The 144,179-nt window shown below is 40.9% G+C and overlaps 1 protein-coding gene across 1 annotated transcript; it reads left to right on the top strand.

The window, feature by feature from the left end:
- Positions 1-32,841: 32,841 nt before the first annotated feature.
- Positions 32,842-131,899, top strand: MINDY3 (MINDY lysine 48 deubiquitinase 3). The gene is made up of 15 exons (XM_077808156.1): positions 32,842-33,148; positions 42,455-42,534; positions 45,174-45,231; positions 45,667-45,840; positions 50,144-50,195; positions 52,447-52,561; positions 57,480-57,553; positions 58,086-58,165; positions 69,658-69,728; positions 72,124-72,204; positions 115,064-115,136; positions 117,193-117,265; positions 124,045-124,132; positions 127,686-127,757; positions 130,830-131,899. The coding sequence occupies exons 1-15, from the start codon at positions 33,052-33,054 to the stop codon at positions 130,977-130,979; spliced, it is 1,338 nt and encodes a 445-aa protein (XP_077664282.1). The 5' UTR covers positions 32,842-33,051; the 3' UTR covers positions 130,980-131,899.
- Positions 131,900-144,179: the final 12,280 nt, after the last annotated feature.

The raw sequence follows: 144,179 nt of genomic DNA, 5'->3' as shown, positions 1-144,179 counted from the left end.
CCTTTCTATGAACTTGCATTGTCCAGGAGGGTGCTGGGCAGTAAAAGACACATATTTCTGGGGATAAGTCGGTGACTGGGAGATTGCTGGTGTCATCTGTATATTAATTCATGAATGACTGGCCAAAGTATTCATGTAATTCATCTGGGAGTGATTTTACATGTTAGAGGCTGTGTGAGAGCAGGACCAGGATTGGTTGCTGTTACAGTGAAGCAGTGTAAAAGGCACACTAGGTTGGAGATTTGAGGGGACACAGCTGTCCATCTCTCTAGATTGTACCCTGGATAATGTTACAGATGTATAAAACAATACCTCTATAAGTCAGCTGCAAAAGAACTGAAATGCTCATACAGATTCAAACTGATGTGATGAGATGAGACTTCTGCTTTTATGTTAAACTCTGCTCATTTATTGTTAACTTACCCCAATCGCCAAATAATAACAACTCTGTTTGCCTGTTTTGTCTCTTACATCCAGCCTGACACCTAAATTTTCAGCTCTCTGGTACAAAGGATGTCTTCTTTACTTGTTTAGTGGGACTCTGATCTTTGATTAGGGTTTCTAGGCACTACCGTAAAAGAAATAAAATGTACTATTATTATTTTGCAGTGGCATGAAAAGCTTTTTACAGCTGCAGATGATTCCATTTAAGATCATTTCTCTGTTTGGTTTTTTTTTCAAGTTGCAGTGTAAATATTTATATCTTTGGAGGTCAATGACTGGCAAAATAGAAATGGAATCTACCACACCTGTAAAACTCAAGTACATACTGCTGCATTGAGAACATCTTCAAACTTGCTAGCCAAAGTACATTCACTGTCCTTGACCTCCACATTCCCTTAGGGAAGAGAGAGAGAATTCTGTTTTTAGCTTTTCTAAACAGCAGCAAAGTCTAATCAAACTCACTGTTACTTTATGTTATAGTGTGTATGTTGCCTTATGATGAGGTCCGCTGTCCACTGGGAGCTTAATTTAAATCAAGGATATTTCCTACAGAATTTCTGATGGTGCTGAAATCTCAGCTCCAGCGGAAGTCCATGTCAAATAATTTTTAGCTGATCTGTGGTCCTCCAGATCTGCAAAGAAACGCAGTCACATTTCAATCTGAACAGCCTGATATTATATTATACCTTTTCAGTTGCAAAGTGATACAAGTCAACTTACTTGCCAGAATGGGAAATTTTCCAACCATAATAGGAAAGATTTTTTTAAATGGTCCTAGTATCTATTTAAACAGAGATATTGTTTATTGCATAAGAATGATCTTTATGTGCTTTCCATTGTGTAAAAAGGAGTGGGGAAAGCCCTACAGTTCTTTTGTCAGCAAAACTCCCAGTGTTTGCTCCCATTTACTTGCATCAGGACAAGTTTGGGCCTGATTTCAACACACAATTTTCTGGAGGTCTCTTAAATTATTTAGAGATGCCAGGGAGATTGCCAAAGACTGGCTGCTGGTGGTGATTATGACCAAGGATACCTTGTTTTCTCCCTGGTGGAAATCAAATAATTACAATCCACTCCACTGTTACTCTGCTATTATAATAGTTGCTTGTTGAGCTTCCCTCTTCAGTTCCAGATACTGTATTTTTAATTAATCTTACAGACTTCTAGACTGTCATCAAGGACATGAAGTTGAGTTCTAACTGGTTTGGAACCCTGTTTCCTGATGAGGAAACATCCAAACGATAGGCTTTCAATTTTCTATATTTTATTAACTAACTAAAAATTAAGCAAAACTATACAATTAGCTGGTTGACTAAATCTTATCAAATAAACCAACAGTCCCTTATAAACTCTATGTAATAATCTGAGAAGGCAGCAGTCTTGTTTAGCTATCAGCCTCAAGTCTCAATGCTAACCCCTATATTTAGGTTCAGGGCCAAACAGCTGATAGAGGGAGGGTCAAATCACTTCCAGGTTGAAGCCAATGTTGAGACTACAGCTCTGATGCTAAGAAAGGTAACCTGTCCAAACTGCTGGTGACAGTGAAGCTCTTCTCTCCAAACATAGGGTTACAATGAAACATTTCATTACAGCTCTAGATGATGGGGCTTCTTACACTTCATATTAAAATGACAAAGTTAAGTGAAAATAATAGGATCTCCAATCTCAGGATCAAACGTACAACTCCTAACCCATCAGATACATGCATATGATGTTTTAGACAGCAAGTTTGTTTAACCTATGGCTGTCTTATGTATTTGGGAAACAATTCTATAGGTTTCAGAGTGGTAGCCATGTTAGTCTGTATCAGCAAAAACAACGAGGAGTCCTTGTGGCACCTTAGAGACTAACAAATTTGTTTGGGCACAAGCTTTCGTGGGCTAGAACCCACTTCATCAGATGCATGGAGTGAAAAATACAGTAGGCAGGTATAAATATACAGCACATGAAAAGATGGGAGCTGCCTTACGAAGTGGGGGGGTCAGTGCTAACGAGGCCAGTTCAATCAGGGTGGATGTGGCCCATTCTCAACTCATTTTTTCATGTGCTGTATATTTATACCTGCCTACTTTATTTTTCACTCCATGCATTTGATGAAGTGGGTTATAGCCCATGAAAGCTTATTCCCAAATAAATTTGTTAATTCTATAGGTGCCATACTCAGATAAATTCTGTGGATTTTAGCCAAACACAGACGTGCATGCTCTCACTACCAGCCATCTGTTAAATGTTAAAAATAAGTGCAAGAATGCTGAGGTAGAGGTATCCCTGTACTAACAGAGATTGGAAAACAAAACCCTAAAGGTTGACACTTATGCAGGATAGTTATTGTGATGCTTGTGGCTTCATTCAGCTTCAGGAAGCTGGTATGTCGTTGAAAAGATAAGCCAGTGATTGGCTCTGATGTTTAACACATATTGGCTCTGTTTAACATTGCAGATTTGCTAAGTGGCTAGAGGTTACTTCCTTGTAGATATCAAAGTAGAGACACACGTTGTTGGATTCCTATACCTCAGTGGCCAAGCAGGAGGGTACAGGAAGCATAGGCTTCTTTGTCAGGCATGCTGGCATTGCATAGCCAGAGACCAGCAGCCAAGGGCCATAGGAGCAGCCACTGCAGGCAAAGAAGCCAGAAGCAAGCTTCTTCCTTTCAGTTTTTGAAGATAGGAGCTTGGTTAGTTCCTCCCCTTTGGAATGCCTCTCGTGATCTTCTTGTGAAATCAGAATGGGGCTCTCCTCTTCTGAGGTCACTGGCATCACCAACTGGGGTCCGATTAGGTCACCTTTATGCAAATGAAGAACTTCACCATCCTGGTAACTTTGGGCTCAGAAATTCCATGGATCCAACAATATACCCAATCAGCAGGTCCATAAGTATTTGGAGACATTTGCGGTCATGGATCACTTTTCCGGCATTATTCCAACCCCCTAAAAAGTCCAGATTCAAAAATAATATTAAAAATGCACAGCTAGCAAAAAGCTGGAATTGAAATCTTAAGAAAACCCCAATCTGACATTCACTCAGCTTTGCCCAGAAAGGGACAGTGCCTGTTTTAGAGACGTAGGCTTATAATTTCCCCTTTATATTTGGGTACTCAGCAGCTCAACTTTGAACAGTATCTTTTGACACACACAATCTGGGAGAAAGGTTAAGACTTAAATTCAGTCACAGTAAAAAATATTTTCCTCCTGATATCACAATTTTGGGGTTCAGTTTTTATATGCAGTCCTATCTGCCTCACAGTGATAAAAGTGCCAGATCCTAAGCAGCTGATAGTGGTTAGATAGGGGTTAGATGCTAGAGTTGATAGGGATTTCAATTTTAATTTTAGAGATCAACCACTGAGTAAGGGCTGTAGTACTAGACCTAGAGGTATGCAGCATATTTGTACTAAACTGCAAAATACAGGCAACTCAAGGGCTTTTACATTTTATTAACTGCAATCAATACAGAACCTTTTCTAAGAAAACCCTTTCACTAAGGCATGCAAATGTTTTCAATCGGAAATAGGTCATTTTCCACTCAATTTTTCAAGCCAAAATTAGGTCATTTTAAAAGCGAGGAGGTCCATTCTTTAAGAAAAGATGTGTCTTACTTTTTCAAACATGCAAACATTCATATTTTTGGTGAAAAAAGATGAATCGAAATAACAAAGTGCAATCTGAAGGCATAAAAGCACAAAACCTGTAAATTTAACCTGCTGCCTCAGTGTACACCCCTCTGTTTAGTAGTATTAAATCAGTTTCTTAGAACTGGAGAATTCCTTTCATTAGCTCTCCTGTTTAATTGGGCAGGTGGATTAGCTATGGTGGACTGATCTAGCAGACAGCATGCAAGAACAACTTCTACTGAAGTAAGTGAAAGGGTTGTTTGTCTTACCGTAGTCAGTATTCCACATCATCTTTTCAATTCCCATTTAAAAACAATTGGTGAAATCTGGGCTCCACTGAAGTCAACAGGAGTTTGGCCATTGATTTCAATGGAGCCAGCACTTCTGATATATCTAAATTTGTTGAACTGTTTAAATTGTGTGCTGGAAATAAAGAACTAGGAATGCAAGCATTAGTGAAATCTACCCCCAGTTTAGATTGTTTAATTAGACAAGTGTGGACTACTTCTCACTTTTTCTGTAAATAAGATCAAGATATAAACTGTTTAACACAAATCACTGAAATACATTTCAGACTTTGAAAGATGAAGGGGTGTAAACACTTCTATGAAAAAAATCTCTAACTATGACAAATTTACACATGCAAAGTCATAGTTGAAATTATTTTCAGGAATATTTTGTGCAGTTGAGGATAAAGTTTCTTTAAAAGGAATTGTCAATACTTTCTAAAATAGACCATAAAAATAACATAGACCTCCTTTTGATCCTCATGAGTATACTTTATTTGTCCTTGAAAAAATATATCCAATGTACCTTTCAAAATGATTTATTATGTGTTATTGTTACAGTGTTCAATATTGTTCAATACTGAACTATTGTACTGATTACCACTCTCCCACTCTGCTTTAGTTCTATCATGTGCTTTTATTTACCTCCTGAGGCAAAAACATTTTAATTGGTTTAGTGAAGCTTGAACTCTCTTTTGTCAATGACAGGTTTCATCAAAATGGAATTAACCCAGGAGCTGTATGTATTCTCCAAGTGTTGAAAAACAATTATTTGTTTTGGGGTTTTAAGGTTTAAAACTGAACTTTTGTAGTGTAGATTACTTAACAATCACTTAAATAACAAACAAAGAAACAAACAAACAATCTCTCTCTTTTTTTAATTTGGAGAATGCTTCTCCTAAATATAACTGGGCTAATTTATTTGTGGTTTAACTTCATTGAAGACAAATACATTTGGCAAACTGAGCATACAAATTCACACTGCAATGTGTACCAAAATTCCAGAATGCAATGCAAAATGATTTATAGTTTTGAAACTTATAAAAGGAATAAATAATTTATGCATTTTCTCCTAGTTTAATGGGTTGGGTTCTTTCCAAATTATCATTACACAAAACGTACAGAGCACTGTGATCTGATATGCAATAGTGTACTATTAATTACAATGGTAAAAACTCTTCTCACACAAAAAATTATCCTTTTAAAAGGCATCTGGTTTTCATAAGGGCTTATTTCTCAGGATTCAAGTGATTTATGAACAATAGAAACTGTCTCCAGTCCTCCTATATGATTAAAACTGTTTGGGTAGGCCTGTATGATACCTGCAGGTCCTCTTTGTGAATCTTAACTTTAGAAAAAGAAGTACAAAACAGCAAGACCTAATTCCAAAGTATGTGTATTATTGTAACATATATTTTAAATATAACATTAAAACAAGGAATTTATTCATGATCCTTATTATTCAGGTGTTTCCAACTGTGATCGTAAACCTTTTACACTGGGACCAGGTGAATATTAAAGTGTGTTAAAAAAACAAATAGAAGGTAACATTCAAACACAAAACCTACAAGGGAAGGCAACAATCTGGGTGTTGGGGAGAATAGGATTTACAGTCCCAACCTGAAGGCAGGTCAGGGGGTGGCATAGCAGCACTACTGAACTCTCTGTTTGCTCCACAGAGTCTGCAGCGCCTTCCTCAGTCCAATCCAAGCTTCCCACCTCCTCACCAGTTTAAAGTGATCCAGTGAGCAGCCCTTCTTCATCAGACAAGGGAGAGACTGCCAATATCTGTCTGAGACACCATTTGCAAATGATATATAAAACCCCATGTGCACTATTTAAAAGTTCCCAGTCCTCAGATATATTTTGCAATTGGTTCTTGAAAACCATTTCACAATACAGTGTTTTGTTGGCAGGTGCTGGGCTATGTAAATAAGAAAAAACATCTTTAAAATGGCTATTGTAAACCATTTAAACCTTAGGCTTTGGGCTTAACCTGACTCATAACTATTTATTATTTGTATTTGGCACATGTCCTACCATCCAGTGTTAAATACAGGAGAGGAAGATATTTTACTTATTAATGAGAACCATACTGGCAAGTAAGAGCTAATGAAATGTCTATTGGAAATGTTTAAAAAAAAAAGCAGTAGCGTTTTAGTTGAAAAATGCTCGAAAACACACATGCACGTGGCTGGAAAGAATCCAGATGCAGGGAAAAGGGCCAGGTTTGCTCACACCCATTTCTGAGCTATAGCCTAGTGTGCTGGAATACACCTCTGTGGTCACACCCTACATGCTAGTGTAATAATCTTTGCACAAGGTATGCCTTCTAAGGCATCATTTGAAAACTCATAATTTGCTGGTCAGTATTGTCTGATTAAAATATGTGTGGCAACATTGAATGTGAAGTTATAATATGTTATGATGTTATTAACACATTCCAAACCCCACAACCCTGCCCAAGTAGAAGTCAAAAAACAGCTCTGTCCCAAACAAAGGAATGTGTGCTTGCCTTAATTTGCATTTAAGCAGTAAACAGAGTCATCAAGCAGGAAGGGAAAACAAAAGAAGCTCCATCAGGTGGAAAAAAACAGTAGGGTATATCTTTCCACATACACGCTTTGTCTCATGGTTCTCAGCAGGAAATGTTTTTCAAGAGGGAGACTAAAACTATACAAAAGAGGAGCAAAACCCCAAAGTACCCCTGTCTTGCTCCCTGCCCACCTCATTCTCTGCACCTGAGAAGGCAAAAGGAAACAGCTGTTGGACTCTGGGGGAGGGGTACTGACTTGAAAGTTTAGTCAGTAATCTGCTGGAGCATGTGGTGAGAAACTTTGCTTGAATCTAATACAGTTTGTTAAGTTAAGCACTAGAAAGCATTTTATCTTTATTTTTCTTGTAGCTATTTCTGACTTTTATGCCTCATTATTTGTACTCATTTAAAATGTACATTATTATCTTTGTAGTAAATAAACTTGTTTTATCTAATCCAGTATGTTTAAATTGAAGTGTCTAGATAACTCCATTTTAGGTAATAAAGAGAGTATATTATTCCCTTAAAGGAATAATGGACTTAATATATTTGTATTTATATATGTTCTATCCAGGAGAAGGCATGGAGGTACAGGACATACATTTCTGGGGGGAAATCCAGGACTGGGAGTGTGTTGTGGTCACCCTGCAGGATAACTGATGCTTGTGAGAATCAGGGTGTGACGGGCAGACTGCAATTACACAAACACCTCTGGGAGTGACCTGCATGCTCATGGCTATCTGTGAGTAGTCCAGTTTGGAGGCTACAGCAGCAAGGCATTGCAAGGCATCCTACATTATAGGGCAAGGGTGACCCAGCCCTCCCCGCCCCCCATGCCCTCCACTGGTCTGGATTGTACCCAAGTGTGTTACACCTATGTACATAATTTCTAAATTAGATGATGATTCCAGTTTACTACTGGCCTGCTCCTGTTTCCATCAAAGTCAAAGTCAAAAATTTACATCAGACTCTAATTCTGTTTGGAAATCTAGAACATTTGTTTGTAACTGGGATGATGTCAGAACTTAAGCATGTGCTTCGGTCCATCTTTCTTCAGCAAAGCACTTAAGCCTGTGTTTATGTCCCACCAAAGTCAATGGAACTTAAGCATATTAAACTTAAGCATGTTCTTAAGTGCTTTATTGAATAGAGATGGAATCATGCATGTGCTCTGCTGAATTGGGGCCTTAGAACCTAAATCAAAAATGAAGCTCAAAATAGAAAACTGTGCAAAAGAAAAAATCAATTTATTTCATGACATCTGTAACCTTTGATGCTACAGGCTAAATTTCAGTACTTTTATTGCCAAGTAACCTCCTTTCTTTAATGCCTCAAACAGATTCTACCCCAACCCTAAGTCTCTTATTATAGATAGGCACCACGATTCCTTATAAAAATAATAGCTTGCTTTGATTTCATACCACACAAAAGTGGAAGTGGAAACCAATTTAGATGTTATGATTTAAATATCTATCTAATCTAATCTATCTGTCTATATATATATTATATAAAATATTCATTTCTTGATTTATTTTTTTGAAATGGTATACTATTTCTGAAATTCTTTTCTCCTTTCTTTCTATTTGTTTATTCATTGCAATAAATTCTTATCCTTTCTCTTTTCTTAGTTTACAAGGTAAAAATTTTACTTAATGCCTTATCTTATGGGCAAAATAAATGGAAGTTGATGGAGTATATTACTGTGATTTATAGATCTTCACTTGGGACTATGCTTGTGAGTGTAGTCCCCTTGCGAGACTATAATGTTTTTTATAACTATCATTTCTTTCTGAATAAAATTATATGAAAAAAAGAAATATATAACCTCGAAAAAGAGAACTCCCCAAACGGCAAAACAAGAAAGTTAAAATGCTTCTCTGCTATCTATGGAGGCAATAATCCTGTCTGGAATCAGACTTTAACATGGAGGATACATACTGAAATTTCTGTCTCAGGGCTTGCCTTCACTGTAGTGTTAGCTCAAACTATAACTCGAGTGTTGCCCCTAAAGAGGCTCCTGTCCACACATACACATCTCTATTTCAAATTGAAGTGAAGTGGTGCTTTAAACTTGAGCTAGCTAGCCTGTCAGGGAGTATGGGTTGGATCTCAAGTGCTGCTGACACGCTAGCTAGTAGTAATGCAGTGGGGATGAAGCTACAGGCTTGAGTTAGCACCACTCATCAGCTGCTACCCCACTTACTCTGTGCTGCTGTTCAAATCCCGTGGTGTAGCTCCAGTGTTGTTTCATGGGGTGGTCACTCTCATTTGAGCTAGGCTAGTTCAAGTAGAATAACTCAAACTAAATGCTGCAAAGAAGACAAACTCTCAAAAAACACTGACACCAAACTTTCTTCAGTAATGGGAATAATTAGATACCAGAGACAGCTGAATGTAGGGTAATATGCTTAGTAGTATAGGAAGACAGTCTAGGCACCAATAACAGGATTGACATAAGTTCTAAATATTGCCCCAGCAAGGCCAAACATTAAATGAGAATGATTGACATAATCCATAACTTTTTCACACACTGGCCTACAGACATATGCGTCAGTTGAATGATTCTGCTTAGATTGTCCAAATGAGATAAGAGGCTTGAGATTAACATATAGTTGGAGTGACCCAAGAGCAGGTGAGACAACAGGAAGGATTCCACATTTATCTGTATTGGAAGGTACAAAACAGAATAAGGGTCAAAAGAAATGTCCAGCAGATAATGAGGAGGAAGAGAGGGGAACATGAGAAAGGAGCTGAACAAAACATTTTCTTATTTTGAGAGACCATGTATTGTCCATGTGCTGACAAGTCTGTGTTCTGAGAGACTATCTAGAGCTGGTCAGAGAAACGTCAATGGAACCATATTCCACTGGAATATGCAGTTCTCTCAAAATCAAAACACTGCACAGAACTGGGTCAATTTTGCCAGAATTTCATTTAGAAAAAAAAAAACAGTGGGGAGTGGGGTGGGGGGAGAGTTCCAATGATGTCAAAACATCCTATTTTGATATTTTTGGAATGAAATGTTTTGATTTTTTATTTTGAAATGACTTTTCATTTTGAATTTTACTTTGTATTCTAAGTCAAAATCAAAACAAAGCATTTCAAATTTGTGAAACTGTCTTGAATGGCCTGAAACAAACTATTTTTTTTTTTTAATTTTCCTTCACAGAGAATTTCAAAATTTTCAGTTTTCACTCTGATATGGAACGAAGTCAAATTTCAAAATCTCAAAATTCTTCATGAACTGGAACTTCCATTCTCTGCACAGCTCTGATAATATCCATTTCCTCTCAGTCTCCTCCATTTCTCTAGATGCCATGACCTTTATATTGTAGGCTTTGAGGGCCAGATTCTCTGACCTGCTCTTTCCCTTTTGTACAGCTTCAGAAGTGCAAAGGGGGCAGTATTTAGACCTAGATGTCTCCTGCTGGGGATACTCACAGCACATGGCAGTCCCTAGCTGGGGAAGAGTTGGCTCCTACACTCCCCCTCCCCACAACCTGCAATGCAGGAGATGTGTTGATGGCAAGAAGAGGGCATGTCAAGAGTGAGCGGGAGTTGCTGGAGCACACTGCACTCTGTCCATACTCAGCTAGCAAATAGTCTCTTGGGGATTGTTGCCAGGTAGTGCAAATTTGAGCAGTCCCCAGGGCAGAGATCTGGGAAGCCGTAACCAGTTCCTTGATGGACGCTACTGTCTGCTGAGCACAGCAGAGAATCTGGCCCTGAGTATTTATTCCCACGCACATGCCCTGTTTTTTGGGGGGAGGGCAGGGGAGCGCATGTTCCAAAAGATGCAGACATATTGATGAACTGCAAAGGAGACTCAAAAGATTAATTTGTTTTGTCAGTATGTCATTTATGTAGCTACTACAAACACAGCACCTTAAAGATGCAAAACTTAGGGTGAATATTATAACTAATTACAATAAGAAGGATCAGGCTTGTATGATGCAGTAAACCTGGTATGTCCAAAATTTATAAACAGATATTCTTTTTATAGCTCTACATGAGGAAGGAGCTATGGAGAGAGCATGCATTAGTGAGTGATATTGTAACACAAAATCATGCCCACAAGCAGCTATTGGCAGGCACTTGTTTTACCCCTACAACTAGCCTTGTTCAGAATGAAATTGTGTAGTGGGGAGAGAGGAAAGAAGGAGGACGTCGCTGGAAGCTGAATTTTTTATAGATTTTGCGGCCCAACAGTGAACCGACCCTAGGCACTTTGTAAAAGGCTGATGCCACTGAAAGTATGTTAATGGAAATCAGGGCGACACCCTCGTCTCTGTTTTTGTTAGAGTTAAGGGTTAAGAGGGAGAGATAGATGGAGTTTGAAATTCATCCCTAAACTCCCCATTCTATACTAAGTGTTGTAGAATACTATTCTAGGATGCATAGGTCAAAATGCAATACAATCTCTGATGCAGTTCACTGCCACTCAGTCTCATACTATTCAATAGAAGATATTTCAGCTCCAGCTATTTCCAGTCACCCAACGGAGTGTCTGAATGTCAGGCTCTTTCTCATCTGGTCTCCAAAGGACAGCTATCTCGGGGAAAGATTGCCATAATGTCTGAGGTTTGTCTTTTCACTCTTTTTCTTTTAGAATAGTGTTTGCAGTGGTAGCTCTGCAGTTACAGTTGAATAGATGCTTTCCTTATTAGCCTCAGTTTCCAGGTGCTTCAACAGTTCTGAAAAAAAATTACCCTTTGGGCTGAAATTTCTCATGCTTGCTCTCAAACCAATGATGATTTCATTTGGAATGTCTGGTAAAACTCTGCTTGGTTGTGACACATGGTGTTTCACATTGGAAGATCACTTTGATTCTTTAAAATAGTTGAAATGTTTCAATAAATTCTTTTCACCTTTTAATAATTAATAATAGAATAGTAGAAACTGGTTGGGGGACAGACTTTTATCCTGATTAAGAGTGAAGTATTCTGGAATTTGCTTTTATACAGTGTCCTTTATTTGAAGATGTCAGAATGTTTTTCAAACATCAATTAAGCCTCATAAAACACCAGAGTTCAGTAGAAAGCGAGATGTCTGTGGATCATTTCACCCATAGGTGAAATGTACTTGCCACTAGGGTGGAACCTGATAGTTATTTAATAGCAACACAATAACACAACAACAATGAGCAGCAGTTTGGAACAGGAGGTGAAGAGCAACATATTCAGTTGAAACTTCAGGAGAAATGCAGGTAGACTATTTTTCCATACAATGGAATTTTACACAAGACCCCTAGTTGTATTAAAAGAGCCATATGATTTTTTTATATAAATTTTCAGAGAAATGAACTTGCATTTGTGTGTCTAATTGGCAGAGTATTACTGTCCTTACTCACACAGTCAGAGTAATTGTGATGGCTGTGACTACATGTCTAAATCAGACATAAAATTGCATGCAGTTTTTGAAAGTTTCTGCCTGAATGATCACAAGTGATTAGCTTTGTCTCATTTGAAAGATGGATTTGGCAATAGAAAACACACTGGATACAAATGAGGAAACTGTAGTTTCAGGAGTCTGGGTATCCTTAATGCTAAACTCTATTATATTGTCTTTAAAGCAAGGTATGCTGTATATTGGATACTGAATAAGGTTGGTCATATTAGAGTTATGGAAGAAAAGGAAAGAAGTTAATCACATACAGAAAATATTGAAACTAATATTCTAATTTCTTTATAAAATGCCAATATGTGTGTATTGCACTTTACAAAATACATAGCTTAGAGATGTCCCTGCCCATAAGAAATGTACAATCTACATAGATTGTAGATAGACAGATACAATACAGACAACTAAAAGAAGAGGCATGACAATAGAAACTAACAGAATTATAGTCAATAGGTATAGAAAACTAGGCAAAAACATGAGCTAGTTGACTCATTTGAAAGAGAAGTTGTTCCATGCATAGTGGGCATCATGAGAAAAAGTCTAGGAGTCTAGTGGAAAATGGTATAGGGTACTAACAGCTAGGTCTGGGCAGAGCTTAGGGCCAGAGAGTAAATAAAGGAGCAATATAAGTAGGATAGCAATGTTCAGGTTGTAAATTGAAGTGTGTCCCCCTTTCATTGCAGTTCCAAGGTATCCTCCCCTGAAAAGCTTTTTCCCAAGAATACCTGATGCTCTGTGAAGGCCAGTGTATTTCAAATGGCAGGAGAGCAGTGGGGAGAAAGAAAATCTCTTTCAGAAGCATTTTCATGAGGCCCATGGCTATGCCATCTCTGGCAGGGATGATTTTTCTGTATTCAAAGACGTGAACTCTATTGAAGGACACCATCACACTCCTTTTGGTCTGATGGCAGAATTTTAACAATGTTCCCCTCAAGAGACCCCTCTCCAGTACATCCTGTGAGGGGCCCCACTAACAAGGCCTGATGCTAGTCTTTGGCCTGGTCTACACTACAAGTTTGTCAGATTTAGCAGCATTAAATCGAATTAACCCTGCACCCGTCCACACAACAAAGCCATTTTTTTTCAACATAAAGGGCTCTTAAAACTGATTTCTGTACTCCTCCCCAATGAGGGGATTAGCGCTGAAATCGACATCGCCATTTTGAATTAGGATTAGTGTGAACGCAATTCGAAGGTATTGGGCTCCGGGAGCTATCCCACAGTGCACCATTGTGACCGCTCTGGACAGCACTCTGAACTCGGGTGCACTGGCCAGGTGTACAGGAAAAGCCCCGGGAACTTTTGAATCTCATTTCCTGTTTGGCCAGACGAGCTCATCAGCACAGGTAACCATGCAGTCCCAGAATCGAAAAAGAGCTCCAGCATGGACCGAACGGGAGGTACTGGATCTGATCACTGTATGGGGAGAGGAATCTGTGCTATCACAACTACGTTCCAAAAGACAAAATGCCAAAACATTTCAAAAAATCTCAGAGGCCATGAGGGACAGAGGCTACAGCAGGGACGCAACACAGTGCCCCGTGAAACTTAAGGAGCTCAGACAAGCATACCAGAAACCCAAAGAATCAAACGGACGCTCCGGGACAGAGCCCCAGACATGCCGCTTCTACGCTGAGCTGCATAGAAGCTGCTGCCAGTACACCACCCCTGTCCATGGACTCCGATGATGGGGTACTCTCCACCATGGCTGAGGACTTTGCAGATGGGGAAGATGAGGAGGAGGAGGACGAGCTTGAGGAGAGCACACAGCACACTGTTCTCCCCGACAGCCAGGATCTTTTTATTGCCCTGACTGAAATACCCTCCCAACCCAACCAAGCCAGAGAAGGGACCTCTGGTGAGTGTACCTTTTTAAATATAATACATGTTATAAAAGCAAGTGTTTTTTAATGATTAAGTAGCCCTGAGGACTTGGGATGCATTCGTGGCCAATACTGCTCCTGGAAAACTCTTTTAACGTGTCTGGGGATGGAGCGGAAATCCTCCAGGGACATCTCCATGAAGCTCTCCTGGAGGGACTCTAAAAGCCTTTGCAGAAGGTTTCTGGGGAGAGCAGCCTTATTCCATCCTCCATGGTAGGACACTACCACGCCATGCTAGTAGCAAGTAATCTGGTATCATTGCATGACAAAACCTGGCAGCGTATGGTCCCAGTGTTTGCTGGCATTCAAGCAACATCCGTTCGTTATCTCTCTGTGTTATCCTCAGGAGAGTGATATCGCTCACAGTAACCTGGCTGAAATAGGGGAATTTAATTAAGGGGACATTCAGAGGTGGCCATTCCTACTAGGCTGTTTGCCTGCGGCTGAAAAGAAATCCTCCCTGCAGTTAGCCACGCGGTGGCGGGGGGGCATTGGCGCTGAGCTGTTCGCGTTTGGCTAGCAGGGATCTTCCCTGATACCAGCTATGCGGTGGGGTGAGGGGTAAAGTGATCATCCCAGAGAATTGGATGCAGGGGGGTTAGTTTGGTTTCTGCTGCTGCGCGTTAACGGGCTTTGCTTGGTATGGGAAAGGAGGGGGCTGCAGTTATGAAGGTTGCAGAAGCCAAAGGACTATGGCCGCCTGCAAGCCGAATCCTGTTGCCCGGCCCTGCGTGTGCGATCTCTAACACCAAAGCCGCAGGCACCCAATATAAGATGCAAAATGCGACCTTGTACCAAAATCACATGTGCTCTGTAATTGTTCACCGTGAAAGAGTACAGCCATTGTTCTGTAAAATGTATCTTTTTAAATACTTCATTCCCTTTTTTTCCTCCAGCAGCTGCAAATGTTTCAAGCCTCCCTCCTCCGTCCCAAAGGCGATCTCAGATAAGGCAGTAAAAAAATGCACGCATGATGAAGTGTTCTCTGAGCTCATGCAGTCATCTGGCACTGACAGAGCTCAGCAGAATGTGTGGAGGGACACAATAGCAGAGTACAGGAAAGCGGCTGATGAACGTGAGGAGAGGTGGCGGCAGGAAGATCAAAGGAGGCAGGATGCAACACTGAGGCTACGGCAGGATCAAAAGGACATGCTCCAGCATCTGGTGGATGTTCATAAACGACAGCAGGATCACAGACTGCCACTGCAGCCCTTGTTTAACTGCCCTCCCTCCTTCCCAAGTTCCATAGCCTCTTCACCCAAAAGCCCAAGAACACGGGGTGGGAGGCTCCGGGCACCCAACCACTCCACCCCAGTGGACAGCCCAAGCAACAGAAGGCTGTCATTCAACAAGTTTTGAAGTGGCCTTTTCCTTCCCTCCTACCCTCGTCCCACACCCCACCTGGGCTACCTTGTGAGTTATCTCCCTATTTTTACAATCAATTAATAAAGAATACATGTTTTTTAAATGATAGTGACTTTATTTCCTTTGCAAGCAAGCTGTGATCGAAGGGGGGAGGGAAGGTGGCTTAGATGGAACTTAGAGGCAATGAAGGGGATGGGTTTTCATCAAGGAGAAACAAACAGAAGTGTCACACAGTACCCTGGCCAGTCATGAAACTGGTTTTCAAAGCTTCTCTGATGTGCAGCACTTCCTGCTGTGCTCTTCTAACCACTCTGGTGTCTGGCTGCATGTATTCAGTGGCCAGGTGATTTGCTTCAACCTCCCACCCCACCATAAACATCTCCCCCTTACTCTCACAGAGATTGTGGAGCAGACAGCAAGCAGCAATAACAATGGGAATATTGGTTTCGCTGAGGTCTGAGCGAGTCAGTAAACTGCTCCAGCAACCCTTTAAACGTCCAAATGCACACTCTACCACCATTCTGCACTTGCTCAGCCTATAGTTGAACAGCTCCTTACTACTTTCCAGGGTGCCTGTGTACGGCTTCATGAGCCAGGGCATTAAGGGGTAGGCTGGGTCCCCAAGGATAACTATAGGCATTTCAACATCCCCAACAGTTATTTTCTGGTCTGGGAAGTAAATCCCTTCCTGCAGCCATTTAAACAGACCAGGGTTCCTGAAGACGAGAGTGTCATGAACCTTTCCCGGCCATCCCACGTTGATGTTGGTGAAATGTCCCTTGTGATCCACTTGTGCTTGCAGCACCATTGAAAAGTACCCCTTGCAGTTTATGTACTGGCTGCCCTGGTGGTCCGGTCCCAAGATAGGGATATGCGTTCCATCTATAACCCCACCACAGTTAGGGAATCCCATTGCAGCAAAGCCATCTACTATGACCTGCACATTTCTCAGAGTCACTACCTTTGATAGCAGCAGCTCAATGACTGTGTTGGCTACTTGTATCACAGCAACCCCCACAGTAGATTTGCCCACTCCAAATTGATTACCGACTGACCGGTAGCTGTCTGGCGTTGCAAGCTTCCACAGGGCTATTGCCATTTGCTCCAACCCCTCAGACAGAGACAAACACCTACAAGATCTCTATCAAGCATTCTTACAACTACAATACCCACCTGCTGAAGTGAAGAAACAAATTGACAGAGCCAGAAAAGTACCCAGAAGTCACCTACTACAGTGCAGGCCCAACAAAGATAATAACAGAACACCACTAGCCATCACCTTCAGCCCCCAACTAAAACCTCTCCAACGCATCATCAAGGATCTACAACCTATCCTGAAGGACGACCCATCACTCTCACAAATCTTGGGAGACAGGCCAGTCCTTGCCTACAGACAGCTCCCCAACCTGAAGGAAATACTCACCAGCAACCACACACCACACAACAGAACCACTATCCCAGGAACCTATCCTTGTAACAAAGCCCGTTGCCAACTGTGTCCACATATCTATTCAGGGGACACCATCATAGGGCCTAATCACATCAGCCACACTATCAGAGGCTTGTTCACCTGCACATCTACCAATGTGATATATGCCACCATGTGCCAGCAATGCCCCTCTGCCATGTACGTTGGTCAAACTGGACAGTCTCTACGTAAAAGAATAAATGGACACAAATCAGACGTCAAGAATTATAACATTCAAAAACCAGTCAGAGAACACTTCAATCTCTTTGGTCACTCGATTACAGACCTAAAAGTTGCAATTCTTCAACAAAAAAACTTCAAAAACAGACTTCAACGAGAGACTGCTGAATTGGAATAAATTTGCAAACTGGATACAATTAACTTAGGCTTGAATAAAAACTGGTAGTGGATGGGTCATTACACAAAGTAAAACTATTTCCCCATGTTTATTCCCTCCCACCCCATTGTTCCTCAGACGTTGTTGTCAACTGCTGGAAATGGCCCACCTTGATTATCACTACAAAAAGTTCACCCCCCCCACCCCGCGCTCCTGCTGGTAATAGCTCACCTTACCTGATCATTCTTGTTACAGTGTGTATGGTAACACCCATTGTTTCATGTTCTCTGTGTATATAAATCTCCCCACTGTATTTTCCACTGAATGCATCCAATGAAGTGAGCTGTAGCTCACGAAAGCTTATGCTCAAATAAATTTGTTAGTCTCTAAGGTGCCACAAGTACTCCTTTTCTTTTTGCGAATACAGACTAACATGGCTGCTACTCTGAAACTTGCTTGTGAACTGTGAGGGCTGCTCTCAGCTTGGTATTCTTGCAGTTCAGGGCAGGGGAAAGTAAGTCACAAAGTTCCATGAAAGTGCCCTTACACATGCAAAAGTTTCAGAGCCACTGGGAATCGTCCCAAACCCGCAACATTAAGCGGTCCCACCACTCTCTGCTTGTTTCCCAGGCCCAGAATCGGCATTCCACTGCATGAGCCTGCCCCAGTAACACCATGATCTCCAAATTGCCGGGGACCGCAGTTTTCGAGAAATCTGTGTTCATGTCCTCATCGCTGCGCTGCCGTCGCCTCCTCGCCTGGTTTTTCAGGTGCTGGTTCTGCATAAACTGCACTATAATGTGCGAGGTGCTTACAATGGTCATAACTGCTGCAGTGAGCTGAACGGGCTCCATGCTTGCCGTGCTATGGTGCCTGCTCGGGAAATCCAGGAAAAAGGGAGTGAAATGATTGTCTGCCGTTGCTTTCACGAAGGGAGGGAGGGTTGACTGACGACATTTACCCATAACTACCCGTGACAAATTTTTAGCCCCATCAGGCATTGGAAGCTCAGCCCAATATTCCAATGGGCAGCAGGGACTGCGGGAACTGTGGAATAGTTACCCACAGTGCACCGCTCGGAATGTCGACGCTTGCCACGGTCCTGTGGATGGACGCACACCGCCGAATTAATGTGCTTAGTGAGGATGCATGCACTCAACTTTATACAATCTGTTCCCAAAAATCGACTTCTGTAAAATTGGAGTACTTTCATAGTGTAGACATGGCCTTTGACTTAGTCTATGCTATCAAGTTTTGCCGGCATAGTTATGTTGGTTAGGAGTATGAAAAAATCACACACACCCAGCCAACATAGCTATGTCAGCAAAACCCCTGGTGGAGATGCATTGATGCCAACAAAAGAGCACTTTTGTTGGCTTAGCTAATGTCATTTGGGGTGGTGGGGTAGCTATGCTGGCAGAAGAACTCCTTATCTTATCTCCGGGACTCCTTATTTTATCTTAACTATCACAATGCAACCTAGGAATAAAGGTGACTCCCTGTCTAGTCAGGGCTTTATAGATCATAACCAGAACCTTGATGCCCACAAGCAGACAGGTAGCTAATGCAGAGCACAGGAGGGAAGGAGGTTTTTATGGGGTTTTTAAAGAAAGAAAACTAAAGACAAAAAAAACCATATAAGTATAACGTTATAGTTGGGGAATTTAAAAGTACCAAAGTGAGGACATTCAAAGCCACTGTAGCGCAGTCACATTTTCCATGCAGTGCTACGTATATTGAAGGATAAAACTTATCAGCATATATGCAAACAGTATATGCAAAGAAACAAAGTCACAGCTGCTGTGGGAAGTCAGAACTTTGAAATTCTTTAATTTGTACATTTCAAATCAGATGCTTAGATGCTATAAATTGACGTAGCTTCCCGATCCTTAATTTCTTAGCCACCAGATTGTGTTAAGAGAGACTTTTGCCCTGAACTAAATTAAATAGTATTGTTAAGGACACCTATACTAAGAACTACAACTCCCTCTACTGGGCAGAAAATTCTGACATGAAGAGGAAAAAATTCAGCTAATTTGGATGATCTGAAGTTACTGCTAATTGCACTGTTTTCAAAATGTCAAGTTTTAAGGTGAGACAGGCAAAATTACTGTCATATAAACTATGATAATGCATCTTCATAAAATACTGTGAGTGAGTTTATTTTTCTTGTGGGGTGATGATAGTCCCCTTGGTGATTCAGCTCAGGATGGATAAAGATCAAAATGTTCTGACTGAAAAATGTCCAAAACTGAACCTTTTTTGCGTGGCAGTCCCTTAGCTATCACCTCCATCTTCACAACAGGTTCTCACTTTATGATTCCTTTTCCCAATGTTGCACAGAGGCTTCCTGTGAACCCACTCTAACTGGCTCATCATAATTAGGGCCCTACCAAATTCATGGTCCATTTTGGTCAATTTCACAGTCATGGGATTTTTAAAATAATAAATTTCATGATTTCAGCTATTTAAATCTGAAATTTCACAGTGTTGTAATTGTAGGGGTCCTGACCCAAAAATGAGTTGTGGGGGGATCGCAAGGTTATTGTGGGAGGGGATTGTGGTACTGTTACCCTTACTTCTGTGCTGCTGCTGACGGCAGCGCTGCCTTCAGAGCTGGGCAGCTGGAGAGCAGCGGCTGCTGGCCGGGAGCCCAGCTGTAAAGGCAGAACCACCGCCAGCAGCAGCACAGGAATAAGGATGGCATGGTATAGTATTGCCACCCTTATTTCTGAGCTGATGCCTGCAGAGCTGGGCCCTCAGTCAGCAGCTGCTGCTCTCTGGCTGCACAGCTCTGAAGGTAGCAGCGCAGAAGTACGGGTGGCATGGTATGGTATTGCCACCCTTACTTCTACGCTGCTGCTGGCAGGGTGTTGCTTTCAGAGCTGGGCGCCCGGCCAACAGCCACTGCTTTCTGTCTGCCTAGCTCTGAAGGCACTGCAGAAGTAAGGGTGGCAATACCATGACCCCTCTAAAATAACCTTGTGACCCCCCTGGAACTCCCTTTTGGGTTAGGACCCCCAATTTGAGAAACACTGGTCTCCTCTGTAAAATCTGTATAGTATAAAGTAAAAGCACACAAAATACCAGATTTTACAGGGGGGAGACCAGATTTCATGGTCCGTGACGCGTTTTTCATGGCTGTGAATTTGGTAGGGCCTAATCATAATCCACCCTGTGGACTTCTCCCCCATAAATTATTATTTTACATTTTAGGTGTCATTGGGAAGGTTAGATGAATGAAATGGGTTTTAGGATAGATTTGAAGGAGGAAAGGTAGGATGTCCATCATATAGGAAGACTATTTCAGAGGCTATTCCAAGGTTAGCGAACAGTGTGACATAGGTACAAATTGACAGTGATGAAAGAGACAAAAAAATTGTCCTGAAGAGAGAATTGCACAGAATATAAAGCACATGGGGTGCAGGAAGTGTCGGGGAAAACAAGAGCTGATGTGTAATTAAAACAAATGCGGAAATCACAGAATTTCCCATGATACAGAAATTCTCACTCCTGCACAGCTGTAATCAACAGATTCCCTGCACTCCAAACACTAACAGAGGCCTCTGTCTCTCCAGAGCCCCATTCTACACCTTTGATTCTCCTTGACAGAGTTCTAGTTTTTCATAGCTCACATGCTCTGGCACTCCAATAACTTTGCTCTCACCCTCCTGGCAAGCTCCTGTTTCCACGTTATCCTCCCTCTTGATGAACTTCCCTGGAAGAGTCCGAGCACCGCATGATACAGTCCCCTGTTACCTTCACAGTTAGAATTCCAGCACTACATGAGCAACCTTAAAGTTATAGGCTCCTGAGTCCTGGCTATTCATGCCTGCTTTTTTTCCCCTTTTGCAGACTTCCCACTCCTCTTGATCTTTCTGACAAACGCCTCCAACAGGCTCCCCAAAAACCTCCAAGGTCCTGTAGCACTTCACATGGCCTCCCTGCAATGTTCCCACAACTTGTCCTCCCTCCCTATAAGTGCCCCCAAATGATCTCAGGCCCCTGTAATACTCCCTCTATGATTTTCACACATTCCTATGACACATCCTCAATAAGTTCCCATGTTCTCCTACCTGTTCTCTAGACTTCTAGATCCCACAAAAAGAAGGGAAAGTAAAACTTTGATTACAAAAATATTCACTTCTCACTTAGCTTCAGAAGAAAACAATACCAGAACCCCAAGAAATTTTTAATGAGTTAAACTATATTTCAGGAAGCCTCTGGTTCTATTTGTATAGTGAAGCAACAGTAACCTTGGGAGAAACCTGCTGAACATCAGTTATCACTTAGATACTCAACTTCATGCTACATAGACATTCATTTTAAAATTAAAATCAAATAAAATACTCTATATAGTACTAGTAACATTAAGATACATAGAACTGGAAGATCCATAATTAATTTCTTACAAGAGAATTTGGCATGATTGCTTGTTCTTTTTATTTTTTCTTCACTGCAGAGTTACTACAGGTAATTGGTGCAATTTGCTGAAGAGTATTGCATGCACATGAAGTTATTAGTTGATTCAACGTCTCCAAGAGCTAAAACTTTGTTTGAGCCACCTGTAGTCAAAGAAGCTGAACACACAATATTAATATTATTGCTCATACATGCATTTAATTCTTGACATTCTTAACAATCAAAATCTTTACTTTTTTGGCAGTTATATTGCCAGTTTCTTTCTCTTACCATTCACAAGAATTGCAGTCCATAACCCAGAGCAATATGCCACAGGTCACATCCGGAGTAACCATGTGAATGTATAATAAAAACTGACTCTACAATATAATTTTATTTTATGACTTTAAAACTAGATGAAGCAGCACTAAGAAACAAACCATAAGCAATCAAGGAACTGAAAACTCCATGCTTGATAACTGAAAAAAAAATGTATAAGGAAGTTTGTCCAATTTCTTGTTTTCAGTGCAATATGTTTTGCCCTTTCTAACTAGACAATTTGTATCATTCCCTCTGGTAATCCTCAGCATACCTGCTAGATTTTCATGTAACTGCTACTGTACAAATAGGGATATTAATTCTTGTCAATGTTTCCGCAAATGATAAAACTATAGCTCGGTAGGAATCAATTTCAATCAGTGGTGCTGTAGTTTAAATGAAACTAATGTTGTGAAAATATGCAAAAAAAGGTGGCATTCCTGCTTGGTTTGAAATTAAAATTATTAACTTTAATATAAACTGAGCTATGAATCATATGTCAACATTTAGTAGTACTTCCCCCCCTCTGTGAGAAGGATGACTACCACTAATGCTAATAGCCAATATACACATGCATCAAGGGAAATCAATAGGTTGTTTTATCTCCTTGATAGGTAACACAACTATAATTAAACTGCTGGTGTATGGCTAATTTTATACTATTTCCTATATTAAAAACAATTATTTTCACAAAAAAAGATTGCCTGTTGTGCTCCTTTGGTTTCCGCTAGACCAGCAGTTATCAAATCGTGATACACGTATAATGGTGCAATCCAGTGAAAAATTAGTGGATTTATCAATGTAAGAATCCATTGTAATTACACTGATTAAAATTATGAAGGTGATACTTCAGGTACTTTTTAGGTTTTAGATATGGTACACTAAGTTTTCAAGTGTGAGAATTGCTGATCTATGTGTAGCACAAAAAAATCTTTGCCATTATATTGAGAACTCTTATCTTGTTTTTCTTCCAGCTTCCAAAAGCGCAATCCATCTAGAAAGAGCTTGTCGTTTAACTGAAATACTATTTTTTCTTAAATGTACATTACTTAAATTTAAGAGGATGGAGAGATAAGGTCTATCTTGCAGCCAGGGAACCAAGAGGAGTGATCAGATAATTACTTGCAGTCCAAAAGAGAATTGGGATCCAAAAAATGGGACTTGACAGCCCTCAGCAGTTCACAGGACTGGGCCATTAGATAATGCAAGCACTTTTCAGGATTAGGCTTTTAATTAGTCAGAAAAAGCAAAGGGAAGAGGGGGGAAGAGGAAAGGAGAATGAACAAGGGCACTTGTACACATTCAGAAAGTATAAATTGTTTATATTTTTCATCCATTTCTTGTTTGCTGTGAGGTAAATTTTGGTTTTTAAATGATCAGAGGTGAATGCAGGAATATAAAGTAGTACAGAGAGGTTAATGGGGGAAAAGCAGACTGAACAAAGCGAGTTTGAAGTAGAGATTTGAAGGGGGAGAGTGGTTGTTTCTGTGTCCTTCTAAGAAAACAAAACAGAATTAAAAAGCAATTAACTGTATCTTACTGGCAAAGAAAAAATAAGTTGAATAGAATTTTGTGTATTCAATAGAAAGGAAAATAGAAAAATTGTGTGTATTGAAAAGCAGTAGGTACATTGTAAATTAACAAGGCAAACAGCCACATGATGGCAGCATAGAATAAAAAATGGGAAAGAGCTCCTATGCATTTAATATAAAAAACAGGCAAAAACAACTCAGATTATCACTATAAAGATCCATCCTTTGTTAAGAAGACTAAATGTGCATGTTAATTTGGAGATATTCAAGCAATGCTGCAGAGTAACAAAATGGCATTTATTTCCACACGTAACTGTCCTCTTCTTAAATTATATTTTCTATGCTGAGTCACACCTTTTACACAGAGCAGAGGTCAGATTCATACTATATACAGGAATGTTCTACTTGTGTGAAGCAGTACACAGTTATCATTATAACATGCAGATCAGTTGGCATATTAAAATTAAGTGAATTATTAGCTTCCCCACTGGACTTCAGAAGTGCCAATCAGTATTCAAACAGGAAAAATAAAAGTACTGGTACATTCTTAACTCCAAAACAGAGTAATAGATCCCTACTCACCTCTTAATCCCTTTGTCCACCAAGTCCAACCTCACCCCCTCCAGTAAATGTGCATGCACGCGCACCCCCCCCCCGCCTCCATCTAAGTTGTAAATGTCAATGAACAACCAAGACATCGTTCACTTAGCATATATTTGAATTCTTTGAACTTGGTATCAACTTTATTGCCCCACTCTATTAAAGGCAACAATACATTTTCTGAGTATCTTGACCTGTATTGCATAAAGTGGCATAAATCTTCTCAAATGCATGTGTCATTTTAGCCCCGTGTGACTATGCAAACACATAACCAAGTGTGCACACAGTCCCATAACATTTATGATGGCACTGGAATTTGTGAGTGCACACTTTTTAAGATATGAATCAGTAATCCTTAGGCAGGCTAACTCAAATGACTTAGACAGCCAAGGCCTCACCTCTTTTATCTTGTATTCTGTGCTGCTGTTAATACAACCTACTATACTGATTGCCTTTTTTCATTGTTGTTACTGATACTGTGCACTGGCCTGATGATGTTTCCACAATAATTCCCTGATGCTTTCCCTGGCCAGTGTACTGGTTGATTGTTCTATTTGGCACATATTCCCTAGATTGGTTTCTTGCTCCCAGACTAATTATTTTGTATTTGTCTACATTGAACTCTATTTGCCATATACCGGCTTCTAGCTCAGCATTCCATGCACTAAATCAGACAAACTGGGGAGTGCTCCTGTGATCATCCTTCTCTCACCCTTATGTCCAGCTTGAAACATTTCCCTCTATGCCTACTCTTTGCCCCCTCCTCCACGAACTGTTTTTAATCCTACAGTCTGTTATATTTGTTATTCCATGACCATAGGCACTTGAAAATTGTAAGGAAAGTGCATTACAACTGCAGGGAATTAACCATTTTGTGTAACATTGTAAAGCACCTTATACACTATGCATCATTGATTCAAAATGGAAAAAAATTGCAGAACAAGAAGGAAAAGACGAATTATTGTAAGAAATATGGGGTCTGATTCTGTTCTTATACTGATCTTACAACAGTTTAATTCCATTAAGCTCCCTGGAGTTACTCCTGATTTATGTTAGTATAAGCGCAAAATTAGGCCAATACTTTCAAGACGCACAATGCCATTGCAGACAGGGAATATGCTTCAGTTAAGCACCTTATGCAGTTATTCTGTGTAGAAAGACACTGATGAAATATCTTATTAATGTACCCAAACCAGTATCAGAAGTCAATGGGAATGTGGAAATGGCACTGTACTGGAAAACTCTGACACTTCTTACTATAGCAGAAAGAAGTACAACAGTGCCACGTGCTGATCAATCCTCAGTACTTGCACCCAAAAGAGATTAACAATTCCAGCAAGCGGCTGCTGTACTGGTATCTGCTGAACCAGAATATTGGCAGGCTTGCAAAAGACACATAGGCTAAGCACACTTAGACTATCAATAAAACATTCAGAAGTAGTACTGGGTGATGACAAATTAGACAAGTAAAATATTACAACCCCATTTTTTCTGTTATCTATAAGCAGAACTTTCATTAAAGTTTCTGTGGTAGGTCCACCCACAGAATGGTTAGAAAACTAGGCCCTTTAGTTTTAGCTTTTACAGAAGGAAGACAGCGTTATCAGAACAGTTTTGTTAGTGATGATGATTATTACCTAGGAATATAAATGATTTAGATTAACAGACTATAAAGACAGAAGATAGCATTATCTTCTACATGACACAGGCCATTGGTTTTCCCTGAATTAATTCTTGTTTGACGTAGAACATTTATTGAAAAAAAAATCTGTCTTGATTAAAAAATTTCCAGTGATGGAGACTCAACCACAAAACTAGTTTAAAACTAGATAGTTCTATTCTTTAATAAAATCAATCAGCATATTGGTATATTTAGACAATTAAAAAACGTGTCTCAGACAGAAGAGACACCGTTATTAATTTCAATAAAATCCATGTAGGTCTTTTCCTTTTCATGCACCCATAATAGTACAAAAATGGGTGCTTCCCAGCAAAAGAGTAGTTCTGGAAATATTTTCAACAGTTTATATGAATAACCTAAGAAAGACCAAAATATTTCGCTAACAGTCCCTAAAATATCTGCTGCACAGACAGGTTAAGAAGCATTCCACTTTGAAATTCTGGTGCTTGAGCCCTTTAAGGTTCTAGTAGTTAGAAAGGCTTTTTGAAATTTTCCGATCAGCTAATACAGTATATATAGAGTATTCTCAAGATTATTAGAGTGTTAACTTTTTCCTTATTTCGCAATTAGTTTTCTGGTATTTGCAGGTCTAAAATTCGTAACATTCTTCGTTTCCTACTTTGTATTAACTGCTGCGTAGCTGCACCTCCTGTACCTTCAACCAAGCTTTGTGCATTCTTTGTGGGCATACTTGGATCAATACCACTTTTTTATTCCATCACAGATCCTTGTAATAGTGGACTGAAAATTGTTGGAGAGAACTCTCTCTTTAGAAGTATAGCTATCATGAAAGACTGCTTTTCTGAGCCACAACATTATCCCCAAATTAAAGCGATTGCTCCACAATTTCTGTGGAATGGTAGGTTTCTGACAAAGGGTCTGTGACAGGGTCTAGGCCCTGCTGTCTTCCAGCAAGCAGAGAGTCCACTCCCTGCTTACCCCTCACAGAGATATATAGCATAAACAAGGCATGGCTGGGGACTAAAGGTCTGATCCAAAGTCCACTGAAGTCAATAGGAGTTTTTTCATTGATTTCAGTGGGCTTTTGATCAGGCCTTAAAGCCCTAAGGCAGAGGTCCCCAAACTTTTAAGTTGTGCCCCCCTTGCCCCTATCTGCGCCCCCCCCCGCCCCTCTTCAGAGCCAGGGCTCAGGGATGGACAGGGATAAGGGTGCCAAGGCTGCAGCTACAGCTGGGGTCGGTCTGGGTCTTGGAATGGGGCCACGGCCAGGAGCTGAGGCAGGGGGTGGGAGCGGAGCCACAGCCGGGCTGTGGTGGGGGCCAGCAGCTGGGGCCGTGACCAGATACAGCTCCACTCCCAGCCTTGGCCCCAGGCTGAACTCCGGGCCAGGAACGGAGCTGCTGCCAGTGGCCGAGGCGGGGCAAGGCATGGGGCCAGGAATGTGGCTGGGGGTGGTACGGGAGCAGATCTGAGAGCGGCGAAGGGCTGGATGGCGCTCCCTCCACAGCCCCCATGGGGGCTAGCCTGGGCCTTGCCACGCCCCCCAGATGTTCCTGTACCTCTGCCCTAAGGGAATATGGAAACACTATAAGAACCATAGAAATGTAAGGCTGGAAGGGACCTTGAAAGGTCATCCAGTCCAGCCTCAAAGCCATACTGGTTAAAAAACTGACCTGGTTTAGAGGAGAAGTGAGGGCAGCTATAAAAAAATAATATATAACAAATGGAAGAAAGAGGTGTTGATAGTCATGAATATAAATCAAAAGTTAAGAACTGTAGAAAATTGATGAGGGAAACAAGGGACACAAAGAAATATGGCCAAAAGAGGTAAAGCTAATAAGAAGGTGTTTTAAAAGTATATTAGGAACAAAAAGAATCCTAACAATGGTATTGATATACTACTAGACGGAAATGGAAGAATTATCTATAATAATGCAGAATAGGCAAAAGTATTTAATAAATATTTCTGTTCTGTCGTTGGGTGAAAAAACAGATGATGTAGTGCTATTATATAATAATGACACCCTTTCCATTCCACTAGTATCTCTAGATGATGTTAAGCAGCAGCTATTAAAGTTAGGTAATTTTAAATCAGCAGGTCCAGAAAACTTGCATTGAAAAGAGATGGCTGGACCATAAATGTTCATTTTCAGTAAATTTTGAAACACTGGGGAAGTTCCAGATTACCAGAAGAAAGCTAATGTTGTGCCAATACTTTAAAAGGGTCAATGGGAATGATCCAGATAATTATAGACCTGTTAGTCTCTCATTGATACCAGACAAAATAATGGAGTAGTTGATATGGGATTTTATTAATAAAGAATTCAAGGAGAGTAATATAATTAATGTCAATTAACATGGGTTTATGGAAAATAGATTCTATGAAAGTAACCTATCTTTTCTTGATAAGATTCCAAATTTAGTTGATAAAAATAATAGTGTTGATGTCTTTACTTGGACTTGTGTAAGGCATTTGACTTGGTACCACACAACATTTAGATTAAAAAACTAGAACAGTACAAGATTAATATGGCACACATTAAATGGATTAAAAACTGGCTAACTGGTCTCAAAATGTCATTGTAAATGGAGAATCAGCATCATAAAGCAAGTTTGTTTCTAGTGGGGTCCTGCATCAGGTCATGGCCTTATTCTATTTAACAGTTTTTTCAATAATAGGGAACAAAACATCATACCATCCCGGATAAAGTTGCTAAATGACTCAAAGATTGGGTGAGTGGTAAATAATGAAGAGGACATGTTTGCGATACCTTGTGACTAGATGTAAATGTTAAAAAAACTTTCCTAGCCACAGCTTTTATTTGATTCTGCAAAAGCATCTTGGGCTCTACCAGCAAATTACACACTCAGATAACAAATGGTGGGTACATTCCCTCAGACAGTGGTTGGTATACTATAATCTGTACCTTATCACTGGTTGCTTCCTTCAACCAAGTATCATTATGCGTTACCTAGGGAGGTGGTAGAATCTCCTTCCTTACAGGTTTTTAAGGTCAGGCTTGACAAAGCCCTGGCTGGGATGATTTAACTGGGAATTGGTCCTGCTTTGAGCAGGGGGTTGGACTAGATGACCTTCTGGGGTCCCTTCCAACCCTGATATTCTATGATTCTATGATTATGTCAGTTTTGGGTGAATTGCGTCTCAACCAGTTTACTCGCAGTCTTGCCCCAATCTCATCCACACATTGGGAAAGACGGTCATCTTCACTCTTTGGAAAACTATTCCAGAATAAATCCAGATGGGGACACTCTTAATCTGGAATAAGAGTGCCTTGTTCCAGATTATCAGAGGGGTAGCCGTGTTAGTCTGGATCTGTAAAAGCGGCAAAGAGTCCTATGGCACCTTACAGACTAACAGACGTATTGGAGCATAAGCTTTCGTGGGTGAATACCCACTTCGTTGGATGCATGTAGTGGAAATTTCCAGAGGCAGGTATAAGTATGTAAGCAAGAATCAGGCTAGGGATAACGAGGTTAGTTCAATCAGGGAGGATGGGGCCCTCTTCTAGCAGTTGAGGTATGAACACCAAGGGAGGAGAAACTGCTTTTGTAGTTGGCTAGCCATTCCCAGTCTTTGTTTAATCCTGAGCTGATGGTGTCAAATTTGCAAATGAACTGAAGCTCAGCAGTTTCTCTTTGAAGTCTGGTCCTGAAGTTTTTTTGCTGCAGAATAGCTACCTTTAAATCTACTATTGTGTGTCCAGGGAGATTGAAGTGTTCTCCTACAGGTTTTTGTATATTGCCATTCCTAATATGTGATTTGTGTCCATTTATCCTTTTATGTAGGGACTGTCCAGTTTGGCCGATGTACATAGCAGAAGGGCATTGCTGGCACATGATGGCGTATATTACATTGGTGGATGTTAATTACCGTCAGCTCAGGATTAAACATAGACTGTGAACGGCTAGCCAACTACAAAAGCAGTTTCCCCTTCCTTGGTGTTCATACCTCAACTGCTAGAAGAGGGCCCCATCCTCCCTGATTGAACTAACCTCGTTATCCCTAGCCTGATTCTTGCTTGTATACTTATACCTGCCTCTGGAAATTTCCACTACATGCATCCGACGAAGTGGGTATTCACCCATGAAAGCTTATGCTCCAATACGGCTGTTAGTCTATAAGGTGCCACAGGACTCTTTGCTGTCTTGTTCCAAATTAGTTTACTCCACTTTGAAAGTGCCTCAAGATAAACCAGAAAAAGGCACTCTTATTGTGGAATAATAGTGTTCACACAGGGAAGTATTCCAGAATACTCTGCTTTAAATTCACACCCTATCTTACTCTGGAATAACTTTTGAATGTACACAAACCCTAAGAGAAAGCAATGGGCAGCCTTTTATCTTTCTCCATCCACAGCTGCCCAACTCCTCCCATGCTCTTTCCCATAATCCCTCCAAGACAGGTCTCCAAGTCTAGGCCATGTCTGCTTTTCACTTTTATCATACCACAGTTAGCACTGAAGCCCAATTATCACAATTGGAACTGCTGTATTAACTATAGCACTGCTGATTATTTTAGTAGAAATGTCCCGCTTTTGGGGGGTGAGGTGTGGGACAAGCAAGGGCAGATTACCATCTCTTCCCTCCTTTGGCCCCAAACAGCCAGAGTACATAGACTAGTAGGCCACAAGTCGCCACAGCAACACCTACCTGCATCAATAGCTCTGTGATATGGAAGCTGCTCCTACTCATCTCTGGGGTTGTTAACCAAGCCCTTTTCAAGGCATACTGTCTCCCAATCATGGCTCTTCTGCGCTGGCAGGAGCCCTCTGCTCCGATGGTTGGGGAGTAAGTCCTGCCTCCTAAGGCCTGGGCAGGGACCTGGGTACCGGGAGGAACAAGGCCCCAGCCTGCCCAGTAACTACTGTTTTTATTATTATTGTAGTGTCTAGGATCCCCAGTCATGGACTAGGACACTAGGTGCTATACAAACTCAGAAAAGACAGCACCTGCCCCAAACAGATAACAAGCTAAGATAACAAGTGTAGAGAGTTGTCACTTTGGATGGGCTATTACCAGCAGGAGAGTGAGTTTGTGGGGGGGGGGGGTGGAGGGTGAGAAAACCTGGATTTGTGCTGGAAATGGCCCAACTTGATGATCACTTTAGATAAGCTATTACCAGCAGGACAGTGGGGTGGGAGGAGGTATTGTTTCATGATCTCTGTGTGTATATAAAGTCTGCTGCAGTTTCCACGGTATGCATCCGATGAAGTGAGCTGTAGCTCACGAAAGCTCATGCTCAAATAAATTGGTTAGTCTCTAAGGTGCCACAAGTACTCCTTTTCTTTTTGCGAATACAGACTAACACAGCTGTTACTCTGAAAGCTAAGTATGAGACAATTTAAGTATGAGACAATGGATGGATACAGACAGATAGGGGAGTACAAGGAAATAGGGCAATATTATTCAGCAAGCTAGGCTGTGGTCTCAGTATACCACAAGCCATATCGTCAAATTTTTCAGAAGCATCACAGCAAAGGATAATTTTAAGAAGGGGTTTAAAGGAGGATTATGAGTTAGTTTTGTGGACACTTATGGGGAACTCCTTCCAAGTGTGAGGGGGAATATAGTAGGTGTTTGTCTGAAATTTAACAAGTGAGCAATGGAGGTGGCAGGAACTGACTTTTTGACACTAAATGAAAGATATCAGGTCTGTGAAGGGCCTTGAACATGAAGACAAATAGCTTGTTTGACATGATACAGAAGAGGGAGCCCATGAAAGGATGCAAAGAGTGGGGTGACGTGGCCAAAGTGACAAGCTAGGACAACGATCTTTGCAACGGCATTCAGAATGGACGTGGGGTGGGGGTCAAGATTGTTTTTGTCAAGGCCAAAGAGAAAGATGTTGCAGTAACCAAGGCAAGAGGTGATGAGAGCCTGGCAAACTTTTAGCAGTGTGGATGCATAGGAAAGGCTGTCATGTGTAGCCGTCTTAGTCTGTATCCACAAAAACGAGGCATCTGGTGACACCTTAAAGACTAACTGATTTATTTGGGCATACGCTTTCGTGGGTAAAAAACCCACTTCTTCAGATGCATCCATCCTGCCAGGTACTCAAGTCCACAGCGTGGACATCATCTCTGACTTGACGCTCTCTCTAGGTCCTCATATCCAGGCTAGGTCTAAATCTTGCAGATGCTTTCTGCATGGCATCTGTTGAGATACAGCCTTTCCGATGTGGGTAAAAAACCCACTTCTTCAGATAGACATAGCCTGGATATGAGGACCTGGAGAGAGGGTCAACTCAAAGATAATGCCCACGCTGTGGACTTGAGCGCACCGCAGGATGGTGGTGAACTCTACAGTGATCAATGGAGGAGGCAAGATGTTTTGTTTTTGGTTTTTTTGGGTGGTGGTGGTGGGGTAGATGAAGAACGCTGTTCCAGCCGCATTGATCTTGAGCTGGTAGCTAGACATCCACAAGGAGCTCTCAAAGAGACAGACTGAGGAGGCAGGTCTGGCACACACAGGTAGACCTGTGAAGAATCTGTGGTGAAGATTACCCAGGGAAGGGGTAGAGGCAGGGTGATGCCCGTGCTGGGCAAGTGGCCCCACAAGGGGTTATGCCTGGGCTGCCTCAGCCTGGCCAGGAGAGGGGCTCTGCCCCGGGACCTAGATCCGCTGCATCACAACCCCTTCCTCGGCCCACGCAGCCCGAGCCGCCAGGGCCCACAGGCGCGGGGAAGCGTTTCAGGTGTATCTTCGGCTTCGCCAGGGCCCTCGGACTATAGACTCCGCACCAGCAGCCCCGCCCCGCCCCGCCCCGCCCCGCCCCGCGGGGAACGAGGCGCCGCGTGGGCGAACGCAACACTCCCAACGGCTGCTCCCAGCCTCGCGCTCTCGAAGCCTGCGGCACCCAGGGCGCGAGCGGGGGCCACCGCCCAGCGAGAGACAAAACCCACTGAAGGGCTGTGACTGGGCAGCGTCACGGGCTGAGCGGCGCTTCCCCTTCCGGCTCACCAGGGAGAGGAACCGGAAGCTTCTTGTGGAGGCGACTCCGCTGAGTGAAACCTAGCAGAGCCGGCTGCGGCGGTTCCTCATCCCTCCTGTGTGAGCGGCCGTTTGCTGGACCCTTCCCCCGGTCCCGGCAGCCGCTTCTGCTCCGGCCCCTTCCTATGTTCAGGGAAAGCGGGTTGGTAGCAGCCCCGTCTCGTTCCAGCGCCAGGAGCTGCCGCCTCCGCCCGGCCCGAGAGCCGCCGCCCCGTCATGTCTGAGCTGAGCCAGGAGCTCGTCCACCTGGTGTGGGGCAAGAAAGCCGGGCCCGGCGGGCTCGCTGATACCATCTTCTGCCGCTGGGCGCAAGGTACCTGCCCCTCTCCCCACGCTCTGCCCTGATTCCTCCGCCCCCATCATTTCCCTCTCCCTCCCTCGTCCACATCCCTCTGCCTCTTACTCTTCTCTCACCTCCCCCTCTTCCTCCTCGCTACCCTTCACTTTGCCCCTCCCCACTCCTTGCCTCTCTCAGCTGCCCCTTACTCTTCTGTGCCCATCCTCTTCTTCCCCCCCGTGCCTTCCTCTTCTTCCCCACCCTCTCGCTCCACATTCTTCTCCTTATTCATTTGCCCGTTCTTGCCCTCCTCCCCACCCCCTGCACTTTACTTCTCCTTGCTCTCTTCTCCTGTGCCTCACTTAACTCCTTGCTCTGTGTACCCCTTCTGCCAAGTCCACGCCCTCACTTGCCTTCTCCTCCTCCTATCAGGAACTTGTCTCCTTCTGAATGAGTTCTTTTCTCTTTAGTCTTCTGTCCCTGATTTACTTCTTCCCAATTCAGCCTCCTGGTTAGTTTTACCCAAAGCTAAATCTTCCCATTATCAACTCTCTATTTTATCTTTTGTTGTCTTGTCAGTACCAGTCCATGGGGTTTTGTTGCCCCTAAAAAGGGGGGGGGGAATAAATTGGGAAACAGCATGCTTGGGGGTACCGATGAAACCAATATATACAGTAATGGTATTTATGTTGCTACTAGATCATTTGTGGCCTATGAATAGATGATGAAGCAATTTCACAGCTAAAATATTTTTTGTGTTGTCTGGCAATCTCTTTTTAAGATACTGAAAGGGAATTACAAGAGAAATGGAGGAAATTTACCTACCAAACTACATCCATACAGCAGTATATAAACATTTTACATGGTCTAGGCTTTCGTTTCCACAATCAATTTTCCAGTGTTTGCTGTTTATTCTTATGTGACTACAGAGAAGCACTGGGATCATAAGTAGTCTTACCGAAACTGGGTACGGACTCGGACCCAATCTTGTGTAGACTTTTGCACTAGCTCAGTTTCAAACTCTTATGCGAACAGGGCTGGATTAACTCTCCTGTGGGCCCAGGGCTATTAGATTTTGTGAGGCCCTGTATACAAGTCTCTTTCCTAATTTTAAAACAAAATGATCACAATTATGGCATTGAGGCTATTAACACTACTAAACTTGCCTTTTAATTAACATAAAGCCATTCTGTGATTTCATTTCAGTCTTAAAACATGTAGAATATAGTTAAGTTAATTCAGAATAGCCTACTTCTTACCTTATAACATCTATTATATTAGTTCTGGGGCCTTGTCTACACTACGAAATTAGGTCGAATTTATAGAAGTTGGTTTTGTAGAAAGCATTTTTATACAGTCGATTGTGTGTGTCCCCACACAAATGCTCCGAGTGCATGTAGTCGGCGGAGTGTGTCCACAGTACCGAGGCAACCATCGACTGCTGGAGCGTTGCACTGTGGGTAGCTATCCCACAGTTCCCACAGTCTCCACTGCCCATTTGAATTCTGGGTAGAAATCCCAATGCCTGATGGGGCTAAAACATTGTCGCGGGTGGTTCTGGGTACATATCGTCAGGCCCCCCTTCCTTCCCTCCGTTAAAGCAATGGCAGACAATCGTTTCGTGCCTTTTTTCCTGGGTTACCCATGCAGACGGCAAGCATGGAGCCCGCTCAGCTCACCGTCACCATATGTCTCCTGGGTGCTGGCAGACTAGGTACTGCATTGCTACACAGCAGCAGTTTGTTGCCTTTTGGCAGCAGACAGTGCAGTATGACTGGTAGCCGTCATCAGCCTAGTCCAGGGTGCTTTTTTAACTGACCTCGATGAGGTCGGGGTGCCTGGGAAAACATGGGAGTGACTCAGCCAGGTCATTTCCCTTTTAAGTTTCGTCTCATGACGATTCAGTCCTACCGGCAGCCAGCAGAAGAAAAGGGCCAGCAGTCGTACTGCACCGTCTTCTGCCGAGCACCCAGGAGATGACAATGGCTAGCGTTCGTAGTGCACAGTCTGCTGCCAGCAAGATGTATAAAGATAGATGAAGTGGATCAAAACAAGAAATAGACCAGATTTATTTTGTATTCATTTTCTCCTCCCTTCCTCCGTGAAATCAACGGCCAGCTAAACCCAGTTTTGAGTTCTAGCCTTGAGGGGGCCATTCTGTTTCTCGCAAAGCCACCCCCTTCGTTGATTTTAATTCTCTGTAAGCCATGTTGTCAGTTGCTCCTCCCTCCACCAGAGCAACGGCAAACAATCGTTTGCACCCTTTTCCCTGGATTGCCCGATCAGGAGCAGACGCCATAGCACAGCAAGCATGGAGCCTGTACACCTCACCACAGCAGTTATGACCATTGTAAACACCTCGTGCATTATCGTGCAGTGTATGCAGAACCAGCACCTGAAAAACCAGGCGAGGAGGCGACGGCAGCATGGCGATGAGGACATGAACACACTTTTCTCTAAAACCACGTTCCTCCGCAATTTGGAGATCATGGTGTTAATGGGGCAGACTCGTGCCATGGAACGCCGATTCTGGGCCTGGGAAACAAGCAGAGAGTGGTGGGACTGCATAGTGTTGCAGGTCTGGGATGATTCCCAGTGGCTCCGAAACTTTCACATGCGTAAGGGCACTTTCATGGAACTTTGTGACTTGCTTTCCCCTGCCCTGAAGCGCAAGAATACCAAGTTGAGAGCAGCCCTCACAGTTCACAAGAGAGTGGCAATAGCCCTGTGGAAGCTTGCAACACCAGACAGCTACCAGTCAGTCGGTAATCAATTTGGAGTGGGCAAATCTACTGTGGGGGTTGCTGTGATGCAAGTAGCCAATGCAATCATTGAGCTGCTGCTATCAAAGGTAGTGACTCTGAGAAATGTGCAGGTCATAGTAGATGGCTTTGCTGCAATGGGATTCCCTAATTGTGGTGGGGTTATAGATGGAACACACATCCCTATCTTGGGACCGGACCACCAGGGCAGCCAGTACATAAACCGCAAGGGGTACTTTTCAATGGTGCTGCAAGCACTGGTGGATCACAAGGGACGTTTCACCAACATCAACGTGGGATGGCCGGGAAAGGTTCATGACACTCTCGTCTTCAGGAACCCTGGTCTGTTTAAATGGCTGCAGGAAGGGATTTACTTCCCAGACCAGAAAATAACTGTTGGGGATGTTGAAATGCCTATAGTTATCCTTGGGGACCCAGCCAACCCCTTAATGCCCTGGCTCATGAAGCCATACACAGGCACCCTGGACGGTAGTAAGGAGCTGTTCAACTATAGGCTGAGCAAATGCAGAATGGTGGTAGTGTGTGCATTTGGACGTTTAAAGGGTCGCTGGCGCAGTTTACTGACTCGCTCAGACCTCAGCGAAACCAATATTCCCACTGTTATTGCTGCTTGCTGTCTGCTCCACAATCTCTGTGAGAGTAAGGGGGAGATGTTTATGGTGGGGTGGGAGGTTGAAGCAAATCACCTGGCCACTGAATACATGCAGCCAGACACCAGAGTGGTTAGAAGAGCACAGCAGGAAGTGCTGCACATCAGAGAAGCTTTGAAAACCAGTTTCATGACTGGCCAGGGTACTGTGTGACACTTCTGTTTGTTTCTCCTTGATGAAAAGCTGCCCCCTTCGTTGCCTCTAATTTCCTCTAAGCCACCCTCCCTCCCCCCTTCGATCACAGCTTGCTTGCAAAGGAAATAAAGTCACTATCGTTTAAAAAGCATGTATTCTTTATTAATTGATTATAAAAATAGGGAGATACCTTGTGAGTTAGGCCGGGTGGGGTGTGGTAGGAGGGAAGGAAAAGGCCACTTGTTGAATGCCAGCCTTCCTTTGCTTGGGCTGTCCACTGGGGTGGAGTGGTTGGGTGCCCAGAGCATCCCACCCCGCATTCTTGGGCGTCTGGGTGAGGAGGCTATGGAACTTGAGGAGGAGGGAGGGTGGTTAAATAGGGGCTGCAACGGGAGTCTGTGATCCTGCTCCTGTTCATGAACCTCCACCAGATGCCGGAGCATGTCTGTTTGATCCCGCAGTAGCCCCAGCGTTTCCTCATGCCTCCTCAGATCTTCCTGCCGCCACCTGTCCTCACGTTCATCTGCCACCGTCCTGTACTCTGCTATTGTGTCCCTCCACACAGCTCTGTCAGTGCCAGACGACTGCATGAGCTCAGGAACATGTCATCGCGCATGCGTTTTTTTCGCTGCCTTATCTGAGATCGCCTATGGGTCAGAGGAGGGAGGCTTGAAACATTTGCAGCTGCTGGAGGGAAAAAAAAGGGAGTGAAGTATTTTAAAAAGATACATTTTACAGAACAATGGCTATACTCTTTTACGGTGAACAACGCTATCCACATTACATACTAAAATCTCATGTGCTACAAAGTTGCATTTTGCATCTTATATTGGGTGCCTGCGGCTTTGGTGTTAGAGATCACACACGCAGGGCCGGGCAACAGAATTCAGCTTGCAGGAGGCCATAGTCTTTCAGCTTCTGCAACCTTCATAACAGCAGCCCCCTCCTTTCCCATACCAAGCAAAGCCCGTTGAGTTGGCCATTTAGTGCTGCAGTTTTCCTGTTAACGTGCAGCAGCAGAAACCAAACTAACCCCCCCGCATCCAATTCTCTGGGATGATTGCTTTACCTCTCACCCCACCGCGTGGCTGTTATCAGGGAAGATCCCTGCTAGCCAAACGCGAACAGCTCAGCGCCAGTGCACCCCCGCCACCGCGTGGCTAGCTGCAGGGAGGATTTCTTTTCAGCCACAGGCAAACAGCCTAGTAGGAATGGCCACCTCTGAATGTCCCCTTAATTAAATTCCCCTATTTCAGCCAGGTTACCATGAACGATATCACTCTCCTGAGGATAACACAGAGAGATAAAGGACGGATGTTGCTTGAATGCCAGCAAACACTGGGACCATACGCTGCCAGGTTTTGTCATGCATTGATACCAGATTACTTGCTACTAGCATGGCGTGGTAGTGTCCTACCATGGAGGATGGAATAAGGCTGCTCTCCCCAGAAACCTTCTGCAAAGGCTTTTAGAGTCCCTCCAGGAGAGCTTCATGGAGATGTCCCTGGAGGATTTCCGCTCCATCCCCAGACACGTTAACAGAGTTTTCCAGGAGCAGTATTGGCCACGAATGCATCCCAAGTCCTCAGGGCTACTTAATCATTAAAAAACACTTGCTTTTATAACATGTATTATATTTAAAAAGTTACACTCACCAGAGGTCCCTTCTCTGGCTTGGTTGGGTTGGGAGGGTATTTCAGTCAGGGCGATGAAAAGATCCTGGCTGTCGGGGAGAACAGTGTGCTGTGTGCTCTCCTCAAGCTCGTCGTCGTCGTCCTCATCTTCCCCATCCGCAAAATCCTCAGCCATGGCGGAGAGTACCCCATCATTGGAGTCCACGGACGGGTGGGGTACTGGCTGCAGCTTCTATGCAGCTCGGCGTAGAAGCGGCATGTCTGGGGCTCTGTCCCGGAGCATCCGTTTGATTCTTTGGGTTTCTGGTACGCTTGTCTGAGCTCCTTAAGTTTCACGGGGTACTGTGTTGCATCCCTGCTGTAGCCTCTGTCCCTCATGGCCTCTGAGATTTTTTGAAATGTTTTGGCATTTTGTCTTTTGGAACGTAGTTGTGATCGCTGTATGGGGAGAGGAATCCGTGCTATCAGATCCAGTACCTCCCGTTCGGTCCATGCTGGAGCTCTTTTTCGATTCTGGGACTGCATGGTTACCTGTGCTGAGAGCTCGCCTGGCCAAACAGGAAATGAGATTCAAAAGTTCCCGGGGCTTTTCCTGTGCACCTGGCCAGTGCATCTGAGTTCAGAGTGCTGACCAGAGCGGTCACAGTAGTGCACTGTGGGATAGCTCCTGGAGCCCAATACCTTCGAATTGTGTCCACACTAACCCTGATTCGAAATGTCAATTTCAGCGCTAATCCCCTCGTTGGGGAGGAGTACAGAAATCGGTTTTAAGAGCCCTTTATGTTGAAAAAATGGCTTTGTTCTGTGGACGGGTGCAGGGTTAATTCGATTTAACGCTGCTAAATCCCACATAAACTCGTAGTGTAGACCAGTCCTGGGAGGGAGTTTGGGTGCGGGAGAGGGCTCCAGAAAAATATGTATGGTGGTGGCAGTGCGCGGAGCCGCCTCCCACATCTCTCCCACCAGGAGCCGCAGAGGTGTGCCAGCAGACAGCCATTTCTGGGATTGGCATGGGGCCACGGTATGAAGGGAGCCTCCCTGAGCCCTGCTGTGCCCCGCAGGCCCCCCCTTAGCCCGGGACCCTGGGCTGCAGGCTCTAAAGCCCCTTCGTTAATCAGGTAGACTTAATTGGGTCTAAACATCTGTACAGGACTGGTGCTTCTTCATAGGAAAACAAGTAACGATAACCGTGGAATCTGAGATCTATAGTATATTAATTAAGATGCAGATTTTGTGCAAGTTCTTGTTAATAATTTTGTATAGAGAATCTTATCTGGGAACTAAAATTGTAATGTTGGACCCAGATATTTATTTGGTGAAAATAATGAATAAGGAATGAGAAGAAGTTGAAACATTTATTTGGCTTGATGACTGATATGACAAAGAAAAATGCTAATCTCTCAAATAGGCAGATTTACAGGAATGTGCTCATAAATTGGGGGGGGTGCATGTATAGAACTGAATTTTGAAAAGCATCAGACAGCTAAATCAGCAGGAGTATAGAATAATTTTTCACTACTAAAAGGAGGGGTTTTGATGAGGGTGGTGGTATTAGACTGAGGTGAGCAGAATCCAGATATAAAAGACTCAAAGGAGAGAACTCGGAAGAATGGAATTTTGCTGCTCTAAAGGAATTGAATTGTAGTTAAATAGATCTGAGTGTTTTTTTCAGATAACTGGAAACAAAGGAGAATGCAGAAGGGAAATGATTAATGAGGAATGGAATTGGATTGGGAGGATGGTCATAGAACTAGGTGAGGAAAGGTGGGAAAGCGTTGGTGATTCTGCACCACTGCACACACGCATAATGTGCTGTGTATATTTTTAATTTTTTGCACAGAAAACACTTTCTGCTTGAAAGTTGCTGCATTTCTGCCTTTTGCCCACCAAAGGGTGCTGTGGCAATAGAGCAGAGCAGCAGCTTCTGGAAAGCTTGGGAAATCAAAGAGCCTGCCTTCTTCACAGTGCCTGTTTGGCCAGGTCAGGAGACAGCAGCATGGGCTGCGGGGGGATCACAGACTGGCTCATAAGGGCTAGTGAGGGAGGACAGACTGCAGCAGGAGCTGAATGGGAGTGGAGGCGCAGGGCCACAGCAGGGAGGGGGGGTGCAAGGCTGTATGGGGGAAAGGGGTGGTTGAGTAGGGGCACAGAGACACATGGGACCAGGGGAGGGGGTGCCGGGACATATGGATCCAGGGACAGATGTGCCTGACTGAATGAGAGAGTCTAGGGGTCAGTCAGGGTCTGCATGGGGGAAGCTCCCTAACAATTCTCCCCCCCTCGCCCCCCCCCACCAAAAACAAACAAAAAAAACCCAAAACTGTTCCATACTTTTCCCACCCAAACCCAACAACCCTCCCAAAGTTCACACCTAGGCTCCTTTCCAGAAATTACTTCCCTCTTGCTCAGCTCCTCCGTTACCCCAACTCCCCCAAACCTTTGCACTGCTTCTGAGGGGTGCAGGAAATAAGATTTCAGTATTGTAATAATTCATTTAAACTACTCAGAGTTCTGTATTAATATACCTAGTAAGGAATCTATTTGTGTCAAAACATTTTCTGAATCTTTTTTGTTGTCTGTATTGTTACAGACATACTTGGTGACAGGTATGAAATAAATACCTGAATAAATTTGAAATAAATTGCCAAAAATAATTGAAACTGGTGTGAATATATTGTGTTGTTTTGACAAATGTGCAGAATTTTAAAATATTGTGTGCAAAATTTGTGGTGGTGGTGGTGGTTGTTTTCGCCGAATTCTCCTAGGAGTTAAATAACTTTCATGTCATTACATGTACGGTATTGATTCAGTATCCGTTCACCATGATGCTGTTAACACTCAAGATTGCCAGCAAGGCAATAATAATAATTAATAATAACAACAACAACAACAGAACTAAATGGCAGCAATGGCTTTAATTAAAATGATATAATTGTACTCTACCAACTTAAATAAACATTTGCCAAATGTTCCTTTAGTATAGTATGTCTTCTTAGGGCAGACCAAACTAGTTTGTGCAAATCTGACCTGACATTTTTAGGTCACACGGTTGACAAATGGTATAATAGTAAACAAAAAAGATTCAAGCTCTCTAGCAAACCCCTGAAGAATGTAAAACAAATGCAAGGTTTCTTGTGTATGGTGGGATGATACCCCATACTTTTTTTTTTTCGTTGCAATTACTGAATCATCAACGCAACTGAATACTACCCTGTACTTTTGAGCACATTGCAATAGTTCTTTTTTTTTTATTTATTTTAAAGGAAAATTGTAGTCTATATTGGCTCAACCAGGTCAGAAGCTATCTCAGATTGTACATATGAATGCTAGTAGGCTATGGGGTGTTCCTAGCTCATAGCATTGGTGACAATCTATATCATCAGTCTCATTTACACCAGATGAATGAAATGACACCAATGAAACATTTGGCAGCAGGACAGAGTAATAGAGATTTTGGGTCAAATTAAGGGAGTCTAAGTAGGTATAACTTGTGTATACTGGCTCTTGGTATATAAATTATATCAATGTAGACTCAGATCATCTTGAACTAACACCCAGTTACTAACATGTCAGTTACACACTATTATACATCCACCTCTGGGTTTGGCTGACAGACTAAGTAAGATGTGATTTTAATTTCTAGTGAAGGAAGGGTCTAATTTACACAGTGAAGGGTGTCACAAATTACATACTTTTAGACTGGCCTATAAATTTAGTCCATTGTCTAAAAGATTATTAGCTGAATATGGTTCGGTGCTTGGAATACGCTAGTCCACCCTAATTTAAATGGTAGAGTGTTGGAAGTCACATTCTGATGAGACATCTTTATTATGTTCGCTGCTTTACATGTTACTATGTTAAAACTCTAGGGACTAGCCCTTTTTGGCCATGTGTCATTGCTGATATAGGTAATATTGTGGAATGTAATCTGTCCCCTTGTACTCCATACATTTTTTTTTTTTATTTTCATGTGTCATAAATTAGACTTGATTGCTCTGTAAAAATGGTGTTTTCTGGTCTACAAAACTAACTTGATCTTGATGAATAAGGTGAGTGGAGTGGCATTGCTGTCAAGGAGAATATATGTAATACGTGTGCATGTTTAAGTACATCATTAACCATGGTCTTTTTCATTGTCAGGGTTTGTATATAGTGAATCTGAATCCACTGCATTAGAACAATTTGAAGGTGGCCCTTGTGCGGTGATTGCACCCGTTCAGGTAATGTGCACTGGTTACAGAAATGGTTCAAACTTAACAGGCACAACATTTCACCAGCTTTTACATAATTTATATGGTACCATAGCTGAATTAAAAAAAACAAAACAAAAACAAGCCAAAGATAGAGAGGGATCTCCAGCCAGTTGAATTTACAACATCTGATAACTACAACACATGAAACAACAGTCTAGGACAGGGGTGGGCAAACTTTTTGGCATGAGTGCCACATCGGGGCTCCAAAACTATGGAGGGCTGGGTAGGGAAGGCTGTGCCTCACCAAACAGCCTGGCCCCCACCCCCTATCTGTCTCCTCCCACTTCCCACCCCCTGACTGCCCCCCTTAGAACCGTCCAACCCCCACCGCCCTGCTCCTTGTCCCCTGACTACACCCTCCTGGGGTCGCATGCCCCTAACTGCCCCCCCCCGGGCCCGTACTCCCCATCCAACCACCCCTGCTCCCTGTCCCCGACTGCTCCGACCCCTATCCTCATCCCTGCCTCCGACAGGCCCCCCCAGGACTCCCACACCTATCCAGTCCCCCTGTCCCTTGACTGCCCCCTGGGATCCTCTGCCCTTTATCCATCATCCCTGCTTCCCGACCCCTTACCATGCCGCTCAGAGCACCAGGACTGGCAGCTGTGCTGCCCAGTTGGACCCAGCCACGCCGCTGTCCTGCCTGGCAGGAGCTCGCAGTCCCGCCACCCAGAGCGCGGGCGGCATGGGGAGCTGAAGCTGTGGGGGAGGGGAAAAAGTAGGGGAGGGGCCCAGGGCTAGCCTCCCCGGCTGGGAGCTCAAGGGCCGGGCAGGACAGTCCTGCAGGCCGTAGTTTGTCCACTTCTGGTCTAGGAACAAGAAGGGTCAAAAATAGTCTATCAACATAGAGACTTTGCAAAAGTGGTGATTTCCTTCTGGCAAGTAAGAGAGACGAAATTCAAGCGTAGGTAGCTTAAAAGAAGGTATTGAGCAGAGGCTGAGCGGCATAAAAGAGAGCAATTAATGTAGCAAGTGAAAAGAGAGCACAGATGAGGATGTAAGCAAGACTGCTATGAAATTGAAATTTCATAATCTTTTTTACCTCCAGTTCACCAATACTTTTCTTAAAAGTATTGCTTTCACCACGGCAGTCACAGGCACCACTGCAATAGGTAATTCTGCTCAAAAAAAGTAGAGCGTTGGAGTTTCAAGTGCTTACTGAATAAACAAGTGGAAATAATAAACTTTCATATTGCCAAATTATTGGGACTCAAATCTGTGAAGTCAATATAATTAAGACATTAAAATTGATTATTGCCATTCTTGGGACTTTTATACTGGAAACTTTATATGAATTGCAGTACTCTTGATTGCCTGTGATGATGGTTTTCAAACTTTCATAGTGTGGGTTACATGTTAGTATCTTGTAGCCAATCCCAATGTGAATTAACATACCTGTGATAATTTAAGCAATTGTTTAAATGGCAAAGTAGTAATAGGAAAGTATTTAGTCTATTTTTTTTAGCTCTTTCTAATGTAGCTTCCATTGCAGTCTGTGGTCCACAGTTTGGGAGCCACGGGTCCATGACACAGGAATTATAATACAATTAAGTCCTCCTAATTTGGGAGAAAAGAACACAGGTCAGTCAGCTGCCTATAAATCTAAATAAATGGAAGGGGTGTACCAATGGTTCGAAATCTGTGAGACTGTTCTCATTTCAGTGTATATAGGTTCAATCCCCTTGTCCCTGAATTTGTGTTTTAAAAAAAATGTATGGGTGAGTTAAATGGGTTTCAATTGGGGAAGCTGGAAGGAAGGGATCAAACATGAGGAGTAAGGAGAGAACCTGGAGTAGCTGCTGCTAGCACTGGATGGCTAAAGAGCCCCAATAGGAGAATCTCTTGGGTAAGTGAGCCTGATGCAAGGAAAGGGAGACTATGGGAGTGCTGTAACACTCTGAAATACTATATGGTATGAATATTAATTAGAGCAGGAGCATATAAATCTTATATTTACTTTTGCTTTGTAAGTGGCAAAAAGAACATTTTGCATATTTACTTTTGAAGTTGGTAGTTTTGATATTTGATTTTTTTTTTCTTATCACAAGGATTTATAGAAAAACCTAGCAGATATGTAGAACTGCAATACGTTTTCAGACTGATATGGGGAAACATTGCCCAGGCACCCTTTTAAAGAAAAAAATGTAGCTTGCAAGCTGCTGAGCTGGTTAATTGCTGAAAATGTTAAGTTTGGTCTCTGCATGGAAGGAGGTTAGGGTAGTTTTCTATATAACTTAGGATGTAGAATTATGATATGGTGGTGTACCTTCACTTAAGCAAGAGTCCCATTGGGTAGTAGTCCTTAGTTCGGTATACAGTTTGGCATACAGGTATGCACTCTGGTAGGCAGTATGGGTATACTTCACACTTGACGTTTGTACTTAAAACTAGAGAAACTTATTCTGAAGTCACTGATGTAATAGGATTGAGTAGGGAAACCAGAGAACAAATGAAGTTCTGGTATGCTTTCATAGTTTGATCTCAAACATCTGACATTTCAACTGTATATTAATGCTGTCTTTTTAATATAAATATAATGTGAAATGTAGAATTGAATTGATTACTTCCTCTTGTAGTCTAATGCTTGTTGCTTTAATTACATAAAGGCATTCCTTTTGAAGAAGCTCTTCACCTGTGAGAAGTCTGCTTGGAGAGAGTGTCAAGGTAATTAGGATCTGTTTTCATATATTTTTTTTATTGTAGTAATTTGCATTACAAAGGGGTTAAATATTTGTACATTTGCCTGTTAACTGTGCTGCCATGCTATCTTCATAGTGGGGAAAAAACTATACTTATACTTCACGTGGCACTAGTTTGTTAATTTTCATACTTTGATGCCAGTCTGCAATATTATTGATCACATTGGTGGACATCACTGATTGAAACATTCATCTTGGATTAGTTTAAATTCTTATAAATGAAACTGAAAGTGAGGAACACAAATCTTATTGAGGTGTATCTTTGGAGGGCTGGTTTTAAATTTCTATGCTTTAAGACAACTGCCAACGTTAATAAGTGGGTGCATACATCCAGTGCTAATAGCATACTTAAGACAGTGATAAATAGTAATTGAATTCATGCAGGATTCTGATCTTTCAGAGGAAGAACAGAAGAACCTCCTTTGTCATACGTTATGTGACATTTTAGAGATGGCTTGCTCTGATAATTCTGAATCCTACTCTTTGGCAACATGGATAAGAGGAAAAACAACTGAAGAGACTGCTAGTATTTCTGAGAGTCCGGTCGAGTCAAGTCATCAAGAGGAACAACCCTGTAAGATGTATTTCTCTCTAAATTTATTGTGTTAACTCCTGAGCAATAGTTCATTCTTCTAGGGACCCTAAAAAAAAAGGGGGGGGGGGGTGGAAAAAGCTCTCCTGCCAACATAGTGTTGTCTACACTGGCGCTTAGGTCAATGTAACTTACATCATTCAAGGGGGTGACTTTTTTACTCCCTGAGCGATGTAAGTTATAAAGCATTAAAAGCTAGTGTAGACATAGCCTTAGTCTTAAAAGACATATGGTGTGAGGAAGGGTGCACCATCAAGGTAATAGTCATACATTATTTATTCCAGTTTTTGTTGCACATGCATGTACTTGTTTTTTGTAGGCAATATTGCAAGAGAGAGCTTTTAAGAACAGATAAGTCAGGTGACAGTATTGAATACAGTTTGGATCATAAGCTCGTTTTGGTAAGGGTTGTCTTTATTAGCTTCTACTAAGTGCCTCGGATGCTTTTGAATGCTCAGATAATAGTAGTTAAACATACTTGTTCCTAGAAGCTGCTTAATCAACAAAGTTCAACCTCACCATTTAGTGATTATTAGAAAGATTATAAGTCTATCAGACAGGATCACTTATGAAATTTCTGCCCATTTTTGTCAACAAACATGTTTTTCCACTTAAGACGTAATGTTCATAAAGTTGTATTGGCAACTTATTTCTAGGGATTGGTAAATTCTTTCTTTGAAAGATTATTGTACCCAGGGCATAGTAATATCTGAGTAAAATATTTTCTGTATGGTTTCCGGTTTGTCATGAACATCTTCTTTGTGCTGTGAAATTTCTCTTGTAAGAGATTGGAGCAGATTCTGGTTGCCACAAGGCTTTTCCAAACTTACTCTCCTTGTTAAAATACTGACCTGTACTGAGGACGATGGAAACATGGAAAGTGGGCTTGCTCGCCACAAAAAGTCCTCTCCTTTCCCCTGCAGCAAGCTTGATAAAGGCAGGCCGGCCACTTAGGTTTCTCTTCACTGCACTGTCAACTCAGGCTCAAGTTTTGCCCCAGCCACAACCTGTCCTTACACACAAATCTCTAGCTCAAGTTCAGTGGTACTTTAAGCTCCACCGAGCTAGTCCATAAAGGAGGGTGGTTTGAAGCTGAGTGCTGCTAAAGCTGGACCTAGTAATGGAGAGGGAATGCAGCAATTCCACTTACAACTAATCAGCTGGTGATCCAATCATTCTTGTTCAAAATGTTCAGTAGTGTGGTCACTCTCACTACAGCTAGGCTAGTTGGAACATATGAGCTAACTGTTGTAGTGAACTAATCCGTCCCAATGTATTTCTATATATAATTATAATTTTTTTTTTTTTTTTTTTTTTATGTTGCTGTACCAGTTTGGAAGTTGTGGTTGACTTTGTCCTTTATAAATGGAATGTGATTTCACATCCCAGCATTAGTCAAAATTTCCCTCTGTTATGAAGAACAGGAATCTTTAATGGTGAACCTCTCTCTCCACTCTTGGGCGCTGAACAGCTCATCTCTTACTTGTACTCTGGAATTTAAGAAGTATTTTGATTTTTACTTCCCTCCTGGTCTCAAGATTTTTTTTTTCTCCTGTCCTCATTTTCTCCTATTTTAGCTATAGCGGGCTTCCCAGTCCTTATCTGGCCAGACTGTGGACAAAGAGATGGGTTCCAAGGAACTGATGGCAGTGGAAAGTTTCACCACTGGCAGGGTTAAGACATAAATTGAAATTTTCTGCCTTTGCTGCTTTCACCAAATGAACGTTCAAACTTTGCCTTTTCATTTTTCAAGACTTTCGATGTTGCAGAGGACAGGATGGTTTCACAGATGGCAGTCAGCTTGACAGACAGGCTGCTGCTTTTGGGAGTCTAATTACATACTTCCAATGGAATAAAAACTGAATATATTCATAATGTTGTAAACATTTCTACTTCTGGCTTAATACATTAATACTATAAAATAATTCCAAATATTGTAAATATATAGTATTTTTTTAAACTCAGGTTTTCTCTAATCACCTTTTTTCTTATATGGATTTTTTGTATTTCATCTGTTCTTTCCTCTCCTCTTTTTCTCACAACTAAATGTTGTTTCAGTGTGATCTCATCTGAGTTATGCGTGTCTCCACTATTTTTTTAGCGCTACCTCTTCTCTTCCAGGCCTCTCATCTGTTATCTGCCTGTTTCCTGCTTTTGTTCCAAATGTTAAGTTTCTGCTATTCCACTCCAAGTATTGCAGAGTGAAATGGTCTAAAATACTATTCTTAGAACTGCCAACAAAGTGGACGCACATATAGAATGGTCACATTTGTTGAATCTGTTTTTGTGGTGTACACTAATGACTTGTTGAGTTTTCACTTTATTATAATAGTGCAAGCTCTCTGGTTCAAATGTTGATTTGTATATTTATTCACTCTAACTTTTTTCATTTCCTTTTTTTGGTTTTTAAAAAACTTAGTCTCTTTAGCTACGATAGCAGTTATGACGACTTCTTTAAAGTTACAATAATTTTCGTTATGAACTACTGTTCATGTGTTTTCCAAAATAAGTTTTTGTGCAGGAATGTAACATGCATGATTTCTGCCCCCCCACCCCAATTTTTTTTAGACTATGTAAAGCTTTTTAGCCATTAAGTTGGAAGGATTAAATGATCATTTCCCTTTTTAAAAAAATATTCTGGGCAAGTCACTTTTTATGGGGATATCTATCTTGGTATGTGAGTGGTCCACTGACTAGAGAAAAAAGCTTGTACGTCATAAAACAAATAGCTCTGAATTTTTTTACTTATATTAAAAAGGAAATCTATTAAGACAAGGATCCACAGGTAACTTAGCCATTTCAGGATTGATTTTAAGGTTCCAACTATTATCCGTCCACACTGCACATTTGTAGTATCTTCTGTTCTAGTTCAAGTATTTGACTTCATACTTCTTCAAAATGATATAGTAGGACATGAGACTTACGAAAAGGTCACATTCTTCTTATAAATATAACTTGCAATTCCTGACTACTTGTGATTTTTAAAACCATCAATATGTAGGTGACAGTGCTGAGGATACTGAAATCATGGTCCCCCAAACTCCTGTAATTCATAAATCTGACACTAGTCATTGCAAAAGTCACCTCTTGACTAGAGAGAGAGAATCATACTGTGTATTGCAGGCAAACTAAAAAGACCCTTCAAAATAAGAGTTTGATATTCAATTAAGCTATTCCTCTACAGATAAATGAGATACTTTGAGGAATGATTAATGCTTTGTGAACCTTCATACTGGATTAGTAGTGTTGCTTATGACAGGTACACATGTAACTGATACAAGGCTCAATCATGCATCCATTGAAGCAAATGGAAGCACTGCTACTGACTTCTGTGCCTTCAGGATCAAATAGATATTCAGTTTTAATTGAAAGTGGAAGCATCTGTTATATCTATTATACACAAGGAATAAGATAAAACATTTGGGAATATTGGTGGAGTCAAAGCCTGTTAATGATGCTGCTTTTTGAGCGTCTCTTGTAATTTTAAATACTTGTTTTACACATTTTACAGGTATCAAAATAGATTTTAGAACCTACTTATTTAAAAACAAGTGAAAGTCAAGAAAAGCTCATTTCATCTCCGTTTCAAAAGCTTTTACAAGGGACCAAAGGTCTACACTGAACCTGGGACGACACTGCATGCTGTATTTTTTTTTTTTTTTTTTCCTCTAGCTGTAGATATATTTGAGGAATGTCTGAGGCTAGTTAGTTTAGAGCTATGAAATCTTGTTGCAGGAACAGTGTGCCTAAAACTGTCTGGAACCATTTTAATTTGTTTACAAAAACAAATGTTACTTAAACATTTGAAAAAAAAGTACAGCTTTCTTACATTGACACTGCTCTAAAACTATTCAAATAATTATGCTTGCTTTCCTCTAGAAAATAATACTTGCAGTTGACTTGCAAAATTATTTGTAGCATGCTTCTGCTTGGTGACTAACCATCATCATCACTTTTGCAAAATCAACAGTTTATATTTTCACAAAATTTCAAGACTACAAACTAGGGGCTCTTGATTTTTTTTGGTTTTGTTTTTTTAAAATTTAAGATACTTTTCTGTAATCTTAATAGTGGTGTATTCACTGATTTGTATGGTGAAGGACCCATATTGTTACAGTGAAGTAGATTACATCATGTAGATACAAAAATTGAAAATAAAATTGAAAATTTCCAAAGGAGGGGAAATTAAAAATATAACTGAAGCTTGAAAGTATACTAGCTTGCTGTGTGTATCTTGTGTCATTTTTTGCCATGTGTAGTGCTGAAAAGTGTCTCTTGTGTATAGCTGCCTTGGCTGCCGAAGAGCTTGGCTTTGAGCGATTTCATGCATTAATTCAGTAAGTAACATGTTGGAACATTTAAAATGCACTATTTTACAGTCTCACTAATATTCAAAATCAGATATATGGCAAAGTGTTGTAAGGGTAGGTCAAATTTGGAGTTTAAAACTTTGTTTTTATCTGTGTATTTATAATTCAAAAAGGAAGCAATAATTTGTTCCAGATTTTATCTAAAATATCTGATTAGCACACTTTGCACATGATTATGTGCAGCTCTTTGCAGTTAATTAAAAAAAAGCATATTTAATAAATTTTGATTAAAAAGGATATGAATAATTCAATTTGTTGTGATATGGTCTTCACAGATTATGATGATTTTTAAAAAATGCTTGTTTGACTTGTACTGCAAGAAACAGTTTGCCTCACCTGGTATCTTTCCATAACTTAGACAGGCCAGGAAATTTTTAAAAGAAATGTTTTGTCTTATATATAAATATAAAATTTGTAGTGACCTTTAGATTATTATATTAGTGACTTTTATTTTATCCAAAATATTCTTAAACTTCTATTACTGTTCTTGTTTTGTTCCTTACATTTTATTCCTGTAAAGATATAACTTTTTATTTATTTATCTATCTATCTTCAGAGACACATTCAACAGCATTTCATCCTTCAACCCGGCATTTAAACAAAAACTAGAAAGGATAGGGGTAGAGCTAAAATAGAGGAACATATATATCTATTTTAGCTTTAGCACTGTCCTTTCTAGTTTTTGTCTAAATGCCAGGTTGAAGGATGAAATGCTGTTGAATGTGTCTCTGAAGATAGATAGATAAATAAATAAAAAGTTATATCTTTACAGGAATAAAATGTAAGGAACAAAACAAGAACAGTAATAGAAGTTTAAGAATATTTTGGATAAAATAAAAGTCACTAATGTAATAATCTAAAGGTCACTACAAGTTTTTATCACCTTCAAGAGTGCTTACAATAGTCTATGCCAAGAAGTTTTTAAAACATCCTTTTGTGTGATGGAGGAGAGAGGAGGAAAAAATATAACATGTTGCCCGACCTCATAATCAACTCTTGTCTCTTCCTTGGTCCTATCCTAGGTCCCCAGATGTTTACCTAACACAGTTTCTCACAAAACACCCCACTGGGAGTGGACATCCTTTCCCATGCCCTGTTGACCAAGTTGATTTGGTGGGTTAGGTTTCTGAACTTTCTGTGCCTCCTGTACCTCTTTTTCAAGGTTGCAGGATGCCTTTTGTTACCAGGAATGGCTTGGGTGAACCTTCCCCTCACAAGCAAATTTGCACCATTGCAATATACATTTCTTAACAATAAATAAGATTTATTAAAAACAGAAAATAGTGGAGTAAAAACAATGGCTTGTTTAGTATATTTAGATTTACACTTAGCCTAACCTCTAATGTATGTTATGCTTTCTCAGCTTAAGTGACAGAAAAGAAACAATGCATATGTGTTAAAAGAAATCTATGATTGTGATTCCATGCTGTCCCAAGAGAAAGCAATCACCTCCCTTATCTGCATTCAGAGATTTCTTCTACCTCTGACTTTCATTTAAGATCTGCCTGCACGTCCAGATATGCCTCCCATCATTTAGATTAGCCACCTTATTCTCCATACCAGTTTTTCCCATTACACTCACTCACACACAAGTTGAGGACTTTTTGCTTCGCTAAGGCTGTGTCTAAGAGGTGGCCCACTGAGGATATGACCTTTTAACAGCAGCCTTTCAAAGGCTTAATGATTCCTCTGAGGCTTCATTCTAAAGACCAGCTTGCCCCTCAAAGAAAGTGGTTTATAATAGGTCCTACACATTGTTCATTGAAGGGAAATAGTTTCACCTGGTTGGGTAGAGTTTTTCTTTAGATATAACTCTTCCCCTCTCCCTTCCTTTCATTATTAATTACTGTACCGACAGACCTATTCAGTCCACTGCAACTTCAGATTTGAAAAACTTACTAATTATTTATTCTAGCCACTTTGCACTATTTCAAGTGTACATAATTTATACTAAAATATTTGCATATCAGTAAAAATATAATACTGTAACCAGCTTCTCTAGAGAAACCATTTATTTGCTCTTCTGATAAGTAAATACTAATAGTTATGTCGCAGGTGTATTAACTGCAGAGATTGCTGTGTAACTGTCTCAGTGTGCAGTAACACGGATGTTACTCTTTTTACTTAAACAACTTAAATTTAGTACCTAATATCCTTTTTACTTTTTACACTATTCTAATGCTACATCTAAATTATTTCTCCTTTTTTCTGTCTTCAGCAAGCAATCATTCCAAAGCTTTCCAGAACTAAAGGATGCACTGTGGGATCAGTATTCAGTGTGGACAAATAAATTTGGAGTATTGCTCTTTCTGTATTCTGTGATATTGACAAAGGTTTGTTTTTAAAAGAAAAGATTTGATTATTACCCCTTTTACTTAAAGATGAGCAGCAAGCTCAGAATTTAAAATTTGAGTTAATTCTAGATTTATGGGTAGGATGGGCTCCTCATTAATGTTGTAGTGGGGCATCCAGCACAGAAATAAACTTGTAAATTATTTTTAAGAAAATTCCTTTCTGAACGTCACAAGGTATTTTATAGGGGAGTAGGTGGAAAAGAATCTTTTTATAGAGTTAAAATGTATTTCTGTGTTGACTGCCATCCCATTCCTGCCTGTTTAGTAGGGACATTAGTCCCATAAATCTGTAGCTCCATTTTCATTTTAGTCTTCAGTTCAGCTGGTAGCAGTAAAATCCTGAGGAAGGGGGAAAGTCAGAGGATCTCCTTGCAGCGTTCCCCCACTGATTAACTGTGAGTGTAGTGATTGTTCCTTATCGCATAGACTTTAAGGTCAGAAGTGACCATCATAATCATCTAGTCTGCCCTCCTGCACATTGCAGGCCACAGAACCTCACTCATCCACTCCTATAATAGACCCTAACCTCTGGCTGAGTAAAGTCCTCAAATCATGGTTAAAAGACTTCAAGTTACAGAGAATTCACCATGTACACTAGTTTAAACCTGCAAGTGACCCATGCCCCATGATGCAGAGAAAGCTGAGAAAACCCCAGAGTCTCTGCTATATTTAGGGTCAGTTAAACCCTGAGCAGAGCATGTGGGCAAGACCTACTAACCAGACACCTGGGAAAGAATTCTCTGTAGTAACTCAGAACCATCCCCATCTAGTGTTCCATCAGCAACCATTGGTGATATTTACTGCTAGCAGTCGCAGATTAGCTACATGCCATTGTAGGCAGTCTCATCATACCACCCCTTCCATAAACTTACCCAGCCAGTTATGTTTTTTTGTCCGTCCCTCCTCCCCACAACTCCTCTTGGCAGGCTGTTCCAGAACTTCACTCCTCTGATGGTTAGAAACCTTGGCCTGATTTCAAGCCTAGACTTGTTAATGGCCTGTTTGTCTATTTGTTCGTCTGTCCACATCAGCACTTAACTTCTCTCCCTCCTGGTATTTATTTAATTTAAGTTATCCCCTAGTGATATATAGAGAGCAATCACATCTCCCCTCAGCCTTATTTTGGTTAGGCTAAACAAGCCAATCTCTTTGAATCTCCTCTCATAAGGTAAGTTTTTCATTCCTCACATCATCCTAGGAGCTCGTCTCTGCACGTGTTCCAGTATAGTTTAATCTTTCTTAAACATGGAGACCAGAATTGTGCCCAGTATTCCAGATGAGGTCTCACCAGTGCCTTGTGTAACAGTTCTAACACTTCCCTCTCTCTGCTGGAAATACTGTGCCTTATGAATGCTAGGACTGCATTAGCCTTTTTTTCACAGCTGCATCCCATTGGCAGCTCATAGTCATCCTGTGATCAACGAATATGTCCTAGTCTTTCTCCTCCTCTGTCGCTTCCAACTAACATGTCCCCAGCGTATAGCAAAAATTCTTGTTAGTCCCTAAATGCATGACTTTGCACTATTAAATTTCATTCCATTTAGTCTATTCCAGTTTATAAGGTCATCCAGATCTTGTCTGGTGGTCCTCCATATTGGCAATACCTCCCAACGTTGTGTCAGCCACAAATTTTAGTAGCCCGCACACCCTTTTTTTGCCAATGTCAATAACAAAAATGTTAAATAACATTGGTGCCAAGACTAATCCCTGAAGTACTGCCTCCACGAGTAACCTCCCTCCAGCCTTAGATTTCACCTTTTTTAGTATGGCCTGTTGTAGTCTCTCCTTTAATCGGTTCCTTATCCATCTTGCAATTCTCATATTAATCCCCATCTTCACTAATTTAATTAATAATTTCCCATGTGGAACTGTATGAAATGCTTTATTGAAATTCAGGTAGATTAGATCTCTACTGCATTTTCTTGACTAAAGAAATCAGTTACCTTCTCAATTAAGATTAAGTTGGTCTGGCACAATATACCTTTTGTAAAACCATGTTATATTTTATCCCAATTGTTAACCTCTAGGTCCTTAACTACTTTCTCTTTCAAAATTTGTTCTAAGACCTTGCGTGCAATTGAAGTCAAACTAACAAGCCTTTAGTTTTCAAGATTACTTTTTTTCCCCCTTTGTTAAAAATAGGAACTGTATTAGCAAATCTCCAGTCATAGGGTACGACCCCCAAGTTTACAGAGGCATTAAAAAGCCTTGCTAGTGGTTCCTTTAATGTTCTTGGATGGAGATTACCTGGGCCACTTTTAGTCCCATTAAGCTGTTTGTGTCTGACTTCACCTTGGATGTGGTCATTTCTACATCCATATTCTAATTCCCATTATTCAACCTGTCACTACCCCAAGCTCTTCATTAGCCTTATTAAAAACTGAGGCAAAGTATTTGTTTAGATGTTGGGCCATGCCTAAATAATCTAACCTCCACCCATCCTCAGTGCTTAGTGATCCCACTTTTTTTTTCTTGTTTTCTTATTTATATGGCTATAGAACCTTTTACTGTTGGTTTTAATTCCCTTTGCAAGGTTCAACTCTGCTTGGCCTTTGGATGTTCTCATTTTATCCCTACGCTTTCTGACCTCCAACAGGTAGCTTCCCTTGCTGATCCCTCCCTTCTTCCATTCCTTGTAGGCTGTCTGCTTTCTCTTAATCACCTGCTTAAGATGCTTTCTCATCCAGCTTAGTCTGCAGCCCTTCCTTATGATTTTTTTCCGCTTGCTTGGGATGCAGGCTTCAAATAGTTTCTAAAACTTTGACTTAAAGTAATTCCAAGCCTCTTCCACATTCAGATTTTTGAGTTCTTTAGTCTAGTTCATTTTCCTAACTAATTTCCCTTAATTTTTTTAAGTTAACCATTTTGAAATCAAGGACCCTAGTTGCAGATCTATTTTTATATATCCTTCCATTAGTTGTATTGAATTAGCTCATGGTCACTTGAACTAAGGTTGTCCACTGTAACCACCTCTTTTATTTGGTCCTCGCTATGTATCAATATTAGGGCTGTCCATTAATCGCAGTTAACTCATGCGATTTAACTCAAAAAATTAATTGTGAGTAATCGCAGTATTAATTGCACTGTTAAACAATAGAATACCAATTTAAATTTATTTAATATTTTGGATGTTCTTCTACATTTTCATATATGGTATTCTGTGTTGTAATTGAAATAAAAATATATATTTTTGATTACAAATATTTGCACTGTAAAAATGATAAAAGAAATAGTAGTTTTCAATTCACCTCATACAAATACTATAGTACAATCTTTGTCGTGAAAGCGCAACTTACAAATGTAGAATTTTTTGTTACATATCTTCACTCAAAAACAAAACAATGTAGATCCTCAGTGCCTACAAGTCCACTCAGTCCTACTTCTTGTTCAGCCAATCGCTAAGACAAACAAATTTGTTTACATTTATAGGAGATAATGCTGTCCTCTTCTTATTAACAGTGTCACCAGAAAGTGAGAACAGGCATTTTGCATGGCACTTTTGTAGCTGACATTGCAGTGTATTTATGTGCCAGATCTGGTAAACATTTGTATGGATCTTCGTGCTTTAGCCACCATTCCAGAGGACACACTTCCATGCTGATGACACTCATTTAAAAAAAATAATACGTTAATTACATTTGTGACATAATTCTCCCCCCAAGGAATTCAATGTCCCCTGCTCTGTTTTACCCACATTCTGCCATATTTCATGTTATAGCAGTCTTGGATGATGTCCCAGCACATGTTGTTGTTCATTTTAAGAACACTTTCACTGCAGATTTGACAAAACGCAAAGAAGGTACCAATGTGAAATTTCTAAAAATAGCTACGGCACTTGACCCAAGGTTTAAAAGTCTGAAGTGCCTTCCAAAATCTGAGAGGGACGGGATGGGGAGCATGCTTTCAGAAGTCTTAAAAGAGCAACACTCAGATGCGGAAACTACAGAACCTGAACCACCAAAAAAGAAAATCTGCTGGTGGCATCTGACTCAGAGGATGAAAATGAACATGTGTTGGTCTGCACTGCTTTGGATTATCAAACAGAACCCGTCATCAGCATGGACGCATGTTCCCTCGAATGGCATGAAAGGATATATGAATCTTTAGCTCATCTGGCATGTAAATATCTTGTGACGCCAGCTACAACAGTGCCATGAGACTGCCTGTTCTCACTTTCAGGTAACATTGTAAACAAGAACCGGGCAGCATTATCTCCTGCAAATGTAAACAGACTTGTTTGTCTGAGACATTGGCTTAACAAGAAGTAGGCCTGAGTAGACTTGTAGGCTCTAAAGTTTTACAATGTTTTATTTTTGAATGCAGGGTTTTTTACATAATTCTACATTTCTAGGTTCAACTTTTATGATAAAGAGATTACACTACGGTACTTGTATTAGTATTTTTCAGTTCACCTATTTCTTTTTCTTTACAGTGCAAATACTTGTAATCAAAAATAAATTAAGCACTGTATACTTGGTATTCTGTTTTGTAATTGAAATAAATATTTTTGAAAATGTAGAGAAACCCAAAAATATTTAAATAAATGGTATTCTATTATTATTTAACAGTGCGATTAATTACAATTAATTTTTTTAATCGCTTGACAGCCCAGGTCAATTTCAAATCTGTAGAATGAGTCATGGGGCTTCCAAGACACCAGCACAATCCATGTGGAGGCCCTGAGCTTTTGCCCTGGCTCTTAAACACCAGCATACACAGCCCTTATTGTCTCTTCTGTCAGGTATGCCACTCTGCTGCGAGGCTGCTAGGGCAGTCAACCTTGATGTTTTATTGTCTGATTGTTTTGTTTTGTATCTGCTAGCTTTAAGCTTGTCTTCATTCCTTAACAGCATTTTTTTTATAAATACTCCAGTGAGGGCTTCTGCTTTTTCTCTAGGGTATCGAAAACATAAAAAATGAAATTGAAGATTCCACAGAGCCATTGATAGATCCTGTTTATGGCCATGGCAGGTAAGTTATAAATAGTCATTTTAGTGAGATGTGTTTGCAACCTTTTTATATTTTCACCAGAATAGCCAGATTATTCAATGGTCCCTGTAGAATGGACTAACACACTTTCCCGTGTTTCCACAAGTGATTATTCTTTTAGAAATAGTTGCTGAGCATGATTAGTCTGAAAAGAATTCAGTTGCTATTCTACAGTAAATAAAAGCAACAACTATTGCAATAACTTTCTACTTGAATTTTTGGAACCCCTTTGTTCACACAGTTCGCTGCAATTTGGAACAAACCCTTGTAATACTGAACTTCCAGAGGAAGTATTCAGTCTCTTAAGATGGAGATAAATTGGCAATCTTGTGTTAAAAATGTTAGTTTTAAACTGTTTTGGGTGTCACTGAGATATATATTTAAACTGAATTCAAAGTGTTCAGACAGCAATGCTTGCTAAGATATGAGTTTTCTCCTTTGTTCAGGAATAATTAGATTTGCAGAAATAAATTGCATGTCACTTTTTAATAAGGTATATCTTTCCATTACATAGCCAAAGCTTAATTAACCTCTTGTTGACGGGGCATGCAGTTTCTAATGTGTGGGACGGAGACAGAGAATGCTCAGGAATGAGTAAGTTACTTTCAATTTATAATTTTATCTGTTTTTACACAGCATAACTGTTCGGTGTTAGAAACTTGAGTTGTGCAGTGTTCCTGGTTCACTAGGTGAGATGCTATTTCACTGTCCTTAGGTTCAGTGTAGGCATCAAGGGAAAGTAATATTTAATCCTCCCTAGAATCTTTGAGGCTGGTATTGATTAATCCTCAAAATCCTTGTGAGGCTGGTGTTTAATCAGCCAATATTTATACAGCACTCAGAGATGAAAGGCTATACCTTTATAATTTTTTAAAAAATCACTTGTCTAACTCTCTTCAATTATATTTTCTATGATACATCTCTGCACCCAACTATTCCTGGGGAAGAAAATATCATCTAAAGTCCTAAGTGTATAGGAGGAAGTAAAGGGAGTGCTTGCATGTATCCCAAAACTCTTCAGATTATGTGGGGTGGATAGTTGCTTGTAATTGTGTAGTAAACATATTTTGATTGGTTACATTCCACAGCCTTAGTAAAGAAAGCGGAGTTACAGCATTGGGAAAACAACTATGCTTTTCCCTTCTACCTCGCTATCTTTGTCCTCTCTCCTTGCAGTACACCTTTTTTTTTCCCTCCTTTGGTCTGTTCACTGTCTTCCTCTGCTATCTCATCACATTTCTTCTTTAGTCAGTCTCCTCAGGGTTGGCAACCCTAAAGTGGTAGCTTCCTCATGTAGAAGGCCTGCACAAGTAAAATACAAGGACTTTGTATGGTCGAACGTGACTTTTTTTGAAGTTGACTCCATAGGTATTTTCCTACTGTGATTACTAGCCAGTTGCCTAGCAGCAGCTACCAGTGAGAGAGCTGGACAGGGTCTTCCATGTATAGCTGATATCCAATGCCTTTTGGACATCCTACGCATTTGCACAGTAGTTGAGGAATACTGGTTATTTCAACAGTTCTATTTACCGGTTGCATGTGTTTGTTGCCTGACCCTTTTAATAGGTTAATAATCATTGTGATGATTGACAATTGATATGACTGTGATAAGGTTCTTCTCCCAAAATCAGGCTACACAGAACTAATACCAGTGAGTCCAATATCTTGTTGGGAGCCTCAGGATGAATGGCAAGGATATTCACACTGAGAGCAAATTAAAACCTTAGAGACCTTTATTAAAATAACGAATAAAGCCGGAAAAGATTCAAGCCACATAAAAAGGTAGAGATAATACAGTATTAGGGTATCTGTGGTGGTATTCTTTGCATAAGCTCTTATATTTGCATACACACACCCTTCTTTGAGGACCTGGTGGTAAGATACAAAGGATCAGCCCTGTCTCTGGCATGACAATGAGTCCAATGGTCCAGGTTCCTGAATGAGTTGAAGGCTCAAATGGGGAAAAGCAGAAAAGCCTAGAAGAAAGAAGTAATGCCACATGGTGGGTTGCCCTGTTATAGGGCCTAAGCTAATATCCAACCCAGTATGGCTAAATCTAACTTCCTTACCCACATAGTGTTAAGGTGTGCTTATTCTATAGGTTAACATAATTGATATGTGTTAATACCATTTTAGCTCATTGTCATACCCATCACTTCTTGCTTAAGCAGAGTTGCAGCTGTTACTTCCAAGTTCCTTGCAGTTACCATTTACTGTTAAGTTCCAACTTCTGCCATTGAGCAAGCTTTCCTCAGTTCCCAAAATCTGAAGGTAACCATTAGGCCATTTATCTATGCCAAAGGTTACAGGCCTCCTTAACCACGCTTATGTTAACTTGTTTAAGCTAATGTCTTACAGGATACAGACCCGTAGATTCCTTACAGGAATCTTTATATAATAAAGGCAAGCCAGCCCTGTGGGCTACACGTGGTGAGATTAATCAGTGGAAGGACTACCTAAGATATGATAAATTAAATATTGAAAGCACATACTGTTTAAATTAGATACTTGCATTAGCTTCTGAATAAAAGTGCACATTTACGTTTTGCAGACATTTTAATGATCTCCGGTTCAGTTGTTTGGTATAATTTTTAAAAGGAGCTGCCTGGCCACAGACTGCTACTACTATATTTTAAAATTTGTAACCCCAGAGTACACGTTAAAGGCAAGACCAAAGTACATTTTTTTTTATCTCTAGAAATAATGTCTCTTGTACCAGAATTATCTGCTCACAGGTCTTAAGTATGTAAGATGAAGCAGATGCAAACAATGCACATGTTAAATTTTATTCCAGTCGACTGATTATCTGTCTCTTCAGCCTCTCAAATATCAGAGAAACTTAAACTTCATAGCATTTCTAATGCTCAGCTCTTCTGAACTCTTCCATTGATTCTGCCTCCTGTATTTATGTTCTAACATATCGTTGAGCCTGGATAATAAAAGCTATCCACTGCTCCTAAATAATTTTTTTTTGTATGCAATACTGTCAAAGTGTGCTTCTTTTAAAGATTCAAAAACCTAAGGTGGTTGTGTTCTGATGTTGTTTAATATTAGTTTATTGTACACATTTACTGTGTATAAAATCAGACAAAATAAATATCTTAACAGTTGATATAATTGTGATTTGGTTTCTGTTAACCTGTTTTTGACACCTAGTATCTTGATTAGTTTCAGTGGGAACAGGCGGAGGTCCTAAATCTTAACACTAGAGATTCGTTATTTTAATCAAATTCATGCTTTTGCTTAGTTATTGAAAAAGATCAAATAACAATATTCAAAACTGTTCTGCAGATGGTATACAGTACTGACTTGTGAAATTCCATAAGCATCCACGTGCCATATGGGAATATTAAGTAATTGTTTTCCTGCCCATCTCTCGCCAGTTCAGATTGCCCTTTGTTTTAAAATTGTTTGAACCAGTTCCACTTTACCTCTTTGACTTCCTATCCGCTTACTTCCCATGCTTGCTCTGTTCCTCAGTTCTTCTCTCTTCCATCCTATATTCCTGCACAGTTGGAAGATGCCTTTCAGTTGTGAGTACTAAGTTTCAGATTCACAGAGTAGTTACAAAATAAACTATCTTAACTTGCTTGATTTCTTTATGAAGCATTTTAGTGGTAGACTTTACCAGTTTTCATACCGGTTCCTTTTTGTTGACTCAAATGCTGTGATATAGAAAGTAGTAATTCTTCGAGTGCTTTTCCTGTGGGTGCTCCACTTTAGGTGTTGGTGCGTCCCGGTACCACTGATTGGAGACTTTTGGTAGCAGTGCCTGGTTGGGATGCATGTGCGCAGTAGCCTCCTTGTACCATTGGCGCTTGTGCGACCCAACCCCCTCAGTTCCTTCTGAGCCATCCTGGGCTGCAGACTGAGCTCCAACAGCGGTGTCTTAAAACGACTGAAATAAAACAATTTAGATAGCAATTAGAGTTTAGTTGGTTATAGTCAGTGTAGAAATAGTCTTAAACTTCAGTTTAAAACTATTTCGACTTCCAAAAAAAAAAACCTCTTGAGAGATCCCTCTCCTTCTTTATTTCTGTTTAATTAGAAAATTTAGATAAAGATAGTGCCAGGCTCTCCTGGATTCAAAAGATGCACTTTTTGCAAGGATGCGATGCCTGTCTCAGACAGCCACTCGCAGTGCGTCCGTTGCTTAGGGGAAGCGCACATTCCCCACAAATGCACCCACTGCAACAACCTCAAAGCCAGAGCAAGGAGAGACAGGGATCTTAAGACTAAAAATTATCAGAAAAATCCCTTACTTCTCCATCGGATGCTAGAAAGCCCCCAGGAAGGTACTCTCCAGGCACCTCCTCCCTAGATAGAGCAAGTACCCTTTCCTCCAAAAAAATAGAGGAAAAGAGAAGCATCACCAATGTAGAGAGAACTGTTAAACAGAAAATGGTCTCCAGCGAGATCACTACCCTCAGTGCCGATGGCCAGCAGGGTGATCATGTTCAATGCTCCGGGCACCTCTGGCACCGCCTGCACCGGGAGTATGAATGGTAAAGGCAAGGAGTCGAGTGGCAGGCATAAGACAGCCTCCTCCTCCACGGCACCTGCCACTCCCAGGAAGGACATGGTGCCCACAGAACTGAAAAAGACAATGCCACCCCCAAGACGTAAACTGCCAACATTGGCACTGACCAAAGCCACTCACTAGAGAGCGGCACTGATGCAGGTGCCTGAACATATCTACTCGGCACCGACGACCTCAGCTCCACACATGCCGATGACCTCCACACCAGGGTCTCTGATTCTCTGCACCAATGGCTCCCCGATGCTGCTGACATCGAAAAACCAGGACTCAATGTCCATGCCGCACTTCTCAAGCAATGAGGACGACATGGAGGAGGGAGTATTTTACTGCGGACACTCTTCCCCTTCTGGTACTGAACCCCAGCCATCCCACACAGGTACCAGGGACCATCCTCACAGAGACATATCCCCATGACTGGCTAACCAATGGATGTGCCCACCCTTTCCATTCCCGATGCAATGGGCACACTGGGACCCATGGTCGGCATACAGATCACAGTTACAAAGAATTCACACATCTAAAAGAAAGCAGATACGACCCCCTATGGAGATGGCCACAGAACCCTCGGAGGCACCTGAGGATACAATAAAGGAGTTGGAAGACACCACACAGGACCTCTCATCAGAACATAACTCCTCTTCATCACCAGATGAGTCTCTTTCCCCTGCTCCCTCCCTTCCCCCACCCACAGTAGCAGATGACTCAAAACAATTCCAAGAATTGTTTAGAAGGGTGGCACAGACCCAAAACATCACACACGAAGAGGTAACTGAGAATCAACACCAACTATTAAAGATTCTACATCCAGCATTCACAACAAAAATAGCAGTACTGGTGAATGATGCATTGATGGAACCCGCGGAAACGATATGGCAAACGCCAGCCACCATACCACCTATGAACAAAATAACTGACAGAAAATATTATGTCCTCAACAAAGGCATGGACTTTTTATTCTCCTACCCACAGCCAAATTAATTGGTGGTGGACGCCATAAATCAGGGGGATAAATTTAAGAACACACCTCAAGACAAAGACGCCAAGAGATTAGATCTTTTTGGCCAAAAAGTATACTCGTCTGTAAGACTCTGCACGGCAAACTGTACCACCCTATTGGTGAAGTACAACCACGTCAGCTGCCAGAAACTCAACGAGTTCCTACCAAATATTCCGGAGGAAAAGAAAGAAGCAGTTCCAAGCCCTCTTGACAGAGGGACAACTAGCAGCCCGAACAGCACTACAAGCTTCCCTTGATACAGCACACACAGCAACCCATACAACAGCTACTGCCATAGTCATGAGGAGAGCCTCCTGGCTACAAGCCTCAGGAATCCCATGGGAACTGCAAACCAAAGTAAAGGATCTCCCATTTGACCCTGGCAGTAGTAGCAGTATACTTATGCAGACAGGGAATTGTGATATTCCCATGCTTGGATGACTGCCTGTTAAAGGGTTGCACTCGAACAGAAGCAACTAACTTTACACAGAGAACTATAATGCTATTCCATACTCTTGGCCTAGAGATAAATGAGAAGAAATCGATGCTACTTCCGGTGCAACTTCTAGAATTCATTGGAGCTTACATACTCAATACAAGAAAAAGCTTCCCTACCAACGTCCAGATTTTACACAATTACCCGTCTCATATCTATGATCACAAGCAGTCAGACGATCTCTGCACACATCTGCCTGCAACTATTATGACACATGGTTGCCTCTACTTTTTGTAGTCAGACAGCGCATGTGTAGTCATGTATCTCTCCAGGGGTGGCTAAGCATGGTATACATACCAGGCAGATATAACCTAAACAAAATCCTATCGCTACCCCTGAAAGTCACACAGTCCCTACAAGGGTGGACAATCCTGAGCAATTGTCCAACAAGTCCCTGCATCCATCCTAATCACCACAGAGTCCTCACTGATAGGATGGGGTGCACACTACAACCCCCACAAAATCCAAGGGAAATGGTCTCCCGAGTCAATATTACACATTGGTCTACTTGAACTACGAGCAGTTCAAAATGTATGCAAACATTTCCTACCGATGATGAGAAACAAATTGGTAAGAATAATAACAGACAACATAGCCTGTTATGTTCTACATAAGCAGACTGGGAGGAGCGCATTCTCATTCCCTATGCACAGAAGCCATGAAACTATGGAACTAGTGCCTTACCCACAATATTACTATTGCTGTGTCTTGCCTCCCAGAACAACAGAACACGATGGCAGACACATTGAGCAGACTGTTTTCCCAGGAATATGAATGGGAGCTGAACAACAAAGTAGCACAACACGTATTCCACGTGTCCCACGTGGAATGGTAGTGGGGACTACCAGTCATAGACCTGTTTGCAACAACACAAACGGCAAATGCCGAAGCTTTTGCTCGTGAGCAGGACTAGGACCACGCACTCTAGAAGATGCCTTCCTCATCCAATGGAATGCTTCCCTTCTGTATGCATTCCCACCAATCCAGCTATTATCCAAAGTAATACCCAAGATACAGACCAATGGAGCCAGGATCATACTGATTGCCCCAACATGGTTCCCACACCTGAACCACCTAACATGGTGCCCACCGTACAATTTTCCCATTCAACGGGATCTCCTGTCTCAGAACGAGGGTCTAATCTTTCATCTGAATCTACCAAAACTCCACCTGATGGCCTAGCTCTTTGATGGCTCCAATGCAACAAACTAGCCTGTTCAGAAGAGGTTAAAAATGTATTCCTAAACAGCAGGAAAATCACCACACGCACTACTTACCTGCATAAATGGAAGAGGTTCACTTGGTGGTGTCATGACAAACACATACCTGCACTTACAACACCAATCCATGAGATCCTGGAGTACTTGCTATACTTGAAACACTCAGGGCTGTCCATTAGTTCACTCAAGGTACACTTCGCAGCCATAACCACCTTCTGCCATAAGAATGACTGTTTCCACAGCCTTCATGCATCCAATTACCAAGCGCTTTCTTGCAGGAATTCAGAACATGTACCCTGAAGTCTGCAACCCTACAACAGCATGGGATCTAGACTCAGTCCTCAGAGGACTAACCAGAGCCACCTTCTAACCCCTTGCTACCTGTTCACTACTACACCTATCAATGAAGGTAGCATTCCTAATTACGATCACCTCAGCACATAGAGTGGGTGTGATCGGGACCCTCATGGCCTATCTGCCTTACACTATATTCTTTGTCTTTAAAGTGCCTATGCAACCACACCCTAAATTCGTACCAAAGGTACCCTCGTCATTCCATATCAGTCAACGTACACATCTCTCTACGTTCTGCCTAAAGCCACATGGGTCTACCCAGGAATCTGTTCTCCACACACTAGATGTTAGAAGACACTAGCATTCTACCTAGAGAGAACAAAACCTTTCCGTAAGTCACTGAGACTCTTCATCTCCACCACAACTGGATGAACGAAAGGCATTGCCATTTCGAAACAGACTATCAAAATGGATTTCGACTTACATCCACCTGTGTTATCAGCAACAAAAGATAGAACACCCAACAGGGGATCAGAGCCCATTCAACAAGAGCAGTTTCTACTTCGACTGCTTTTCTACATAATGTCCCAATCAAAGAGATATGCCAGGCTGCCACTTGGGCTTCAATACACATGTTCACAAACAACTGTGCAATAACAAAAAGCTCTGAGAATGATGCAATACTCAGCCTTATGGTATTGTCATCAACTGTGCAACGTACTCTGGAACCCAACTTTCCATAACTGGGTACTGTTCTACAGTCACCTAAAGTGGAGCACCCACAGGGACAGCACTCTAAGAAGAGAAGGTTACTCACCTTGTGCAGTAACTGAGATTCTTCAAGATGTGTGTTCCTGTGAGTGCTCCACTATCCACCCTCCTCCCCTCTATGGCATTCACTATATGAGCTTCATGATAGAGAAGGAATTGAGGGGGTCGGGATGCATGAGTGCCAATGGTACCACAAGGCGGCTACTGCGCATGCACGTCCTGACCAGGCACTGCTACCAAAAGTCTCCAATCAGCAGTGCCAGGACGCACCAACACCTAAAGTGGAGCACCCACAAGGGGACACATCTTGAAGAACCTCAGTTAGCGCACAAGGTGGGTAACCTTCTTTTTCATCTGAATGAAACAGCTCTAAACAGAGAATACATTTTATTCGTATATACAATTTTGTGCCTTTTCAAAAACAATCTGTGTAATGTCAGAATTTCTGCATTATTTCATATCAACACAAGGTGGCATTTAAGTTACATTAAGCTTGAAGTAGTATCACTAGGTATAATACAATAAAGGCCAGAAAAAAGTGCTCTTATATAAAGGCACTAAAAACTAGTTACCCAATAAAGTAATTGCAAAAATTCTTTTAGAAAAGGACTAATTTTCTGACAAGAAGCCCCAGACAGCATAGCAGGTTATGAGAGAGCCCTCAACTATCACAGGATCTCTTCTGTTTCCTGTCTGACATAATGTCTCAAAATAATAGGCAGTTCTCTGTCCTGCACTGGACCTTTCACTCAATGCTGGTTTCAGACATTCACTTTATAAAATCAGCTTCTTTAGATACTATATTGAAGCTGGAAGGGAAAGAATCTCTGCCTAAAAAATGTAGTTACCCTTAATCACTCACTAGTAGAGAAGCAAGATACTATACTATATTGCATTTGAAAAAGCCCTCATCTGATGGACTGTTTTAAGACTGATCTCAGTGTAAATTAGATTTTTTTTCGCAAAGGGAATTTGATATATGGTATTAACTGGGATTACTGTATTGATATGACCTTTTGATAGGCTAGATATTCACCTCTGTTTGTTTTAAGGTCTAATTAAGCTAAAATTACTTGATGGAAGCGCTCTAGCTCTAAACAGAGGCTACACACCTTCTATTAGATTGTGAATTGGACTTGCCACTTTACCTTCTTCCCAAGAAAAGTGTGATTCTGCTCAGTATATTGCCATATATAGCAATGAGGCTGTAAGTGAAGAAGTATGTTGTCTGAACTCCAAAATGTACCAATGCATGAGCAACTTCTTTCCTGTCTGGCTGAATGACAGCCTGGAAAGAATTTTAACAGCCTGTGGTCCAAAGGTACCTCCAAAATAAAGGTTAATCAGGAAGATCCTTTAGTGATAAGCTTTTGATTCTACAAGGTGTAGAATCTTCAGAATACATTTCTTGGGCAGCTCGGAGCAAAGAAGTCTGTCTGTGGGCAACATTGGGAAAGGGAGATCATGCATAATAACCAGATTATATAAATGAAACACACATCATGCCAAACTTACCCAATATCTTCTTTTTGACTTATTGGAATGGATAGATAAAGGAAATACATGGAAAAACTAACACTTCTTTCATGCAATTCCTGTAGTAAATTTACTGCACAGGTGTTGAATTCAAGTTCTTGAAAATGCATTGCACATGCTGTCCCAAGTAAATAAGAGAGTATACAGTGCTGTCACAAAATGCAGGATTGAGTCTAATTGAAACATGAGAAAGAAAATGAACTTTTTTTTCATTCAGAATATTTCCCAGTGTTATCCCAGAACTTGGCCCGTAGGTAAATGCGTCACAGTTTGTAATCACGAGTTACTGTTACTAACAAATATATATTTAAGAGCTACAGTTTCCCAAAATCAAAGTAGCTTCAGTGTAATTCTCTGAAAAGTGACTTTGGATAAATGTCTACACAGCAGTTAAAAACTGGCCGCTGACTCAGCCTTGTGGGGCTGTAAAATTGTAGTGCAGATGTATGGGCTAGACGGGAGCCTGGGCTTTGAGACCCTCTCCCCTTGCAGGGTTCCAGAGTTTGGGCTCCAACCTGACCCCAAATGCATACACCACAATTTTAGAGCCTTGCAGCCTGAGCCTCCCGAGCCCAAGCCAGCTGAATCAGTTCAGCTGCAGCTGTTTGTTTTCTGTGTAGATGTTACCTTAAAGACTTTACCAAAGAGATCTGCTCACTGTATGTTCAGACGTATGCTTGCTTTAGTGTCACAAATGTTTATTGCTTTTGTTCATTTTAGAGTGAAAGCTGGATTCTACTCCTTTTGATCGATAAATTTGTCTACTAAATTTTAATCAGATAGACCTGTGTAAACCTAAGGATGCTGTATTTTTGGCTGCAGAATGTTTATAACTGGTAGTTATTCTTGAGCAGAAAAGAACTCCGCTTGACTTTCAGATCCAAGAGAATGTCCAACTCAGGCAAATAGTTTCCTATTTGTAAATTTTGCACATGTAGTGTTGTTCATTGAGACAATAAACATGGGAGTCCAGAGCCATTTTTAGTCCTTTTCAGAGTTGAACTACATTTCTAAAGATGCTGAAGTCCAAGTTTTAGTTCTACGTAGATTATACTTTTCAAAGATTCATCGGCTTCAAAGTATTTTTCATTCTTATTGTGAGGCTTTCTTTAAAAATGGTACTAATCAGCTGAAGTAGTGCTGATACTTGAGTGCTGGTACTGGTGGTTGCTCGCAGTGAAGTTCTCCAGAGAAAAATGAAATGATGAGAAATGAAATGATGAGTCATTATGCAAGGTAGCCTATTTCCTCTTGTTTTTTCCTACCCCCCACCCCCCAGATGTTCTGGTTTAACTTGGATTTAAACTTGGAGAGTGGTCAGTTTGGATGAGCTATTACCAGCAGGAGAGTGAGTTTGTGTGTGTATGGGGGTGGGTTTTTGGAGGGGGGTGAGGGAGTGAGAGAACCTGGATTTGTGCAGGAAATGGCCTAACTTGATTATCATGCACATTGTGTAAAGAGTTGTCACTTTGGATGGGCTATCACCAGCAGGAGAGTGAATTTGTGTGGGGGGGTGGAGAGTGAGAAAACCTGGATTTGTGCTGGAAATGGCCTAACCTGAAGATTACTTTAGATAAGCTATTACCAGCAGGACAGTGGGGTGGGAGGAGGTATTGTTTCATATTCTCTGTGTATATATAAAGTCTGCTGCAGTTTCCACGGTATGCATCTGATGAAGTGAGCTGTAGCTCATGAAAGCTCATGCTCAAATAAATTGGTTAGTCTCTAAGGTGCCACAAGTACTCCTTTTCTTGATGAGAAATAGACATTTATTAATAAAACATTTCAAAACCAGTTGATTTTGCATTGTCCACAGTGTCAATATGATTAAAGAAAAGTATGGAAAGTTTTGCTCGTTTCATTTTCTAAAATGGCAGTTTCAGGATGTAGGGTTTTTTTTTCTTTTTCTAGAGCATACTAGAATACTTCACAAGAATTTGCTTTAGTGTTGTAAATCTAAACATTTTTTTAAAAGGACTGTCAACAGCAGACTTCTAGTAAAATGAATAATTCATTTTACTTGTATTCATTTATGGAATAAACAATTTGGGATTTGGCTAAAGTCATCCTGGAATTTTTTTTTTTTTAAAGCTTCCAGTTGACCTGACCTCATTGCTTTTTCAACGCTTGTTTTAAGTTGTATGTCTTTGTAAAATAAGGTATCTTATGCCACATCATTTTTGAAAAAATAGAAAATTTATCCAATAAAATGTTTGTTTTGTTTTTAAACAGAATTACTTGGTATACGTAAGCAGGCAACTGTAGGTTTTTTGACATTAATGGAATCTCTAAGATACTGTAAGGTAAGCTGCCTTTTTCCCCCATAATTTTTAAAATGATATTTCTCGTGCGAGTTGCTCCTTAGCAGTATTCCACTAAGGCATCATCCTCTTCTGAAAATATTGCATGTAGGCACTTCATCCTAAACTGTTGAAGAGTACAGTCTAAGAGTTATTAGGTTTGTAGTATTTCTAGCCTCAAAATGAAACCAAGGCTAAAAGTCTGTAATAAAATACATGTCTAACAATAAAGAGAGTGTTAAATACATGTCTTGTGATGAGTAAACATTAAGAATGAATAGTTTATTCTCCATTAATAGAATAACTAATTTATGTATGTTTTGCCCTTTTCTCAGCCAAAAGAATGTTTAAATGTGAGATTCCAACCTTGCTCAAAAATACCATGCATTTTATGAAGTCTTGAATGCTTTAGTTTGTACCAGAATTAAAAAAATAAAAAAGTAGATACTAGCTACCCCATTTGTTAAATTAAAAATCCATACCTTCAGTCATATGGAAAGTAAAGACAAAAATGTAATAGCTAAAATGTGTAACTTTGTCAGGTGTAGCATTTTTAGTAGTGATTTATTTTAAAGCTACACTGGAGTGGTTCATTATTCGTGCATTGGTAGAAAGCTCTTAGATTTGCTTTTTTACAAATTTGCTTTGCAGCAAATTTAATTTAAGTAGAAGCTGGCACTGTTTTATATTTAAAGTTAAATCCAAGGTGACTTATGACTTTGTGTATGGTAACTTTCTTGTTCCAGTCTATGCTGTGACTTCTAGATTTTTTTTTTTAATTACTTGGATATTTACTTACTATGTCTCTATGCCAAAATATTGACATCAAAGGGCTGGATGCTTACTTCATGTTTGCGTCACTGCGTATATCAAAATCTACTTAAATGCAAACTCTGGCTGTTTTGATATGTGGTGATGCAGAATATAAGTCTTCAACACTAAGATTTTATGTAAGGGGCATTAGTATGCTTTTCACTACACTTGTAATATTTTGGATGCTTTGTTAATGTTTTCTGTCTATTTAGCATGCACTCTTATTATGGTAACATTTGTCAAAGGCTGGCGTGTTTTCATACTACATTGAATCCTTTTGTTTTGATTAATGCTGTATAGAGGATTATGTAGAATTTGCATATATGTAAAAGAATATTGACTACAAACCATGAACGTCTCTTCAAAGTTTAATCACTCAAATAAAAATAGATTAAAAAGATGCAGTGGTAGACTAAGGTAAGCATAAGTGCACCCCACATATTGCATGTGGTGGTATGATGCCTTAAACTCATCAATACCCCCTTGGCTTTGTACGGAGAGCTTTCACTTCTGAAGTGAGGGACCGTTATGTTAGGTTGGCTTAATGAGGATTAAGAAATGCACCTGATTGATCTGTTTTATTTTTGTCAGGTAACATAAATGAATTTATAATCACAGGATCCATAGCCCAGTGCATAAACTTCTACCTTAAGGGCCTGAATATACAAACAAACACAAGAGTACAGTTACTTGCATGAACATGTGAAGGATTAGGCTCGAAGATTGTAAGATGAGATATTGCTGCCTTCTCCGACTGACACTTTCCCTTATTGAAATCTCCCGATGTGCCATAGCAGCTATATTGTTTTCCAAATTACACAGAGGAGTTTTAACATCCTGAGTATCCGATACTACTTTTTCCTAGACAGTTTGGAGTAGGGTGTTTGAGCAGTACAATCTCTGGAGGTGAAACTGCCACATCTATTAAATTGGGCCAAATTATGTGAGATGTGACACATTCTTTCAGGGGACAAGGTTTAAAAACTTATTAAATATGCCACCTAAAATGTAGACTTATGATGTCTACAAACAAATTACTTTTGCATTAATCAAATTAAACACCTAACCCTTTCTTGTCATTTAATCCACCTTTTTCCAAACAGTTGGTAATTGTAGCTTTTTTTAAAAAAATAAATAAATAAAAATAGTCCTGCTAAATAGGATCTTTTCAATATAAATAAACAGCATTCATGTTGTAAGGCGCTCTATTCAGTTTCTTTAACCCCCAAATCCCTCCTCCCTCTTTTTACTACAAGCATAAACAGTGACTTAGGCCTCAGAGTTACAGTATACCACCAGCTCTTGACTTTGGTGGTGATTGAAGGCACTTGGCACTTCACAGTATTGGGCCTAGTGCCATTTAGTTTCCGCTGATGGTTGGATTTACATGGCTAAATCGCAGATCACCAATTATTAAATAGGGGATATGGTAATCAAAAACAGATTTAGTAAAGTTTTTAAATACTACCTGCAAATTGTGACTGAATATTAATTTTTAATATTACAAATTTTGGGGGTGGGGAGGGTATTGGGGCTTCACTATAGCTGTAAGCTAGTTTATTTGTTTTTACTGCATCTCTTCTAGGTTGGCTCCTACTTGAAATCTCCAAAGTTCCCTATTTGGATACTTGGCAGTGAAACACATCTCACGGTCTTTTTTGCCAAGGTATGATCGCTTTGTTTTTTGTTATACAACTCCAGGCAGATAAATACCATACAAGTTCAGATCTTGCTACAGTGTGATTTTCAGCTGCCTTTAATACAAAAACTGAATCACTGAACATTTAAAATAAGTTTAACAGTTTCAGTGATATCTTTAAAGTGTCTTTAAGCTTAAGCTTGCATTTTAAAAAAAGAGGTTGTTTCAGCTACTAATATATTTTAGGCTTTACAGTACTATAGATGTTACGTCTGAGATCTTAAATTGCTGTTGTTGTGGGAAGGATTGTTTGAATAAAATGTATGGGGTCTTTTTGCAACTCCACCTGTTTGAGAATGCTTTTACCCATTTTTAAACCATATGAGCTACAGAAATCTGTCCTGTAAGCTCAAGGATACATACTAAATGTTTAGAATTAGTACATCAGGAAACACTTTAACTTTTAGGATTTAAGTTTTAACTACAAACCATTACACTTAAAGTATAAAACATTTGAGTTAACCGTTCCTAATGAACTCGTAAATCGTATGTTGAATTTTCTCTTGACACGTTGTGTTTCCATAGTTGTGGTGGAGACATTGTCCCTTGTAAGTTTAACTTTTTACCACCTCCTCTGAAAAAATGCTTTCTGCATAAGTGAATCTTTGATTTTAGGAAATGGCTTTTAATTTGTGGAAAGCTTTTTTGCAGTTTTGCCCATTCCTAATTCAACATTTTACAATGAAGTCTTCTTTTAGATCGTAATTCTGAAACAAGGGGCAAAGTTTAAGTGCGGAATTCTTTAGCTATTAAAAATGGTCTCTGTATTATAGTTTCCGGGAGACTTCTGCCTGCTCTCTGTTCAATCTTTTTGTGTTCAAATCCTCCTAAAAACTCAATTGTGATATGAAGCCTGCATGAAGTGAAGGGCAGAATAGCTAACTTGTCAATAAATAAGAAGCTGGTTTATCAAGATATGTAGAAATGCCATTCTAACCAGTTAAATGATCTTTTTGCCATCTTGCCTTTGGTCTCCCTCTTTATCTGCTCTCTATTTGACCCTCACTTGTTATTACACAAGTGATTTTTGTGAGCGTAGAAACAGGGACTCTTTGCTTGTATGAGGAGTCTCATGTTGTTGGGCATTCAGAAAAGTACTACTTCTGTTAAAATGCCATAAATTTTCCTAAATTAGAATAATAAAAACAGGACTGGAAGGGACCTCAGTAGGTCATCTACTCCAGTCCCCTGCACTGAGGCAGAACTAAGTATTATCTAGACCAGGGGTTCTCAAACTTCATTTCACTGCGACCCTCTTCTGACAACAAAAAATTATTACATGACCCCAGGAGGGAGGACTGAAGCCTGAGCCCACCCTGAGTCCCACTGCCCCGGGGGGGGGGGCGAGACAGAGACAAAGCCAAAGCCTGAGACCCACTGTCCCAGGTGGAGAAGGCGTCAAAGCCAAAGCCCAAAATCTTCAGCCAGGGCCCCTGTAACCTGAGCCCCATGGCCCTGGGCAGTGGGGCTCCGGCTTTGGCCCCGAGCTCCTGGAAGTCTAAACCAGCCCTGGCAACCCCATTAAAATGGGGTTGCAACCCACTTTGGGGTTCCAACCCACAGTTTGAGAACCACTGATCTAGACCATCCCTGAAAGGTGTTTGTCTAACCCGGTGGTTCCCAAACTTGTTCCGCCGCTTGCGCTGGGAAAGCCCCTGGCGGGGCGTGCCGGTTTGTTTACCTGCCGTGTCCGATCGCTGCTCCTAGTGGCCGTGGTTCGCTGCTCCAGGCCAATGGGAGCTGCTGGAAGTGGCGGCCAGTAGGTCCCTCGGCCCACGCTGCTTCCAGCAGCTCCCATTGGCCTAGAGCAGCAAACCGTGGCCACTGGGAGCCATGATTGGCCGAACCTGCGGATACGGCAGGTAAACAAACTGGTCTGGCCCGGCCCGCCGGGGCTTTCCCTGCACAAGCGATGGAACAAGTTTGGGAACCACTGGTCTAACCTGTTCTTAAAAACCTCCAATGACAGAGATTCTACAACCTCTCTAGGTAATGTTTCAGTGCTTAACTACCCTTGTAGTTAAGAAGTTTTTCCTAATGTCTAATCTAAATCTCCCATGCAGCAATTTAAGCCCATGACTACTTGTCCTGCCCCCATTTTCTCGTCTCCAAACCCAATTTTTCAATCTTCCCTCATAGTTTCTAGACCTTTAATCATTTTTGTTGCTCTTCTCTGGATTTTCTCCAATTTTCGCATCTTTCCTGAAGTGTGGTGCCCAGAACCGGACACAGTACTCTAGCTGAGGGCGTTATCAGAGCTGAGTAGAATGGAAGAATTACTTCTGGTGTCTTGCTCAAACACTCCTGCTAATACAAAAAAGAAAACATCATTCTGGAATGTAACATTATTACATTGTTGACCCATATTTAGTTTGTGATCTGCTGTAACACTCTTCTGTAAAGCCTGTTCTGCAGTACTCCCTCCAGAGTAGTCCTTTCCCATTTTGTATTGGTGCATTGATTATTCTTTCCTAAGTGTAATACTTTGCATTTCTCCTTACTGAATTTTATCTTGTGTAATTCAGACCATTTCTCCAGTTTGTCAAGATCATTTTGAATTTTAATCCTGGCCTCCAGAGTGCTTGCATCTTCTCCCAGTTTGGTATCTCACACTGACTTGAAGTGTACTCTCCAGGCCATTATCCAAATAATTTATGAAGATATTGAATAGAACCAAACTCAGGATAGATACCTGTTGGATCTCACTCACTATACCCTTCCAGCTCAATTATGAGCCATTGATAACTACTTTGAGTGTGGCTTTCCAGCCAGTTGTACACCCAACTTATACTAGGTTTGTCTGCTATATTTCTCTAGTTTATGAGAAGGCCATGTGAAAAAGTATCCAAAGCCTTACTAAAGTCGAGATATGACCTCTGCTCCTTCCCCTATCCACAAGGCTTGTTTCCCTGTCAAAGAAGAGTCTGTTGGTTTCACATGATTCGTCTTGACAAATCCATGTTGACTGTTGCCTATCACCTTATTGTCTTCTAGGTGCTTGCAAATTGATCTTTTGATTATTTGCTCCATTATCTTCCTGGGTACTGAAGTTAAGCTAGCTGGTCTATAATTCCCTCGGTTGTCCTTATTTCCCTTCTTATAGATACTATATTTGCCCTTTTCCAGTACCTTTCCTCAGGTATCTCTCCCATCCTCCACAAGTTCTCAAAGATGATTGCTAATGGCTCAGAGATCTCTTCAGTCAGTTCCTTCAGGCCCTGCTGACTTGAAGACATCTAACTGGTCTGAGTAATTCTTAACATGTTGTTTTCCTATTTGAGCTTCAGATTCTACCCATTTTACACTGTTTGTTTTTCTGTTAGTTGTCTGATCACTGCTAACTTTTCTGGTGAAAACTGCAACCAAAGGCATTTAACACTTTGGGCATTGCTGCGTTTTCTGTTTTTTCTTCCTCATTGAGTAATGGGCTTACCATGTCCCTTGTCTTCCTCTTGCTTCCCTTGTATTTGTAAAATGCTTTCTTGTTAGCCATTATGTCCCTAGCTATTTTAATCTCATTTTGTGCCTTGGCCTTTCTGATTTTGTCCCTATATGCTTATGGTGTTTTTTATATTCACCCTTTGTCATTTGGCCTAATTTTCACTTCTTGTATGACACTTTTTTCGAGTTTCAGGTGATTGAAAATCTCTTGGTTAAGCCAGGGTGGCCTGTTACCATACTTTCTCCTTTCAGGAGTGTCCCTGTGGGTGTTCCACTTTAGGTGTCTTGACACCCTGTGCTTGTAATCAGAGATTTGTGGTAGCCGTGCCCAGTTGGGCCACGCACACGCCGTAGCTGTCTTGTGCTGCACCAAGTGGTTACAGTGCACAACTAACCGTCCCCCAGTTCCTTCTCTACCACCTTTTGGCTTGAGTCAGAGCGATCAGCAGCACCCTCTCTTACTTCAGATAATATTTATAGTAGATAATTCATAGTGATAGTGTTAGCTTAGTTGTAGTTAGCTTCCCTATCCACTTGCCCTACTCTAATTTGTTTAATCAAAAAATATATTTTTTTTTCCTTCTACCTCCCCTGTTTCTCTGGCAGGCATACAGCTTTAGCCTCAAACAGGGTTTACCCCTGTTTTTTCCTCTAAGAAACCAACACTCTCAGGCATGCCTGACTTGCAGACTCTCCATACCAGTTTCTGACAGCCATGCTCAGTGTGTCTGCTGCCTCAGCGAGACACACTTTACTCAAAAGTGCCCACACTGCAGAAAGCTGACAGCCAGGACAAGAAAAACCAGGGATCTTCAACCAGAGATGGAGAAATCTCTCAGGCCAGCTTCCAACCCCAAGTCCAGGCCACCCCCTGGTCAACAGTTGTCAGCAGCAGCAGCGTCTGACATGGGCTCTCCTCCAACAACAGCTGTCAAGGAGCCTACTCATAGAAAGCCTACAAAAAAGTCGTACTGGGGCAGATTTTTCAGTAGGAGATAGCTTTCTTTTGGGCTCAACAATACGATCCAAAGCCACTGGTCCCCAGCGTAGTCCAACCTGCACATAAACTTACTGGAGCTAAGGGCAGTCCGAAATGCATGCAACTACTTTCTCCCTCTAATCAAGAACAGCGCCATCAAGATCCTCATAGACAATATAGCAGGCAAATTTTATATAAACGGTCAAGGGGGAGCACGATGATACTCCATATGTATGGAGGCAATTCCCCTTTGGAATTGGTGCATCACCAACAACATAGAGATATCAGCATCCTATCTGCCGGGATGTCAGAATTCAACCGTGGATCTACTAAGCAGGGATTTTTCACAAACCCAAAAATGGAAGATGGATCCTGGAATTTTCAAATCTATATTCATACTATGGGAATTCCCCCATCATAGATCTATTTGCAACAGCTCAGAATGTCAGACGCCCACAATATTGCTCCAGAGCAGGCTTGGGACACCTAGGCGACGCTCTCCTCATAAAATGGGAGGCACCACTGATGTATCCATTTCCTCCAACTCTGCTCCTAAGCAGAGTCATTCACAAGATGAGGCAGGACAAGTCTAGGGTCATTCTCATTGCGCCCACATGGCCCAGACAAACATGGTTCTCATACCTACCAAAACTGCCTTGAACCCTTCCCTTAGTACCTCACCTTATCACAAGATGCAGGACCTGTCTGTCACTCCAGCCTTGGAGTACTCCACTTCAAGGCCTGGTTTCTCCATGGCTGACTGGGGTCAAGAGGGCCTGTTCTGAGGAAGTAAAAGATATATTATTGAATAGTCAGAGACTAAGCACAAGAAAGACATCTATCCATAAATGGAAGCGATTCTGTACCTGGTGCCAAGATAAACACATCTTAGCACAGTTGTCCCTCCTATGGAGGAACCTCGACTGTTTATTAGGACTTAAAATATCGGGGCAATCCACAAGCTCAATCAGAGTACACTTGGCTGCTATTACCTCCTTCCATGACAAGGTGGATGGGGTCACTATATTTGCTCACCTGACAATTAAACGCTTCCTTTAAGGCATTGAAAACACTTATCCCACACTAAGAAACCCTACACCCCTGGGGGACCTCAACCTTGTTCTACGTGGACTCATGGGAAAACCATTTGAATCCCTTACAACTTGTTCATTGTTGCATTTATTGATGAAGGTGGCCTTCCTCAGTGCCATCATGTCCTCAAGATGAGTGGGAGATAAAGTGCCCTAATGGCACACTCACCTTATGCAACATTCTTTAAAGATAAAGTAATCCTGCAATTGCTTCCTAAATTCATACCCAAGGTTGCCTCCCCCTTCCATTTAAAGCAACCTATTTACTTACCTGTATGTTTTCCGAAGCCACATATGGACGGGAGGGAGGCCTCACTCACGTGTTCGTTGTTCATAGAGCATTAGTTTTCTACTTTGAAAGGAAAAAAATCATTTAGAAAATCACCTAGACTATTTGTTTCCATAACAGAATGCTCAATGGGTCAAACCATCTCAAAACAGACTATCCAAATGGATATCTGGATGTATCCATTTGTGCTAGCAAAACACCAGTCTATAACCTCCACCAGGAATTCACATGCGCTCCACAAGAGCACTGGCAGCATCTGTGACCTATCACTGACCTTTGCAGAGCAGCTACCTGAGCATCAGTCCATACTTTCACTAAACATTGTGCGTTAGAAAAACAATCCGCGTCAAATGATCACTTTGGAGTTACGGTGTTATCCACAGTCAATAGACCAACTCCAAAGCCCCTCCCCTCCCCTAAGGGGCACTGCTCAACAGTCACCTCAAGTGGAGCATCCAAGGTGACACTTGAAAAAGAAGGTTACTCACCTTGTGCAGTAACTGAGGTTCTTCGAGATGGTTGTCCTTGTGGGTGCTCCACCACCCTACCTCCTCCCCTCTACTTTGGAGTTTCAGGTCAATTCTCTGAGGTTGAGAAGGAACAGGGGGTTGGTTGGCTGCACACTGCTGTGTAACCACTCGGTGCAGTGCAAGATGGCTACGACACATGCGCGGCCCAATCAGGCACTTATACCACAAATCTCCGATTACAAGCGCAGGGCATCATGTCCCGGTGGATGCTCCACTTTAGGAGTCAACCACCTCAAAGAACCTCAGTTACTGCACAAGGTGAGTAACTTCTCTTCTATCTTTCCTATACATTGGTATAGTTTTCTCTGGTTCCCCTAATAATATCTCTCTAAAAAACTGCCAGGTCTCTTGAAACTTTTTTCCTTTGACTTGTTTCCCACAGGATTTTACTTACCAATTCATTCAGTTTGCTTAAGTCTGCCTTCTTAAAGTCCTTTTGCTTAATTCTGCCGTTTTCACTCCTACTGTTCCTTAGAATCATGAACTCATCATTTCATGATCAGTTTCACTGAAACTGCTTTGCACCTTCAGATTCTAACTAGTTTCCACATGTTTGTCAGGATCAAATCCAGAATAGCCTTTTCTCTAGTTGCTTTCTCCACCTTCTGTAATTAAAAGCTGTCTCCAGTGCATTCCAAGAACTGGTTGGATAATCTGTGCCCTGCTGTTTTATTTTCCCAACAGATGTCTGGGTAATTGAAGTCCCCGGTCACCACCAAGTCCTGTGTTTTGAATGATTTTGTTAGTTGTTTAAAAAAAGTCTCATTCACCTCTTCTTCCTAGTTAAGTTGTCTATAGTAGACCTCCTACCATGGCATCATTCCTGTTTTTTACCCCTTTCAACACATCTGCCTCCCACTTCTGTCTCAACCTCAGTGCAAGTTTATAAATCTTTGCTATATGAGGCAACTCCTCCTCCCTTTTTTCCCTGTTGACCTTCCATAGCAAATGTAGGTGTTATACTTATTCTAAAAATATATGTGTAGGATTCTCACTCATGAGGTCTGTTGCTAGCCCTTGTGATTTCATCATAATGTAATTTTGGCCCCTGCTGGAGCCATTCCTGTGTTGAGACTAGACACTTCAGCTTTCATGTGAATTTCAGCCCCGCCAGTGGTAAAACAACTGATTGCCTTCCCCCACTTTTCTGTTTCCTGAGGAGAAAGCAGCCAATCAAGAAGCAAGCAGTCCCTCTCTTTCCCCTGCCCATGACTGAGATGAGTTTATGGTGCGGGGGAGCAGGACCAGGTTGGCTCTACACCTTCCTGCCCTCACCACTCCTGTGACAAATGAGTCTGCTTCTCTGGGCTCCTTCCCTTCCCGCCCCCTTCATCCTTGTAACACTTGGTGTGGAAAAGGGAAAAGGTGGTGAAGACCCCCTGGATTGGGAGTGGGTTGGGTAATGAAGGATAAGGGTGTTCTCAGCTTCAAGGATTCATTCCTGTTGTCATACTCCTTGGAGAAGGAGATGAGAACCCTGATGTAGCTGCTCCCTAGGCTTAAGGGGGTGAAGGTGATGATCCCCTGGAGCTGCAGGAGGAGCAGAGTTTCACTTCGTGGCATAGGGCAGACTTGATGTGGGGGTGGAGGGTGCATGATTAATTGATGAGCTTTAAGATAGGCAGATATGAGCACAGAAGGAGACATAACTATTTTGGAGTTCGGGGAGAAGCTTTACTCCATCAGGCAGCCAGTGAGAGCATCTGCAGTGGGGACCAAAATCACATTATTCTATAAATTTGGCAGAGCTGGCACCGCTTACTGCTGCATGCACACTGGGGGTTGACACGGGAGTTAAATCAAGATAGACCAAACCCAAACATCTCTTAAACAAACCAAAAAAAACCCCATGATTTTTTGGGAGGTCTGATGGATGACTTTTGAACTCTGGGGTTTAGCAGTACTGGGGTCTTGACTCCTTGGTATGAGACTGAGAAAACTTGAGTAGCTCTTAAGGTTTTTTGACTCTTGAAACCACAAGCAGAAGAGTAGTGTGATCCAAGTCCCTATGCACATTTATGAAGAGCCTTGAAAGTAAGAAAAAGAATCTTGAACCTGAAGCAGTAGAAAAAGGAGTCATTGGAAGGATTTATAGACCAGGAAGATGGGAACAGAACCATAGGCAAAAATGACTATCACAGTTTCATTTTGTATGGGCTGAAGTGGGTGATATATGGATGTCTAGGAGGCTGGAAAGGAGGATCTAGGGTCTAGATGAGAGGGACAGAAGGAAAAGATCTGGTGAAAGTGTTAGGATTAAGATGCTGAGTGGATATGAGAGAAGAGACAAAAATTGGATGATTCTTGAAATCCTAGGCCTGAGTGACAAACAGGTATGTTGAGCACTGGCAGAGAATCATGGGAGTTTTGGAGAAAGATCATGAGGAGGTTTAGCTGTTAGCAGAAGTTCTGATTACTACCAAGTTTGAATTGGATCAGACTGCTGGGGCACTTGCTGCCTCTTGCAAACTTTACAGGTCCCCTGTTTGGATCAGAAGTAGACATGGCTTCATGAGGGATCACTGTCTAGGTATATGAAGAGGAAATACAGTCTCTAGCATTCTTAAGAATCAAGATTTACAAACTTCAACACAGAGGTCATTAAACTGAACAGGTACTGCATATTTTATTAAACACTCTTTGTGGCATTTGCAGTTAGAGAATCAAGTCAGCATGGTGAAAACATTTCTAACTGGTTTCAGAAATCAAAAACAAAGCTTTTGTGAATATATGTGTGCTTTCTAAGGTTGCTAACTAACCTTATCACAATGTGCATACTCTAAGTATAAATGTCTAAGGTCATTGTTCATGGTTGGGTGATGTAGACCGGGATTCTCAACCTTTTTCTTTGAGGCCCCCCCTAACATGTTGTAGAAACTCCAGGGCCCATCAGGGAGGTGGGCCTTGGGGCTCCACAGGGCTGTGGAGCTCAGGATGCTGGGGCTTCAGTCCTGCCAGGGCTCGGGGTGTCAGCCCTGTGGGGGGAGCCATAGAGCCCTGGTTGAAAACTGTTGATGTAGACCATGAAAATGTAACTGTATATACCCTCAGGAGAATAAGCAAATTATTTCTTTTTGCAAAAAGATTTCTTATCCATCTGTTTTCTTTCGAAGATGGATTTTAGCTGTTACATTTAAAGATCCACCTTCCTGGAAGTGCAGACCTGACTGAAGAGGTGTGTTACATATTGCCACATGGAACACATTAACACTGTATGGTGCTGGATACAACGCAGCACTTGTCAAAGAACTCGCCCATTTCGAGATCAAAATCGCTGACATCACAGGACCATCTGTCACAAAGTGATTAAGTTACTGTGGAAGGATCAACCTTTCTCCACTCCAGCGGTCAACACTGAATTCAGGGTGTGGCGTTTTGTTAGAGGTGGTCTGACCACTCTAAGCACACACAACCCCATCTCTCCACACTTACTCTATGCTTGTCTCCAACATCGTCCTAGACACTTATCAGTCATTATGGCCTTCATACCATCAGAAGATCAATTACCTGTGGAAAAGGATGCATTCTGCCACCAGCTGGCAGCAAAGCCAGTCAACTCTGCTAGTGCTAGGAGACTTCAGTGCTGTGACTGGCTGCAAATTAAATGGGTATGAAACAGTGCCAGCTCCCTTCAGTTCAGGTTCCCCAAATAACAATACCATCCACCTTTTGACATTGTGTGCCCATGAGGGCTTGTCTATCACGGGTTTCTGGTTTAGGTACCCTAACCATCACTGGCCTTGGTTTTCAAACAATGGATGTACAATGAAGGAAATTAATCACATCCTCATCAGAAACCACTCCATAGGGAAATCTCCCTAGATTTTTGGTGGCACAGAAGCACCAGGAAACTCAGACCACAGACTAGTTGTGCAGCTCACTGCGTTTTCCAACTCCTCACAAGCCAGGTGTCCACCAACAGTACAATATCCAGCATCTATCCAAGGATCCTGTTGAAGCAGCGAAATACACAAGGCCATCGAGGATGTAACCTCAGTACCCTATCAGATGATGTGGAGATCACCTGGAATTGGTTTACTTAATGCTATATTACATGCCAAGGCTGGAAAAATTGGCAGACACTTGCGCAAGAAACCGTGGCTTTCTGAAGAGGCCTCTGATATATTAGCAAAGAAGATGGGAGCATGCAAGCAAGATGATGTCCAAGAAAGTAAAAGACCGAAAGGCATTTTCTGGGCCACAGCCACATATGACCATGAGATCTACATCAACTACCTGGCTGATGAAGCAGAGGACAGCTTAAAGTACAACAATCTGCCTCCTGCTTGCAGAGCCGTTGCACATAGCTGGCAGCCATAAATAGCCTTCTGACATACCCATCCCAAAACCAGATGGCTCTCCCTGCTCATTGATGGACAAGGCCCTGGACAGAGGGAAGACACATTATGAAAGTGTGCTGACCCACACACCTGCTCACAACTGTCCAGAGCTATGTGATCTAGCAAACAGTGTGGCTGCAGACTTGGGACAAACGCTAATACTCCATTACCTGAAGTAGGCTATCCAAAAGTTATGGAATAGATGTGCTACTGGACCTGATGATATTCCATACAAGCTGTTTAAAGATGCCTTGGAATCAGTGCGCATCGCCTGCATCGGCTGCTTTTAATTTGTGGGCATGAGCCAAAATACCAGCAGAATGGAAAGACGGCATTACGGTGTCCGTGTACGAAGGAAAAATCTTGCACCGAATGTAGCAACTGCAGGCTGATCTCATTGTTATCAGTTCCTGGAAGGGTTTTTGCTCATGTTCTGCTTGGTAGGATGCAGCTGCTCCTTAACAAATATTATCCACAGCAATCTGATTTCATTGATAAGCAGTCGACAGTGAAGCTGTCCTTACCCTTTGGCTTCTTGCTGAGCTGCACTGAGAATTTAACCACACACTTCCTGTGGCATATAGCAACATCAAAGTGGTATTTGAATCAGTCTACAGGTTAGCACTTTGTCTCATGCAGAGCCGACTTTGTGCACCTCTGGAATGCCATCTTCACACCAGTACCAACACAAGAATTTGCATTGGTACATTGTGTTTCTACACAACTTCAGGTGTGTGGCAGGGATGCATTCTCACCTCAGCATTATTTTGTCAAGGTATCAGCTAGATATTAGGGTTTGCGACTCCACGTGTCCGAATCCAGGTTGCACAAGAAGTGTTCACTGACCAAGATTATGCCAACGACACTAACCTGCTTATGGAGAGGTTATAGAATTTCAGCCTGCCAACCAGGGTCTCCAGAGTCTGCCCACGCTATCAGGTTGAACACCTCATGGCAGAAGTCAATGTCCAGAACCTTGTTGCTGGGCCACCAGAACCCCAGTGCAGATTGGCTCAGGTATGGGTTCAGGTACCATGGACTATTGACAAATTCATCTATCTACTCTGCAAGCAGAGTTCAAACAGCCTCAGCAAATTAGACATTCTTTGAGAAATAGTTCTCACCACCTCCTGTGCTAAGTTCATGTCTTTACATTGAGACAAAATTTAGGACCTATCAAACCTGTGTGCTTCCTGTATTGCTAATAGGCATCAGAAACCTGGACACACTCTTACAGGCAGACTTGGCAGCTAGAAACGTTCCATGTCTGCTGTCAGCACCAAATCCGGTGCATAAAATGGGTTGATTTTGTGCAGAATGTCGTCATCTCAGAGATCTGACTGTCCTCCTATCACTCATTATGGTCAAAAGTGGTGTTGCATGCATTTCAGCTTTGTTGCCAGGATGGACAAAACACACCCCAATACATACTTCTCAAACTCTCCACTGATGCTTGAAGAGGTGCATGCATTGTCCCTATCTGGTGCCACCTGTGGGGCTGCCTCAGATTTGTTGATTTGATGGATTGAGCCAGATCTGGGGATTTCACTACCCTGCTATGATACCATCAACTATGGTCACTCTGGTTGGCACAAAAGTCCTCAGTAGACTGTGTTGATTTGATGACTTGAAGTGGTTAATTACAAATTAAATGAATTACATTCATTTACTTTGGGGGATGGGAGAGTATTACTTTGATTAAATCACTTGTCATGCATGTGTGCAAGTTCAAGATGCCTTTAAAGAATAAGCTTTTTGGTTTTCAACTTGGATTCCCTCTCCAAAGCTGTACATCTTAGTACAGTCACACTTAGCTAGAATAGAGATGGAATATCGCTTTTACTGTATCTTCCCACAGCCTTTCCAAGCCCAGATGAAAGTCTTGTAAATCAAGAGTCAAAATATCCCAGATTTTTTTTCCGCAGCTGTTCCCATTTGATCTTCACAGGAACAAAGTTCATTCTAAAAATTCTAATTAAAACTCTTGCTCCAGCTTGTATTGCACAAGGCCCTTTCCAAAATAAACAAACAAATAAAACACCCTTTATAGATGAAACAAGATAATTTCCCATGAGCTGCTAAACAGTCAAGTAAATATAATTAAGAGGCACTTCAGAAATTTGCCAAAGTTATAGGAAAAATGTAATTAAGTGTTTGCTGAAATGTAACCTACTATTTAATCATTTGCTTGAGAGGTTTCTTAAACATTTTTAGTCTATTTAAAATGTGGCTGGAAAAGTGATTACAATTTTTTTGTTTTCAGTATGGGTGCTGTCTTCAAATTATATTCTCTACTTAACTGTTGTCATTACAAGGTCTATACAAGTGTGAATCAAAAATATGTTCTGAATTTTCTAAAGCAACAAAATAGTCATTTTCAATTTGAGTTTTTAGTGGTGATATATGAAGGAGAGCATAGTTTAATTTCAGATCAGTTAGCAGTGTAGCCAGTTAAAAATACATCTTCTGACTTGTGAAATGGGCAAATCTGATATTGAAGTACATTGAGAATAAATAATGGAACGCCACAATGTAATTTATGGTCTTCTCTGACTAGAACTAAAAGATTAATTGGCACATTCTGTTCTCATTTTATGGTTTGGTGTAATTTTTAAGTTCAATAGGTTGTAGTAATAAGAAATATGTAAAACTACTTTGTCATGAAAAATTTAGCCATCATATAAAATGGAATATTTGAATAAAAATATTGATGCCAAATTTTTAATGGAAGTTTCTGCACATTTGTAAGCAAAGCAGTATTGAATATTTATATTAATCTTTGGATTTACTACATTGGACTCATTCATAAGTCATATCTCATTCTGTGCAAAAGACATCAGAAGTAGTCAGTTGTCTTAGTAATTAATTTTAATGTAAATTTAATAAGACAACTGAGGTTTTTTTGGCAGAGAATGAGGTAAGATGATTTATGAATGAGTCCAATGTAATTTGAAGTATTTGGCGTGGCCCTCTTTTAGTGGGTGAACAGCATACAATACCTCTATATACCTGACATCTGAGATGTTGAGTTATAAAAACAAACATTTCAGCGTTCTCACTTTTTTTTGTAGAATACACAGAATGGCTTGCAAGTACTGAACACATCAAATGCACTGCTAAATATACCTTTCTTACTTGTAAGTCACTGTGTACAGTATATTAGCCTACCACATAGAAGAGAAGGCCGTGAACATCATTGTATCATTCTGTATCCTTTTTTAGGTGTCAAACCAATGTTGGTTCCAGCCATGTTTGGTACAATAGAAGATATTGGGCCTGACTCATCACATGACGGGTAGATATTTTGCTTTTCAAAGTTGAAAGAATAGACATCCCAGTTGACTGAAAATTGATGGTTCTAGCTTAAAATTGATATCTATAGAAACCCAGCACACAAATGTAAATCAATTGTTTCTGCAAATTTGTGCCCCACAAGTGGAAAAGCAAAGCCACTCTTCTGCAAGGGTCCTTTCCCCAATGGTATGTCTGAGTCTTGATTATCAGTGTGGTACTTTCAGTTTAAGTGCTATGGACTTGTGGGTCTTTCTGAATATTTTACAAAACTCCATCTCGTTACTCTAGCTACCATTTCAGTTTTTCTCTGTGCATGACTAAGAAAAATGGTATTTTAAAGAAAAATCTGATTTTTTTTTAAATTTGACTTTGAGGGTTCATTTAGCATTCTGTTTTTAATACTTTTTTTTTTGTGGTTCTCCTTAGCTCTGTTAACGGCTTTCTCCACTCCTAAAAGCTTTCTTGTGCATAGGGATAAAATGATTTTTTTTAAAGGCAAAATGAAAACTCAGTCTTTGAAAGCCGCTTTGATGACTGTCTTCAGAGATGCAAATCTAAAATGGCAGCTAAGATCTCATGGGAGACTACAAAATCCTTTAGCTCAACTGTTGCCTGCTTCAGTTTCATTGTAGCCTATAGGTATAGGTATTAGCTAGGCAAGGCATACATATAAATTAAAGGAGTAACACAGTGAGCTTACAATCCTCAAGACCTACTGTACATAGCTTAGCTAAGCTAATCAAGGCATAATGCCAAAGCCTTAGTGTAAGCAGCTAACCAGGAGTAACCATAGATCATAACGTATCACAAGATAGGATGCTGTAATGACTAAACTGCTCACAGGTAAACACAAGATGCTAGTTTATACCAGCTTGGGATATTTTAAGTTAGGAACATCAGCAGATGTCCAACCACAAGAATAACATAGTAACTAATTGACATATAAACTAATAAACTTTAAGTAAACAGATTAGTTTCCTATGGGATGGAAGAAGGACACTCCAGCATTCGTAGGGTGAGCAAATAAAATTGAGAAAAGGGGATGAAACACCTACAGAATATTCATTAGGCATAATGATGTTAATGTAAGACATTATAAAAGCTGTATCCCAGTCTGTGTACCTTGGGAGAAGCCAGGGTGTCAATCACTGGTGATGTGGAAGATGACGATTGATGAGATAATCAGTATAATTCATATACAATCAATAGATTATGCCAACATGATGTCACTGTAATCCGGTTAATCTTCAGTATTTTTTTTCTATACTTGAGATTAGCCTCCATCTGTGGGCAGCAGCTAGCATCACTGCAAACCCTCCCACAAGAAAAGATACAAAAGCCATGACTTGCACCAGTTGAGTTTACCTAATTTCAGTGCACAAATGCAGCAACACTGATTGCAGATTACTGTATACCAAGCATAGATAAGGCCTTAGTTCTTGTAAATATTAATCTAGTTTTAAGTGAGTGGAAGGCAAGGAAGTTTTAAGAAGACAATGTAACAATCACATCTTTACCTACTAAATTTGAGCAATGGAACATTCCATCTTTCAGAGATAGGCAGGTCTAAATGAATGTCCTCGTACTTGTGAAAAGATAAGAGGGAGAAAAGAGAAGCTGTGTTAATCTGTTTCAATGAAGAGGCTATCTCAGCAACCATTGCTAATCTTTTCTCTATTTATCATGCATGGTCTTTCAACAAGCTTTTGAACTATCAGTAGTCTGTAAACTTCATCTAGACTGAGAGTACTCATGCTGCTATATGTATAGTGATTGGTTGTGTTCGTTAGATTATTTCAAATTAGCAAAAACACATTTTAGAAGAGTAAGAATTATTCAAACATTCCCTCTCTTTTCAAGAGATTTTAGAAGTATAAGTCACTGTACTCCAAAATACTGTTTTTAATATTTGCTGCTGCTAACAGGAGACAATGAGATGCCTAGGGTGTGATAGACTACAATGTCACTTCTTTTCATTTCCCATATTTAATATAAAGTAAAATGCATACACTATGGGTTCTCAAACTGTCCTAGTGTGGGGGACACCCCTTCCATTCCCAATCGCATACACCACCTCCCCTCTTATATGCGATCCCTATGGCCACAGCACTTGTTTACATGATAGTGTTATTAGGAGGCTTTTTACCAGTCTCTTAAAGTTATTTAACAGTTGGAAATGAAGAGAACCAACACAGTGTGACCAGCTAACTCTGCCTGGACTACTTTGAGAACTGATGGCACAACCTCTCTTTATTGTCTTTTCATTTAGAAAATGAGTGTTGGCTAATGAGTCTCAGTTGGAAAGTGCTGACTATCAGTAGAAGGTTGTCCGAGATTATTTTTCTTTTTTTGATTATAAAATGAAATGGGACACCTCCATCAAAGGTGTCTTCACTCCACTTAGCTGCAAGTCATAAATGTAGTGTATAGTTCCAAAAATAAAAGCCTTTGGAATATAATTACTGAATGTCCATGAGTAATAATTTGAAGTGAGAATTTATGGGTTTTCAGAATAAAAAGCGTTAATCTTTAGGGTCTGTCTACACTGCAATAAAAAACGCGGTTGCACCAAGTTTCAGAGCCTAGGTCAGCAGACTTGGGCTTATGGAGTTCAGGCTGCAGGGCTAAAAATTGCAGTGCAAACATTTGGGCTTGGGCTGGAACCCAGGCTCAGTAACCCTCCCACCTGTTGCAAGTGTCTGAGTCCAAACTCCAGTCTGAGCCTGAATATCTACACTGCAATTTTTAGCACCACAGACCAAGCCCTGCAAGCCGAAGTAAGCTGACTCAGGCCAGCTGTGGCTATGCTGCAGGTCTTTTTTTTGCAGTGTAAACATGCCCTTATGACCACTTACTGTGCCTGTGAACTTTTTCAAATGTCTGTGTACAGTTCTGATATATTTTATATCTAGCCTATTGCCTTACTTTGTCCTTTCTCTTCTTGATCTTTCCTTCTGGCAAAGGAGGGCAGTAGACTTTTTCCTGCGCAGGTCAATGTTTCTCCTTGGTTAGCTGTAGGACATAGTGTGAGGTGACATTCCTTGTTCCGAGACTGCCCTCTCTGAGGCTAAGCCTGCTATATCTGCATTACTCAAACATTTCTGGACTAGAAGCAAGAGAATAAGCTCAGAAAACTAGCTTTGACCCCCAACATGGCAGTATACAATTCAGTGGAAAATCTTTTTTAAAAATCATAACAAAGGTAGGCTTGGGCTGAAACTTTATGCCATGCTCTGTCCCAAATCCTCTCCTAGTTATAAACTCCTAAACATGTATCCAATGGAAATGCAGAAACACTATGGACATTAGTGCAATTATATGCATAGCAAGAACCTGACAGAAATCAATTTGTCTTTTGGCTGTTGTTTGATCATGAAAACCGTAATGCATGTGACAGCTGTTAAATCCACAGAAACATTAGCAAAAACCTGTATACAGCATCCAATTTCATCCTTTACAAGTGCAGTGACTAATACCCTTGGAAATCCATTTCAGACTCTTTTGAAGTGGTGGGAAATGAGTTTTACATTCCCTTCGTTGTCCCCTTTCATGGTGATAGGGACGTTCATGTGTATAGAATAACACCTTTGACCTCTTCTGATTAAGCAGTTTCACTTTCAGGTGAGGTCACATGAGGGAACACATTGAAAGCCTGAGCTTTTTTTAAAAATTGTAAAGAAAACAGTCTTTAGTGCTGCAGAAAGCTCTTAACCCTCCCTGGGTAAATTGGCAGTGTACGCAGTGGTGTCTGTTACTGAGACCAGATTGGTATTGATGCCTTACATAGCAGATGTCTTTATTTCTTCCTTCCGAGTAACGTTAGAAGTCACATTTAATCAAACACCTGGATAACATTTTTGTGTGCCTGCATATCTAAGATTATATTCCTGAATTAAAATAGCTTTTTAAAAATTTTAAATGGTAAATATGGATTTATTTTGCATGTTATACATGAAATCCGCAAACTGTTCAGTTAAAAAGTTTTATCAATGACATTTTGATACCATGCATTCTATCAATACAGAAAAAATTGTTAGTAGAAAGAGTCCCTAAACTCTGCAAGCATATGTATTGGCTAATTTACAAAACACATACTCTGAATACTTTGTGTAGTTAAGATCATGAGTGTAAGATATGGATGAGCTAAATACACTTCATGGTCCAGGACTGCCAAGTGAGACAGTTAACATACTCCTGTTAATATACCCCAGAAGGATATTAGCCTTTTTTGCAACTCCATCCCATTGTTGACTCTCATTCAATTTATGATCCACTATAACCCTCCAGATCTTTTTCAGCAGTAGCACCACCTCGCAAAGTTATTTCCCATTTTTTAGTTGTGCATTTGATTTTTCTTTCCTAAATCAAGTATTTTGCACTTGTCCTTAAATTGCACTTCATCTTGTTGAATTCAGACCAATTTGTCAAGGTCTTGTTGAATCCTAATCCTGCCTTCCAAAGTACTTGCAACCCCTCTCTGCTTGGAGTCATCTGCATATTTTATAAGCATACTCTGCACTCCATTATCCAAGTCATTAATGAAAATATTGAATAGTACCAGACACAGGACTGACCCCTATGAGACCCCACTAGATAGGCCCTCCCAGTTTGACACGAACAATTGATAACTACTCTGAGTATGGTCTCTTAACCAGTTGTGCAATCGCCTTATAATAATTTCATCTAGATCACATTTCCCTACTTTGCTTATGAGACTATCATGTGGAACTTCTTATTTTAGTGAGGTTTTTGATAGTTATATCACACCTACTGCTTCCCCCCATGCAATAGGCCAGTAACCCTGTCAAAAAAGATTTGGTCCTTTTTCCAAAAAAAATTCAATCTTTCTGGATTGAAACCAAAGCAGAGTCTTTAATTCAAAAAGATGAATTGTAAATTACGAGCAAGTGGAAAATTGGGTTATGCTGGAAGTTGAGTTGCAACCTTAAATATAACTTTCATTACCATAAAAGTTGTAATGTAACATAGGCACAGCTGGATTCAAAATGGCTTTGATTTCTGCCATATATTTTCATTTACTTTGAACTCTGCTCACACATGACGTGTTCCTGTCACATTTGTTCCACCCCCTCCTGCTTAATGCAGGCTCACAAAATAATGAACATATCGTACCCAGCATGTACTGTGTATTTGATAGTGTGTGGTCGTGTAATCAATTTTATAGGTTGAAATGGTATTAATATCCTGTTACTCTTTACATCTTCAAACCATGAGAAGGCGCTTCTACGGCATCAAAGCCACTGTTTATTCTGAGTGAAGTATCCCTCAAGTATGTGCAACCTGGGGACCAAAAAATCTGCCCAACACTCTTTCAGTTTGGCTCTTAGGACTAAGACTTATGAAACCATGAAATAAAAGTGATTCTGTATGTGTGGCAGATTACAAACACATGGAAAAACAGTGTCCTCTCAGGTCAAATTTTAGTCAGAGGGGGATGCTGAATTTATCAGGTAAATGAAACTACCAGGCTTGCCCCTCTTCTGCAATTCCAGCTCTTCGTTTGCAAAAATTTGCTTTCAAAGTCAAAGGCTTTCCCTATGTGGATAAAGATAATCTACTTAGCTGGCAAACAAAATCTAAAACAATACAATACCCGTCCCCTACCCCACTTTCTAAAAGTCTTTTTGTAATCTGTCCTCCAAAGAAAGAAATATGGAAATGAAAAGCCATCCTTTTGACAGTCCAGGGAATGAATTGTTGCCTTTGGTATTGGTTGGATATAAAATATTAGACTACTTTAACATGGCCACATATGTTAAATGTTGATGATGTATTCATTGTAGTTTAGGTCTCTTCAAAAGTTGTGCAATCCAGTGGATGTTTTGTTGGCTCTCTAGTTAAACCATCCCTCCGGAATAGCAGATGTATTGTGGTTTCTGTAATTGTGTAGAGTGTCTGTTAAGAACATTACTTCCCAGATGGATACTCAGGCATATTATTCACTGCAGATTACTTTGTTACGAAGTCTTGCTCTTTTTTTTTTTCCTCCCCCCACCCCCCCCTTTTGGATCATGCATCTCCTCTTTGGGCCGGAGATGTAGGTTGTAATGGATTCTGGCTACTACTTCTGTCCTTCCTTTATTAGGACTGAAGAACTGTAGGAATGTCTTTTTGTACAATAAATCCCAGTATGAAGGGGAGGAGGGTATAGTACCTTGGTGGGAGCAGTTTTAAACATGCTCGCATTTTAAATGGTACTTTATTCTGAAAATTATGTATGTAAAACAAACAGTATTTTACTCAATGGATCTGTTCCATGTTTCCATCGAGTCCTGACTGCTTGCTTTAGTCACTAAAGACCCATGTTAGCCTCTCCTCTGAAGAACCCATAGGAGCTGACAGTAGTGTTAATTTAGATGGCATATATGGACCTGAAGTCAATTATTAACATAACCTGGTCACTGTCCAACATTAAATAGTTTAAACAAGGTTTGTGGTTTGGTATACAGAGACTTCAGCTTAGTACCATAGCAAACACATCATTCAAAATCCTTTTAACCTTTTATTAAAGATACAAAAAAGAAGGAAAACAATTAAAGCATTTGTAATGTAAAGTATTAAGTAAAGCTTTCATTTTAGCAACATAGCTTGTTCCCATTTCCCTTTAGTTGAAGGGATTTTTTAGGAAGAAATGCCATTTGACAGTCTCTTAGATATTGTAACTCTCTCTTAGATGGTGTAATAACTATCTGATTTGGGGGGAAGAGAAGAAGGTAGTTGAAATGGGATGGAGCTGTTCTTGCTGCTGCTAAAGTCAGATTCCATTTCCTAGAAGACAAAACAAGACGCGCACAAGAAGGAAGAGAAAAGAACAGCAAAGATTAGAAAATGCAGCTTCTGTCTCTGATGTTGACTTTCATTTGCAGCTTTATGGCTGGCACAGCACGCAATCTTAGCCAGTCTGAGACCTGGCGAACTTGTACTAGTATTGGGCTGTTTAGGACATTGCTTTTAGCTGCCTCTTTTGGTCAGAGCCATACAGCAGTGTTGCAAAATACTGATTCTTGACTGTCTATTCCAGACCCTTACTAAATGGAAGGTAATAGGGGAGAAAGATAGTGAAGAGAAGAAATAATGTGAGGAAGAAAAAGGAGTGGGAGTGAGTCTCACATCTCAGTGTTTGGGATTCAGCCAGAGCCATTAGAGGTGGTGATGTCACTGGGTCCCTCTCTATGGCCTGGTCTGGTCAGTACATTTCTCTGGATTAAGATGATGAATGTCCAGTGTCCGAGGAGATGGTGGCGGTGGCAGCCATGATGGTGAAACGGACACTTTCCCCATCTCTTGTTTTTCAGTCAGTCAGCTTCATGGTAGCAACCTTTTCCTCCCAAAATCTGTGAAGACCCCAAAAGGGAAGTGATATATGGAATAGCTTGTTCACTCATTAGGCTTAATTTCCAACGCACCAATTTTGGTTAATTGATTTCTAGTCTCCCACTGTTCTGTTTACTAGGCATGATCTTAATACAGTCCTTGAATTATATCAGTAGGCCTTCTTGTTTGGGCTAATCCAGTCTTCCTTTTTTTTTTTTCACCTTTCTCACCAACAGTTGTTATAGGTTATTGTGAAATTTTGTTAACTTTCACTTACTCTTCACCGTTGAGCTCATTTTAGGCCCAATTATTACAACAGAACTTAGCAGGAGAGCCTTCATGAGGCTTCAAGAGATCCATTTCATACATGGAGCAGGGGAGATTTGGAAATCCCTCCCCCCCCCCCCCACCCCCCATTTTATTAGACTATGTATCTACTCTTCCAAAGGTGGTGATCCATATAGAGGCCCTCTGCCTCTATAACTAACTCTGACATCTGATGTTCCACCCTGAATCCCTCAACACTGGTAGTCTGTTATGGGACGAGTCAAAACTAGTAGTCTAGGGCTTGTCTACATAGAGCAGTTGCTGTGGAGTAGCTAGTGTGCTAAATTCACATCCTCGCATGCTGTGCGCTAACTTTCTCTATAGACCAGCCCTAGGATTATGCACTGCTGGGTCCATTTCTGGGAGAGCACTTTGCAGTCAGGACAGCACTAATATTAATTAGTGTAATTTCCTTATGCTTTATAAGGAACAGAATTTTGTGAATCAGAAATTCACCTCTAGGCTGAATAAATGAGACTGTAATTTGACTCCTCAATCATAATTGTAGTGGAGAGTTTTGACCTTTCTTAAGCACTAGTATAGTTAATTGCATTAAGATTTGTTTTATCTTCCTAAGGTGACTAGTTCTTGTGACTTTATTAGGAATAATAGTAACGCATGTATTTTGTAGATCTCTATTACTTGGTGGTCCTTTTGTTCAAAAGTGCTGAAATTGAATGTCATTATTAGTGTTAAGTTATAAAGAGGCACTGTTGAAGCATAGCTTTTCAGAAAGTGCTTTCAATAAGCAGCAATGCTAATCTGTCAAATACAGTGATACTGGATTGGTTTACTTGTTTGGTGTTTGCATTGTTTCACTTATTGGTTACAGAACAGATTATTTTATCGTTACAAATGTAACTTATGTTCGTGTTCAGTGAAGGTAAGAAAGATGAAAACTAATGAATTGGCTAGGAAGCCTTTGACTTTGCTAGGAGGAAGTACTAAAGCCAACCCTGTGTATGTTTCTGATCCGTTTGTACAAAGCATGAACACTTACATCTTGGTATGACTATCGGATATGGATATTAGCATGTTTTGCCATATTGAAGTAGACTTGTGGAAGTCTGAACAGATGTAGAATCCCAGGATGCCACCTTAGCAACTTCTGAGTAGAACTGCACGTAAAAGGGGAACCCACACAAATTAAATGAATTATATGAATGCACTCAACTGCTCTTAACACTCTCTTTAGTTTCCCTGGTAGGTTCTTATGTTTTCTTATTTCTTAATGTGACAAAGTTCCTCCTCTACCTTGGTGGGTCTTGCGCTTATTGGTGGATTTGCTCACCTCGGAAATTCACAGCAGCCCTCAGTGTGGCCGTTTTCATGAACCCACAGTCCAGGTCAGCTCCTCCTGTGTCTAACCAGGAGTTGGGAGGTTTGGTGGGAACTTGGGCCTGCCCTCTACTCCGGGTTCCAGCCCAGGGCCCTGTGGAATGCAGCTGTCTGGAGCGCCTCTTACAACTCCCTGGGCTATTTCCCCATGGCCTCCTCCCAACACCTTCTTTATCCTCCCCATTGGACCTTCCTCCTGGTGTCTGATAATGCTTGTACTCCTCAGTCCTCCAATAGCACACGTTCTCACTCTCAGCTCGTCACATGTGCACCACATACTGAAGTGAGCTCCTATTTAAACCCAGGTGCCCTGATTAACCTGCCTTAATTGATTCTAGGAGCTTCTTGATTGGCTGCAGGTGTTCTAATCAGCCTGTCTGTCTTAATTGTTTCCAGAAGGTTCCTGATTGTTCTGGAACCTTCCCTGTTACCTTACCCAGAGAAAAAGGACCTACTCAACCCGGGGCTAATATATCTGCCTTCTATCACTCTCCTGTAGCCATCTGGCCCGACCCTGTCACATTACGTTTTGCTTATAAATTGGTTCTCCTGTGTGTACTGTGCTTAACAGTAGAACCTCAAAGTTACAAACACCTCAGGCATGGAGGTTGTTTGTATCTCTGAAATGTTGGTAACTTTGAACAAAATGTTATGGTGGTTCTTTCAAAAGTTTACAGCTGAACATTGACTTAATACAGCTTTGAAACTTTTCTACGAAGAAGAATAATGATGCTTTCCTTTTGTTTTTAGTAGTAGTTTACGTTTAACACAGTACTGTACTATATTTGCCTTTTTGTGGGGAGGGTCTCTGCTGCTGCCTGATTATGTATTTCCTGTTCCAAATGAGGTGTATTGACTGGTCAGATCGTAACTCTTGTGTTCGTAACTCTGAGGTTCTACTATATTTCCTTTGTGGCAGATGGTCTCCCCCCTTCCTTATCTTTTTCAAATAAGGACCCCCAAAATAGGCGAATATTTCACAGTATGGTACAGCTTTTTTTCCAAAGACTGATCTCTAGATTATGTTTCTGAATCTCTTTTCTGTCCCCTCGAGAGTGCAACTTTCTCACTGGAAAATGCAACATCTCTGTAATAGTGCCTCTGCTCCTACATGGTATGTTTTCCAGTGACATCAGCAACATTTTGAAACCGGTATCACAGGCCTGTGCACTCAAACTGTGCTGTGGCATATCTGGGAAAGTGCAATTGTGTATTGTAGAGCAAGAGATTTTGTTGCTTTACAGATTGTTAACCTAGTAGAAAGTAGTGAGTAAAATGCAGGCTCCCTGCTGTCTGTGATTCCCCTTTAGAGCTCTTTCAGTAGCATACCCTTGTGTCAGACCTTGATCAAGTTACTCAGCTTCCACCCTTAAGCAAAACTCATGTTCATGGGCAACAATATGGAGCAACTTTGAATTCAGTATTAAGATTGATCAAATGTGATCATTTAACTTTATTGGTCATGGAGATGTAGTTGAAACTGGGATCAGCTGTGACATGGCCCAAGGTGGAGATATTGAGTAAAATTACCAGACATTTTTGAAGAATAAAGAACACTGTTGTTTCAACTTACCTGTTTTTAAAATGTCTAGAATCCATATTTTTTCTGCCTGCTTTTTTGTGTGACAGTGGTATCGTAAAATACTGGCTACTGTGCTGGTGTACAAAAGCTGCTTTGTTTTTTATTGTGTATTGATGCACATAAACAGCAGAATATCTGCAATAAAAGGTATAGCAGAAAGATCGTGGGTAGTGAATTGCTTATCTATCTAGCCAGTGAATTGAAGGCTAGTATTTTCAGTAGTTATTTAAGAGCAGCTAATGTTGCTACTTTATAAAAAGGTGTAGTGTAGGTAGCTTTTAAACTTCTATACTGATGATGGAGCTACAAGTCTTAGGCATTGAAGAAGTTTTTATTTCAGAAGTTTTAGGATTACAGGAAATTAATTCTATCTGGTTTTAGTTTAAATGTGTGAATTAGTCTTTATTTGAATTTTACCAAAGCAAATTTGAAATGACATGGTTAGTCTAAAAAGTTCCCCAGTCAGTAAGAAACTTCTCTACTTAAATTGTTTTATCAAAAAGGTTAAAGACTTGGAGACAATCAATCACTTCCTGGTGGCCTTACACTAAAAATTTAAAAAGGCAGGCTTTTAAATAAAAATCATATAATTAAGCATATTTAATCATTACATTACTTTTTAAAATCTTGAGCAGTTGTTAAAGTATTCTGCCAACAAGTTAAAACAGTATCTTATAGAACTTATAAATCTCCCCACTGTATTTTCCACTGAATGCATCCGATGAAGTGAGCTATAGCTCATGAAAGCTTATGCTCAAATAAATTTGTTAGTCTCTAAGGTTCCATAAGTACTCCTTTTCTTTTTGTGGATACAGACTAACACGGCTGCTACTCTGAAACCTGTCATTATGGAACTGAGTGTTGCATTTGAGTTTCAAGATCTCATTACCGGAAATAAAACATAGATTTACCGTGCACACACTTTCACAAGCTAGTATCGCCTTTTTTCACTAATATAAGGGTTTCTGTAGCTCCTGTTGGCATTTACAGTGAGTTGCAAACAAACCACCAATATTATTGGAAAAATAAACCTCTAAAAAACTGCCATAGCACCGCATGGAGATTACTTTCTTTATTTTTAATGGGAGAATTTCACACCAAAGCAAAATTGAAAACAGGATTATTTAACCAAAAATCCTCCTTGTTTGTGTTGCATTTTATGCTACTAAACTTTTGTGTTTTAATAAACGTTTTTCCTCTCCTAGTCCAGCTTCTCCTGTTTTATCCTTCTGTGAAATCACAGTCCTGTTCTTAACACTGGTCTGTTGCTATGGAAACAATTGTGCTGACATTGATTCAGCATTGACTATAAGGTCAAATAGAAATGGGCTCAGAGATTTAGTTAAACAGAAACAATAATATTGGCTATATACACTTTTTTTTGAAAGTGAAAAACATATAAAATATGTTTGAACTACATGCTTCTCTTCGTCAAATAAGGTGTTCGTTTGAATGCTACTGATTTGTTACTGATGAACACACTTCTATATGTAATGCAAATTAACCACATAAAAATAACGTTAACTCTTATAGGTACAACTGAACTACTGCTAGTAGACAGGAATTGGCCTTAACTTCCTGTGTATTGGCAATTAGTGCCATAACTGAACTGATTACATGTAAGCTTTTCTGGCTGACCCAGTCTTTTAATGGTAGGGTAACTTGCTACCAGGTAAGGTGATCAGTTTGAGCTTCAAGGGTTTCAGAGTAGAAGCCGTGTTACTCTGTATCCGCAAAAAGAACAGGAGTACTTGTGGCACCTTAGAGACTAACAAATTTATTAGAGCATAAGCTTTAGTGGGCTACAACCCACTTCATCGGATGCATAGAATGGAACATATAGTAAGATAAGTTGGAAGTTACCATACAAACTGTGAGAGGCTAATTAGTTAAGATGAGCTATTATCAGCAGGAGAAAAAAACTTTAGTAGTGATAATCAAGGTGGCCCATTTAGACAATTTACAAGGAGGTGTGAGGATACTTATATTGAATCTATTTCCTTAAGTTGTGTAATGACCCAGCCACTCCCAGTCTCTATTCAAACCCAAGTTAATGGTATCTAGTTTGCATATTAGTTCAAGCTCAGCAGTTTCTCCTTGCAGTCTGTTTTTGAAGCTTTTCCGTTGCAAAATTGCCACCCTTAAATCTTTTATTGAGTGGCCACAGAGGTTGAAGTGTTCTCCTACTGGTTTTTGAATGTTATGATTCCTGATATCAGATTTGTGTCCATTTATTCTTTTGCATAGAGACTGTCGGGTTTGGCCAATGTACATGGCAGAGAGACATTGCTGGCACATGATGGCACATATCACATCGGTAGATGTGCAGGTGAACGAGCCCCTGATGGCATGGCTAATGTGATTAGGTCCTATGATGGTGTCACTTGAATAAATATGTGGATAGAGTTGGCATCACGCTTTGTTGCAAGGATAGGTTCCTGGGTTAGAGTTTTTGGTGTGTGGTTGCTGGTGAGTACTTGCTTCAGGTTGGGGGGCTGTCTGTAAGCAAGGACTGGTCTGTCTCCCAAGATCTGTGAGAGTGAGGGACCATTTTCAGGATAGGCTGTAAATCTTTGATGATGCGCTGGAGAGGTTTTAGTTGGGGGCTGAAGGTTGCAGCTAGTGGTGTTCTGTTGTTTCTTTTGTTGGGCCTGTCCTATAGTAGGTGAGTTCTGGGTACTCTTCTGCCTCTGTCAATCTGTTTTTTCACTTCAGCAGGTGGGTATTGTAGTTTTAAGAATGCTTGATAGAGATCTTATAGGTGTTTTGCCTCTGTCTGAGGGATTGGAGCAAATGCAGTTGTATCTTAGAGCTTGGCTGTAGACAATGGATTGTGTGGTGTGTCCTGGATGGAAGCTGGAGGCATGTAGGTAAGTATAGCATAGGTAAGGTTTCCGGTATAGGGTGGTGTTTATGTGACCATTGCTTATTAGCACCGTAGTGTCCAGAAATGAACCGCTTGTGTGGATTGATCTGGGCTGAGGTTGATGGTAGGATGGAAATTGTTGAAATCATGGTGGAATTCCTCAAGGGCTTCTTTTCCATGGGTCCAGAAGATGAAGATGTCATCAGTGTAGTGCAAGTAGAGTGGGGGTTTTAGGGGACAAGAGTTAAGGAAGTGTTGTTTTAAGTCAGCCATAAAAATGTTGGCATCCTGTGAGGCCATGCGGGTACCCATAGCAGTGGCGCTGACTTGAAGGTATACATTGTCCCCAAATGTGAAATAGTTGTGCGTGAGGACAAAGTCACAAAGGTCAGCCACCAGGTTTGCCATGACGTTATTGGCGATACTGTTCCTGATAGCTTGTAGTCCATCTTTGTGTGGAATGTTGGTGTAGAGGGCTTCTACATCCATAGTGGCCAGGAGGGTGTTTTCTGGAAGATCACCGATGGATTGTAGTTTCCTCAGAAGTCAGTGGTGTCTTGAAGATAGTTGGGAGTGCTGGTAGCATAGGGTCTGAGGAGAGAGTCCATATAGCCAGACAATCCTGCTGTCAGGGTGCCAATGCCTGAGATGATGAGGCATCTAGGATTCCCAGGTTTATGGATCTTGGGAAGCAGATAGAATACCCCTGGTCGGGGTTCTAGGCATGTATCTGCACAGATCTGTTCCTGTGCTTTTTCAGGGAGTTTCTTAAGCAGATGGTGTAGTTTCTTTTGGTAATCCTCAGTGGAATCAGAGGATAATGGCCTGTAGAATGTGGAGTTAGAGAGCTGCCTAGCAGCCTCTTGTTCATATTCCAACTTATTCATGATGATGACAGCACCTCCTTTGTCAGCCTTTTTGATTATGTCAGAGTTGTTCCTGAGGCTGTTGATGGTGTTGTGTTCAGCACAGCTGAGGTTATGGGGCAAGTGATGTTGCTTTTCCACAATTTCAGCCCGTGCAGTTATGGGGCTCGTTCACCTGCACATCTACCAATGTGATATGTGCCAGCAATGTCCCTCTGCCATGTACATTGGCCAAACCCGACAGTCTCTACGCAAAAGAATAAATGGACACAAATCTGACATCAGGAATCATAACATTCAAAAACCGGTAGGAAAACACTTCAACCTCTGTGGCCACTCAGTAAAAGATTTAAGGGTGGCAATTTTGCAACAGAAAAGCTTCAAAAACAGACTCCAAGGAGAAACTGCTGAGCTTGAATTAATATGCAAACTAGATACCATTAACTTGGGTTTGAACAGAGACGGGGAGTGGCTGGGTCATTACACATATTGAATCTATTTTCTTAAGTATCCTCACACCTTCTTGTCAGCTGTCTAAATGGGCCATCTTGATTATCACTACTAAAGTTTTTTTTCTCCTGCTGATAATAGCTCATCTTAACTAATTAGCCTCTCACAGTTTGTATGGTAACTTTCAACTTATCTGTGTGTGTGTGTGTCGTCTGTCTTTCTATATGTTCCATTCTATGCATCCGATGAAGTGGGCTGTAGCCCAAAAAAGCTTTATGCTCTAATAAATTGGTTAGTCTCTCTAAGGTGCCACGAGTACTTCTGTTCTTTTTGAGCTTCATACTGCACTGAAAGACAGTGAAGCACCAGCAGGGATTAACAGCAATCCATCCAGCCCATTCGGTAGCGGCTTGATAGGCTTCACTGGGTATTGTCTTATTTCCCCGCCAATCATTTTAATATAGGTTTATAGCAAGTTGCTGAAAGCCCGTAAGGATTTGGGAGAAGGAAAGAAATTCTTGAAATGAGAACAATCTAGAAAAAACACCCTCTATTTCCTTCTATACTATACTGAAAAACAAATCACTCTTTCTTGAATAGTTGTAAAGCAAGTCTGCCTGGCTAAAGTCCTTTAAGGAAAATGCAAGCATGGTGGGAAATCCTCCCTCAAAGCCACCTTTGACCTTTAACTTGTAGTAGTTTCAACTGCCAATTTTTAATATGATCTTTAAGTTTAGACTTATCTCTGCAAGCTTTGTGGGCTCGCAGATCAACCAGGTATTTCTGTTTGGTGTTAAAACACTGTTTCTACTAAAATATACTTTGTATAGCATACCAATATTTCATGTCATTTACTTTGTATTTGTAACTTGATGTATAAAAGGACACTAAACAAAAACTTAAACACAAGATCTAGATTTTCTGTGATGCAATGAGTTATATCTTTAGAGGTGAAAGGTCTAGTGCATCTAATTAAAATCATCCTTTTGGTTACACATGATGATCACTTTTAGTCTCAGTCTAGTTTGTCCGTATTGCAAAAGCACTGCATGCTTTTATCACACTTGGTATTCTATATATACTATGATGTTGCCCCGAGCTGGAGTAGCATGGTGTCACTGGTCAGTATTGTGCTGAATTGACAGAATTTTGTGTGTCAGCTTGCACTGAATGTGCTTTGCGTATTGTTCTTGATGTCATCGTGGTTTGCTGGGTATTTAGCACTCTTGAAAATTAGGCTGCTTAGGAGCCTAACTTTTTGGAATCCATTTTTTTAAAACAACCTTCGCATCTGTGTCCTTCGAGTGGGAAGACTTGCTGTATTGTATCTTAGAACTAACAACTATCTATTTATTTGAGTGTAGTGAGATGAAAGTTGGTGTGAGCTACACAAAAGATGGCCTTTGTAATACTTTAGGAATGATGTAAATCTACATATTAGCTTGGAATAGTTATAAAAAAAATTACATAATCTTTATCAAATTTAGGCACTTCTTACATGTATTGATATTTTAATTTGAAATTAGGCAAACAATGTAGAAAAATATTTTACAAGATATTTTAATAGGAATAAAATATTAATGTAAGTCATATACTTATTGTAACAAGGAGTCCGGTGGCACCTTAAAGACTAACAGATTTATTTGAGCATAAGCTTTCATGTGTAAAAACCTCACTTCACTTCTTGTTGTTTTTGTGGATACAGACTAACACGGCTACCCCCTGATACTTGACACCATACTTACTGTAGTATGTTTAGAACTTCTAAATATTTCATATCCAAGTGGGTTTGAACTGAAAGGGTAATAGGTCCTTCAATGAAGTGTGTTGTAAAAACAGGCATGTCAGCGCAGCTTAGTCATTTATAGCAATTCTTATGAGCTGTTTTGGATTTGCAGGACAAACTTCTGGAATGTTTTCATTAGAACTCACTAAGAATATTTTTTGCCTTTAAGAATAAACATGAGATCTTAAAATAACTGGTATTATTGAAGAGAACTTTTTGAAAGTTGTAAAAATGGCTATTTGTATATCACCAGAGCCACAGGGTGAAACATAAAAAGAAAAGGAGTACTTGTGGCACCTTAGAGACTAACCAATTTATTTGAGCATGAGCTTTTGTGAGCTACAGCTCACTTCATCGGATGCATACCGTGGAAACTGCAGAAGACATTATATACACACAGAGACCATGAAGATGTCATCAATATAGCGCAAGTAGAGTAGGGGCTTTAGGGGACGAGACTTTGTCCTTACCCATAACTATTTTACATTTGGGGACAATGTATACCTTCAGATCAGCGGCACTGCTATGGGTACCCGCATGGCCCCACAGTATGCCAACATTTTTATGGCTGATTTAGAACAACGCTTCCTCAGCTCTCGTCCCCTAAAGCCCCTACTCACGCTATATTAATGACATCTTCATCATCTGGACCCATGGAAAAGAAGCCCTTGAGGAATTCCACCATGCTTTCAACAATTTCTATCCCACCATCAACCTCAGCCTGGTCCAGTCCACACAAGAGATCCACTTCCTGGACACTACAGTGCTAATAAACAATGGTCACATAAACACCACCCTATACCAGAAACCTACTGGCCGCTATTCCTACCTACATGCCTCCAGCTTTCACCCTAACCACACCACACGATCCATCGTCTACAGCCAACCTCTGCGATACAACCGCATTTGCTCCAACCCCTCAGACAGAGACAAACACCTACAAGATCTCTGTCAAGCTTTCTTACAACTACAATACCCACCTGCGGAAGTGAAGAAACAGATTGCTAGAGCCAGAAGAGTTCCCAGAAGTCACCTACTACAGGACAGGCCTAACAAAGAAAATAACAGAACACCACTAGCCATCACCTTCAGCCCCCAACTAAAACCTCTCCAACGCATTATTAAGGATCTACAACCTATCCTGAAGGATGACCCAACACTCTCATAAATCTTGGGAGACAGGCCAGTCCTTGCCTACAGACAGCCCCGCAACCTGAAGCAAATACTCACCACACAACAGGACCACTAACCCAGGAACCTATCTTTGCAACAAAGCCCGTTGCCAGCTGTGCCCACATATCTATTCAGGGGACACCATCACAGGGCCTAATAACATCAGCCACACTATCAGAGGCTCGTTCACCTGCACATCCACCAATGTGATATGTGCCAGCAGTGCCCCTCTGCCATGTACATTGGTCAAACTGGACAGTCTCTACGTAAAAGAATAAATGGACACAAATCAGATGTCAAGAATTATAACATTCATAAACCAGTCGGAGAACACTTCAATCTCTCTGGTCACGCAATCACAGACATGAAGGTCGCTATCTTACAACAAAAAATCTTCAAATCCAGACTCCAGCGAGAAACTGCTGAATTGCAATTCATTTGCAAATTGGATACTATTAATTTAGGCTTATATAGAGACTGGGAGTGGCTAAGTCATTATGCAAGGTAGCCTATTTCCCCTTGTTTTTTCCTACTCCCCCTCCCCCCCCACCCCCCCAGACGTTCTGGTTAAACTTGGATTTAAACTTGGAGAGTGGTCAGTTTGGATGAGCTATTGCCAGCAGGAGAGTGAGTTTGTGTGTGTATGGGGGTGGGGGGGGGTGAGAAAATCTGGATTTGTGCTGGAAATGGCCCACCTTGATTATCATGCACATTGTAGGGAGAGTGGTCACTTTGGATGGGCTGTTACCAGTAGGAGAGTGAGTTTGGGGGGGGGGGGGGGAGGGTGGAGGGTGAGAAAACCTGGATTTGTGCTGGAAATGGCCCAACTTGATGATCACTTTAGATAAGGTATTACCAGCAGGACAGTGGGGTGGGAGGAGGTATTGTTTCATGGTCTCTGTGTGTATATACAATGTCTTCTGCAGTTTCCATGGTATGCATCCGATGAAGTGAGCTGTAGCTCACGAAAGCTCTCATGCTCAAATAAATTGGTTAGTCTCTAAGGTGCCACAAGTACTCCTTTTCTTTTTGCGAATACAGACTAACACGGCTGTTACTCTGAAACCTGTCATTATGCAAGGGTGAAACATGATTTTCTTGCCTCTTGGGACATGGGATACTTTAAAAGTGTTGAATAATTGTTATGATAAACTGTTGATGAGATTTCCTTGTATGGAAGTTTCAATGTGTGGAATGTATCAAATGCAGTTCACAAGGTTGGAGCTTTGTTTTTCATATTTTGGCAGAAATGATGGAATTTCAATTTGGGCAGTTAAAGTACATTTTTGTTTGTCACATTTTTAAGCTTTGCTGACTGAAGTTCATATTTTCCATTTATTTTCATTACAAAAACATAGGAGGGGGTAGTTAGTTTATTTTTTTGTCAAGGTCCAGATTTCTTGGTCAAATGTATAGTCAAGGGCCAGCCTCCAGAGAAAATAATAATAAAAAACAAACAATAAGTAAATAAAAAGATTGAGGTCCGTTCAAAAGTGTCTGGCTGTCCAGATTTGGCCCACATTCCACCTATTGACTATCCCTGCCATAGGGAATGCATATCATATACATATGAAGTTGTTTTAATTTGTTTTTACCTGCTATCATAGCACAATATTCCATCTGAAGTCCAAAGTTACTATGAAGTTTAGGGTTTTTTCGCACTTCTAAAAAAAGTACAAGTTTATTTTCTTGACACTTCTCTGTGGTAGCTATTGGTGCTTTTCTGATCTTGCTATTTTAAACAGTGAAAACTGTAGTGTAGAATTAAAGCTTCATGTAAAGCAAATTATGTAATTTCTTTTTGAATGACTTACATAGAACATCAAATTCCATACTTTAAAAATGTAATGCATAACAAATAGCTGTCTTTATTCCAGTTTACCATTTGGCTTAAAATTGTAGCCATTTACTGTACAAGCATACAATTTATTTCAGATGCCAATTAATGAATGGAAAGACTCATTCCTTGTGTTCTTCCATGGTCACACATATTGAAACGAGAAGACAGACATGTACATGCCCAACACAAATTATGTATGTACATGCCCAACACAAATTATGTATGTACATGCCCAACACAAATTATGTATGTACATGCCCAACACAAATTGTGAATATTTACATTGCAGTTTTGTTACCAAAGGAAGACCATTAAACAAGTAATCAAGTCATGTATGTGGGAATTTGCAGGGAGATATTTTGGGAATGGGGACTCTTCCGTATCGCGTGCAATTGGAAAACGTTAAACAAGTACAAGATCATATTGTGATGGGTTCAGTCACAGAGACCCCCTTGGGACTGTCACGTGATGTGCTGAAATTACCTCGGTCATAAACATACAGCTAAGGGTAGCATAAATTCCCTCCTTTACCTGTAAAGGGTTAAGAAGCTCAAATAACCTGGTTGGCACCTGACCAAAAGGACCAATAAGGGGAGAAGATGCTTTCAAATCTGTGGGGGAAGGTTTTTGTTTTGTTTTTTCTGTGTGTTCTCTCCAGGTCAGCGAGGAATTAGAGCAGGGAAAATACATCCCCTAAAGCCATATCTGAACTAAGCATCTAAGATTACAAATTGTAAGTAATAGGAAGGAAATGCATTAGATTATCTTTTGTTTTAGCTTGTGAATTTTCCCTGTGCTAAGAGGGAGATTTATTCCTCTTTTTTTTTTTTTTTGGTATCTTTAAAGTTTTCCTAGAGGAAAATCCTCTGTTTTGAATCTGATTACCCTGTAAAATTACCTTCCATCCTGATTTTATAAAGGTGCTGCTTTTATTTTGTTTTTATAATAAAGATCTGTTTTTAAGAACCTGATTGGGTTTTAGTGTCCTAAAAACCCAAGGGGCTGGTCTGTGCTCACCTTGTTAACCTAACCTATTTGGTTGGTATATTATTTTCAAGCCTCCCAGGAAAGGGGGTGAAAGGGTTTGGGGGGATATTTTACGGAAACAGGAACTCCAAGTGGTCCTTTTCCTAAATCTTTGTCTAACTCACTTGGGGGTGGCAGCAGTACCCATCCAAGAACAAAAAAGGATTTGTGCCTTGGGAAAGTTTTTAACCTAAGGTGGTAAAAATAAGCTTAGGGGGTCTTTCATGCGGGTCCCCACATCTGTACCCTAAAGTTCAGAGTGGGGAGGAAATCTTGACAATCTCTGAGCCCGTTTTCCCTGCCAGCTTGGGACTCCAGAACCCTTCCTTATTGAGCCAGACATGCTACGTCTGCTGCAACACAGACCCAGGTCTGCACCATGCCCCCAAAGCTGCAGACTTTAATCAAAAACTGCTCAGCAAGTCACCTATCTCCAGCACCCAGACATCCAGCTCCCAATGGGATGCAAACCCCAAATAAATCTGTTTTACTCTGTATAAAGCTTATACAAATAAATTGTCCACCTGCTATAACATTGATAGAGAGCTATGCACAGCTGTTTGCTCCCCCAGGTATTAATCACTTACTCTGGGTTAATTAATAAATTAAAGTGATTTTATTAAGTATAAAAAGTAGGATTTAAGTAGTGTTAAGTAATCACAGACAGAACAAAGTAATTTACCAAGCAAAATAAAACAAACATGCAAGTCTAAACCTAATACATATAGGAAACTGAATACAGGTAAATCTCACCCTCAGATGTTCCAATAAGCTTCTTTCACAGACTAGACTCCTTCTTAGTCTGGGCCCAATCCTTTTCCCTGGTACCATTCTTATTAGTTCCAGCTCAGGTGGTAACTAGGGGATTTCTCATGACTGTAGCCCCCATTGTTCTGTTCCACCCCCTTTTATGGCTTTGGCACAAGGCAGGAATCTTTTGTCTCTCTGGGTCTCCATCCCTCCTTCTAAATGGAAAAGCACCAGGTTTAAGATGGATTCCATTATCTGGTGACATGTCCTGTGAGACCCCAAGCCTTCATTCTTTCCAGCCTGACTCACAGCAATACAGGACAGCTTACAAGTAAACAGAGCCATTTACAACTAATTTTCCTGGTCAATGGGAGCCGTCAAGATTCTAAACCACCATTAGTGGCCCACGCTTTGCATAATTACAATAGGACTCAGACAACTTCATATTTCTAGTTTTAGATATAAGAATGATACATACAAATAGGATGAACACTCAGTAGATTGCAAAAAGAAAAGGAGTACTTGTGGCACCTTAGAGACTAACCAATTTATTTGAGCATAAGCTTTCGTGAGCTACAGCTCACTTCATCGGATGCATGTAGCTCACGAAAGCTTATGCTCAAATAAATTGGTTAGTCTCTAAGGTGCCACAAGTACTCCTTTTCTTTTTGCGAATACAGACTAACACGGCTGCTACTCTGAAACTCAGTAGATTATAAGCTTTGTAATGATACCTGATGAGACCTTCTGCATAAAGCATATTCCAGTTACCTTATTCACATTCCAAGCATATTTTCATAAAGCACATGGAGTACAAAGTCACACACACAATGTAACTTTGGGGGGGAGAGTGGGGCATGGCTTTATCCACAGCCACAGTTTACATCAAGTTTTAAAGTAAAATGAATGTTTATAATGTATAAATAGAAAAGATCTTAAAATTATCTTAAAAGGGGGTGTGCCATGAGTTCTACCTTAAAGTGACACTAGCTACAGTCTCCCATAACTTGCCATCATAACTAATTCCACAATTTAATTCCATAATTAAGTTGACGTCACACGCTGTGAAAGTATGAGAGAAGATCGATTAAAAGCATTTGTGTGGAATGGTTGAAATTTGGAAGGGTCTATATGGATTCATACCAGGAAGGAGCATAGTTGCACTATTAATCCTTATGGAGTAGTTCAGAGAAAAGAGATAGCAACAGGGTATTGTCTTTATAGACTTGGAGAAGGCATGCAATCGTGTACCGAGAGAACTAGTTATACTTCTTCAATACTGCAATTTAAAAAAAACAAGAAACAAAAAACCTTCATTCATGCATGCGTTTCAAACAGTTGCTTTAGGGTTGGTTATATTGGGTAGTCATTTATCGTGTGTGTGTGTGTATATGTGTGTGTGTATATGTATATATGAACTGGATGAGATTTACAGGTGACTAAGTCTAACACCTTTGGTTTGAAATAGCTTTTCTTCTACTAGGGGAGCTTCCTACCAAGGCTTATGATCCCCACCAGCCCTGGCAAGACTTATTTTAAGGCAGTCTTTATTTGTCTTGACATCCTCATCTGACCAGCATTATAGTGGTAGCTGTACCACCAGCTTACTGCACAGTGCCCCACTGAGAGATGTCGTCAATTGGTCTAAAACTTCTTATTGAATATTCCCAGTTGCCCTGCATATCTGCAGGGAGTTCCCCTGTTCAAGACCTGGGGGATGCACGTGATGAGATTTGGTCGCAACTGATGCATGAAGGACAATTGGTTCAAACTTAAGTCACCTTTGCTGGAAACAAGTGAATCCACTGTTGAAAGGGATAAGAAGGGAGACTTGGGGGTGGAATACTCATGTTAAAGAATCCATTAGGGGAAAAAGTAACCTTCAAAAAATAGCAGGCCAAGGGTTTGAGGAGAGATAAGATGGCATACGTGGGGGCAAAAAAGGAGGCCAAAAGAAATGTGACAGCAAGAAGTATGGACTGTGATGCATATATAACTAACTAGGATTACAGGAGGGAGAGAAGACTATTTATGGACTCAAGGCAAGAGAGAAAATGATGAGAGATTTGAACAAGTTTGCTTATGTTAGAAATGAATATAGTATATTGCAAACAAAGGGTCAATCAAAATTTGGAGTGATTATTTTGAAAGAGTGATGCATGAGAACCTAAGGGGGGAATTAAGAATATGTGAGCCAAACTGGAACGCAATAGATTACCTCCAGGACAACGTGGTTACAGAGGCATTTAGGAATATGAAAAAAGGAGAAGTACAAGTGGATGCAGTGAAATCATCGGGAAGGAAAGGCATCAAGTATCTTACAAGTTTGTTCAGTGATATTCTTAAAAAAGGGAAAATGCCAAATGAATGGCATAAAAGCTCTGTTGCCCATTTTTAAACTTTAACACAGGGTTAACATCTCCTTTATTATTGCCCAATTAAGCTGACATCACATGTTATAAAAGTAGGGGAGAAGATTACTGAAAAGCTTCTGTGTGGAATGTTTGAAATTTGGAAGTCAGTATGGGTTCATGCTAGGAAGGAGCACAGTTGATACCATACTTGCACTATGAATCCTCATGGGGTAATTCATAGAAAAGAAACCACAACTGGGTATTGTCTTTGTGGACCTGGAGAAGGTGGAGTTTTCAGTGGAGAGGTGAGCGAGAATGATGTGTCAGTCTTTTCCAGGATACGCATGCTGCCGTGACTACCACAGCCAAAACTAAATGAAGCTACAGTAGAGAACTTTTACTAAAAGCTAGCCTACATCAGGGCTCAGTGTCAAGCCTCATTTTGTTTGCAATTGTCCTGGATACAAGTGAGAATATACAAAGGGAGCTGCCTTGGAACATGCTGTTTGCTAATGATTTAGTGATGTGTGAAAGATTGTGAGATCCTGCAAGCTAACTTTAAACAGTGGCAACATAGTTTTGAGCAGGCTGGGCTTAGGGTGACTGTTGGTAAGACCAAGACTCTGATAACTGAGGAAGGAGAACTCCCCATAAAAGGATATAGCAAGGAGAGAGCCAAGAGTGAAAGAATTTAAATTTTAAAGGCCAGTGGTTGCTGACAATAGTGCCTTCCTGACTGATGCCTGGCATCATACCAGAGCTGTATGAAGCAAATGGCCAGTGCGGATTGAAGTTCTCTGTGATAAAAAGATAATGATAAAGTTAAAAGGTAGCATGTATAAAACTGAAATTTGACTCCTCTTACTGTACGGAATGGAGACTTGGCCAGTCACAAGAAAGGGAATCTGTGTGCTCTTCACTAAAGAAATGAAGACATTAAGATGGTCTTGTGTTTGGACATGCCCTGATATGAAACAAGGTTTAAGCAACCTAAAAATAGCCTCTCCAATCCTGAGTCTATCATTCGCCAGGAAAGAACCCAGCAGCTCCTCAGCCCACTTGCCTTGACAAAAGTTTCTGTTAAACCGAGTGAAGAGTCTTTCAAGCCCTGTATAAAGTTAGGAAGGACTTGTGTTTGAAAGGTTCCAGCCTGAGTGTCTTTGTATTGTGTCCTCCACCCCCAAATACAGTTCTGTTAAACTTAATCAGAGCATTCTGGATCTTCATTATTGCTGCAATGTTTCATCTTCTTCGTACCTGAAGTTCTTAAGACTGGGTTTTTTCAACTTTTTCAAATATTATTTATTTCTATACTGTAGAGCCTAGGGGCCATAGTCATAGACCAAGTACTAGGTACTTTACAAATACAGAACAAAAAGACAGCCCCTGCCTCAAGGGACTTATAACCTGACATGAAACGACAGATGGATATAGACAGACAAGGGCGTACAAGTAAACAATGAAATAGTATTGGTCATGATAGGCACATGAGCAGCCTAACTATTGTAAAGTTTTTTGTAGGCATTGTGGCAAAGGAGGGATTTGAAGGTGGGTAATCAAGTACATAGCTTTGTATACATTTATGGGGAGTGCCTTCCAAGCCTATGGGTCAGCATGGGAGAAAGCAATGAAGGTGTGTTAGAAAATTGAACAAGTGGGCAGTGGAGGCAGGCATCACAGGTCAATAGGAGATGAGTGTCAACAGCAAAATAGTGAATGAAAAATGATAGGGTGGTGATTGGCTGAAGGGCCTTGGAAGTGAATATGAGCAGCTTGTTTGATGTATAAATGGGGATCAAGTAGAGGGATTCAAAGTGGGATAATGCGATCAAAGTGATGCCATAGGAAAATGATATTTGCAATAGTATTTTGCCTGGATATGAGTGGGGCAAGACTGCATTTGTCAAGGCTAGCGAGAAGGGGTGGATAAAGTAAATAAGGAAGTGTTATTTACTCCTCCTTCTCATAACACAAGAACTAGGGGTCACCAAATGAAATTAATAGGCAACAGGTTTAAAATAAACAGAAGGAAGTATTTCTTCATGCACTGCTCAGTCAGTCTGTGGAACTCTTTGTCAAAGGATGTTGTGAAGGTCAAGACTATAACAGGGTTCAAAAAAGAACTAGATAAATTCATGGAGGATAGGTTGATCAATGGCTATTAGCCAGGATGGGGAGAGATGGTGTCCCTAGCCTCTGTTTTCCAGAAGCTGGGAATGGATGACGGGATGGATCACTCGAGGAATATCTGTTCTGTTTATTCCCCCCGAAGCACCTGGCATGGGCCACTATTGGAAGACGGGATACTGGGTGAGAATGACCTTTGGTCTGACCCAGTGTGGCCTTTCTTATGTTAAGGACGTTGCTGTAATGGTGGTGCAATATAAAAAGCTAATCTTGTTCGCTCCATTAAATTTCTGTTACAGTCTTTGATTGGAAGAATTCTTTTTTTTAATCCTATCGTTTGGTAGTGTAACATTTGGTTTTTTGCAAACTGTACAGTTGGGAAAGGGACTCAGATAAAGTAAATAAACCATGAGAATGTACTGCTAAAAGTATTGAGATTCTATAACATTGTTCTAGTTATCAGACTTATTACAGTGCCTTTTTATTAGTTTTCCTTAAATAGGAATGCCATTTATTTTAAATTGTACAAATTGTTTCACATATGGGGATTCCTAATATGTCATTGTATGCCAATAAAGAAGTAAATCCTTTCCATTCAGGGAGGTATTTAAGCATATGCCAACCTTAAAGTTAAGCATATTTTTAAATATCTTGTGCTTTTGTAGCATTTGCAATTGAGACATAATATAAGAATGAAATTCTGGTTGAATGCATTTCACTTCTGTTTTTCCCTGAGCTAGCTTTTTCTTTCCTTAGTCTAAGATGTGGGTCACTGTACTGAAATAACATACTTTATTATCTTTATGTAGATGCATGGCTTCTATTTATGTCTACTTAGTTAAATTGAACAGTAATACAGGCCTGCACAATCCAGACTAAAACCATTTGTCACATACTGAAATCTGCTGACTGAAAGTGTTGTCTTTGAGTTTCTGCTTTAAGAAAAAGAAAAAAAATGTTTTGTACTCTGTGGGTCATTTTAACTGGGTAGGGTAACTTTTTTTTTTTTTTTTCACTTGTAACAAATTATTTAGGTTTAATGCAATGTAAACATTAGACTGGAAAGGACCTCCTGGGTCACTGAGTCCAGTCTCTTGCTGTTGCCATCAACCCTGTCATATAATCCAATTGATAAATTTATCCAGATCAATCTTAAAACTATAGTTAGTTTGTTTGCCCCCACTACACCTGCTGGAAGGCTGTTCCAGAACCTCTCTTCTTATGATTAGAAATCTTCTAATTTTCAACCTAAATGTATTCATGGCCAATTTATGCCCATTTGTTCTTGTGCCAACATTGTCCTTTATTTTAAATAGGTCTTCTCCCTCCCTGATGTTTTACCACTTGCCCCCCAGTGCATTTATAGAGAGCAATCTTATCCCCCCACATCCTTCATTTTGCTAGGCTAAATAAGCCAAGATCTTTTCTCTAGTAGGATAGGCTCTTCAGTCCTCTGGTTGTCCTAATATCCCTTCTCTGCATCTGTTTCAGTTTGAATTCATCTTTCTGGTTACATGGGTAACCAGAATTATACACAGTATTCCAGATGAGGTCTTATCAGTGCCTTGTGCGATGATATTAATACTTCTCTAGCTCTACTGGAAATACCTCACCAGATACATCCTAGGATTATATTTGCCTTTTTTACAGCCACATCACATTGGTGGCTCAGTCATCCTGTAATCAGCAAATGCACCTAGGTCTGTCTTTCTCCTCTGTCATTTCCAACTGATAAACTCCATCTTATCGCAGGTATCAGGGGGTAGCTGTGTTAGTCTCTATCCACAAAAACAACTAGGAGTCCGGTGGCACCTTAAAGACTAACAGATTTATTTGAGCATAAGCTTTCGTGGCAGAAATTCTTAAATGTCTAGGAATAAGGAATGTAGGCCATACTTTCAAGGTGGAGGACTCTATTCTGGTAATCAGTGATTCTGAAAAAGATTTGGGGGTGGATAATCCCCTGAACATGAGCTTCCAGCATGCTTTGGCCAAAAGGGCTGATATGATCCTTGGGTGTATAAACAGTAATCGTGAGTAAGAGCACAGATATTTTTATCTGTGTTTGGCACTGATGTGACTGCTACTGGAATACACTGTCCCGTACTTGTTTCCACAGTTCAAGAAGTCCATTAACTGGAGAGAGTTCAGAGGACAGCCATGAAAACGATGGAAGGATTATAAAACATGATACTCAGTTTAGTTTAACAAAGACTTGATTAGTCTAAGTACCTACATGGGGAACAAGTGTTTGATAATGGGCTCTTCAGTCTAGCAGAGAAACATATAACAATCTAATGGCTGGAAGGTGAAGCTAGACAAATTCAGACAGGAAATAAGGTATACATTTTTAAATGAAGGTAATTAATCATTCAAATAATTTACCAAGGGTCATGATGATTCTCCATCACTGGCAACTTTTAAATCAAGATTGGATGTTTTTCTAAAAGATCTGCTCTGGGAATTATTCCTTTTTTTTCCATTTTAACTAAAGTCCAGATTAGACCCATTGCATTTCCCTTGTCTAAAAAACTCAGTTATTTTTTCAAAGAAAGTTATTGGGTTAGTCTGGCATGATCTCTCTCTGATATACCCATCTGCATTTTACCAACTTTTCTGTTTTTTTTTCCATGTCTTTAGTTATTCTTGTCTTTAAAATTTATTTTGAAGAGTATTTAACTTTGATTTAAAGGTGTATACCTTTTTAGGTTCAAAAAGATTTAGTTGCCAATATAAGCATCCCAGTTATAGCACTCTTCGCTCTTGGAATCTGCTATTTCTATGCTAGGACATCTGCATGACAAGCTATATCCATACCAGGATAGTTGTGTGGAAAGCCATGTAAATAAACCGTAACACGTTGTTAACACAACCTTGAAGAATACCACCAATGTGTGGAATTAACTTGAAGCTAATGCTCACCTCTGCCATTATTCTTCATTAATTTAAGGTTTGAAATGTTTCAGTATGGTCATGTATTTCCATCGTGAAACAATATGTAGTGATCTGAAATAATGAATCTTGTGGAACTTTCTTGTTTAGGATTTGGCCCTTGTTGCTCCTGAAGCTCCTTCAGAACAAGCCAGAAGAGTTTTTCAAACCTATGACCCAGAAGGTAAGGCTGCATTGTTTAGTTTTGGGTTGAAATCTTTATATTGACTGGTTTTGAGTGTGAAGAATCTCTCTCGAAAAATAGGGCAACAGTTTTACAATATATGCAAAACACTGCACCTCCAATAGCACAGTCCCCTGCATTATAAGGCACATTGCTCATGATGAGGCTTAATGCTGATCACAGGGTATGTGTACACTACTGCTGGAGGGTGCAAATTCCAACTTGGGGAGACATACATCCGCACTAGCTCTGATTTAGTGAGGTAGTGTGCTATAAATCATACATGGCTGCCCTGTGTATGATCTCATTCAAGACCACAGGTATGTATTTGGCACAGCTAGCCCCTCCCATTGCTTGCACTGCCATGACTACGCTGCTATTTTTAATGAGCTAGCACAATCAGAGCTAGTTACAGGTATGTCTCCTCAGGATGGAATTCACATCTTCCAGCTCTTGTGTAGACAGACATATCCATAGGGAAATGTGCTACCTACTGATAAAACAGCAACACTTCATGATTTGTTGGTTAATCAACCTAATAATAAAATGGACACGCCCCTTGAAAACTACAGAGCATGAGGAAGTCAAATATAGCGATAGTAGGAAGTAGGGTTCTCATTGTAAGCTTTTCAACGCTGGGGACTTTCTTTGTATGTGACCCACCACTTTCCCTAATCTTACATTTTCAGAAATGTAAAACTTTCATACCTGATCCATCGTGATCTGATAAGTACTGAAAAATTCCTTAGTTTCATTTTAGAACTCAAAGCTGGCTGATATTCACATTTTATTTTAATTAGAAACAAGTTTAGAAACATTCTCTCACCATTTTAAGGTGGCATTTATATGTTGTCAAGGTTCCTCCCCCACTCTGAACTCTAGGGTACAGATGTGGGGACCTGCATGAAAAACCTCCTAAGCTTATCTTTACCAGCTTAGGTCAAAACTTCCCCAAGGTACAAAATATTGCCCCCCCGTTGTCCTTGGACTGGCCGCTACCACCACCAAACTAATACTGGTTACTGGGGAAGAGCTGTTTGGACGCGTCCTTCCCCCCAAAATACTTCCCAAAACCCTGCACCCCACTTCCTGGACAAAGTTTGGTAAAAAGCCTCACCAATTTGCCTAGGTGACTACAGACCCAGACCCTTGGATCTTAAGAACAATGAACAATCCTCCCAACACTTGCACCCCCCCTTTTCTGGGAAATGTTGGATAAAAGGCCTCACCAATTTGCATAGGTGACCACAGACCCAAACCCTTGGATCTGAGAACAATGAAAAAGCATTCAGTTTTTTACAAGAAGACTTTTAATAAAAAATAGAAGTAAATAGAAATAAAGAAATCTCCCCTGTAAAATCAGGATGGTAGATATCTTACAGGGTAATTAGATTCAAAAGCATAGAGAACCCCTCTAGGCAAAACCTTAAGTTACAAAAAAGATACACAGACAGAAATAGTTATTCTATTCAGCACAATTCTTTTCTCAGCCATTTAAAGAAATCATAATCTAACACATACCTAGCTAGATTACTTACTAAAAGTTCTAAGACTCCATTCCTGGTCTATCCCCTGCAGAAACCAGCATACAGACAGACACAGACCCTTTGTTTCTCTCCCTCCTCCCAGCTTTTGAAAGTATCTTGTCTCCTCATTGGTCATTTTGGTCAGGTGCCAGCGAGGTTACCTTTAGCTTCTTAACCCTTTACAGGTGAGAGGAGCTTTCCCCTGGCCAGGAGGGATTTCAAAGGGGTTTACCCTTCCCTTTATATTTATGACATATGTCTATTACTAAAAAATCGTTTTAAGTTTAATAAGGTTCGCATTTTCAAACGTTTTAGAAAAATGGCATTTTTAAGATGTGTAAGCCTGAAATTTTTTAATTGGGGGAAATATGTATGGAAATCATGTGTTCTAAGACCTCATCTTGTAACTTTACAGTGCACTCTCAAATTCTAAGATGTGGCTTTGATTACCAATATTTTGGGTACAATCCATAATCTTGAAATGTTTTCAGTTTATTTTCCCCTACTGAGAAAATTTGTTCCTTTTGCAGATAATGGATTTATACCTGATACCCTTCTAGAAGATGTAATGAAGGCGTTGGACCTTGTATCAGATCCTGAATAGTAAGTATAATTTGTGTAGCTAAATTTTCATTTAACAGATTAGTTATGGGTTGGTTTTATCTTGAATTGTTAGTATATCTAATTCTGTGTAGTGTCCTAAGGATAGTGTCTCAAAATATTGAGTCAGTTGTAAATGAAAGAAAAAAGGCCTAAAGATAAGATTCAAAATAATTTTTGATTTAGAAAGAAGAGCGTCTTTCCTAGCTCCCAGTTACTAGCTATTTGTGACTGGCGTTTCTGTAAGTGCATGTATTTGCCTATGACAACCCAATACTGTAAGGCGAATCTGTGTGCTGGAAAAAACAAGGTCTCTCAACAGCTGACCACCATGTTACAAGAAGATTTAATACCATCCTAGAGCTCAAAGTTCAAACTGCTTTTCAGATTTTGTGTTTCTGTATGGTTGCATTTTATATAGTTGTACTTTGTTTCAATCAATACCAGATATGTACAATAACTCCTCACTTAGTCGTCCCGGTTAACATTGTTTCGTTGCTGATCAGTTAGGGAACATGCTCGTTTAAAGTTGTGCAATGTTCCCTTATAATGTCGTTTGGCAGCTGCCTGCTTTGTCCACTGCTTTCAGGAAGAGCAGCCCGTTGCAGCTAGCTGGTGGGGGCTTGGAACCAAGGTGGACCAGCAGCCTCCCTATCAGTTCCCTGTGAAGCAGCCACCCAGCAGGCTATCAGTTGCCTGCAGTTCACTGTCCCTCCCCTCAATGCCATGTGCTGCTCCTGCCGTCTGCCTTGGAGTTGCTCCCCGAGCCTCCTCCCTTGTGTGTGTGTGTGGTGTGTGTGTTGGGTGGGGAGGGGGGCTAATATCAGGGTGTCCCCCTCCCCCTAGCTACTGCACCCCGCTTACTCCATCTCCATAGAGAAGGTGGGGGACATGACAGGGCTCAGGATGGAGGAAGCTTCCTGGCAGCAGCTGTGGTCTCAGCTTGCTGATTAACTTAACAAGGCAGTATACTAAAGAGTGGGTCAGCATACTTAAAGGGGAAATGCACATCTCTTCTCTCCCCCCCCCCCCACACACACACTCTGCCATGCTGTCTCCCCTCCCTCCATTCCTGCTGCTTTGTAGAGTGTGAGGCTAGATTAACAACGAGTTAATCTCTTGAGGCCTCATCCACTTGCTAGTTCATCATTTAGCAGTAAGGCATTCCCTGGGAAATATCCCACCCTCTGACTTCACCATCTCAACCAAGCTTCACAGTATTAAATTGTTTGTTTAAAACTTATACTCTGTGTGTGTATATTATATAAAAAAAAACACATCTTTTTTGTCTGGCAAAAAAAAATTCCCTGGAACCTAACAGCCCCCCCCCCCCCCTTACATTAATTCTTATGGGGAAATTGGATTCTTTTAACGTCGTTTCGCTTGAAGTCGCATTTTTCAGGAACATAACTACAACGTTAAGTGAGGAGTTACTGTACAGGTTTTAATAGTAGCTATTCAGATAAAACTCTCTTCACTCGGTAATTTAATTCTCATTTGGACTGGCATTGCCGGTAGTGTTTCCCAAATGCTTGGTGGTAGCAAATAACTTCTGCACCAAGGTCTGCTTATGTAGTCATATTTTGCTTCCTGAATACCCAATCCAGAGAGCAAATCTCAGTGTCTGAACTTGTTTTTCCACCTTCCAGGCTTTAACTTTGCTCATTTATAAATTTATAATTAACTTTGCTCATTTATAAAATTCCATTTTATCCTAATCAAAAGAGTTGTGAACTCTTCCAAAACAAATTAGGGATGTTAGCTCTGTGTGAAACATATTTTCTCCCTCCAGAGGGGAACAGAATTTTGCAAGTTCTAGGGAAAGAGCCTGATTTGGGAAGCTTGGAAAGGCTTCTTTTGTTCTACTGCCTCTAACAAATTTGCTTTCCCAAAGAAAAGGGAAAAATCTTCCTTCCAAATCCAGCTTTCTTTCAGAATTGGCTGCTTGGGTTTTTAGATATTTGTGGCATAATCATGACCTCTTATTTCATATGGAACATCAGGTGTTGTATGGTCAAGAATCATTCACAAGAAAGGCATACCATATTGAAAAGACTCTTTTCTGCGGATAATGCTGTGGAATTTCTCCATATCCATCGTCTGCAATATTTTCTCTCTGTTAAAGCAGTAGTATAATAGAGTAGGTTCTGACTTATGTAGGTTCACCACATTTTTCAGCTGACAGCTAAGTCTCTGTATTTCGGGTTTCCAGTCCATGAAATATGGAACAAACTTAAACAACATAAAGAGTATTTGGATTCTTAATTCCTTATATGTCGGCTGCAAATGTGGTGTTCTTCGAAGCAAATAACATCTAAATTATGTATAGTATACATGTAGTTTCCTATAAGGTGCTACCTCAGGCTGTGATCTCTTCAGATCTCAAAACCTAACCACCCTCAGACCTGCTCAGTATTTGGGAGGTGTGCAAGGAAAACCATTTGTGGTCAGATAGTTTATGCTGGTGACTCAGTAGATGGAATTATTGTATTTCAATTCTGAACTAATTCCTGCAACATGGCATTGAGGGCACTATTGCTGAAGGTGTCATTTTTAATTAGAGATGAAATGAGATTCTCAAACTCATAGATATTAAGGTCAGAAGGGACCATTATGATCATCTAGTCTGACCTCCTGCACAATGCAGGCCGCAGAATCTCGCTCACCCACTCCTGCAATAAACCGCTCACCTATGTCTGAGCTATTGAAGTCCTCAAATCATGGTTTAAAGACCTCAAGATGCAGAGAATCCTCCAGCAAGTGACCCGTGCCCCACGCTGCAGAGGAAGGCGAAAAACCCCCAGGGCCTCTTGCAATCGGCCTTGGAGGAATATTCCTTCCTGACCCCAAATATGGCGATCAGCTGAACCCTGAGCATGTGGGCAACACTCACCAGCCAGATACCCAGGAAAGAATTTTCTGTAGTAACTCAGATCCCACCCCATCTAACATCCCATCACAGGCCATTGGGCCTATTTACCATGAATAGTTAAAGATCGGTTAATTGCCAAAATCATGTTATCCCATCAAACCATCTCCTCCATAAACTTAGAGTTTAATCTTGAAGCCAGATAGGTCTTTTGCCCCCACCGCTTCCCTTGGAAGGCTGTTCCAGAACTTCACTCCTCTGATGGTTAGAAACCTTCGTCTAATTTCAAGTCTAAACTTCCCAATGGCCAGTTTATATCCATTTGTTCTTGTGTCCACATTGGTACTGAGCTTAAATAATTCCTCTCCCTCTCCGGTATTTATCCCTCCGATATATTTATCGAGAACAATCATATCTCTCCTCAGCCTTCTTTTGGTTAGGCTAAACAAGCCAAGCTCCTTGAGTCTCCTTTCATAAGACTGGTTTTCCATTCCTCGGATCATCCTAGTAGCCCTTTTCCATACCTGTTCCAGTTTGAATTCATCCTTCTTAAACATGGAAGACCAGAACTGCACACAGTATTCCCGGTGAGGTCTCACCAGTACCTTGTATAACGGTACTAACACTTCCTTATCTCTACTGGAAATGCCTCGCCTGATGCATCCCAAGATCGCATTAGCTTTTTTCACAGCCATATCACATTAGCGGCTCATAGTCATCCTGTGGTCAACCAATACTCCAAGGTCCTTCTCCTCCTCCGTTACTTCTAATTGATGCATCCCCAGCTTATAACTAAAATTCTTGTTGTTAATCCCTAAATGCATGACGTTACACTTCTCACTATTAAATTCCATCCTATTACTATTACTCCAGTTTACAAGGTCATCCAGATCCTCCTGTATGATATCCCAGTCTTTCTCTAAATTGACAATATCTCCCAGCTTTGTATCATCCATAAACTTTATTGGCGCACACCCACGTTTTGTGCCGAGGTCAGTAATAAAAAGATTAAATAAGATTGGTCCCAAAACCGATCCCTGAGGAACTCCACTGATAACCTCTCTCCAGTCTGACAGTGCACCTTTCAGTATGACCAGCTGTAGTCTCCCTTTTAACCAATTCCTTATGCACCTTTCAATTTTCATATTGATCCCCATCTTTTCAAATTTAACTAATAATTCCCCTAATTTGCTAATTTGTGATTACTAAAGATCCTATGATACTCTTTAGAAGATCAGTGTTCTTTAGCCCTGGTTAGAATTTGATGGTTACATTTTACCGAACTTCCATCTATATTTTCAGTTAGTTAACATTTACTTTCTACATAAGAACAGCCATACTGGAGTCAGACCAGTGGTCCATGTAGCCCAGTATCCTGTCTTCTGACAGTGGCCAATGCCAGATGCTTCAAAAGGAATTAACAGAACAGGGCAATTATCAAGTGATCCATTCCCTATCATCGAGTCCTAGCATCTAGCAGTCAGAGGCTTAGGGACACCCAGCGCATGGGGTCACATCCCTTACCATTTTAGCTAATTCTTTTTTTAATCCAGTTAGTTTTGTTCTTCACAACGTCTCCTGGTAATGAGTTCCGCGGGTTGACTGCATTATGTGAAGTAGTACTTTTCTTTTGTTTGTTGCAAACCTGCTGCCTATTGATTTCATTGGGTGACTCCTAGATCTTGTTAGGTGAAGGGGTAAATAACACATTCACATTGTCCATATCATTCATGATTTTATAGAACTCAATAATATCCCCCTTTAGTAGTCTCTTTTCCAAGCTGAATAGTCCCAGTCTTTTTAATCTCTCCTCATATGGAAGCTGTTCCATACCCCTAAATATTTTTGTTGCCCTTCTCTATACCTTTTTTCATTTCTAAAATCTCTTTTGAAATGGGGTGACCAGACCTGCCCGCAGTATTTGACGTGTGGGCACACCATGGATTTATATAGTGGTATTATACTTATATTTTACTATATATCCCATTCCTAACATTCTAATAGCTTATTTGACTTCTTCCGCATATTGAGTGGATGTTTTCAGAGAACTATCCACAATGACTCCAAGATCTTTCTTGGGTGATAACAGCTAATTTAGATCTCAATATTTTGTTTGTACAGTTGGGATTATGTTTTCCAATGTGTATTATTTTGCATTTATCAACACTGAATTTCATCTGCCATTTTTTTCTTGCCCAGTCACCCAATTTTGTGGGATCCCTCTAACTCTTTACAGTCAGCTTTGGACTTAATTATCTTGAGTAATTTTGTATTATTTGCAAACTTTGCCACCTCACTGTTTACCTCTTTTTGCAGATCATTTATGAATATGTTGAACAGCACAGCTCCCAGTACTGATCCTTGGGAGATGCTATTTACCTCTCTCTGTTCTGAAAACTGATCATTTATTCATATACTTTGTTTCCTATCTTTTAACCAGTTAATGATCCATTAAAGGACTATCTTTTATCTCATGACTGCTTAAAACCAGGCTTCAAACTTAGTGTGGCTGAGAGGTTTTTAAACAGTTGCTGTATTATTTTCTAGAGATGTATTTCATTGAGTAAAGGGGTTTCTCTATATTCATTAAGTTAATTGCAGAGCATTTGAAAAGTGGTATACACTTGTGGGCTTATCTACAAAGTGGAATAATGCATCTTACAGGGGTGTGATTTCTAATGCGCACTAATGTGTTGCGTGTTGACAAGTCCATGTAACCTGCTGCACTTTAACATAGCTCTGTCTGAAACAGTACTATGTTAAAGTGAGCTGTGGAAACTGTAGTGTGCACCAGCAGGCTCTACATGGGCCAATTTAATGCACAATATGTTAGTGCACGTTAGAAATCACACCCTCACACTGCACATTGCTGCTCCCTGTAAACAAGCCCTAAATATGCCTTATGTGCATTCTGTCCACTAATCCATTATGCCTAGAACCTGTTCTAATGTTCCAAAACTGAGCAGTTTTCAGACTGCTTTAAAAAAATTAAAATGTCTAACACACCAAAGATGTGGCTTACTAGCAGAATGGTAAATATTCTGTCATGGACCAGTGACAGGTTTAAAATTAATGTTAAAATTCTGCTTGATTTACAGGAGAGCTAGTTTAGATACGGTGTGAATTCTAAAATTTCTCATTCAGAAGCCTATCCTGATAAGCTTTTAGAACTAGACTGGGAGCTAGGAAAAATATGAATACTTTTTAAAGCTCTGCTAAACAGTCTGTAAAATATATTGCATAAATAGAAATGTAAATGTTTTATTGACACTCATTTACAACAGCTGGCAAAAATCCCGCACTGCTGCCAATAAAGCTTTTATACTACTCAGTATACATACAAAAACAGAGAATGAGAGTATACACTATCAAAATAAATGTTAAGTGGTTTGGGCTACTTTAATATGAAAGGCATTTTGTAAATATACAATGAAAAACCTGGGACCTTATTTCAATGAAATTTATTCTTATCAAACTTAATTTTAAAAACCTCTGAAATGTATTCATTGGTGGCTTTTCAAATCTCCACTTAAAAGCAGGTTGTTTGGTCAGAACTCTTCAAAGAATGACTGGCTTGTGTGTTTAAGATGAGGAATGCTTGCAGCATACAGCAAAATGTCTTCTGAGTTAAAGTGTAGGTTTTAGTTTGCATGACTTTCAACTGACTTTACCTAATAAGGCAATCTTTCAAAATTATAACTACTTCCATTTTAAATAACAGATTACTTTGGTTTAAAAATAACTGCATTTTCTCAAATCTGGTGCCGTTCTGGTGCATTTGTCATTTTAAGAGTCTAAATAAAAAAAACCTCAATATATTTGGCAGTCAGAAGTGTTGTAGTACCCCATAACATAGTCATGCAAGAATAAAAATGTGCAACTCATATTTTTGTATCCAATGTTCTTGTTTTAGTGTAAATCTCATGAAGACCAAATTAGACCCAGAAGGACTAGGAATCATATTACTGGGTCCCTTTCTGCAAGAATTCTTCCCTGAGCAGGTAACGTAGATTTTTTTTTTTTCTCCTCCTTATGCCATAGAACATTTTGTATTTCACTAAATAGGATTCTTCAGTGATGCATTAAACATTCATACCTCAAATGTGCATTTTTGCAAAATTATTTAGTCTAATAAATGTTACATTTCTTTGATTACTTCGGGTCAGCTGGTAACTCTTTGCACTGTTCAGTTCAGTATAACTGTCGTATGTGATTTAGCATTCCAAAATGTTTAAATGAAAAGCTATTCTAATTTGTAGCCTTCGCACCAAAAAGCAATCTCCACTGAAGCTGCCAAGTGTCAGATAAGTAGAGCCCTGTACGGATGCATCCGATCTATATCCACAAAAATTATCTGTGGATATCCGCAGTTATCCATGGATTTTCAGGGCTCTACACTGGGGACCAGGCTGAGACTCCAAGGCATATTCTCTCTCACTATATAACTTGAAGCTATAGTTAGTAAACAAAATAGCCTTATTAATTTCAGCCATGTTTGAAATACAGGAAAATCAGCATTTGTCAAAGTTATGAAACTTTATTTTAAAGATTCTAAGTGTTACTAAGGAAAAGTGAAACAGCCACAACTATTTTAAAAGTATACTTGGCAATGCACCTTTTAAAGATGTAATATTGATGAGAAAAATGTACTGTAGTAAAACGATACTGCAAAGTAAGTAACACTAAGGTATGTCTACACTACGAAATTAGGTTGATTTTATAGAATTCGGTTTTATACAGTCAATTGCGTATGTCCACACTAAGCACATTCAGATGGCGGACTGCGTCCTCACTACTGTGGCTAGCATAGACTTACAGAGCGGTGCACTGTGGGTTGCTATCCCACAGTTCCCGCAGTCTCCGCTGCCCATTGGAATATTGAGTTAAGCTCCCAATGCCTGATGGGGCAGAAACTTTGTCGCGGGTGGTTTTGGGTACATATCGTCGGGCCCACCTCACTCTGAAAGCAACGGCAGACAATCATTTCGCGCCTTTTTTCCAGGATCCTGTCCACCGGCCCCACTCAGCCCGCTGCCTGTCTGGGTGATCGGAACCCAGGCAGGCCATGGGCTGAGCGGGGCTGGGGGACGGAGCCCCAGACCGGCAGTGCTGCCAGTCTGGGGCTCCAGCCGCTGGCTCCTGCCAGCCGGAGTCCTGGCCGCTGGCCCTGCTCAGCCCGCTGCCAGGCTTGCCATACCACGGCAAGCATGGAGCCCGCTCAGCTCACCATTACCGTACATCTCCTGGGTGCTGCTGGCAGACGCGGTACTGCATTGCTAAACAGCAGCAGCTCTTGCCTTCGCAGCAGATGGTACAGTAGGATTGATAGCCGTCATACCTGGGTGCTCCTGGTAGTCCTCGGTGAGGTCGATCGGGGCGCCTGAACAGACATGGCTATCCTCCTCTTAGAGCACCGAATGAGAGTGACTCCAGGTCATTCTCTTCTTTAAGTTTTGTCTCATGGAGATTCAGTACTGCCTGGAATATCATGTGAGCTGGAGGCTTCTGCCTCAGGCTGCTCTCCCAGCGGGCAGCACTGCGTGGTCGCATCTACCCCAGCCTACCCCTTGCTCCCATGGCTCATGGAGCCTGGACAGTAGTAAGGAGCAGTTCAACTTGTGGAATGACAAATCGAGAACGAGGATTGTACTCTTTGGGCCACGTTACGATTATTTCAGAGTCCTAGATAGCATTTAGTCCTTACAGAAGGCTTCATGAAAATTTTCCCCTGCCCCTAACAAAAATGTTAATTTATCAGAGCAGCTGAAAGGGTAAGGAGCCTGGGACTATAACTTAGAGAGAGCTTCCATATTATTTAACTTATAATTGATATAATTCAAAGTAACATTTCAAAGCGTGGTCTGTTCTAAGACTAAAAATGCAGGAGGGGAGTCAGAAAAAGGAACAGGGACCTGTTTCGGCCCAGGTTCGAACCAGGGACCTTTCGTACGTTAGGTAAACATGATAACCACTACATTACGGAAACCCAACTTGAACATATCCCTCGCGTGGGCCCTATTATACTTTATGTAACGTGTGGTTGTGTATTATTAGTTTGGTATGTCAGGGGGCTTCTCTTTTTTTGCCACAAACTTTGCCAAATGCACAGGAATGTTTTCTCTAGTTGCAGAAGCTACCTGATACAATGTCTATATCTATGGCCTTCCTGCTCACAAAGCAGTCATGCCCCCGCCCAAGGCTGACACATGTGCATGTGACACAGCAACCTGGCTCGAGCAGGAACTCTAGCAAGGCATGATACTTTGCTGTTAAGCAAACACAGCAATTCTTTCCTGTCCTTTGCCACTGAATGCCTCCATGCATTAAGCTGTGCCCTATCAGTGTGGGAGGACTGCATGAGCTCGGAAAACATGTAATCGTGAGTGCAGGTTTTTTGCCTTCCAATCTGTGATAACCTCAGGGATGGAGATGATAGGGAGAGCGTAGAAACATTCTGGGGGGACTGCATGGTCACCTGTGCTGCTGAGTTCACCACACTGGCCAAACAGGAAATGAAATTCAAAAGTTCCTGGGGCTTTTCCTGTGTACCTGGCTAGTGCATCTGAGTTCAGAGTGCTGTCCGGCGCAGTCACAATGGAGCACTCCGGGATAGCTCCCAGAAGCCAATACCGTCAGATTACGTCCACACTACCCCAAATTCTGCCCAGCGATGTCCATTTCAGCACTAATCCCCCCATTGGGGAGGAGTACAGAAATCAATTTTAAGAGCCCTTTAAATCGACAAAAATGGCTTCTTCGTGTGGATGGGTGCAGGGTTAAATCAATCTAATGCTGCTAAATTCGACCTAAACTCATAGTGTAGACCAGGGCTAACGCTACGGTGATTCTAAAATGTAGGCTGCAGCGTTCATTTTCTTAAGATTGACAGTTTCCACAGCTGTGGAACCACTAGAAAGTCTTCTGAATTAAATTTTATTTCATACAAAAACTGATATGTTGCAATTATTGACAAGTCTGGAAGCAATACACCACTGACAAATTGGAATTAGTTATTTTATTACATTTAAATACCACTCTTTTTAACTCCAGACATGATTCTTCTGCACTTTTTGGTAAGTGAAGAAGGAATTCTTTTTTGGAAAGTATTTATTAAATCTTTTACTGAGTACTTAAGCATTCTAACTGTATTAGACTTAACAGTTTTAAGTGGCTAGTATGTTTGGGTGTTGAACATGAGACACTTCGGAGGCCCAATTCTCAGAGTGTATATGCTCAACCCTTTAAAAAATAATAATAATAATTAATAATTCCACTTCCAGATATCCAGTTGGGCACTGAATCATTAGTCTCTTGAACATTTTGGGTTGCCTAATCTATTAACAGGTAGTGGAACTGATTGACTGGGTGTTGTATTTTTCTCCTATGAGGGGCCTGGAAAATCTTCAGTATCTTGTATCTTAACTCACTTCCTCTCCCCCCCCCCCCCCCCAACCTGCTTACCCCTTTTTCATCAAGCAAAGTAATTGTAAAGAGAAAAAGGGTGCACGTTAAACTGGTTTTATGATATAAAATGAACTGTCTTGTTTATACTAGGACTCCAGGGTTCCAGAGTCATTCACTGTATATCACTACAATGGATTGAAGCAGTCCAATTATAATGAAAAGGTATGGCGATCTGAGAGAGAATGAATTGAGACCTGCTTAGGAGAAACCAGTAATCATGACCATGTGAAAGCAGTTCACTGTCTTATGTGAAATGAGTTTGTCAGTGCCATTCCTTGTGTCCATATTGCAGAACTGCCACCACATTTGACACTGAACAGCTAGCCAAGTAAAAAATTTTTGATAGAAACTTGTTTTGCACAAATTTTCTGCTTTCCACAGAAAATTGATTTTCTCCCACCCCCCCCACCCCCCTTTCCCAAAACCAGAAGTATTTCAATTTGGAAATGCTACCTCATACTCCAGTTCTCTTCTATATACCATGCTCTCTGGTCAAACCATATTTACTGTGATACACCAGTCACTCTTTTGCAGAGAGGAGACAATGCATCATGGGAGATGTAGTTGGACCCAGAGAGGAGAATGGGGTTATGAGACAGATGAACTTAAACTCCCATAAAGCACCACAGCAGCATTCAAAATCAAAATTTCTGGTCTTGGCCCAAAAAAATTGATATTCAAATTTCTGTCAAATCAAAGATTATACTTCAAAGGAAAAAACATTTTTCAACCAGTTCTAATTAGCACCTTTTGCTACCAGTCTGAGTAGAGATCACAAGGAATGAATAAACAGAGACAACTACCAGTGAGGAGGTCCTTCCAGAAAATGTATTTTGATTCAATCACCATTTAATGCTGGTTGAAATCAGAATAATTTGGGATTATAAAGTCTTTAGAATTAATTGCTATGGAACTTCCAACAGTCTCATATTCCAAATGTAGGCAAAGGTACTCAGATTATTATGATTGCCTAGCAGGTTGGATTGATTTAAATCTGATTTTAATCATAGGTTGATTATAGGTTGTTACATTTGTTCAGATTGTTAATTGTAACATTTTTATTATGCTTCAAAATGGTGAACGAGGCAGTTCTAATTTACTAATTGACAAGCTTTTGCTTGCTTTTTTCAAGTTTCAATTTCAAATGGAAATTCAATTTAAAATGCACAAATATAGCATTTTAATTTTTTTATTAAATTATTTTAAATGTGTTGCTTACATACAAGAGAAGTTACCAACCTTTATTAAAACTAATTTATTAAACAAAGGAAGCATTTTCTGTAGTTAGTGAATTGACTGATTATTTCTGGTTACCATGTCCTTCAAAATTTTAGAACTAGTAGATCTCATTCTTTCACATTTTGTTTTCCTTTCCAATCTATGAATAACGACTATCTTTCCTGCTTTTTCAATACATAATTGGCTTCTTAAGTTTGAATTAGGTCATTGAACTGAATTTATTGAATGAACTGAATTGAATAAACTGAAGTGAAGAAAACATTCTCTCTGCACCTTGCAAAAGAGACTAGTGCTGTCAAAAGCTGATTTCGCATTTCCAGCAGACTCTGGTGTCAGGTGTTTGAACTGGTGGCAGTCACTGGCTAATGGTTTGACTTTCTTTAAAAATTGTCAGCAATCATGTACTGCTTAGTATTATATTACAGTATTTAATTTTAATGGATTATAATAAGTTTGAGCCTTAACATAGGATGACAATTTCAAATTTAATTGTAAATTTTTTTAACAAACTGATATTTTTATTGAAATGAAAAGTATTTGATTTTTTTAATCTATTTTTATCCACTCTGTTGCCTGGTTATTTTGTATACATATACATGTTTTTTAAAGTTTAACCTTACCCACCATATATTTGTAACAATGATCTTCTAGAGAATTCTGGCTATTATCTTTAAACAATATTGCTGAATTAAACTGACTACAACAAGGGCTTCATAGTATGAATCTAATTAACTCTAGTTGCCTTGAATCCAGGGAATAGGGGACTAGCTGATATTTTGAAAATAAGAGTACAATTAACTTTGGGACAGGTAAGCTGTAGCAGTAGAAGTTATTTTCCTATACCTTTTGTCTACTTTACTTTAAGACCAAAATATTCAAACATGTTTTGCTAAAGTTGGGCACCTAAAGAAGTGACCTGTCTTTCAGAGGTGCTGAGCACCTGCAGCTCAAATTCAGTGCAAGGTGTGGGTGCTGGTCACCTCTGAAAATCATGCCACTTAGTTGGATGGTTAAATTTTATTCTGTGTGTGATTATTCATGAAAGCATGAAATACGAAATATAAGATTTTGTTCATCCTCATTGTTAACCCTTATTTTCTTGTGCACAATTGTATTGGTTGTCAATTTCTTTTCATTTGTTCTGTCTACTGACACGTGTTATGTTAATTCACTCCTCCCTCTTTTCTGTTGCATTTGAATGAAAAATATCAGATTGTTTATAGTAACATGTACCAATATGAGCAAATTTCAGTGCTCTAACTTCATAGTTTCAGAGTAGCAGCCGTGTTAGTCTGTATTCGCAGAAAGAAAAGGAGTACTAGTGGCACCTTAGACTAACCAATTTCTTTGAGCATAAGCTTTCGTGAGCTACAGTTCACTTCATCGGATGCATTCAGTGGAAAGTACAGTGAGGAGATTGGTTAGTCTAAGGTACCACTAGTACTCCTTTTCTTTTTGCATAACTTCATAGTGTTTCCATATATAGAGACGCAGACTTTGGTGCTTCAAAACTATGTTATTACTCACCTGAAAATTTGGTCAAAACATGATTTCTGACTTCCTTGTAAGACTTGTGCTCTACTATAAGGAAAGATTTGTACATGTTTTGCCTGTTGTGCTTTTTCATCTTATCTAAAGCAAATTGAGTTTGTTCAATGAATGGCCTATTGCCTCAGACTTTTTGCATCATTTAAGTTTTCAATTTTATTTTTTTTCTTCTTTGGCCTTTATTGTCAGTATATGAACAGCATGACTAATCTGTGACCTGAATAGAAGTTTCAGGCATCAACACCTACTAGTTAGATACTCTGGATCTCATATTTCAATAAATGTGAACCACTTGTGTAAAACTTTAATTTGATTTGAGTTTTTCCTTTTGTTATGAAAAGCATGCTTTGTGACAAGTGGCTTCCTACACTGTGAAAACAACATTCTAGGTCTATCTTTAAAGGTGTCTCAGGAAATATACTGAAGTAGATCGTTTTATTTTGACAGGTCATGTATGTAGAAGGCACAGCAGTTATTATGGGCTTTGAAGATCCAATGCTACAGACTGATGATACTCCAATAAAGCGCTGTTTGCAAACCAAATGGCCATATATAGAATTACTCTGGACCACGGATCGATCTCCTTCATTAAATTGATGTGTTTAGAAGAAATACTATATTACTGTCTAATGCTTTACTGGGGGATTAAGAATTGGCATTTGCTGAAAGCAGTATACTTGACTGTATGAAACTGTACACTGCTATCATTGATAAATTGTAAATAATGATTACAAACACTTTTCAGTGTTAATTGAAATATTTACTTTTTTTAATCAGATTGATTTCTCTTTATAATAGTTTGTCATTTTTTGGCCATTGTGGTAGTATTGTGAATTCTATTCTTTTAAAAAAGGCCTACTTATACCATCTGAATTTGCCATCTCATAAAGATTTGAAAAATGTCTAATACTGCAGTATCTGCATGTTAGGTATCAAATTAATCTTTCAACAGTAAAGTCATTCTCTGTTTGCTTCCTCTTGAATCTTTTGGGCACGTTTTATTATTTAAATTATACTGGCTTATGTTACAGTATCAATTTGTGGTCTGGGCTGGCCTTGCACTGAATGTTTAAATGAGCTTAAACTCTCTGCAGTTTTTTTTTAAATTTGGCTCTAACTAAACAATTTTACAAAAATGGTAAAATTGGGAATAATTTCTAGGCTCCTACTAAATATAAACCATAAAAGCCGTTTCTAGGCGGTTGTATATTGCTATGGCTTAGCTATCTGGCATGTTAAAAGTGAAGACAGTATGAGGAAAAATAAGTGTGTTAATATTTATTCAAAGTTGTGTAAAGGAAATGTAAAAAATCAACAGCAGGAAGAATTTGTTCTATAATCTTTAAATTGTTCAGATATATAGTATTGCCAAATACTCTTCTCAGTTTGTCCAAACAATGTAAGCCAGCTTTATTGTATGTGTTAAGTGCATGAGAACATCTGTTATTACATGAGTATATGCCTTTATTTATTATCTAGTTGTTAGCCCTAAATAAAAACTTTTCCCTGAACTATGACCTAGCACTTTCAAGTTTATTTTTTCAATCTGACCTGTTTACTTCCTCTTCAATTTCTTTGTATTGAAAAAATAACTGGAGAGTAGAGGAGCTAAAAATGGACAACTTTTGAAGTAGAGTGATCTCTTGTGGATATAAACACAAGTTAAAGATAACTAAAGGATCACTTTAGTGCAGTTGACCCACTTAAACTTTCTGTTCACAGACCATAAATGCATAGCGTATATTAATATCAAGAGGGCTGAGAATTCATGTTTAGAAATTTATTTTCTCCACAATGTTTAGGTGGGGATACTTTCTTTTTATGTATAAATAACAGCATGAGTTAGCTTGTTTCCCCATTAAGTGGACTTGTGCTGTTTGAATTGTCAAACCAAAGAATCTAACAAAACACCTGTATATTGGAGTATTTTCAGTGTAAGTTATGTAGTAATGGCAGAGAGAAATAACAAGCTTGCCTGCATGGCATTTTCAGTTATATCCTCTGTATAAGCATAGAACCAGCTACTAGATTTACATCTGGAAAATGTCAGCAGTGAAGTGCTACTCCTGGCTACATCCACATATTCATTCCAAATACTTAACTCCGTAATTAACACTGCTCCCGAGTGCAATATTGACAGCACTGAGAGTATCTCAGTTTCAAAAAACAAGAAAATAATGCAGAATTATATTTTCCTGAAAAATTATCTTCTCATGGTCAGTAACAATTTCAGAACTTTTTAAAAAATAGCCTTTCATGTATCTGGAACCAAGTTTAAAATGTCCATTTATCTGATTCAAATTGGAACATGAATATTTTTCACATGTGAACCTGATCACATAAATGGGAATAGCTGTAGTGCATACCCTCTCTATCGAGGGAACTGTCTTGTAACCAGCTTAAGTGGTCTGGCACATCCCAGCTTTCTGTGCCCCTACCCTGAACCGGGCAGAGTGCCACTACTTCATGCCATCTAAGGGTATGGACTCCTTGTTTACCCACCCACCCCCCAATTCGCTCGTGGTTCACACGGTGACTGACCAAGCCTGCCAGCAACATCCCAAGGCCACCCCTCCTGATCAGGTGATGAAGAAATTTGACCTTCTGGGGTGCAAGGTCTGCTCTTTTTCAGGCCTTCAATTATTCATTGGCAACTACCAGACCATCCTGGTGAAGTACGACTTCCTCTCTTACTCCAAGTTGGTGGAGTTCCAGGCCTTTCTCCCACCAGAGCAACAGCAGGCTTTTCAGGCCCTGCTGGATGAGGGCAAGCTAGTTGCCAAAGTGGCCCTCCAAGCCACGATTGACACTGCGTCATGCTCTCTGGCGCACAGGATGGTGCTCTGCCGGGATTCCTGGCTTCAACCCTTCAGCTTTCCCAAGGAGATCCAGACTGCCCTAGAGGGCCTCCCCTTTGACAGCCACAAACTTCAGTGATTAAATGGACAAGTTCTCCACTCTCTTAAGGACTCCTGTGCCACCCTCTGGTCACTCTGAATCTACACCCTTGCCCCAACTTGCAGGCAGCAGTGCTTGTCCTCCTGACTATGCCCTCGCACTGCCTACCAGCCCTACCCTCAACACGGCAAGATCCATCTCGCCAATGCCCGTGCACTACTCTGCCACCACCTGCACCTTCCCTCAATGTCCATCCAAGTAATCCTTTTGTTTCTTCCCCCAAGATCCAAGAAACTCACTCCACCCCTTCTGCAGCACCTCAGATTGTTTTGGGGGGCTGTCTTGCCCTGTTTGCCCACATTTGGAGCAAGATCACCACTGGGTGCTGGATATTGTTCACCAGTTGAGTTCCTCTCCTTGTCGCCCACCCCATGAGGACCCTGGGGATCCTTCCCGATGCAGTCTTGGGGAGGAAGCAGACACCCTCCTCTGGAAGGGTGCCATAAAATGCGTCCTGCACTGCCATGGCTGCTTCTCCCCTTATTTCCTTGTTCCAAAGAAAAGGGGTGGCCACCGTCCCATTCTGGATGTCTGGTCGCTGAACAAATGCATACGCAAGTTCCACTTCTGGATGGTCTTGCTCCCCCTCATTATCCTGGCCCTCCCCCATGGAAGCTGGTTCGCAGCTCTTGATATGAAGGATCTATATTTTCATATAGACATCCACCCCACTCATCACAAGTTCCTCTGCTTCACCGTGGGACACTCCCACTACCAGTTCTGGGTCCTCCCCTTTAGGGCAGCCACTGCTCCCTGCATCTTCATGGGTGTAGTGGAGTACATGAGCTATCTAGACCACTAGCTATTCCCCTATCTAGATGACTGACTCCTAGTTGCAACATCTCTCGACTGCCTCTTCACCATTATCCAGACCTACCTGCAATCTCACCTTCATGGGCCACACATGGCCTCTCTTGCAGCCCGAGCCTTTCTCCTATCAGATCGATTCACCATGCTCATTGCACAACTACACCACCTTCTGCATACACACATCCAGCAGTGCCTCTTCCTCCTTGGCCACATAGCAGCCTGCACCTCGGGCACGCTGTATGCCCACCTGCATTTGCTCTGCCTCCACCTGTCTCTAGTGGGTCTACAACCCACAGTTGGAGCACCTGGACAAGCCAGCCCTAATCCCCATCTCCATCTTGGCTTCCCTCCTCTGCTGGTGGAACCCATCCATGATCCTGGCCAGCATTCCTCTCACTCTCCCCTTGTTCCACACCACTCACCATGGACACCTCACTTGTGGGGTGGGGCACTCACTTGGAGGGCCACACAGCCCAGGGCCTCTGGTTGCCCAGGGAAGCACAGATGCATATCAACATCCTGGAACTGCAGGCCACCCACCTTGCTTGCCAGACACTCCTGCCCCCATCAGATCCCACCACATTCAGTTGCTCTCTGACAACTTGACAGCAGTTGTATATGTCAACAAGTGGTCCCCCTCCCTCTGCATGGAAGCCATCCTCTGGAACTGGTGGCTCAGGCACGAGGTCACCCTCCATGCTGTGCACCTCCCAGGCACCAGCAACTCTCTGGCAGACATATTCAGCAGGTCCTTTTATGCAAATCCTGAGTGGAAGCTCCAGGACCTCACACTTCACTCAGTCTTTTGCCAGTGGGGCACTGTGGCACTCTGTACCTTAAGCAGCACTCTGGAACCCCCATATTCACCCCTGTCATAATAGATATATTTCATACAAAGCATACCATGTAAGGAATCACATGAAAGGTCATGATCTGCTGAAACCCATTGTTCTGTCCAGATAGGTGTACCGTTAGTGTGTATGAAGTTATGAGATTTTTTTCTGTATGGTTGTTACAACTTTATTTCAGTAAGTTTGAGAGTCTACTGCTAGTTCCCCAGTGACAACAAGAGTGGTGATTCACTCACAGGAGGGCGATCAGTGACCATTAATCAGCAAGGGAGTTGTAAACAAGGGATTTACAGTTCTGCGATAGGAGCACCACACAATGGGGGATTGCTCAACTCGGACTCAGCAGAGCCCACCAGGACATGTTTGGGTAAGTTTCTTTCCAGGGACTGCGGATATAAAACAGGACAGTGGCATCATGCTTTTACCTTTCTCCTCCCTCACCATCTCTGAAAGAAACAAGAATGCTGGGAAGACAACAACTTGAACTGAGGAGACTGGTCCCAGGCTTAAAGGGAAAGTCTGTGGATTAAGAACTGTAACATACCTGCAACATCAAGTGGGGTGAGAAACTGTTTGGTCCAAAGACTGCCTAGTCTAATAAGGTTTAAGATTTAAACTGTGTGCTTGCTTTTATTTTTTGGTAACTATCTGACCTTTTGTGCATACCACTTAAAATCTATCTTTTTCTATAGTTAATCTGTTTTTATATTTTACCTAAAACAATGTGTTTTGCTTGGGAAATCTCAGCTCAGTTTACAGCTCAGTTTAGTGTGTCCCCTCTCCACATCAAGCGGGAGTGGACTAGGTAATAAACTTACACTGGTCACGCTTCTGACCAGGCCAAGACAGTACTGTTTTGGGGTGCAAGGTTGGGGGCTTGGGAGATTTGCTGGTGCCTTTCTCTGTGTGATTCATGAGTGGCTATGGGAGCATTCACGCAATTTAACTGGGTGTGGAGTTCCCTATGCTATTATATTGAGTGATAACAGAGCCTAGTGGGGTTTGCTGCTTGTCACTATCAAAGCATTAAGAGAGACAGCCCAGGCTGGAGAGTTAAGTGGTACCCCAGTTCCAAGATGTACCCCGGGATCCCATCACAGGCACACCGCACTGGAATCTCTTCACAACAGCCAAGAACCACAAAATTCCCCTCTTCTGCTCCACAGGAGCCCTCGGGCCGGGCTCACAGGCCCATGTCCTTCTCCTTCCCTGTACCACCAAACATCACTATGTCTTCCCACCCATTCCCTTGCTCCCACAAGTCCTGTGCAAGGTACAGCAGGATCACGCAACAGTCTCTCATAGCTCCCTCCTGGCCTCACCAGTATTTGTTCACCAGTCTCCTTCACCTCTCCGCTTGCCCCACAATTGGCCTTCCCACCCTCCCGTATCTCTTCACACAGGTGCATGGCTGCCTGTGGCACTCCAACCCAGGCCCGCTCCACCTTACAGCCTGGTATTTGAATGGGGCTCACTTATAGACAGGGTGTGCTCTGCCCCCGTGCCTGACATCCTCACTCACAGCAGATGGCTGTCTATTACAGCCTGCTACCAAGCTAAATGGCGAGGCTTCGTTACTGGGTACACCATCACTGCTACCCTCTGGACTCAGTCTCCATTCCCACCCTTCTGGACTACATCCTCCACCTTCAACAGTTGGGCCTCACCTGCTCCTCGACGTCCACCTGGCAGCACTCAGTGACCTCCTCCCTGCTGTGGATGGGTTTTCTGTCTTCACTTACATGACTACCGCCCACTTCCTTCACGGCCTCCTCCAACACCTTCCCGTCCATGCAGAAGCCTATTCCCTCTTGGGATCTGAATCTGATCCTCTCCGCCCTCACGAAGCCACCCTTCATAGATATTTAGGTCAGAAGGGACCATTATGATCATCTAGTCTGACCTCCTGCACAACGCAGGCCATAGAATTTCACCCACCATTCCTGCAAAAAACCTCACACCTATATCTGTGCTATTGAAGTCCTCAAACTGTAGTTTAAAGACTTCAAGGAGCAGAGAATCCTCCAGCAAGTGACCCGTGCCCCATGCTACAGAGGAAGGTGAAAAACCTCCAGGGCCTCTTCCAATCTGCCCTGGAGGAAAATTCCTTCCTGACCCCAAATGTGGCGATCAGCTAAACCCTGAGCATATGGGCAAGATTCATCAGCCAGATACTACAGAAAATTCTTTCCTGGGTAACTCAGATCCCACCCCATCTAATATCCCATCACAGGCCATTGGGCCTATTTACCATGAATATTTAATTACCAAAACCATGTTATCCCATCATACCATCTCCTCCATAAATTTATCGAGTTTAATCTTAAAGCCAGATAGATCTTTTGCCCCCACTGCTTCCCTTGGAAGGCTATTCCAAAACTTCTCTCCTCTGATGGTTAGAAACCTTCGTCTAATTTCAAGTCTAAATTTCCTGGTGGCCAGTTTATATCCATTTGTTCTTGTGTCCACATTGGTACTGAGCTTAAATAATTCCTCTCCCTCTCTGGTATTTATCCCCTCTGATATATTTATAGAGAGCAATCATATCTCCCCTCAGCCTTCTTTTAGTTAAGCTAAACAAGCCAAGCTCCGTGAGTCTCCTTTCATAAAACAAGTTTTCCATTCCTCGGATCATCCCAGTAGCCCTTCTCTGTACCTGTTCCAGTTTGAATTCATCCTTCTTAAACATGGGAGACCAGAACTGCACACAGTATTCCAGATGAGGTCTCACCAGTGCCTTGTATAACGGTACTAAAACCTCCTTATCCCTACTGGAAATACCTCTCCTGATGCATCCGCATTAGCTTTTTTCACGGTCATATCACATTGGCGGCTCATAGTCATCCTATGATCAACCAATACTCCAAGGTCCTTCTCCTCCTCCGTTACTTCTAATTGACGCATCCCCAGTTTATAACTAAAATTCTTGTTATTAATCCCTAAATGCATGACCTTACACTTCTCACTATTAAATTCCATCCTATTACTATTACTCCAGTTTACAAGGTCATCCAGATCTTCCTGTAGTATATTCCTGTCCTTCTCTAAACTGGCAATACCTCCCAGCTTTGTATCATCCGCAAACTTTATTAGCACACTCCCACTTTTTGTGCCAAGGTCAGTAATAAAAAGATTACATAAGATTGGTCCCAGAACCGATCCTTGAGGAACTCCACTGGTAACCTCCCTCCAGCCTGACAGTTCACCTTTCAGTAGGACCCGTTGTAGTCTCCCCTTTAACCAATTCCTTATCCACCTTTCAATTTTCCTATTGATCCCCAACTTATAGAATTTAACTAATAATTCCCCATGTGGCACAGTATCAAATGCCTTACTGAAATCTAGGTAAATTAGATCCACTGCGTTTCCTTAGTCTAAAAAATCTGTTACTTTCTCAAAGAAGGAGATCAGGTTGGTTTGGCATGATCTACCTTTTGTAAAACCATGTTGTATTTTGTCCCATTTACCATTGACTTCAATGTCCTTAACTACTTACTCCTTCAAAATTTTTTCCAAGACCTGGCATACTACAGATGTCAAACTAACAGGCCTATAATTACCCAGATCGCTTTTTTTCCCTTTCTTAAAAATAGGAACTATGTTAGCAATTCTCCAATCATACGGTACAACCCCTGAGTTTACAGATTCATTAAAAAGTCTTGCTAATGTGCTTGCAATTTCATGTGCCAATTCCTTTAATATTCTTGGATGAAGATTATCTGGGCCCCCCGATTTAGTCCCATTAACCTGTCTGAGTTTCACTTCCAGCTCAAATATGGTAATATCTACCTCCATATCCTCATTCCCATTTGTCATGATACCATTATCCCTAAGATCCTCTTTAGTCTTATTAAGGACTGAGGCAAAGTATTTGTTTAGATATTGGGCCATGCCTAGATTATCCTTGACCTCCACTCCATCCTCGGTGTTTAGCGGTCCCACTTCTTCTTTCTTTGTTGTTTTCTTATTTATATGGCTATAGAACCTTTTACTATTGGTTTTAATTCCCTTTGTAAGGTCCAACTCTACTTGACTTTTAGCCTGTCTCACTTTATCCCTACATGTTCTGACCTCAATAAGGTAGCTTTCCTTGCTGATCCCTCCTTTCTTCCACTCCCTGTATGCTTTCTGCATTTTCTTAATCACCTCTCTGAGATGCTTGCTCATCCAGCTTGGTCTACGGCTCCTGCCTATGAATTTTTTCCCCTTTCTTGGGATGCAGGCTTCCGATAGCTTCTGCAGCTTTGATTTAAAATATTCCCAGGCCTACTCCACCTTTAGATCCATAAATTCTTCAGTCCAATGCACTGCCCTAACTAATTTCCTTAATTTTTGAAAGTCAGCCCTTTTGAAATCAAAAGCCCTAGTTGTAGATTTATTTTTGTTAATCCTTCCGTTCAGTTTGAACTGAATTAGCTCATGATCACTTGAGCTAAGATTATCCCCTACAACCATTTCTTCTATGAGGTCCTCACTACTCACCAAAACCAAATCTAAAATGGCATCCCCTCTAGTCAGTTCAGCAACTACTTGATGAAGGAATCCATCAGCTATCGCATCTAGGAAAATCTGAGCCCTATTATTATTACTAGCACTCGTCCTCCAGTCTATATCTGGGAAGTAGTCTCCCATGATCACACATGATCAAACCCCTTGCGGCCTGCTCTCTTGCTCATCTCTCCATGAAGGTGGTAATCTTGGTGGCCATCACCTTGGTGAGATGGGTTAGCGAGCTGGTGGCCATGACAGCCGTCCTGCTCTTCACTGTCTTCCACAAAGACCAGGTCTCCCTGTGCCTGCCCCGCAAATTTCTCCCAAACATGGCTTCCCCATTCCACCTCAACCAGTGCATACACCTCCCAACCTTTTACCCTAAACCACACGCATCCCCATCGGGCACACCTGTTGCACTCTCTCAATGTCCGTCGGGCCCTGGCCTTTTCTCTCCAACGCACCTGCGCCTTCTGTGCCTCGCCCCAGCTCTTCCTCACTATCGCAGAGCTCTGAAAGGGCCTTGCAGTCTGCATTACCTCTCTAAATGGATCTTCTGTTGTATTGAGGAATGCTATGTGCTCTCTCATATTTTTCCCCAGAGTCACGGCCCATTCCACATGGTTGCATGCTGCCACATTGGCATCCCTTGCGGACATACCATGGCAGGACATTTGTAGGATGGCCACGTGGTCCTCCGTCCACACCTTTTTCCGCTCACTGTGCCATCACCTCTACGGCAGTGGCAAATGTAGCAAATGTAGCAGTAGGCTGCACTGTCATACAGACTGGTTTCTTGCATGTCCGCACAACCACCCCGCACGCTGATCTCTGCTTGCTACTCTCCAATATCTGGAATCCATATAGGGACCATCATTTGAAAAAGAGGAGGTAACTTACTGTAACTGGAGGTTCTTTGAGATGTGTGGTCCATATTTGGATTCCAATACCTGCCCTCCATTCCCCTGTTGCGGACTCTATCACTTGCTGGTAAGAGGGACCTGGGGCAGCGTTGACCCGCGCAGTCTCAAAACCTCGGATGCATCACGTGGCCGATGCATGTGCGGGTCAACAGACACTACTACGAACAGTTCTGGTGCATGGCACGCATGTGCATCCATGCCTGGAATCCAGATAGGGGTCACACATCTCAAAGAACCTCCAGTTACAATAAGTAACCTCCTCTTCTTGCTTAGCCATGCAGACCTTAACCACCTATTTTTTTGTTCCATCTGTTCAGCTATCAAAGAGTATATTCCTGCTTCAGAATAAAATTGTGATCTGGTGGGAGAGGGGTAGGATTGGGGAGCTCAGACTTGTCCAAACAGCCCCACTGGGGCTCCCAATACCCAAGTCAGTAGAGGGATTAGGGGAGATGGTATAGTTGATGGATCTGTATGGAGCCCTGTAGATTCATCAGGCCATGCCTATACTTCCTGGTAAATCAGCAGTGCTGTGATTGATGCAGCGGGTGTCGATTTAGCAGGACTGGTAAAGACCTAAGTTTGATGTCAGAGCACTCTCCTCTCGATTTCGGAATTCCAGCTCCCCAAGAAGAGTAAGGTAAATCAGTAGAACAGCATCTCCCATTGACACAGCGTAATGTAGACACCACAGTAAATTGGCCTAAGCTATGTCTACTTCAGTTAATGTTATTCACGTAACTGAAGTAGCATAACTCTAGGATGACTTACCGTGGTAGTGTAGACCAGACCTCAGTTATCTCCACAAATACTACCAGGTACGAGGGGGCGAATGTTGCAGCAACAAGAGCTACTGCTGACCTCCTAGAGAGTCCTTCCCTCCATAACACAACCCATTACTTGTCCTGGCTAATGGTGTTAGTTTACCTTGTAAACTTTGAGGTTAAACTGTAGTCCAGCTCTATATTTTTGGAATAAAGAAGCAAGCTAGCACAACTAATGAAACATAGACCTTCCCTCCAGTTTGTCTTGGACATTTAGCAATGTTTAGGGAAAAAGCAAAAGCACAACCTGTTTAATAATTTTTCCTAGACATAAAGAAGGATCTGGAAGTATTATGGAGGGAGGAAGCAGGAAAGTTTGCATATAGTGGTTCTGCCCTAGATTGTTAGAAACATTGTTTGTATAATATTTGGAGGATTACTGTATCTTGTATTTTTGGCTCCTTATATTACCTAGAACAATAAAAGTGCTTTTATAATTAAATACTATTTGAATATAATCCTGTTAAAGGTGCCATTTATAAAAGGAGCATATGTAAATTGCAACACACAGGTCAGCGTTTAGTTACTATTTAATACCAATGACCTTATGAATTAAAATATGTTCTGTAACAAATAAGAACTAGTGGTGCTAAACTGTAAAACGGCTTATATATCAAAAGAGCAGGTAGTTAACTAACAGTGTAAATACTCCAGACCATGGGTTTAATGCCAAAAAAATCACACAGTGGGTAGGTTTAATTTACAGGTAAAAATTTCAGCATGATCCAGGGAGGAAACCCAAGTGCCCAATTGGCAGTCTGACCTAGTGTCCACTGCTGGACCATGCTGTGATCCTGGGGCAATTACTGCATCTCTGAGCACTTTGTTCCCACTCCTACTTGTCTTACCTCTTTACACTGTAAGCCCTTCAAGGCAGGGGACTGTTAATACATAGGTGTATTATGCCTAGCACAATTAGGTCCCTACATCAGATGGGGCTTCCAGGCACTGCTCTAATACAAATCATTGCAGCCTTTCTGTGTGTTGAGGAAATAGTTGCAATTTAACTGCCATAATTAATAAGAGGAGGGAGGAATACTGTACTCAGACTGATCTCTTATAATAAACCACTGGGATTAACATTGTTCCAAAAAATGCTTTTGTTGTGTTTTGCTTTCTTGGGACCTGAAACATGTCAAGTATCCAGTGTAACTCCCACCCAATACCTGTAAATATGCATATTTTACTCTACAGGGACCACACTCTCCCATGTACAGTAAATCTTATGTTTAAATCTAGCTGGCCAGCTTGAAGGCTTCCTAAATTTCAACCAATCTTTTCACTCATTTAACATAACCCTCTTTGGCTTTGACCTGCTCTCCACTACTTCTCTTAATTGGGATGATGAATTTAGAGCTTGGAGAAATGAGTAGGGCCTGGGCATATAGCAGTGTAAAAATAAAATATCATTAGGGAAACCTCTATGACTGCATTTTAATCCTGACCCACAATGCCTGTGCTATTGCAATCTTTGGGGTGTTTTGAGCAAAAACTGTAAACAGTCAATCTAAGTTTACATGAGGATATAGGATGGCTCAGAGGACAGGGGGTTTGGCATTGATTTTGTTTATAAATACCAAATATAGCTTCATCAGACACAATAGTATTTGCATGCAACATTAATCTAAAAGAAACACAAGAGACTGCAAACTTAAGTTACTGGAGACTTTATCTGCTCCTTCTCAAGAGTCAATACTTTGGCATGGCATCCTGACCTCAGTTCCCAGGCAGAATCTCGCTGTGGCAGAATTGCAGCTAGGGTATAAGGGAAAGAGCTAAAGGATCTTGGAAAGAGGTTAGAATCCTGGGGAGTTGGTGAAAAAGCTCAGTACATAACGTAATGAGTTTTCACTTTTTTCTTAATTGAGCTAGCATGAGCAACAAACTGCAGATTTTTTTTTCTTCAATCCAGGGGTGCCAGAGCAGTCTGCCCCTCTAAAGAGGTAGGGAGAGTGCTAATATGACCCAAGATGCAGTAGACCAAGGTGGCTTATGGGGGAAATGCAACTTAGGTAGAGCTCCTTCTTCTCCAAATTAAGGGTGCTTCATACTTCTTCCCTATCTAAAAGCTGTCAGCCTGAGGCTAGCTGTCTGTGTGTATGCTCTAATATGGGGAATCCCAAAGATTCAGGATGCTTAGTATGAAGGTTAATGTGAACATGCAATTTTTAGCAGCTGTGGCATTGCTAATAAAGTACGGTTTTCTCCTCTTCTCTCACTGCCTCATGATTGTCATGTTTCCAAGACACAATACTGCATACTAAATTGCTCCAATTACAAACTCCCAAAAGGCTTCATTACTATAGAAATCCCTTTAACTAGTAAATAAATAACTGAGGGAAATGGTAAACTTGTCAAGGTGGATGGACACCTAGAGTGCACTTTCAAAGTGCAGTGAAAGGGGTTAGCAGCACAACTGCCATCAACATTAATAGGAATTACTCAATTAAAACCCTGTGCAGTGCTTTGAAATATTTGTTGTCTTGATGCTAATAGTTAGATTATGCCACTAATTACACAAATAGTAAGATTAAAGCATTGTGTAAAGACCTTTTATGAGAAATTCAGTCTTTAGTCCTTAGGCAGAAACTCCACTGGAAGTTTTAGTAGATTTTAGGGCCAGAGGGACCATTACAAAATCATCCGATCTCCTGCATAACATAAGATCTTGAATATCACCAGTAATTCCTGCATTTTGCCTGAGTAGGGACTTCAGGATTTGGCTCATTCAATTGAACCTTCCAAATGGCTTTTTTGATCATGTAAGCAGACACTGATTGACTTTTAAATGCAGTTTGGCTTTATGTTCTTCAGACTCGCATCAAGGCAGCTACAGCTTTCCCTCCTCTGGCTCTGTTTCTAATGTCAGTTTAAGGCTTTTTTCCTAATCATTAAAGCAATTAATGGATCAAGCCCAGATACGGGAAAGACCACATTTGA

This window comes from Eretmochelys imbricata, chromosome 2, assembly GCF_965152235.1.
Source record: "Eretmochelys imbricata isolate rEreImb1 chromosome 2, rEreImb1.hap1, whole genome shotgun sequence".
NCBI classification, from domain to species: domain Eukaryota; kingdom Metazoa; phylum Chordata; order Testudines; family Cheloniidae; genus Eretmochelys; species Eretmochelys imbricata.
The sequence above is the reverse complement of the archived record's forward strand: the minus strand, read 5'-3'. Positions and strand labels throughout refer to the sequence as shown.

Bases quoted from the DNA above. Each gene is read 5' to 3' on its own strand.
- MINDY3 (XM_077808156.1), top strand. From the start codon at position 33,052: ATGTCTGAGCTGAGCCAGGAGCTCGTCCACCTGGTGTGGGGCAAGAAA. The intron at 33,149-42,454 runs GTACCTGCCCCT...TTTCATTGTCAG, and splicing joins CTTCTGCCGCTGGGCGCAAG to GGTTTGTATATAGTGAATCT. The intron at 124,133-127,685 runs GTAACGTAGATT...TGTTTATACTAG, and splicing joins AAGAATTCTTCCCTGAGCAG to GACTCCAGGGTTCCAGAGTC.